Below are 144,179 nucleotides of genomic sequence, written 5' to 3'. Positions count from 1 at the left end.
CCGTCTTATTCGCTATTGGCTAATCATCTCACAGTAATTAAATCACCCTCAGCTGAGTCCACCATGCCTCTTCAAGTGCCCCAGCCTAATGTCTGTCTCAGCTCTGACAAACAGTAGCTGGGAAAACCTGTTTTGTGGCACTATTCTTAAGAATATCTTTACTCTTGGGCTGGCCCCGTGGCTTAGTGGTTAAGTGTGCACACTCTGCTGCTGGCGGCCCGGGTTTGGATCCCAGGCATGCACTGACGTGCCGGTTCTCTGGCCATGCTGACACCGCGTCCCAAATACAGCAACTAGAAGGATGTGCAACTATGACATACAACTATCTACTGGGGCTTTGTGGGAAAAATAAATAAATAAATAAAATTATAAAAAAAAAGAATATCTTTACTCTTACAATAATAGCTATATGTTTGAAAGGCACCAGTGGATTACAAAATGAAGTACTTGACCAATGTTGTATCCTCCAGGGAGAACACAACATTCGTGTGTAATGCAGGGCTGCTGCTTTATTGTTCTCTCCTTTCAAGACATTTTATGACTTGTAAAACATAATAGGATTAATAGTGATATATGAGTAACAATATAAACTTACAGACAGCAAAAAGATACTATTTCAGTGTCATCATTTTATGTACTATAACAAACAGTAATATTTTCATAGTGTAATATCTTGATTGATCATAAATTTTTTCCTGGCTCATTTTTATGCTAATTCATTTATTAGATTACCAAATTTATACTTTTATGATCTTTATTTTCAATCAATATAATTGAAGGGACACCAGTTGTTCTTGGTAAGTGAAAGTTCAGAAAAAGTTTTTGATAATGTATAAGTTTGAGAAGGATCTTTTTGTTTTTTAAAAGAGAAGTCAGGCCTGGCCCTGTGGCTTAGTGGTTAACTGCGCGCGCTCCGCTGCTGGAGGCCCGGGTTCGGATTCCGGGCACGCACCGACGCACCACTTCTCCGGCCATGCTGAGGCAGTGTCCCACATGCATCAAGGATGTGCAGCTATGACATACAGCTATCTACTGGAGCTTTGGGGGAAAAATAAATAAATAAAATTATAAAAAATATAAAAGAGAAGTCATTTAATATTTGGAAAAGTTCTCAAAAATCATCAAACTCTTTAATTTTACAGAAAGGAATACTACGTTCTAGAGAGCCTAAGTACGTTGTCACACACTAACCAGAAACAGATCTGGGCCTAGAACTCAGGTCTGAGTCACCTGACTTCTACTGGACCACACTCAAGGGAGCACACCCTCTTCTTACTGGTAATTTCTAATACTAAGTTATTTTCAAAAGCACAGTTGAGAGAAATTGTAAATAAATAAAACATGATTTTATATAAAAAAGTAGCAATTGCGACCCACAATTTCTATTCCATATGAGTGTTTCCTTTCTTGTAGGTTTCTCGTTTTTAATACCAAGTCCATTTTGGTAACAAGAAAAAAGACATAATGTTTAGTTTCTTTAGTAACATAAAAAAAGCTTCTGTGGAAATTAAAAAGACACTAACTAATGTCTCGTCTACTAAAGCAACTTAAGAATATTATTTGATTTTGGGAAAGCTCTGAGAGATTTTTTTTTAAAATCATATCCACGTGACTATTAGTCCAACCAGGCACATCTCCACATGACATCTCCTAGAGTGCCCAGTTTTCTGCTGGATCCAGCTATTGTCAGGCCCAGTGCTCTGGCTGAGTAGAGAATGATGCCGCTTCTGAAAAGCATGTACTCAGTTCCACTTCAAGGCTGATTGATGGAGACACTAGGAAAGGAAAAGATGAAAATATTACCCTAATCAATGATGTAAAACACAAGCTATGAACAACCGTTAAAAGAATTCTCTATGAAATTGATCAATTCTACTATCACTACACCGGGCTATTTCCTATCAGTAATTTGACACATAAACAAATAGAATAGTGTATTTAATGATATCAATTCTTTTAGTTGTGTGCTTTTCCTTTTAAAACTACATATGCTTATATGTGTTTGCTTTATTTTCAGGTGGTGTCACCGTGTCAAGGCCTCGCGGGCAGGTGGGGCCTTCACTAAGGACCCCCAAGGCCCCCCCTAGGCCCGCTGGCTGTGCACGTGCCCTTGGCCTCATGGGTTAAACCCAAGGCCGCAGGGCTCCCATAGCGAGCGGCCAGAGAAAGAAGGGCCCATGAGAGAGGTAGGCGAGGGGCGCAGGCTCTGCCGACTTCCTCTTCTCAGGCCCCTGAGAGAGAGAGACAGAGAGAGAGAGAGAGAGTGAGAGAGCGAGAGAGATCCCTGACCTCTGCATTGCTGCCTCCACCGCTGGTGCCATGTCACACACCATCCCCCTTCCCCCAGCATCCCCATGCTACCCCTGGGAAGGCACCACCACTGGGAGGCCTGTTCCTGGTCACCTCCCTGTTGTCCCTTCAGGACCAGAGCCCAGTGCAGGGGAGTTGGTTCAGACAAACATTTACATGCCCCTCTCCATGAGAATTGTCTTCTCCAGTCTCACATCCCAAACCCCACCCCCAACATCCTCCTTTGTCTTATCTGAAGATAGTATTTAAGAGGAGCATCTCTGCCATTCTTTTGAGAGACTCCATTTCTCATGTGTCTCCCATGTATACATGTTATGAGCCCAATTTAATCAGGCATGGATTCTTTTACTTGCCTATTTGCATCAGGAACATAATTACTAGCTAGAGAATTAATTAGAGAATATTCATGGTGAATGAAAGATGTCATTTCTAATAACATAATGGAATTCCTTGAGGCTTTATTCTGGGGATATGTGTAGGATTAAGTCTGGACACACTGTGAGAGTGATAAATAAGTTCTATATATTTTTCTTCTTCAAGACCATGAATTTCAGCCACAGTTCATACCCATCTACTTTGCAACAATGAAAAACAAACAATGACCTTGAATATTTTGCCCTCAGATTCATTAGTCTTTAAAGTATTAATTGAACAATTTAAATCTAGATGAGTGAAAGACTATGGAGACTTCTAGAATGTCACGTTAGGTCCTTTAGAATTGAAGAATTGTTTTTATAAAACATTTCTATTCCTTCTTATACCTTGACAATAATGTTACTCTGAATCTATTTTAAAGAGGATAATGGCAGATTTACTTTAATTTGCACCCTTTTTTAAGTACATTTACCTAATATTTCTCAGTCTCTTGAAAACTTTTCTTTAGCTCAACATTCATTTAAATCACCAGACCTATTTGATGAAGCCGACATGAACATTTACTCGAAAACTCCTCAGAAAATTACTAATTTAACCTGTACTCTGGACGATCCATTGTAAAACTCAAACTGGATTTGCCAGGCCCCTCAAAACGGCTCATAACTCCGTTTGTACATTTATCTGGGAAGATACTCTCTGAAGGTAATTGTTCTTCCCAAATGTTTTCTTTAATTCAATCAGCAATACTTCCAAAGTCTTAATGAAAATGTGGCCAATTTGGTGAAATCCAAGTGACTATTTTGTTTTTGCATACCAATGAGATTAAGAAAATAAGTATTTTAATTATTGTTATTGATTTTAAAAATCAGAGATGAAGAAAACAAACTTCTTTGTCCAAAGACATTTCTGCAAATGAAATCGTCTGAAAAACTGACAGCTAGCCCCCTGTTTTAACCACTAAACCATAAAAAATGTAATACCGTGGGCAAACACTTGAGAGTTGTCACCTGCAGGAGTCCCCAGCACTGTTGCCCCATCAGGGCCATGGATCAGGGGAAGGAGCCAGTGGAGGGGAGTCAGCTGGGCCCTCAGCATCCTTCCTTCTTTGGTCAGAACCCGGTCCCAGCTGCTCCCTGTATCATCTTCTGGGGAAGCAGAGAATTATTCTGGAGACACAACACATTGGGTGTTAAGGATGTCATTGTTCTTTTATAAACAGATGTTAGATCGTGTAACGGGCTTCTCAGGACAGGAGAAGCCACCTCAAGGGAAGGCAGAACTTCTCCAGGAGCTGAAGGTCATCCAGGGAGAGCAGAGTCAAGGGCTGCACAGCGTCAGCCGGCTCCTGCTCTCCATCTCATGGACACCTCGGTCCCCAATCCCCGACACCCCTCCCAGTGCCCCCCCAGGGGTTCCCATTGTATCCTCAGAGTCCCGAGCAAGCGCAAGACCGGTGCTCAGAGGGGCCGCCGAGCTGGAGAGCCCCGGGGCGCATGCACTGGGGGCGGAGTCCCTGATGCGGAAGTGGTGGCCACTGGAGTTTGTGTGGGGGGCTCGGGCAGTTTCTGGATCCTTCCTCCAGGATTTTCAGCGCGGGGAGCTCTCCTTTCTGCAGTGTGGAGGAGCGCTGGGCAGGAGCGGCGCTGAGGTAGGCGGTGGGCAGCGGGCTCGGCGTGGAGATCTCCGCCGCGTATGGCGGGAGCGCGGTGTCCGGGGCGGCGGATGGGACCGGGGGCCGGGGCTGCTGGCGGGCTGCTCCAGGCGGGGGAGCCCAACCTCTGTCCCTTGGAGGAGCAGAAGAGCGCCGCTTGGCCAGCCTGTCCCTGTGCCTTGGCGGGGCCCCACCTCAGCGGGGTCACACCCATCCGTGGTGCAGGGGGCGGCAGGGAGTCGCCTGCCCTGTGCGCCCGCCCTTGAGTTCGCGCCCCCCGGGACCCCGTCTAGGCCAGGTCGCGACATCTCTGGGTGAACGCTTTCCTTCGGAAGAGGGCCTGTGGTCAGCGCTCCTCTGCCTGACTCCGCTCAGGCTATTGGGCTCCTCATTGCCTTCATTAAACAAATGAACGGTTTCTACATCCTTGGGACCACCTTTATAGAAAAGCCTGATCGCATTCCTGGTTTCTGATAATTGATTCTATATTTGCAAGGTGAACTTTGAAGCCTGTGAATTGTTGTAAACTGCATTTAATGAAAGGAGCTTTAAACAATCTTTGGTGCAAATTGTGTAGCTTCCTAATACTAACTCACCTTCTGTTAACATAGACTGATGACTAATCAATTGATGATTGACATAATGTGTATGGAATTTTGGTTTCAGTTGAAAAGATTTTCTTGGCAGTCGGTGCTAAAATTAAAATCGGATAAAGAGGAGGATTTTGGAAGTTGTATGTAGTGTCTGTTTTGTCTCCGTACTCATTTAGAATTGTAAGAATTTAGATTTGGAAAGCCCATAGAACAAGAAGTTTGAAATTTTGATTTGACTGACAAGGGGAAAGGTCAAAAGGTCAAATACGGTAGGATGTCATTTATATAATATTCTAGAAAAGATAAACCATAGGGAAAGACAACAGATCGTTAGTTGTCATTAGTTTTCATATTTAGTTAATCATTTAGTTTAATAGTTTAATCATTAGTTTTAATATTTCTTATTAAAAAATACATTTTAATGATAGCATCCTAATTATGCTTTTGGGTGATACCAGAAGTTGATAACCTATTAAATTCTGCAGTAGGAAGAAATGACATGTTGGTTATTGGCGTCTTTGAAGTGTAAGTATTGGCGGTAATGAAACTTGTAAATGAGCTTTTTTGGATTCTGAACTACTGATTTTTTTACTAGATCCTGTTGGACGTGGCATGTTACAAGTTTCAAAAGGCTCTTTAAATTATTGTAGCAGGCTGAAGCTATTAAATTATAATGTAAGCTCTTTATAGATGAAACAGGCAATAATACAAAAAGCCATTCATCAATTTATCTTTGTTAAAAAATCAAGTAAATCTTACCATACACATGAATAACTTTTGGCTAGACAGACCTGAACTTGACAAGATGGACTCATTGGTATGGGGAACTTCTTTTGGAATGTTAAAATGGGAGAGGATATATAAATTTTACCTGAGGGTGACCCAAGTCGATATGGCAGGTTTAGTTGCTTTTACACTCTTTCTGAGTTATGATCTTGATTAAAAACCTGGTCATAGACATTCCATTTGGACCATTTTACGTATCAATATAATAAGATGTCTTATTTCTCTGATACTTTCTGATTTCAGGGTGTCTGGGAAAAACAGTTTCTCAACATAGGTACTTTGGAATATAATTTTTGATTGTTGACTTATTGAATCATAGAATTGTTGAGTTGGAAATAATTTTAGTGGTTTAGAGCCTAACCTCTTCAATTTCCAGGAAATGGAACGTGAGGTTTCTTGAGTTAAGTCGTCCACAGTCAGACTGCTACTTTAGTGGCAGAGTTGGAACTAAATGCTCAGATTGCTTGTCTCCAGATTCCTAGTACAGTGCTCTCTGTGCTGCGTACTATTAAGTAGACAAATCAATGAGTTACCTTCTCATATCATATACATAGCCAGCAGGGTCGATTATTTCCCATATGCATTTCTTTCCTTTCTTTTTTAAATAACTACTAACCACAATTAATTTATTCCCCTGCCATGTTTAATGACCATCCTTGTGTGTGTCTCCTCGAGCACACGTGTGAACTCCCTAGAATGGACACCTGCCTGTGATTGGATTGTTGGGCCAGAGGCTGATGTGCATCAGCCTCTTGATGAGCTGCAGCCAAATCATCCTCTGAAGTTTTAACAATTTCCATTCCCTCCAACAGTGTTTGAGTCATCCTTGCCCTGGGAATGGTCAGATTGGCATTGTCAGATTTTTAAATTTTGGCCAATCTGATGGGTGAGGAATGAAGTATTTGTTTTCCTCTTTTGACAAACGCATAGAGCTGTGCAACTACCAAAATTGAGATACAGAACAGTTCCAGCACCCAGAACTCCCTTGAGCTGCTCTTTTCTAGTCAACTCTTCCCTCAAACTTAACCCCTGGTGGCTAATGATCTGTTGTCTTTCTCTATGGTTTGTCTTTTCTGGAATATCATATAAATGGAATCCTACAGTATTTGGCCTTTTGAGTCTGGTTTCTTTCATTTAGCCTGATACATTTATTTGAGTGTTCATCCATGTTGTTGACTGTATCAGCAGCTCCTTCTGTTTTATTGCTGAATGTAGTATCCATTGTATGAATTTACCACAGTTTATCCCTCCACCAGTTGAAGGACATTTGAGTTATTTTCACTTTTGTCTTTTTTGACTATGAATAAAGCTGCTATAAATCTTTATGATTTGAGAAGGCAAACAAGTTTTTGCATGAACATGTCTTCTTCTCCTGGGTAAGCACATAGAAGTGGAATTGCTGGGTCATATGGTATGTGCATGTTTAACTTTATTTTAAAAACTCTTTGTGGTAGCAAAGTCATGGCCCACAAAGATGTCCTAATCCCTGAACCTGGGAATACATTGGTTTACTTGTCAAAGGTGAATTAAATTTGCAGACGGAATTAAGGTTGCTGATCAACTGACTTTAAAATAGGGAGAGGATCCTGGATTATCCAGGTGGGCCCAGTGCATCACAAAGGCCCTTAAAAGGGAAAGAGAAGCAGTAGAGTAGAAAAAGATCCAAGGGAAGCAGGGCCAGAGAGATGCCGAGTTCTTGGTTTTGAGGGTGGAGGAGGGGGGCATAGGCTAAGGAATGTGGTGGTCTCTAGAAGCTTGAAAAGGCTAGGAAATGGATTAAGCTTTAAAGTCCCCCCAAAAGAACCTAGCTCTGCCAACACCTTGATTATAGCCCAAAGAGACCCGTGTCAGACTGCTAACCTACAGTACTGTAAAACAATAAATCTGAGTTGATTTAAGCCATGAAATTTGTGCTAATTTGTTACAGCAGCATAATAAACTCCACTTTAAAACTGTTTTCCAAAGAGGCTGAACCACTTTGTGTTCCCACCAGCAATGTAGGGGTGTTCCAGTTACTTTCCATCCTCATCAACACTTGGTATGCTCAACCTCTTTAATTCTAGTCATTCCAGTATGTACATAGCAGGATCTCAATGTGGTTTTTATGTGCCTTTTTCTCATGATTAACGACCTTGAGCATCTTTTCATGTGCTTATTTGCCATCTGCGTATCTTCTTTGGTGGTGTCCAAATCTGTGACCATTTTAAACTTGAATTTTCTTATTTCCGAGTTTTGAGAGTTCTTTATAGTCCTGTCAGATATGTGATTTGCAAAGATCTTCTCCCAGTCTGTGGCTTGCCTTCTCCAGCCTCCCACGAGTGTCTTTGTAACGTCTGTGTAACATAACTCGAGAGGTTTCACATGACCTTATCTTCCTTCATTGGGAAACAGAGTGAAGTTGGAGCACGAGAGTCCAATCAGACCTTGATCAGAGTTGGGTCTGGGTCTCAGTTTTAGTAAACCCAGGCCTTCCACTTTCCCCCTGTTCCTGTTTGCGGTGCTCCCCTCCCCCGCACAGGGGTCTGGTCCTAAGTCTGGTAGATCTCTGTCTCCTCAGGTTTGGGAGCCCACAGAAAACTTAGCTACGCCCGTCAGACATCTCAGCGTAGCTCTCCAGCCTCCTACCTTACATTGTTCACAATATGGCAAATTCCCAAAAGGTCACACTAGCAGTATGTTTGACTTAGGCCACTTCCACCACTTCTGGAGGTTTCGCTTTGCTTTGTGGAAGCTTTTGGCCTATTTCCCCAGATTCCTGTGTGGCACCAAAACTTAACACAGGTGCTGTGAGGAAGAGCAGTTGTGTGTCTGAGAGCCTTCAGGTTTCCTCTGCCACACCAAACTAGAAGTTTGGCTAGTTTCTCTTTTCCCTAGCCGAGGCTCTGACTGAGCAAGCCAGAGTCTCGGCAAGCACCTAGAATCAGAAAATGCCTGCAGGGGAAAGAAAGATAAAAATCCCTGCTCACATAAAAGAGTTTTCTTCTTTCTGGAATTTTGGTTGGTTCTGAAGTTCTCTGATGCTCTAAAAATATATTTATAATTTATCTGGCTTTGTCCAGTTTTGCAGCAGGAGTGTTTTCCTGTCCTAGTCTCCTCTAAACCAGAAGTTCCCTTGTCATTAGTTTTTAACTCCATCAGTTATACCCTGTCAATAGTATTATTGTTTGGTAAAGTCATGCTTTCAATGATTTATTCAGACGTTTACCCTTTTTTATCCTCACGATCCATTTTTACATCTTAGCATTTCTTCTTCTATCAATTTCTTCTTAAAGTACATTCTTTTTCACTTTTTAAATTTTTTCTTTGAGGAAGATTAGCCCTGGGCTAACATCTTTTCCTATCTTCTGCTATTTTGCATGTGGGTCACCACCACGGCATGGCTGATGAGTGCCGTAGGTCCACACCTGAGATCCAAACCCATGAACCCAGGCAACCAAAGTGGTGCGTGGTGAACTTAAACCAATACACCAGGTGGCTGGCTCCCTTAAAGTACATTCCTTCGATGTTCCTTAATGAGCATTTGTTGGTGGTAATACTCTTAGTAAATGTTTGCATAAAAATATCTTTAATTCACCCCGGTTCTTGAGATATGGTTTGATTGGGTATACACTGAAAGTGATCGTCTCTCTGTACCCTGAAGAATTAATCCAACTCTCTCTTGCCTTCTGTTGTTAAGACACGTATCATGGGTCTAAATGTAAGTCTCCATAAGTGTTCTGTCCCTCTGCGGGGCTTTGAATATCTTCTTTTGTATTTGGTGTTCTTTGGTTTCCCTGGATGGATCTGACTCTAGATTTATTTTTTTAATTCTGCTTGAGATGTATTCAGCTGCCTGAAGCTAGAGTAGAAGAATTTTATCAATTCTGGAAATTTCTGTTATTATGTCTGAATATTCCTTTAAATCATATATATATTTATATTTTTTAATTCAAATATATATACACATACTTATTTATACACATTCAATATATATTCATTAAATATATATTTATATTATTTAACTCAATGTATTATATTATTCAATATAATGATTTATGTTATTCAAAAAATACATATATTATTCATATATATAGTTTCCTTTACTTGACCAAACTCAAGCCAGGCTCCTTTGAGCCCTCTTCTTCACTAGGCCTTGATCTTGGCCTATAATAACTACAGCCTCTCAGCACAAATGGTTTCACCCCACACACACACATTAAAGAATTAAACACTGACATAGTTTCTAACAGCTCAAATCCACATCCCTACGATGACCCCTGCCCTCTTATAGTGTCTGCCTGAGAAAGCTCAAGGCAGCCAAAAGAATTGACTGTTTGTTCTGGCCAACACTCGATCATTGGCCCCTGACATCCCTTTCTTAGAGCATTTACCCAAAAGTGCTTACAACTGTGAATCTTTCCTCTGTCTTTTTGAGTTGTGTATGTGTCTCCTATAACTGCATTTCTCAAGGTTCTGAGAGCCATTCCTTGAGAGGAGGACAGGGTGTCTGTCTCCCAGACTCTGTGAGAGGAGAGATGTTAAACTTTGATCATTTCCAACTAGCAGACACAACTGGCCAGATCACACTGCACTGACCAACACTCTGTAGCTGTTCCCTCCCTGACTCTACTGAGCCCCTGCTCACCCCTCTGCCTGCTCCCTCATTCTCTCTTTCAAATGCCCCGTCACCTCTGTACAAATCCAATTGAATTCAGCCCTGTTCCCTCTTCCCTACTGCAGTGGTATATTACTGATTAAAATCTGTTTTGATCTTTTTAACTAGATTCTGGCTTTGTGTATACTCTACATTTAACACACATCCTGATAATCTCATGCATATGCATATATATGCATATACCAACACAACCATGGGCCCTCCAGGACCAGTTCAGCTGACCCCATCTCATCAACAGAGTAGTTCCGCATTTTCTTTCAGGAACTGACACCCCTCGTCCAGTTCAGGCCAGTTGAGACCACCAACCCATCAACCGGGCCTGCGCAAATGCTTGATAAGTGACCTTTTTGACATTGAACTAAAAGCTCCATCCTCAGATCATGGTAACACTGCCAATTTGTGAACACACATCTGATGAAGAGCCATGAAGCTTGACTTTGCTTGCGCAGATCATCAATTACCTCACTTCTCCTTACTTCCAATCATCTGCCTCCACACATCAGACCACCCTGCCCTTCATCCCATAAATTGTGCCCCAAGACCTGGATCAGAGAGACAGATCTGAGACAGACACGTGCCCCATCTCCTTGCAGATCAATCTCACAAAATAAAGCTATAATTCTTTCCCCAAAGGCTAATGCCAGAATAATTACCTTTTTTAATGTAGATTGGGCAAGAGAACCTCAATATTGTGCGGTAACATCAATACACATATATATACTTAATGGATGTTTTATCTTCTTTTTCTTTTTCTTTGCTGAGGAGGATTCACCCTGAGCTAATATCTGTTGCCAATCTTCTTCTTTTTCAAAGGAAGATTCACTCTGAGCTAACCTCTGTGCCAACCTTCCTCTATTTTGTATGTGGGTTGCCACCACAGCCTGGCCCACTGATGAGTGGTGTAGGTCCATGCCCAGGAACTGAACCTGGGCCGCTGAAGTGGAGTTCTCTGAATTTAACCACTAGGCCATGGGTCTGACCCATCTCTAATAGTTTTGATGATGTTGCTAGAGATGTAATTGAAGTTTCACTATGACCTCTGGATTCCCTTGCTGCTCCTTTAGTCCCTCACTTCAGTGTATGTGTTTCTTGCTCCATCTTTCATGCTAGAGGAATTCCTCAAATATCTAGTGGTCCTTGGCTACCCATTCGTATTTCTGTGATGAGGAGGAAACAGCTGAGTATGATCTCTGTGGGCTTGATGGGGCCTGTGTCTGTCTGGACTCAGTGTTTCTTCAGGGGTGTAGAGTGTTGACATAAACAAGCAAACAATGTTGGTACCCACACTGATCTCTAACAACATACTTATTCTACACATTCTCACAATGACAAACATCCTCTGAACACTTGGAAATGCTGACAACACACACACACACACACACACACACATATACACACTATTTGCAAATGACCAGCAGCATTCAGCCTGTAAACTGCACCTGATAATGCACACTGATCATCAGAACATACACACAAACTCACACACATACAGACCACTCACTGTCTCAGAGCCCACAGTGACTTGAACTCTAAACACACACAGACATCAACAAAACACACATTCACATAGATGCTATAATAGCCATGCACCCTGTGACTATACAGAATTGCTGAACACACACACATCCACACAACGAGGAACGTGGCCATGCACGTGTGGGCTTGATCAGGGGTTTTTTCACACCTCAGCATCAACATGGACACCCCGGGGCGAGAGGGAGAGGCAGAGGGAACAGGGAGAACATGTGGGGAGCAGACAGGAGGCACTTGCATAAAGCAAATATGATACCTGCAAAGCTGGTTCCTAAATGACATATGACTCAAGGGTATGAGGAGCCAAGAGGATCTGAAATGGTACAAAGGAGGTGACTGATACAAACCCATCACAAGATATTGAAATGTAAGGGACAGTGATATTTTAAAAGGCACTGAGGAGAGTTCATCAAAGCTTAGATATCATTCCAGACAATGAGTGACATGGAATTCTGGCCAAAGAACAGCCATTATTGCTGTTAAAATTCCTATTTAAATGTTTCTTATAAAATTATACTCATTGAAAAATGACAAATATTCATTGATTTAAAACATTTCAGGATAAAATTACTGCAGGTTCCACTTTTATTGAGTAGCTTTCCTCGGGCAGCTATAAAAGCTGGATAAAGCACACAGAACAGCTACTTGAAGGGTCAGAGAACATCCCGTGCAGGCAGGACTTGGGGGTCTATAATCTCTGAGATGAGGGAAGCACAAGATTGTGAGCACCAGCTCCATGCAGCTTCTCCCCTAAGGCATTTGCTATTTCAACAGTGAGAGAAGAGAGTCTGAGTAGAAAGAGGAGGAAAAATGAAATGAAATTTGGTTCCAGCAAAGTCCAGTAACTTCTTCTTCCAGTCAGATGTGGTAAAGGCAGAGCAATAATTAAACATTGATTTAATAAATACAGTGTGTTTGAAAACACCAAAGGGCTGTGGAAGAAACAGGACTAGATGAAATAAAATTTCAAAAAGGGAAGAGCCTTTTTAGGTGAGATTGTCAGACATACCCTCACCCGGGGGAATTTGCGTAATCTGGACTGTGGTAATCAGACTTGTGTAAGCAGAAGACAATAGTAAGTATAATCTGTCATATTGATCTATGTTAGCTTTTTAATATCACAAGTTTTGTTTCCCTGTTAAATTTTATTGCCTCCACTAGAAGACTCTGTGAAGGGAAGGACATTGTATCATTTGCCACGTGATCTCCAGAACATTCTTCAGTTGGGGCTGTATGACTACTATAAATATTTGTTAATTGTTGGTTTCATGAATGCTATGGACTGAATGTCTATGTAACCCAATTTCATACGTTAAAATCCTAACCCCTGACATGATGGTATTTGAAAGTGGAGCCTTTGGGAGTTAATTAGGTTAGGTGAGGCCATGAGTGTGAAGCCCCCATGATGGGATTAGTGCCCTTATAAGGAGATGGAGGGCCAGAACTCTCTCTGCCAGATGAGGGTAGAGCAACAAGCTGTCCTTCTGCAAAACAGGAAGACAGGTCTCACCAAAAACAAATCAGCTGGAACCTAGATCTTGAACATCCCAGTCTTGAGAACTCTAAGGAATGCATTTCTGTTGTTAAAAGTGCCCAGTCTAGGGACAGTCCAGTGGCGCAGTGGCTAAGTGTGTGTGCTCCACTTCGGCGGCCTGAGGGTTTGCAGGATCGGATCCCGGGTGCACACTGACGCACTGCTTGTCAAGCCGTGCTGTGGCAGCGTCCCATATAAAAAGTAGAGGAAGATGGGCACAGATGTTAACCCAGGGCCAATCTTCCTCAGCAAAGATGAGGAGGATTGGCATCAGATCTTAGCTCAGGGCTGATCTTCCTCACACACACACACACACACACACACACACAAACCCAAAAGTGCCCAGTCTAGGGGCCTGCCCCACCACCTAGTGGTTAAGTTTAGTGAGCTCCTCTCTGGTAGTCTGGGTTCGGTTCCTGGACACAGACCTACGCCACTCATCAGCAGCCATGCTGTGGGGGTGACCAACATACAAAATAGAGGAAGACTGGCATGGATGTTAGCTCATGGTGACTCTTCCTCAGCAAAAATATAAATAAAGAACCCAGTCTATGGTATTTTTGTTACAGCATCCCATACTGACTAGGACACTGAGTGTGTGAATAAGTTCATCTAGATCAATGATCCTTCTTCCACATGACACATTATTGCCAATGATTCCTAATTTGGTGTGAGTCAAATGTCCCTTAAGGATCATAAAGACGTTAGGGACCTTCTCCGTAGTTATGTACATATTGATACGCATGAAAACGTTGCATCAAGTGCTTTATTGACGCCTTAGTCTCGCACCTCATCCCATTAGCCTTCAACGAACCTCAGTGTTACAGCCAGTGCTTTGGGAATTAGAGGAAAGTCCCTGGACGGAAGAGGGGCTGGTGTCCATCGTGCAGCTCCTGTCCTCTGCCCAGCCAGCTCCAGCGGAGGGTCAATTTATAAGATGGGCTTTCCTCCAGGCAGCTCTGTCTTTCTCCCAGCCTGTTCTCATATAGGATGATCTCACCAAGAGCAATGAGTGGAAATTGGAAGGGAAGAGCTACAGAAGGCATCTGCCAGGGGAAATTCTTTGTGGTTACATGATCTAGAATATGGACACCCGGTTGCTCTAAGGGGTCCTGAAAATGGAACCCTTCCCATGTCTGCAATATCCCTCTATGTCCTCTTTCCCCACCATCTCTCTGTTCTTGGTGGCAAAATTCCCTTGGCAACGACAATATAAAAATGCAAATAGGGAATGGTCCATTTCCAGTCTCAGAATTCTGTGAAATTTTACTGCCTATCCCCAGTCCCTCAGGACTAACGCCCTTTTTACTCTTTTAAGATTAGATCACATTTTAATCTCCTTGAATCAGAGTTTTCTCTCATCCTTGTTATGTATATACATTTTCTAACACAGAATATTGAAAACATTATTTTTGGCCCTACAATTTCCAGATTAATTCATAGCTATTTTCTGATGGATGCATGCCTTTTTAATTATGTTTATAACTCCATTAACTATAGAAATTGACTACATGCTGAGTAGTAATGTACTAATACAGGAAAATGGCCCATTTGTATTCATCATAAAGTTTCATGTTTTCATCAAGACAAATACACGAATACTTAATTATTCAGCAAAAACTCTTACTGTGTACATGTAAGCAATAATAAATCTATTGGAGTTGGTTTACCTTGTCGATTATTCCTTGTTTCTGAATTGTCCCTTCAGCATTTCCATGAACATTTTAGAATCCTGCATCCTTATCCTACCATTTTAAATACTAGGTCATTGACAAAAGTCCACATGACTTATCCAGTTGTGTGCTAGTGTGTCCTTTGTAGGGTGTCTTTCCGGGTACGTTTTCCAATGTGAACTCCAGCTGATGGCCTTGTGACACTGACGTAAATACTGGTGTCTCCACATATCATGGGGCCAGTGGTGTGTGGTCCTTTACGGAGTCATATATAACCTAATACTTTTCATTCAATCAGTGTAAACAATGCTATGGAAAGTAGATTGGGGACAATTAATAAAAGAAGATTGATTATGAACATGCTGTTAGGGAGAAAAATTGAACCTCTGGCTATAAAGGTTTATGTTTATGCAATTAATCAGCCACCCTAACAGACCCCGTTCATAGGCAGGGCTATATACATATATACATTAGATTAAGATTATATCATCCATTAGTTTGAATATGCTTTTGTAAAGTATGCCTTGTTTCTCTTGCCCTTTCATACTGGGAGAAATACGGAATAGATAGAAAATGACTGGCTTACTCTGGTCCTAACTCAGATCACGTAGGGCTTGAATCGTTGAACAAATGAGCCATTAACGGCGGCTACACCACTGGGATTTCCTGATCTAACATCGGTTATACACCCTATTGTGGATATGGACTCTAGAATAGGATTGTGCTGTTATCCTCAGGGTAACTTGTTCTGTTGATCAATATTTTGGATCAATAAGTGATAAAATATTTTGACTAGCTGGTCTAGATTTTAATCACTCGGTGGTTATTTTCTTCCCTGAGGTCACCCCAACCAAAATTCTTAGTCCATTTAAGTTTTGTTATCCCTTGATTTGGCTTACCTTTGTTTTTTTTTAATTAATTGAAGCTCCATAGGGTCTTCTCGCCTTATTTTGTCATTCCCACCTCTTCAGACAAAGGTCAATTTCACTGTTTAAACGTAAGAGAGAGTAAAACCCTCGAGTGGCCGTTCATACAAGTTCTCATTTAGACAACAAGTGATGATGTTGCCTTTGCAAGGTCTGGTCACCGCGGCTTTTACACCGTGTCACTGAGCAAGCAGTGCCTGTAACACCAGAAATGCCAGAGGAGATGCTTTTTCTAAACAGGTGGGGGCTGTGTTTGCCGATTTTCTTTTACTTTTTAAAGCTTTCCTTGAATGCCTACCTGTGTTGGGTTAACAATTAATATAATAAATAATTATTGGGTTGAATTTATTTTATTGTTAACTTTTGGTGATTATGTGTTCTGATATAAGATTATGCAAGGAGAAACAACTCTTATTTCTCATAGTAACAGTACTACTTCTATGAATTAATAGATTAATGCAGTATTAGATTAGGAGTTAGTTTCTGTGACTGAAATTAAGTATATTGTCGAACCCGAAGGCTTTCTTAATTGGTGGCTGAATTTAGGCCAACGAGGGTATTGTTTGTACTCCCTCTCTAAGGAAGGTTGTATCCTGTATCTAAAAGGCTGTACCTCTTTAGGGCTGGGTCTGGAGGAGGGAGGAGGCTGGACAAGTGTGGAGCTGGCTCTGGCCCAGAGGGATGAGCAAGAGACACAGGGCACCTGCTGCCACACACAGCCGCAGCAGACATCACTCATCAGTCACGACATGCTTGGCTGCAGAGCCAAGAGAGCCCCCAGTCCTCAACAAGGTGCACTCCGAAGCCACTCCCGGGCAGAGCAGGGGACTGTGATGAACCCATTTGCAGTCCCTGCTCCCCTAAGACGTGCTGCAGGCCTCCTCTCCCCACTTACCTCAGCACCTCCTCACTGTCCTCGGGACTCAGGCCTTCAAGGCCCGCCAGCAGGCTGTTCCAGCACTTCTCCTTCCTTATCATCGTCTCCCCTCTCCGCTCCCACTCTAGTTCCAGGGCAAGTTACTTGTGGCTCCTGAGTGCTGCTCCTTGGCCTGGAAGGCCCTTCCTTCACCCCATCCACCCTGTGCACTCCTACTTACCCTTCAAGACTCGACTCCAGTGATGTCTCCTCAGGAAGCCCTCCCTGATGCTCCATCTTCCCAGGCATGCTCTAGGCCACCACTCTGCCTCCTGCCCACGTCCATCACTGCCGGGAACCTTGCTGGGCCCTTGTCTGGTCTCCACGTCCAGCCTAGCCCCTAAGGGGGGGAGGAAATGCTTAGGCTCAGGCAGTGGAGCAGACTCCTGGACCGTGGTGACACTCCCCACCCAAGGAGAGGTCATTCATTGACCCACTTCCAGCTTGGGCCCAAAGCAGCTCAGGGGGAGCCAGGACACAGGGAGGCTGGCTCTGGGCTCCACAGGTCACAGGGTCAGCCTAGAGAAAGGGCACAAGGGGCCACACAAAGGGCCTCAGGACAGAACTCCAAGTCAACAATACCCTTGCCAAGGGCAGCAGGGGCCAAAGGCAGCTGCACAGGCCGCAGGAGGTTCTGGTGAGCTTTTCATCTGCTCAGAGAGGCCCAGGGCTGGATAGAAGGAACTCAGGAGGCCCTTCTGAGGTGGAGGCCACCTCGGGGGCATGTAAGCAGAAGCTGAGTTTCCCACAGTAAGTGGAATCTGAAGAGGTGACCCTCAGACCCCTGGCAGCTCTAACGTCTCCGAGTTGGAAGTCAGTCCCCTCAGTCACAACCTCTAGCTGCCCCCTCATAGGGCTGTGCCTCTCAAACACAGCTCCCAAGGTGAGTGGAGGCTGAGGGTGAATCAAACTTCCTACCCGTGAGAACCTCTGTCATCCCGGCCTCCCACAAGGGGCCAAGGATGATGAGCAAGGGACAGAGGGACTGACCCACACGACTTCCCCACGGATTCTGAACATGCTTGTGATTCACGGGGCCAATTAGTATCTGTCCTCCTCTCCACTCCTCTCTCCCCAAAAGGACATGTCAGTGTTTACTATGACATCCACAGACACATCAAGGGCATCTGGGAAGAGTCATGTGTACATCTGGAGAGAAAGGAACTGTGAAAACCAGTAATATCTGCATCCATGTGTGCAGATACTGACATCCACATACAGCTGTCACATTCCTCCAGCAGCCCTGGAATACTCCGCAATCACGCTGACAGGTTTTGGCACATGGGAGCCAAACCAACTGGTGCTGTCCCCGAATGCCACCACTGCTGGGGTCTACCTTGAGATTGGGGGGAGCCTGGGTGCCATGCCCCATCTCACAAAATTCTGGCTGTTGTCCAGGAGGGTCTCACAGCCTTTGAGGATCATGCACTCCATGGCTATGTTTTCCTGGATGCTCTCTGTCTCATTTACTTCATTGTTCATTATCCTGTGGGGACAGAAAATAAGCCAGAGACAGGCTGTCCCCACCTCTCAGGGAGAAGGGAATGCCGGGCCTCTGGCCAGACGTAGGAAGAAGGCCTGGCACCCAGGATGCTCAGGTGGAGCCTGTGGTCATGAAGGGGGAGAGAGCATGCATATTGAATACCTGCTGTGCTGGACACTCTATGGGCATGATCTCACATCATCCTTCTGACAGCCCAAGGAGACAGATGGCTTTATTTCAGAGAGACGGAAATGGAGATTAATAGCTAGAAAGCAGGTCTGATCTAAAAGTCTGAACAATGTCCTTGAGGACACATGCCTGGGGAGCCCATTCCGGGGCCATGGCAGTAAGGGCCCCAGCTGGGAGGAAGCCACACCTGCGGGCACCAGGGGCCCATGGCCTGGAGGGCCCAGGCCCTAACAGACCCCAGCTGTGGGCTGCGTGGAGAATGGGGTTAGAGCCAGACCCTGACCCAGCGGACCACAGGCTGTCCAGCTCCGCACAGCAGGCAGTGTGGGAAGGTGAGGGGGAGCTCCGAGTCCTAAGCCCACCTCCAGTCCCTTCCTCCTGTCGGCTTAGAGCCTCAAGCTCTGGGCTCTTGCCCCAGACAAGACCCTAGACGAGGCTCCACGTTGGAGTCTGAGATCAGAAGTGCTGTGGGTGTCCGTCCTCAGCCCTGCTCGTGGGAGTGCTGGGAGCTGAGAGAACCAGTCTCCATCTGCTTTCTCTCTCTCTCTCTCCCTCTCTACATTGCTGCTCTCTCTCTGACTTGCTTCACCACTGTCTCTCTCCTTCCCCATCTTTGCCTCTGTTCCTCTCCCCCTACCTCTCCCTGCTGCAGATTTCCAGGCACATTCTGACACTGCACGAGCTCCTGGCCCACTTTTTACGAGCACATCGAGCCAACAGCCTGGACGACACCAGGGCTAAAATGGAGGAGCTGTCTGGGTGAATCCGGCTTCCGGGTGCCCTCGCCAGTGGACAAGCCAGGGCTGAGGATGCTCCCCAGAGGGAGTTTGCTGACCCCCAGATGGTAAAAGCTCATGTTCAGGTTACGATCCCAAGTGGTGAGGGTTGTGGGACCCCCAGCTTGCCCCACCTGCAAGCAGGGCCCCCGGAGCGATCTGAGGAGTTCACAGCTCAAGCTCAGGGGGCACTTGGTGGGATGGTGTGGGTGCTGTGCTGTCCTTGGCACAGATGGGGTTCGAAGAAGGGCCCTGGGTACTCACGTGAGCCCACCTGCCAGAATGGGGAATCACAGGCACTCTGCCAACTTCCTCTGTCTGACTCCAGTGTCATCGTGTCACAATCTGTGGTTTAGGAGCCCCAGAGGGGGCCCTGGGTGATGGGCCTTCATGTGCCCAAGGCTGCAGTCAACAGCAGGCAATGTCATGGATGGAGAAGCCCATGACTAGTCCAGTGTCAGTGGCCCCAGCCCTCTGGTCAAGGCCCCTCCCTTGCCCCTCTTTCAGTCACCAAAGTACGGGGCAACCTTCCTCTGCTGGGGCAGAAGCAGAGGGGCCGGGAAGGAGGTGCCTACAACAACCCAGGCAGCAGTTGACGGTGGCCTGTACCAGGTGGTGGCAGTGGAGGCGAGGAGGAGGTTCAGATTCTGGGTGTGTTTTGAAGATGGAACCAACAGGAGTTTCTGATGCATTAGATGTGAGGAGAGAGAAGACGGGAGTCAAGTGTGAGTCCAGCGTTTTTGGCTGAGCAAGCAGAAGGTTGGAGTTGCTGCTAACTGGGATGGAGAAAGGTGCAGGAAGGGCAGGTGTGGAGGGGGAGTCTTTCTTGCTTCACTGGAGCTTTACTGGGGTCATGTTGAACTTGAGATGGACAACACTGGTGGAGAGGACAAGAAGAGAGGAGGGCGTTTGAGTCTGGGGTTTCAGGGAGGGAGCCATTCAGGAACCATCAGCTCGGAGATGGTATTTAAAGTCACAAGATTGGTGAGCTCACCAGGGGAGTGAGTTTAGGCAGGAACGAAATGCGCACCAAGAGCTGAGCCCTGGGGTCTCCACCTTATGAAGGCCAAGAGATGATGAGCAGCCTCGTAGTCAGTGTTGGGCTGCCACAAACTGCAAAGGAGTGTCGGTGTGCAGTATGTGAGGTCCAGTACCCAGCCCTGCCAACCACTCAGTGCCCTAGATGGCTTCCCGAATCCAGCAAAAGGCAGCCAGTAGGGCCACGGATCCCAGCTGGGTAGAGGGAGGACAATGCTGGACCAGGGCAGGGCACAGGCCCCGGAGTGGAGGTTCATTCAGGGAGCAAATGTAATCGGAGCGTGATTGCAGACTAACAAAAACCATTGTGGGGTGGGGACCCCAGTCTTCTCATGCCCCAAGGAGCCAAATCCTGCACACTTCCCCAAGGAGAAGACTTGGGGCTCCAGCGAGGCTCCACGTCACTGCGGGATGCCCTGTTCCCGTGCGGGCAGGAGTGAGGAAGACACATGTGTGCCAAGCCCTTTGTCCCAAGACCCTGATCCCCTTTCCTGAAGCCTACTCCTCCATTGTCCCACCTGATCACCTGCACCTGGCCTGAACCCAGCCCTAGTAGCACAGAAGAGGGTTTTCCTGTCACCCTGACAGCAGCCCTTTCATCCTTCTCTCTCCTTCCCTTTGGGGACTGAGGAAGGCTCCCAGCCCGGCAAGAAGCCATCAGATAACCTATCCTCCTTGGCTGTGCTCAGAAACACTCCTCCCCCTGGGGCTGACTCTCTCCTACCTCTAGCCTTTGTCCCGCTTTTTCTCCTGAACCTCATCTCTTGGGCTCACTGTAACCCAGGTCATCACTTTCAGTCCCCCCAGGAGCCTGTGGCCCTGGGAACTCCTCCCCAGCTTCGTGGACAGTGTGGCTCTCAGTACAAACCCCAGCCGGGGCTGGCAGTAGTCCTGAGCAGCTGCAGCTGGCACTTGTCTAAGAGTGAAACTAGTGTTGCTAGTCTGGAATCGCCACCTTGTTTTTGGCAAATAGAGCCCTCCTCAACAAAATCCCCACCCTCTTCAAAAGAAATGGTTCTGCTTACCTTTGCTAACCTCCAAAAACGAGTCCATATCCAGCGAATTAGCATATCCTTGAAATCCTAGAACAGGGCTAGGGCCTGGGCTGCTAAGAAGAGCATTGCTTGGAGGGAGGGACTGAGGCTCCTAAGGAAGAAACCCCATCTCCATGCCCCAGTCTGATAACCAGAAAACAACGGATAATAATAGTTTTATAATAACATCTTTGCAACCAGTGTTAATAGCAACAATCATCAACAACAAGCACCTTCCATGTGATGGGCCTGAGGTCAGCACGTGAAATGCGTTCTCTTCCATCCTCACTCCGATCTTCTACAGGTGAGCAAACTGAGGGTCAGAAGGGCCCAGTAATTTGCTCATCATGCTGAGTTCGTTAATCACGGATCCAGCCCCACCAGTGTCATCTCTTATTGCTGGGAGGGGTAAATGGGACAGTGTTTACGAGAGAACTTCGAAAGCCATACATATTAACCAGCTCTCTTGGTGATCTGGTCATGGTTGTAGAATTTGAGGCATCAGCAGACAAATAAGAGGTTTTGTGCTTTTGTTGGAGTAGGTGGGGTATTTTTTCCAGATGCTCTTCCCTCCAAAATCACTAACATCCTAAGACTCCTGAAAACCCACCAAGGCTGTTAGCAAAGTTGGCAACTCACACTCCTCTTTTTCCACCAATGCTATTTTTCAAAAGCAGTTAAATGGCTCAAACTCCTGGAGAGGAGGGCTGTTGCGGCAGTCAGAACAGGACAAATAGGAGAGTTGTCCTTATTCTCAGATTAAGGGGCAAGGTGTGTCCTGCTCCCCCCCCAGGTGTGCTGGAGCCTACTGAAGTCAGTCTTTCCATGAGCAAGTAGGATTGCCATGTGCTCCAAGGCTAAGCCATTCCAAGGCCCAAACATTAAGGAAGAACTGTATAAAGTGCATTGGGTGAAGGGAGGAGATAACAAGTGCAAAGGCCCTGAGGCAGGATGAGTGGGTGGACTTCTATGGATGTAGATAAGGTCAACAGTGATGTCGGGGGCAGAGTAACGAAGAAAGGTTTTTTCCTGTACACCAGTCCTCCTCCCAGTTTTGCCATCTCTGTTCGACGTGGTTCAGACTTTTAGATCAGACCTGCTTTCTAGCTATTAATCTCCATTTCCGTCTCTCTGAAATAAAGCCATCTGTCTCCTTGGGCTGTCAGAAGGATGATGTGAGATCATGCCCATAGAGTGTCCAGCACAGCAGGTATTCAATATGCATGCTCTCTCCCCCTTCATGACCACAGGCTCCACCTGAGCATCCTGGGTGCCAGGCCTTCTTCCTACATCTGGCCAGAGGCCCGGCATTCCATTCTTCCTGAGAGGTGGGGGCAGCCTGTCTCAGGCTTATTTTCTGTCCCCACAGGATAATGAACAATGAAGTAAACGAGACAGAGAGCATCCAGGAAAACATAGCCATGGAGTGCATGATCCTCAAAGGCTGTGAGACCCTCCTGGACACCAGCCAGAATTTTGTGAGATGGGGCATGACACCCTGCCACCCCCAATCTCAAGGTAGGCCCCAGCAGTGGTGGCATTCGGGGACAGCACCTGTTGGTTTGGCTCCCATGTGCCAAAACCTGTCAGCGTGATTGCGGAGTATTCCAGGGCTGCTGGAGGAATGTGACAGCTGTATGTGGATGTCAGTATCTGCACACATGGATGCAGATATTACTGGTTTTCACAGTTCCTTTCTCTCCAGATGTACACGTGACTCTTCCCAGATGCCCTTGATGTGTCTGTGGGTGTCATAGTAAACACTGACATGTCCTTTTGGGGAGAGAGGAGTGGAGATGAGGACAGATACTTAGTGGCCCCGTGAATCACAAGCATGTTCAGAATCCATGGGGAAGTCGTGTGGGTCAGTCCCTCTGTCCCTTGCTCATCATCCTTGGCCCCATGTGGGAGGCCGGGATCACAGAGGTTCTCACCGGTAGGAATTTTGATTCACCCTCAGCCTCCACTTGCCTTGGGAGCTGTGTTTGAGAGGCACAGCCCTGTGAGTGGGCAGCTAGAGGCTGTGACTGAGGAGACTGACTTCCAACTCGGAGACGTTAGAGCTGCCAGGGGTCTGAGGGTCACCTCTTCAGATTCCACTTGCTGTGGGAACCTCAGCTTCTGCTTACATGCCCCCGAGGTGGCTTACATCTCAGACGGGTCTCCTGAGTTCCTTCTATCCAGCCCTGAGACCCTCTGAGCAGATGAAAAGTTCGCCAGCACCTCCTGCCTGCCTGTGCAGGTGCCTTTAGTCCCTGCTGCCCTTAGCAAGGGTATTGTTGACTTGGGGTCCTCTCCTGAGCCCCTTTGTGTGGCCCCTTGTGCCCTTTCTCTAGGCTGACCCTGTGACGTGCTGGGCCTTGAGCCAGCCTCCCTGTGTCCTAGCTCCTCTTGAGCTGCATTGGGCCCAAGCTGGAAGTGGGCCAAAAATGACCTCTTCTTGGGTGGGCAGTGTCACCACGGTCTAGGAGTCTGCTCCATTGCCCTGAGTCTAAGCATTTCCTCCCCTTGAGGGGCTAGGCTGGACGTCGAGACCAGACAAGTGGTCCCAGCAAGGTTCCCGGCAGTGATGAACGTGGGCAGGAGGCAGAGTGGTGGCCCAGAGCATGCCTGGGAAGATGGAGTATCAGGGAGTTCTTCCCGAGGAGGCATCACTGGAGTCGAGTCTTGAAGGGTAAGTAGGAGTGCACAGGGTGGATGGGGTGAAGGAAGGGCCTTCCAGGACAAGTAGCAGCACTCAGGAGCCACAAGTAACTTGCCCTGGAACTAGATTGGGAGCAGAGAGGGGAGACGACGATAAGGAAGGAGAAGTGCTGGAGCAGCCTGCTGGCGGACCTTGAAGTCCTGAGTCCCGAGGACAGTGAGGAGCTGCTGAGGTAAGTGGGGAGAGGAGGCCTGCAGCACGTCTTAGGGGAGCAGGGACTGCAAATGGGTTCATCACAGTCCCCTGTTCTGCCCGGGAGTGGCTTCAGAGTGCACCTTGTTGAGGACTGGGGGCTCTCTTGGCTCTGCAGCCAAGCATGTCGTGACTGATGAGTGATGTCTGCTGCGGCTGTGTGTGGCAGCAGGTGCCCTGTGTCTCTTGCTCATCCCTCTGGGCCAGAGCCAGCTCCACACTTGTCCAGCCTCCTGCCTCCTCCAGACCCAGCCCTAAAGAGGTACAGCCTTTTAGATACAGGATACAACCTTCCTTAGAGAGGGAGTACAAACAATATCCTAGTTGGCCTAAATTCAGCCACCAATTAAGAAAGCCTTCAGGTTCGACAGTATACTTATCTTGATTTTAGTCACAGAAACTAACTCCTAATCTAATACTGCATTAATCTATTAATTCATAAAAGTAGTATTGTTACTATGAGGAATAAGAGTTGTTTCTCCTTGCATAATCTGATATCAGAACGCATAATCACCAAAAGTTAACAATAAAATAATTTCAACCCAATAATTATTTATTACATTCATTCTTAACCCAACACACGTAGACATTCAAGCAAAGCTTTAAAAAAATAAAAGAAACTCGGCAAACCCACACCTGTTTACCTAAAGCATCTCCTCTGGCATTTCTGGTGTTACAGGCACTGCTTGCCCAGTGACACGGTGTAAAGGCTGCGGTGACCAGACCTTGCAAAGGCAACATCATCATTTGTTGTCTAAATGAGAACTTGTATGAAGGGCCACTCGAGGGTTTTACTCTCTCTTATATTTAAACTGTGAAATTGACCTTTCCCTGAAGAGGCGTGAATGACAAAATAAGGCGAGAAGACCCTATGGAGCTTCAATGAATTAAAAAAGTAAACAAAAGTAAGCCAAATCAAGGGATAACAAAACTTAAATGGACTAACAATTTTGATTGGGGTGACCTCAGAGAAGAAAATAACCTCTGAGTGATTAAAATCTAGACCAGCTAGTCAAAATAGTTTATCAATTATTGATCCAAAATATTGATCAACAGAACATGTTACCCTCGGGATAACAGCACATCCTATTCTACACTCCGTATCCACAATAGGGTGTATGTCTGTGATGTTGGATCAGGAAATTCCAGTGGTGTAGCTGCCATTAATTGCTCATTTGTTGAAGGATTCAAGCCCTACATGATCTGAGTTCAGACCAGAGTAATCCAGTCAGTTTCTATCTATTCCATATTTCTCCCAGTACGAAAGGGTAAGAGAAACAAGGCATACTTTACAAAAGCACATTCAAACTAATAGATGATATAATCTTAATCTAATATATATATATGTATATAGACCTGCCTGTAAACGGGGTTTGTTAGAGTGGTTGATTAATTGCCAAAAGTAAACCATTATACCCAGAGGTTAAATTTTTCTCCCTAACAGCATGTTCATAATCAATCTTTTATTAATTGTCATCAATCTACTTTCCGTAGCATTCCTTACACTAATTGAATGAAAAGTATTAGGTTATATATGACTCTGTAAAGGACCTGTCTTGACGTGAGTACAGCCATGTTTGGCCGCTCCATCGACCTATAGCCACCAGCACACAAAGAAATACAAAACTGCTTTCTGTGTGGTGGGAACTGGCCTTTTCCCGAGAACTGGCCTTTTTCCCACGGAGAGAGTTGAAAGTTGTAACATTTCGAGGCTCTTGGGGCATCGTAGCGCGGGATGGACTGGCCATCTGTGCCGGGCTAAGATGATAACCAAAGAGAACAATGCATGTACACAACTACTGGGCTGGGACATTAGCCAAGGGGCTCAGTGCACATACGCCACTGATAACCATTTTGTGTATGGGAACACTGGATGCTTGCTCTGTAAACTCTGTAACTGCTTATATAAACTGCTGGAAACTGAGACCTGGTAAGAGTTCCACCTGTGGAAGGGACACCTTGCCCAGGACGTGTGATCCTTGCCCAGCCGCGTCGATTGACAGGGCTTTCCCGGCAGTGGGGTGTGGATGTTGTGAGTAATTGATTTGATGTGAAGTAATTGATTTGATATTAAGTAATTGATTTGATGTCTTCTCTTTTCGGTCAACTTGGTGTTTCTCTTTCCGGTTGATTTGTGTCATTTCTCTTCAGCCGATGTGGACGTTTTCCCTTTCCACTCGGGCTGATGTTTTTTCCCTCTTAATATTTGACCTATTCGGATCTGTTTGCAGACTATCGCCTTTACTATCCTTTATATAATAAAATATACCTTCAGTCCATTTGTTTGGACTGGAAAGTGACTTTTACATCTCCGATCGAATCCCCGAACCTCTCATAACAGACCACACATCATTGGCCCCATGATTTGTGGAGACACCAGTATTTATATCAGTGTCACAAGGCCTTCAGCTGGAGTTCACATTGGAAAATGTACCCGGGAAGACACCCTACGGAGGACCCATTAGCACACAACTGAACAAGTAATGTGGACTTTTGTCGATGACCATGTGAAAACGTACCTAGGAAGACACCCTACAAAGGATCCACTAACACACAACTGAACGAGTAATGTGGACTTTTGTCGATGATCTAGTATTTAAAATGGTAGGATAGGGCCGGCCTCGTAGCTGAGCGGTTAAGTGCGCACAATCCGTTGCTGGCGGCCCGGGTTTGGATCCCAGGCGCGCACCGACACACCACTTCTCCGGCCATGCTGAGGCAGCTTCCCACATACAGCAACTAGAAGGATATACAGCTATGACATACAATGATCTACTAGGGCTTTGGGGGAAAAAATAAGTTAATAAAAATTATAACATATAGGGCCGGCCCCGTGGCTTAGCGGTTAAGTGCACGCGTTCTGCTGCCGGCGGCCCAGGTTCGGATCCCGGGTGTGCACTGATGCACTGCTTCTCCGACCTGGCCACGTCCCACATATAGCAACTAGAAGGTTGTGCAGCTATGACATACAACTATCTATTGGGGCTTTGGGGGGGAAAATTTATAAAAAAAAAAAAATTATAAAAAAAAATTATAACAAAGAAAATAAAATGGTAGGATAAAGATGCAGAATTCTAAAGTGTTCATGGAAATGCTGAAAGCACAATTCAGAAACAAGGAATAATAGACAAGGTAAAGCAAATCCAATAGATTTATAATTGCTTACATGTACATAGTAAAAGTTTTTACTGAACAATTAAGTATTCATGTATTTCTTTTGATGAAAACATGAAACTTTATGTTGAATAAAAATGGGCCATTTTCCTGTATTAGTACATTACTACTCAGCATTTAGTCAATTTCTATAGTTTATGGAGTTATAAACATAATTACAAAGGCATGCATCCATGAGAAAAGAACTATGAGTGAATCTGGAGATTGTAGGGCCAAAAATAATGTTTTCAATATTATGTATTAGAGCATGTATATACATAACAAGGATGAGAGAAAACTCTGATTAAAGGAGATTAAAATGTAATTTAATCTTAAAAGAATAAAAAGAGTGTCAGTCCTGGGAGACTGGGGATAGGCAGTAAAATTTCACAGAATTCTGAGACTGGAAATGGGCCATTCCCTCCTTTCATTCTTTTATTGTCATTGCCAAGCAAATTTGGCCACCAAGAACAGAGAGATGGAGGGGAAAGAGGACATGGAAGGATATTGCAGACATGGGAATGGTTCCATTTTCAGGACACCTTAGAGCAGCCAGGTGTCCATATCCTAGGTCATGTAACCACAAAGAATTTCCCCTGGCAGATGCCTTCTGTAGCTCTTCTCTCCAAATTTCCACTCATTCCTCCTGGTGAGATCATCCTAAATAAGAACATGTTGGCAGAAAGACAGAGCTGCCTGGAGAAAAGCCTATCTTGTAAATTAACACAGCTCTAGAGCTGGCTGGGCAGAGGACAGGAGCTACACGATGGATACCGACCCTTTTCAGTCCAGGGACTTTCCTTTATTGCCCTTTGGGGAATACACTGACTGTAAAACTGAGGTTCACCGAAGGCCAATGGGATCAGGTGTGAGACTAAGGTGTCAATAAAGCACTTGACGCAACATGTTTTCATGTGTATCAATATGTGCATAACTAGGGAGAAGGGCCTTAACCTCTTTATGATCCTTAAGGGAAATTTGACTCACACCGATTTAGGAATCATCGGCAGTAACGTGTCATGTAGAAGAAGGATCGTCAATCTAAATGAACTTATTCACACACTCAGTGTCCTAGTCAGTATGGGACGCTGTAACAAAAATATCATAGACGGGGTACTTTATTTATTTATATTTTTGCTGAGGAAGAGTCATCATGAGCTAACATTCGTGCCAGTCTTCCTCTATTTTGTATATGGGTCACCCCCACAGCATGGCTGCTGATGAGTGGTATAGGTCTGTGCCCATGAACCGAACTCATGCTACCAAAGAGGAGCTCATTGAACTTAAACACTAGGCCATGGGGCAGGCCCCTAGACTGGGCATTTTTGGGTTTTGTGTGTGTGTGTGTGAGGAAGATCAGCCCTGAGCTAACATCTGATGCCAATCCTCCTCTTTTTTGCTGAGGAAGATTGGCCCTGGGCTAACATCTGTGCCTACCTTCCTCTACTTTTTATATGGGACGCTGCCACAGCATGGTTTGAGAAGCGGTGCATTGGTGCATGCCTGGGATCTGAACCTGTGAACCCTGGGGCCACTGAAGCGGAGCACCCACATTTAGCCACTGCACCAGCGGGCCATGCCTAGACTGGGCACCCTTAACAACAAAAGTGCATTCCTCACAGTTCTGAAGACTGGCTTGTTCAAGATCTAGGTTCAAGCTGATTTGCTTTTGGTGAGAGCTCTCTTCCTGTTTTGCAGGACAGCTTCTTGCTCTACCCTCATTTGGCAGAGAGAGCTCTGGCACTCCATCTCCTTGTAAGGTCACTAATTCCATCATGGGGGCTTCACACTTATGGCCTCATCTAAGCTAATTAACACCCAAAGTCCCCAATTCCAAATACCCTCAGGTCGGGGATTAGGATTTTACCGTATGAAATTGGATTACATAGACATTCAGTCCATAGCATTCATGAAATCAACAATTAACAAATATTTGTAGAAGTCATACAGCCCCAACTGAAGAATGTTCTGAAGATCATGTGGCAAATGATACAATGTCTTTCCTTTCATAGAGTCTTCTAGTGGAGGGAGTAAAAATTAACAACAGCCAAACAAAACTTGTGATATTTAAAAGCTAACATAGATCAATTATGACAGACTGTACTTACAATTGTCTTCTGGTAAGACAGGTCTGATTATCAGAGTCCAGATTAAGCAAATTGCCCCGGGTGAGCTCATGTGTGGCAATCTTACCTAAAAAGGCTCTTTCCCTTTTGAAATTTTCTTTCATCTAGTCCTGTTTGCTTCCACATCCCTTTGGTGTTTTCAAACAGGCAGTATTTATTAAATCAATGTTTAATTGTTGCTCTGCCTTTACCACAAATGACTAGAAGCAGAAGTTACTGGACTTGGCTGGAACCAAATTTCAGTTCATTTTTCCTCCTCATTCTGCTCACTCTCTTCTCTCACTGTTGAAATAGCAAATGCCTTAGAGGAGAAGCCACGTGGAGATGGTGCTCACAATCTTGTGCTTCCCTAGTCTCAGAGATTGTAGACCCTCAAGTCCTGTCTGCACAGGATGTTCTACAACCCTTCAAACAGCTGTTCTGTGTGCTTTGTCCAGCTATTCTAGCTGCCCAAGAAAAGCTATTCAGTAAAAGTGGAACCTGAAGAAACTTTAATCTGAAATGTTTTAAATATTTTAAACCAATGAATATTTGTCATTTTTCAAGGAGTATTTCTATAATTTTATAAGAAACATTTAAATAGGAATTTTAACAGCAATAATGGCTGTTCTTTGGCCAGAATTCCATGTCATTCATTGTTTGGAATTATATCTAAGCTTTGATGCACTCTCTTCAGTGCTTTTTAAAATATCACCGTTCCTTACTTTTAAATATCTTGTGATGGGTTTGTGTCAGTCACCTCCTTTGTACCATTTCAGATCCTCTTGTGTCCTCATACCCTTGAGTCATATGTCATTTAGCAACCAGCTTTACAGGTATCATATTTGCTTTATGCAAGTGTCTCCTGACTGCTCCCCACATGTTCTCTCTGTGCCCTCTGCCTCTCCCTCTCGCCCCAGGGTGTCCATGTTGATGCTGAGGTGTGAAAACTCCCTTGATCAAGCCCAGATGTGCACGGCCACGTCCCTTATTGTGTGGATGTCTGTGTGTTCAGCAATTCTGTATGGTCACAGGGTGCATGGCTATTACGGCTTCTATGTGAAGGTGTGTTTTGTTGACGTGTGTGTGTTTAGAGAGTTCAAGTCACTGTGGGCTCTGAGACAGTGAGTGGTCTGTATGTGTGTGTGTGTTTGTGTGTATGTTCTGAGTATCAGTGTGCATTATCATGTGTAGTTTACAGTCTAAATGCTGCTGGTCATTTGCAAATAGTGTATATGTGTGTGTGGGTGTGTGTTGTCAGCATTTCCATGTGTTCAGAGGATGTCTGTCATTGTGGGAATGTGTAGAATAAGTATGTTGTTAGAGATCAGTGTGGGCACCAACATTGTTTGCCTGTTACTTGTTCAACCCTCAACACCCCTGAAGAAACATTGAGTCCAGACATTCACAGGCCCCATCAGGCCCACAGAGATCTTACTCAGCTGTTTTCTTCCCATCACAGAAATATGAACAGGTAGCCAAGGACCACTTGATATTTGAGGAATTCCTCTAGCATGAAAGATGTAGCAAGAAACACATACACTGAAGTGAGGGACTAAAGAAACAGCAAGGAAATCCAGAGATCATAGTGAAACTTCAATTGCATATCTAGCAACATCTTCAAAACAATTAGACATGGGCTGGTCCCATGGCCTATTGGTTAAGTTTAGAAAACTCCACTTCAGTTGTCCAGGTGCAGTTCTTGGGCGTGGACCTACACCACTCACTAGTGGCCACGCTGTGGTGGCAACCGGCATACAAAATAGAGGAAGGTTGACACAAGTGTTAGCTCAGGGTGAATCTTCCTCAGCAAAAAGATTGGCAACAGATGTTAGCTCAGGGTGACTCCTCTTAAGCAAAGAGGACAAAAAAAAATAAAACAACCAGTAAGTGTATATACATGTATTGATGTTACTGCACAATATTGGGGTTCTCTTACCCAATGCACATTAAAAAAGCCAATTATTCTGGCATCAGCTTTTGGGAAATGAAGTGTAACTTTATTTTGTGAGATTGATCTGCAAGGAGACGGGGGCATGTGTCTGTCTCAGATCTGTCTCCCTGATCCAGGTCTTGGGGCACAATTTATGGGATGAAGGGCAGGGTGTTCTGACGTGTGGAGGTACATGATTGGAAGTAAGGAGAAGTGAGGTAATTGATGATCTGCGCAAGCAAAGTCAAGCTTTGCAGCTCTTCACCAGATGTGTGTTCACAAATTGGCAGTGTTACCATGATCGGAGAATGGAGTTTTTAGCTCCTTGATGTCATAAAGGTCACATATAAAGCATTTGTGAACTCCCAGTCGATGAGTTGGTGGTCCCAACTGGTCTGAACTGGAAGAGGGGTCTCAGTTCCTGAAAGAAAACTCTTAACTACTCTGTTCATAAGATGGGGTCAGTTGAACTGGTCCTGGAGGGCCCATGGTTACGTTTGTATATGCATATCTAGGCATATGCGTGAGATTATCTGTATGTGTGTTACATGTGGAGTATACACAAAGCCAGACTCTAGTTAAAGTGGTCAGGACAGATTTTAATCAGGCATATACCACTGCAATAGGGAAGAAGGAACAGGATGAACTGAACTCAATTTGATTTGTACAGATGTGACTGGGCATTTGAAAGGGAGAATGAGGGAGCAGGCAGAGGGGTGAGCAGGGGCTCAGTAGAGTCAGGGAGGGAAAAGTTACAGAATGTTGGTCAGTGCAATGTGATCTGGCCAGTTGTGTCTGCTAGTTGGAAATAATCAAAGTTTCACTTCTCTCACAGCATCTGGGAGACAGACACCCTGTCCTCATCTCAAGGAATGGCTCTCAGGACCTTGAGAAATGCACTCCTGAGTTATAGCAGACACACCTACAATTCTAAAGGACAGAGGAAAGATTCACAGTTCTAAGCACTTTTGGGTAAATGCTCTAAGAAAGAGATGTCAGGGGCCAATGATCAAGTGTTGGCCAGAACAAATAGTCAATTCTTTTGGCTGCCTTGAGCTTTCTCAGGCAGGCACTTTAAGGGGACAGGGGTCATCCTAAGGATGTTGATTTGAGCTGTTAGAAACTGTGGAAGTGTTTAAGTCTTATAATATGTGTGGAGGTGTGAAACCATTTGTGCTGAGAGGCTGTAGTTATTATAGGCCAAGTTATTATAGGCTCAAAGGAGACTGGCTTGAGTTTGGTCAAGTACAGGAAACTATATATATAAATAATACTCGTATATTTTTTCAATAATAAAAATCACTATATTGAATAATATATATTGAATTAAATAATATAAATATATATTTAATGAATATATATTGAATGTGTATATGTATATATAGTTGAATTAAATAATATAAATATATATATATATGATTTAAAGGAATATTCAGATATAATAACAGAAATTTCCAAAATTGGTAAAAGACTTCTACTCTAGATTCAGGCAGCTGTATACATCTCAAGCAATATTAAAAAAAAAAAAAATCTAGAGCCAGATCCATTCAGAGAAACCAAAAAGCACTAAATACAAAAGAAGATATTCAAAGCCCCTCAGAGGAACAGAACACTTACAGAGACTTACATTTAGACCTATGATACATTACTTAACAATGGAAGGCAAGAGAGAGTTGGATTAAATCTTCAAGGTACAGAGAGAAAATAACTTTCAGTGTATACCCAATCAAACCATATCTCAATAACTAGGGTGACTTAAAGACATTTTTATGCAAACATTTACTAAGGGTATTACCACGAACAAATGCTCATTAAGGAATTCCTAAAGAATGTACTTTAAAGGGGGTCAGCCACCTGGCGTAGTGGTTTAAGTTCAGCACACTCCGCTTCCAAGGCCTGGGTTCGTGGGTTTGGATCCCAGGAGGGGATCTGCACCATTCATCAGCCATGCTATGGTGATGACCCACGTACAAAATAGAGGAAGATTGGCATAGATGTTAGCCCAGGGCTAATCTTCCTCAAGGAAAAGACTTAAAAAGTAAAAAAGAATGTACTTTAAAAAGAAAGAAACTGGGCAGGCCCCGTGGCTAAGAAGTTAAGTGTGCGTGCTCGGTTACTGGCGGCCCGGGTTCAGATCCTGGGTGCGCACTCATGCACCGCTTCTCCGGCCATGCTGAGGCCGTGTCCCACATACAGCAACTATAAGACTGTGTTAACTATAACATACAACTATCTACTGGGGCTTTGGGGGTAAAAAAAAAAAGGAGGAGGAGGAGGGGTCGGCCCGGTGCGGCAAGCGGTTAAGTGCGCGCGCTCTGCTGTGGCGGCCCGGGGTTCGCTGGTTCGGATCCCGGGCGCGCACCGATGCACTGCTTGGCAAGCCATGCTGTGGCAGCGTCCCATATAAAGTGGAGGAAGATGGGCACAGATGTTAGCCCAGGGTCGTCTTCCTCAGCAAAAAAAAGAGGAGGATTGGCGGATGTTAACACAGGGCTGATCTCCTCACACAAAAAAAAAAAAAAAAGGAGGAGGATTGGCAATAGGTGTTAGCTCAGAGCTGGTCTTCCTCAGCAAAAAGAGGAGGATTAGCATGGATGTTAGCTCAGGGCAGATCTTCCCCACAAAAAAAAAAGAAGAAACAAACTGATAGAAGAAGAAATGGTAAGAGGTAAAAATGGATCTTGAGGATAAAAAAGGGTAAACGTCTGAATAAATCATTGAAAGCATGATTTTTCCAAACAATCATAATATTGACAATGTATAACTGATGGAGTTAAAAACTAATGACAAGGAAACTTCTGTTTTAGAGTAGAGCAGGACAGGAAAGCACTCGCTGCAAAACTGGACAAAGCCAGATAAATTATAAATATATTTTTAGAGCATTGGAGAACTTCAGAATCAACCAACTAAAATTCCAGAAAGAATAAAAAGATTTTTATGTGAGCCCTGCAGGCGTTTTCTGATTCTGGGTGGTTACCGTGGATCTGGCTTGCTCAGTCAGATCCTCGGCTAAGGAAAAGAGAAGTTAGTCAAACTTGTAGTGATTCTGCAGGACTGGTGTGGCAGATGAAACCTGAGAGCTTTCAGACACACAACTGCTCTTTCTCACAGCACCTGTGTTAAGTTTTGGTGCCACACAGAAATCTGGGGAACTAGGCCAAAAGCTTCCACAAAACAAAATGAAACCTCCAGAAGTGGTGGAAGTGGCCTAAGTCCAACATACCGTTAGTGTGATCTTCAGGGAATTTCCCATATTGTGAAGCAATATCAGGTAGGAGGTTGGAGAGCTGTGCTGAGATGTCTGACGCGTGTAGCTGAATTGTCTATGGGTTCCCAAACTTGAGGAGACAGAAATCTACCAGACTTAGAACCAGATGTCTGTGCAGGGGAGGGGAGCACAGCAAACAGGAACAGGGAAAGTGGAAGGGCTGGGTTTACTAAAAGTGAGACCCAGCCCCAACTCTGATCAAGGTCTGATTGGACTCAGGTGCTCCAACCTCACTCTGTTTCTCAATGAAGGAAAATAAAGTCATGTGAAACCTCTTGAGTTATGTTACACAGACCTTCCAAAGACACTGGTGAGAGGATGGAGAAGGCAAGCCACAGACTGGGAGAAGACCTTTGCAAATCACATATCTGACAGGACTATAAAGAACTCTCAAAACTCGGCAATAAGAAAATCCAAGTTTAAAATGGTCACAGATTTGGACACTTCACCAAAGAAGATACGCAGATAACAAATAAGCACATGAAAAGATGCTTAACGTCATTAATCGTGAGAAAGATGCACATAAAAACCACATTGAGATCCTGCTATGTACCTATTAGAATGACTAGAATTAAAGAGGTTGAGCATACCAAGTGTTAATGAGGATGGAAAGTAACTAGAACACTCCTACATTGCTGGTGGGAACACAAAATGGTTCAGCCTCTTTGGAAAACAGTTTTGTTTATTTACTTTTTTGTGAGGAAGATCAGCCCTGAGCTAACATCCATGCTAATCCTCCTCTTTTTGCTGAGGAAGACCAGCTCTGAGCTAACATCTATTGCCAATCCTCCTCCATTTTTTTCTCTCCAAAGCCCCAGTACATAGTTGTATGTCATAGTTGCACATTCTTCTAGTTGCTGTATGTGGGACCCGGCCTCAGCATGGCTGGAGAAGCGGTGCGTCAGTGTGCACCCTCAATCCGAACCCGGGTCGCCAATAGCGGAGCAGATGCACTTAACCACTAAGCCACGGGGCCAGCCCCTGGAAAAACAGTTTTAAAGTGGAGTTTGTTATGCTGCTGTAACAAATTAGCACAAATTTCATGGCTTAAAACAACTCAGATTTATAGTTTTACAGTTCTGTAGGTTAGCAGTCTGACATGGGTCTCCTTGGGCTAAAATCAAGGTGTTGGCAGAACTAGGTTCTTTTGCGGGGACTATAAAGGTTAATCCATTTCCTAGCCCTTTCAAGCTTCTAGAGAACACCACATTCCTTAGCCTATGGTGCCCCTCCTCCACCCTCAAAACCAAGAACTCTGCATCTCTCTGGCCCTGCTTCCCTTGTTGCATCTTTTTTCTACTCTACTGTTTCTCTTTCCCTTTTAAGGGCCTTTGTGATGCGCTGGGCCCACCTGGATAATCCAGGGTAATCTCCCTATTTTAAAGGCAGTTGATCAGCAACCTTAATTCCAACTGCAAATTTAATTCACCTTTGCCAAGTAAACTAAAGTATTCCCAGGTTCAAGGATTAGGACATCTTTGTGGGCCATGACTTTGCTACCACAAAGAGTTTTTAAAATAAAGTTAAACATACACATACCATGTGACCCAGCAATTTCACTTCTAGGTGCTTACCCAAGAGAAGAAGACTAATGTTCACACAAAAACATGTTTGCAAAGATTTAGAGTAGTTTTATTCAGTCAAAAAAGACAAAACCGAAAATAACTGAAACGTCCTTCAACTGGTGGGTGGATAAACTGTGGTAAATTCATACAATGGATACCACATTCAGCAATAAAACAGAAGGAACTGCTGATACAGTCATCAACATGGATGAACACTCAAATATACGTATTGCGCTAAATGAAAGAAACTACTCAAAATGCTGAATACTGTAGGATTCCATTTATATGATATTCTAGAAAAGACAAACCATAGGGGAAGACAACAGATCATTAGCCACCAGGGGTTAAGGGTGGGGGAAGAGTTGACTACAAAAGAGCAGCTCAAGGGAGTTCTGGGTGCTGGAACTGTTCTGTGTCTTGATTTTGGTAGTTGCATAGCTCTATGCATTTGTCAAAACTAACGAACAAAGAGAAAAACAAATACATCATTTCCCACCCATCAGATTGGCAAAAATGTAAAAATCTGACAATGCCCATCTGACAATTCCCAGGGCAAGGATGACTCAGACACTGTTGGCGGGATGGAAATTGTTAAAAATTCAGAGGGTGATTTGACTGCAGCTCATCAAGTTGCGGATTCACATCAGCCTCTGGCCCAGCAATCCACTCACAGGCAGGTGTCCATTCTAAGGAGTCCACATGTGCTCGAGGAGAGACACATACAAGTATAGTCATTAAACATGGTAGGGGAATGAATTAATTGTGGTTAGTAGTTATTTAAAAAAGAAAGGAAAAAATGCATATGGGAAAGAATCAATGCTGCTGGCTACATATATGATCTGGGAAGGTAACTCATTGGTTTGTCTACTTAATAGTACATAGCACAGACAGCACTGTACTAGGAATCTGAAGACAAGCATCTGAGCATTTAGTTCCAACTCTGCCACTAAGTAGCAGTCAGACTATGGATGACTTAACTTGAGAAACCTCACTTTCCATTTCCTGGAAAATGAAGAGATTAGTCTCTACAACCACTAAAATTATTTCCAATTCCACAATTCTATGATTCAATAAGTCAACAATCAAAAATTATATTCCAATTTACCTATGTTGAGAAACTGTTTTTCCCAGACACCCTGAAATCAGAAACTATCAGGGAAATAGGACATCTTAAAATATTGATACATAAAATGGTCCAAATTTATTGGTACATCTATGACTAGCTGTTTATAATCAAGATTGTAACTCAGAAAGAGCATATAAACAGCAAAACCCACCATATTGACTTGGGTCACCCTCAAGTAACACATATGTCCTTTCCCATTTTAACATTCCAAAACAAATTCACCATACTAATGTGGGAGATCAAGATTTGGCCATCCTAAAATATATCTCTTTACGTTGATTGTTTTCTCTGAGGGACATTTGACCTCCCTCACTAACTGTCTAAAAAATTTGACATGGTGGCTCCTTCCTGGAACAGATCTATCATGATGGCTGTAAAGATAATGTAAGATAGAGGTTACAATAGAAAAGGCACCAGTAAACCCCTCTTATCAGAAGTTCTGTCTCTCTGGCCACATTCTCTAGATGGCCCTGCCAGGAGTTGCCAGGCAATCATTTACATTTATAAGGAAAATCTCCTTTTATAAAGGTATCTCCCTCTGTTTTGGAAAGAAGGGGGGATGGTCTCATTTCTAGAGGCTTATCAATGTAGAAGGAGAGGCCTTAAATCTGCATAATAACCTTACTCTTGTTTACTGTGCTTTAGTGGTAATGTCCTATAACTGACTCCCCCCACCCCCAACATCCTCCTTTGTCATTGGCTGAACATGGTATATAAGACGAAAATTTCTGCTAGCGTGTTAAAAAACGCAATGTCCCTGCTTTCTCTCATGTATACATGTTATTAAACTTGATATTATTTTCTCCTGCTAACCTGTTTTGCTAATTATTTGCCCAGCCATAAGAACCTTAAAGAAAAGGGCAGAGGGAGATTCTCCCTCTTCCCCCGACAGTTTTGGTGTAGTCGCCAGGAGCCACACTGGCTGGCAATTTGCCTTCTCTGGCTGGAAGACCTGCCTTCTCCCTGGACTACTGCAGATGATGAGATACGGGAACGCCTGAAGAAAGCCGGCAAAAGGTGAGACTTCTTACCACGTCAGCCTCCCAGAATCTCTCTCTGCAGAGTCCGGTGGGGGGAAGTGGTGAGAATTTTTTCTCTTTCTAGATTTAGATTGGCAAGAGAAAATATTTGGGAAACTAGGTTCTTGTGCTTTTAGTGACTCTTGATTTAAATTTGATAGAGTACTCTTGGTTTTGATCTTGATCCCTTTTCCTGCCAGAGATAGTCTCTGTTTTTCTCTTTTGTCTGTGTCTTTTGTCATAAGAAGGAAATACCATAGAGTAGGACGCAGGCATAGGCCCTATAAGCCTGCTGTCCGGGTCGGCCCCACAGACTGGTGAGTTTGCGGGTCTCACCAGACTGGCGTCTACAAACTTTGCTGTGGGTTAATATGCACATGAAGTGAAGGTCACTGCCAAGGGCATCTTGGAAGCCAAAAAGGCCGCAAGTTTGGTGGGCATGGGTCGAGCAGTTAAGAGCCATTAGGGCGCTCGCCACTTTCAGAAGACTCCCGAGACAGAATAAGTTGGGTCACGGAACGGGGTAGATGACACAGGTCCCCCGTCAACTGCAAGAAAATGTCCGTGCAACGACGAGGTACTCTGTAAAGCACACAGTCCCCAACCCCGTGGCACCTCCCCCCCTAGGTATTATTCTGGCTCCAAGAGACCTAAGGCGTGGCTAAAGCTGTCATTGTGCACATAAGAACAAAACCGGATGAGGTTTTTCCTTCTGTCTTGTTCTGTGTCCTGAGAAAACTTGGCTTTGTGACCAGTGAGAATATTCTCCTTGGTCTCCACCATACGGAAGGTGCACTTACCGGGGTGCCCCTTGGTGGCCAGTCGAGTAGACTGGGGTTCCGAACTGTCTCTTTGTCCGGCTGTGCCAAGCTCTCAGGGGAGTTTGTCATAAAGGGCCCAGTCCATAAGGGCTTTTGTCGTCTTCACCTTCGTTGCTTGTTAGTGCTGGAAAAATCCCATTCCAGTATCGCCTGCCTGGTGTCACAGATTAGCGGGTCTGTGACTGGAGGCGTCCCACACTATTGTGGGAGACCGGAGACACCGTTTTCACTACACCATCCTTACCGCCTGTGCAACGAAGGTCTTTACTTTCTCTGAACATCTTTGGGAGTGAATTCTGTGGATCATAGGGGCTACATCATCTGCGCCCTCACCAGGGACGCCTCTTGTGTCCGTGATAAAGATTTATTCTAAGCGTGTAAAATTACCTCCGGGTCTTTCCTTAAAATGGCTTATTGGATCGAGTCACTATTGGAATAAATATACAAATGAAGATCCTACTCGTCAATGGCCAGACGACGGATCCTTTAAATTGGAATAACTTCTAAATTGGAGAAAAAAAAAGAAATGTTTTGAGAGCTCTCACATAATTATTTATTTGGTACCTAAGAAAAGGTGAAAAAAAAAGAAGGGAAAAATTTAACTAGCCATAAGACCTTGACTCAGATTACAATTAAATTGAGAACATGTAAAAGTATAAGTGTTGATAAGATTATAAAGGTTAAAATGTTTGAGCTAATTTTATATAAAGAGGTTACATCAACTTTGCCTGTGTATGTTTTAAAATGTCAGACTGGGAATGCTTCCCTTGTCCAAAATTAGAAGACCAAGACCTATTGATAAAAATCTTAATGATAACTATGTTTAAAGGTATAAGAGGTGATGAAATTTACATGAACTTTTGTACAAAAAACTGATGTTATTTCTATTACAGAACTGGTTAACAAAAATAATAATTTAAATGACGGCTAATTTTATCTGAAGTCTTATAAAGTCTCGTAGGCAATCTAAAAAATTATTGGGAATAAGTAACTAAATAGTTGTAAAAAGGATGAATGTTGGATAAACTTTAAACAATTATGTGTTATGGTGGTTACAACTTCCAAACTATTTTTGGTGACTTAAAACTTTAGAGTTTTGCTAAAATTTATGATAAAAATTCTCTGAGTATCATCATTTCCAAATAAGGTAAGATATTAGACATTGATTGCTAAACTTACATTTGTCCACTTTTGGCTATTCATTACAAGAAAACTAAAAGGTGTTTTGGGTCTATTGGTAAACATGTGTTTTATTAAAAGATTATACTATAAAATAACATATTTCTAGAAGTTATAATGTGTTTATAAATTTTCCAAGCCACAAGATACTAATGTAAAAAAAAGTTTATAATGGTTTACTTAGTTTTTACTTACAAATTAAGGTTTCTAAAGGTTAAAATTTCTAATAAATGTATGTGGTTGAAGCTACTAAAAAATTAAAAAAATATGTCTGTGTACAAAAAAATAAGATGTATAAACGTACAAAAAATGGAAATGTTTTCTTTGGTTGATTAAGAAAAATAAATTTGTCCTCAAGTACTAAGAAGAAAAAAAAACACATGGGACAAATTCTGAATGTAAAAAGAAAGTTATAAAAGGTGTGGAAGAGAAATTCTAAAAAAGGAGTTTTTGCATGGTCAAGTTGGCTAACATTAAAATAAATTTAATTAAGTAAATGAGTTTTAATAGCAGAAGTAAGCTGGTACAAAATTAAAATTTGGTCTTCTGTCTCTTAAATAGATAATTTGCTTAAACTTGATAAAGAGGTTACAAAAGATTTTTCTTTACCTTTGGGTAAGTCTACCTAAAAGACAGAAAAAAAAAAAAACTGTTAATTTCCTGTGTTCAAAAGACTGAGGTCTCTCTATTCAGGCTTTTCGGACTGTTAATGCTCTGTTTGCTTTGATTTTTTATATTTTTGACAAGCTTCCCCAAAATTCATATCTTAAATAAAGTCTTTTTTTTTCTTTTTTTGTTTGGAAATTTTCAAAGGGCCCTAAAACTTCTCAAAAAAATTTGCTCTCTTCCTATAAGGAATAAGACAAAAAAATTTGCCTCTACCTATAAAGAAAAAGATACTAAACTTATTAGGCTTATTCAGCATGTTAAATTACATGAAAAGCATTGTCAGACAAGTGATGATAAGCCTGCTTAGGTTTTATTATGGGGGTAAATGTTATTGATATAGGTGTTTCAAAATTGGATAACATTACTAAAATTCTAATCTGTCCTGGTTATCAGTCATAATTTTGGTTATTATTTTAAAGTGTTATATGTCAAAAATTAACCAAACTTCTCTGTCAATTGCTATTTTGAGGTCTTGTTGTTTGCAGACATTTCTTTGCTCTAATGCTTTTGCAAAATGTTTCAACTTCAAAAAAATTCATAAAAAAGACTGACATTTACACAAGAGTACAGGTTTCTGATAAACTTTCTGATCATAAAACTGAACTGGATAAGAAATTACAGAAATCTGTTAGAGAGACTGATAACTTCATAAAGCTGCTAACAAAAAGATTGAGATCAAGAATAGATTACACAAGACTAAATAAACTGATAAAGATGATTATAATTTTTATGAGTTTTCATTTAAAATATTGTTAAATTCTTAAGGTATTTTTTCTCAGATTTAAAGAAAACTTTTTCTTTTCTCCAGAGCCATCTATGACATAACAATTTAATAAATGATACTTTTATAAGCAAAATTAAAATATTTCTTTTTCTCTCTACCTGATCCCTCCAAAATTTAAAAGCTCTTAGTGAGTAAATATTGTTTTTTTCATGGCAATATAGTTATTTACATAAGTTCAATAAAAAATCTGTTCTCCTTATAACAAGACACAATTAAAAACACTAGTTATATTACCAAGGCTGTGACTAAAACATCATATTTATGATATAACCATACAGCTTTTGAAAAATAAAGATTAGACTTTATAAAATAAAGCCACATAAAAATATTGGCCTAGTACCTTATGTTTCAAACAACACTTACCAAGATAAATAAAAAATGTCACTTATCTGACAAGTACAAAAAACCTCAAAATATTTTAGAAAAACCTCAAAAAAAATTCACCAAAATATATAGATATTACAGACAAAGTCTGATGACAAAATTCTTGGCTTGGCTTTCCTGGTCTAGAGAGGCCTTTAAAGTTAAATCTGAAATTCCTTATAAAAAGTTCCAACAAAGCAGATTTAAAAGAGCCTATGTGATCAACTACTATTCTTACTATACTTATATAAATAATTGGGCCAACTCTACTAGAACTAGACTTATTTTACAAACTAGTTAGTTTTAATTTGACTATCTTTGATAAAAATGAGGGTGATTTTTAAAAAGAATTATATTTCAATAAAAACTATAATATTGTCCGGGGAATAGGGAGAATCTCCTTTGGCCCTTTTCCTTACGATTCTTATGGCTGGCCAAATAATTAGCAAGACAGGTTAGCCAGAGAAAATAATACCAAGTTTAATAACATGTATACATGGGAGAAAGCAAGGACATTGCTGTTTCTCAACACAATAGCAGAAATTCTCGTCTTAAATACCATGTTCAGCCAATGACAAAGGAGGACTTTGGGGGTAGGGGGAGTCAGTTATAGGAGATTACCACTAAAGCACAGTAAACAAGAGTAAGGTTATTATGCAGATTTAAGGCCTCAGCTTCCACATTGATAAGCCTCTAGAAATGAGGCCATCTCCCCCTCTTCCCAAAATAGAGAGGGAGATACCTTTACAAATGGAGATTTCCCTTATAAATGTAAATGATTGTCTGGCAAATCCTCGCAGGGCCATCCAGAGAATGTGGCCAGAGAGACAGAACATCTGATAAGAGGGGCTTGTTGGTGCCTTTCCTATTGTAACCTCCAGCCTACATTATCTTTACAGCCATAATGATAGATCTGTTCCAGGAAGGAGCCACCATGTCAAGTTCTTTAGGCAGTTAGTGGGGGAGGTCAAATGTCCCTAGAGAAAACAACCAAGGTAAAGAGATAGATTTCAGGGTGGCCAAATCTTGATATCCCACAGTCCCACCTTTGAAACTACAAGTTTCACAGTCCTTTTGAAACTTAAAGAAGTTTCATAGTACAGAAGCTGAGTTGGTAGATTGTTTCATCTCACTGAACACATTTCTTAGTCCTGATAATAGATCAGTTCAATTAAGTTCATTTTGGAAGGTGGTGATGCAGGTGGGCTCTGAAGGTTATGCCTATATTATGGAAGCAAGCAATCAAGTATTTAATAGAAGCATTTCTATGTAAACAAAAGAAAAACAAGATTAATGGTTGGAGTCAATTGTAAACCAGTTTCTGAGGTCAGAGGACAGCCAGTTAAGATGATTTTTAGATGTCAGCGTCAAAGTATCTTTTGCAGTTTAAAATGTCTCTGATGGTGTAGTCAGGTCATCTCTTAAGTTTATATCAAGTCCATCAGCTTCAGTTTGTAAGGCTTCAGGAAAAAGGGCAGGTTCAGTTTTCAGTGATTTCAAATGAAAATGATGGAAAAAATCAAAAACGTTAGTTTGGACATCTGTAGCCAGATATTTCAGGAGACTGGAAGATATCAGGATCCAGTCTAGGCGACAGATATAAAACAACAACCTCAAAAGACAATTAACAAAACTAGGATCTAATATCCGCAAATTTATAATGAAATAGTTTTTACTGAAATATAATTTTTCTCTCTAAAATAACCCTCATTTTCATTAAGATAGCCAAATTAAAACTAACTAGTTTGCAAAATAAGTTTAGTTCCAATAGAGTTGGCCCAATTATTTACATAAGTACAGCAAGAATAGCAGTTGATCACATAGGCTCTTTTAAATCTGCTTTGCTGGAACTTTTTATAAGGAATCTCAGATTGAACTTCAAAGGCCTCGAGTGGAGGAAAGCCAAGCCAAGGATTTTGTCATCAGACTTTGCCTGCAATACCGACAGATTTGGGTGAATTCCTCTCCTCAGAGGTTCCCCCAAAATATTTCGAGGTTCATTGTACCTGCCAGATAAATGACATTCTTTACTTATCCTGGTAAATGCTGCTTGGAACATAAGGTACCAGGCCAATACTTCCACGTGGCTTTATTCCGTAAAGTCCAATCTTCATTCCTCAATAGCTGTATGGTTATATCGCAAATATGATGTTCCAGTCACAGCCTTGGTAATATAACCAGTGTTTCCAATTGTGTCCTGTTATAAGGAGAACAGATTCTTATTGAACTTATGCAAATAACTATATTGCCATGAAAACAACAATACTCACTTACTAAGAGTTTCTAAATTCGAGGGATCAGGTAGAGAGGAAAAGAAAAATATTTCAATTTTATTTACAAAAGTATCATTTACCAAATTGCTATAAATCATATCTAGCTCAGGAGAAAAGAGAAAAAGTTTTCCTTAAATCTGAAAAAACAAAATATTAAAAATTCAGCAATACTTCAAATGAAAAATCATAAAAATTATAATTATCCTTATCAGTTCATTCAGTCCTGTGTAATCCATTCTTGATCCCAATCTTTTTGTTAGCAGCTTCATGAATTTATCAGTCTTTCCATCAGATTTCTGTAATTTCTTACCCAGTTCAGTTTTATGATCAGAAAGTTTATCAGAAACCTGTACTCCAGTGTAAATGTCAGAGTCCTTTCCATGAATTTTTCTGAAGTTTAAACATTTCACAAAAGCATTAGAGCAAAGAAATAAGTCTGTAAACAACAAGACCTCAAAATGGCAATTGACAGAGAAGTTTGGTTAATTTTGTGACATACAACACTTTAAAATAACCAGAATTATGATTGATAACCAGGACAGATCAGAATTTCAGTAATGTTATACAATTATAAACACTTATGTCAATAACATTGGCCCACATAATACCACCTATGCAGACTTATCATCATTTGTCTGACAATGCTTTCCATGTATTTTAACATACTGAATAAGCCTAATAAGTTTAGTATCTTCCTCCTTATAGGTAGAGAGCAAATTTCTTTGTCTTCCTCCTTATAGGAAGAGAGCAAATTTCTTTGAGAAGTTTCAGGGCCCTTTGAAAATTCTCAAAGAAAAACAGTAAAAAAAGACTTTATTTAAGATATGAATTTTGGGGAAGCTTGTCAAAAATATAAATAGTCAAAGCAAACAGAGCATTAACAGTCCAAAAAGCCTGAATAGAGAGACCTCAGTCTTTTGAACACAGGAAATTAACAGTTTTTTTTTTTTCTTTCTGTCTTTTAGGTAGACTTACCCAAACGTAAAGAAAAATCTTTTGTAACCTCTTTATCAAGTTTAAGCAAATTATCCTTTTGAGAGACAGAAGACCAAATTTTAATTTTGTACCAGCTTACTTCTGCTATTAAAACTCATTTACTTAATTAAATTTATTTTAATGTTAGCCAACTTGACCATGCATATAACTTTTCTTCCAGAATTCCTCTTTCACAAACCTATAACTTTCTTTTACATTCAGAATTTGTCCCATGTCTTTCTTTTCCCTCCTAGTACTTGAGGACAAATTTATCTTTCTTAATCAATCAAACAAAATATTTCCATTCTTTGTACCTTCTTTATGCATCTTACTTTCCTTGTACACAGACATATTTTTCTTAATTTTTTAGTAGCTTCAATCACATATATTAATTAGAAATTTTAACCTTTAGAAACCTTAATTTGTAAGTAAAAAGTAAGTAAACCATTATAAACTTTCTTTTACATTAGTATCTTGTGGCTTGGAAAATTTATGAACGCTTACTTCATCATTTCTGGAAACATGTTACTTTATAGTACAATCTTTTAATAAAACACATGTTTACCAATAGACCCAAAACACCTTTTAGTTTTCCTGTGATGAAAAGCCAAAAGTAGACAAACGTAAGTTTAGCAATCAATGTCTAATATCTTATCGTATTTGGAAATGATGATGCTCAGTTAATTTTTTCATAAAATTTAGCAAAACTCTAAAGTTTTAAGTCACCAAAAAGAGTTTGGAAGCTGTAACCACCATAACACATAATTATTGTTTAAAGTTCATCCAACATTCATCTTTTTCACAACTATTTAGTTACTTATTCCCAATAATTATTTAGATTGCCTATAAGACTACATAAGACATTAGATAAAATTAGCCATCGTTTAAATTACTATTTTTGTCAACCAGTTATGTAATAGAAATAACATCAGTTTTTTTTCTACAAAATTTCGTGTAAATTTCATCATCTCTTATACCTCTAAACATAGTTATCATAAAGATTTTTATCAATAGGTCTTGGTCTTCTAATTTTGGACAAGGGAAGCATTCTCAGTCAGAAATTTTAAAACCTCTTTATATAAAATTAGCTTAAACATTCCAACCTTTATAATCTTATCAACACTTACACTTTTACATGTTCTCAATTCAATTGTAACCTGAGTCAAGGTCTTAAGGCTAGTCATATTTTTCCCTATCTTTTTCTGGGCTTTTCTTAGGTATCAAATAAATAATTATGTGAGAGCTCTCAAAACATATTTTTTCCCCCAATTTAGAAGTTTTTCCAATTCAAAGGATCTGTCGTCTGGCCATTGAAGAGTAGGATCTTCATTTGTATATTTATTCCAATAGTGACTCGATCCAATAAGCCTTTTTAAGGAAAGACCCGGAGGTAACTTTCCACACTTAGAATAAATCTTTACCATGGACGCAAGAGGCGTCCCTGGTGAGGGCGCAGATGATGTAGCCCCTATGATCCACAGAATTCACTCCCAAAGTTGTTCAGAGAAAGTAAAGACCTTCGTTGCACAGGTGGTAAGGATGGTGTAGTGAAAACAGTGTCTCCGGTCTCCACAATAGTGTGGGACGCCTCCAGTCACAGACCCGTTAATCTGTGACACCAGGCAGGCGATACTGGAATGGGAATTTTCCAGCACTAACAAGCAACAAAGGTAAAGACGACCAAAGCCCTTATGGACTGGGCCCTTTATGACAAACTCCCCTGAGAGCTTGGCACAGCCGGACAAAAGCAGCTCGGAACCCCAGTCTACTCGACTGCCCACCAAGGTGCACTCTGGTAAATGCACCTTCTGTATGGTGGAGACCAAGGAGAATAGTCTCTCTGGTCACAAAGCCAAGTTTTCTCAGGACACAGAACAAGACAGAAGGAAAATCCTCATCCGATTTTTTTTTTTTCTTATGTGCACAATGACGGCTTTAGCCACGCCTTATGTCTCTTGGAGCCAGAATAATACCTAGCGGGAGAGGTGCCGCGGGGTTGGGGACTGTGTGCTTTACAGAGTACCTCGTCGTTGCACGGACATTTTCTTGCAGTTGGTGGGGGACCTGTGTCATCTACCCTGTTCCGTGACCCAACTTATCCTGTCACGGGAGTCTTCTGAAAGTGGCGTGCGCCCTATTGGCTCTTAACTTCTCGACCCGTGCCCATCAAATTTGCGGCCTTTTAGGCTTCCAAGATGCCCTTGGCAGTGACCTTCACTTCATGTGCATATTAACCCACAGCAAAGTTTGTCTAAATAGACGCCAGTCTGGTGAGACCCGCAAACTCACCAGTCTGTGGGTCCGGCCCGGACAGTAGGCTTATAGGGCCTATGCCTGCGTCCTACCCTATGGTATTTCCTTCTTATGACAAAAGACACAGACAAAAGAGAAAAACAGACTATCTCTGGGAGGAAAAGGGATCAAGATCAAAACCAAGAGTACTCTACCAAATTTAAACCAAGAGTAACTAAAAGCACAAGAAACTAGTTTCCCAAATGTATTCTCCTGCCAACCTAAATTTAGAAAGAGAAAAAATTCTCACCATTTACTTCCACAGATAGAGATTCCGGGAGGCTGACGTGGTAAGAAGTCTTACCTTTGCCGGCTTTCGTCAGGCGTTCCCGTATCTCACCATCTGCAGTAATCCAGGGAGAAGGCAGGTCTTCCAGCCAGAGAAGGCAACTTGCCAACCAGTGTGGCTCCTGGCAACTACGTCAAAACTGTCGGGGGAAGAGGGGGAATCTCCCTCTGCCCTTTTCCTTAAGGTTCTTATGGCTGGCCAAATAATTAACAAGACAGGTTAGCCAGAGAAAATAATACCAAGTTTAATAACATGTATACATGGGAGAAAGCAGGGACACTGCGTTTCTCAACACAATAACAGAAATTCTCGTCTTAAATACCACGTTCAGCCAATGACAAAGGAGGATGTTGGGGGTGGGGGGAGTCAGTTATAGGAGATTACCACTAAAGCACAGTAAACAAGAGTAAGGTTATTATGCAGATTTAAGGCCTCAGCTTCCACATTGATAAGCCTCTAGAAATGAGGCCATCTCCCCCTCTTCCCAAAATAGAGAGGGAGATACCTTTACAAATGGAGATTTCCCTTATAAATGTAAATGATTTTCTGGCAACTCCTGGCAGGGCCATCTAGAGAATGTAGCCAGAGAGACAGAACTTCTGATAAGAGGGGCTTGTTGGTGCCTTTCCTATTGTAACCTCCATCCTACATTATCTTTACAGCCATCATGATAGATCTGTTCCAGGAAGGAGCCACCATGTCAAATTTTTTAGGCAGTTAGTGGGGGAGGTCAAATGTCCCTAGAGAAAACAACCAAGGTAAAGAGATAGATTTCAGAGTGGCCAAATCTTGATCTCCCACAATATACATTTACACATATTAGATCCTAGTTTTGTTAATTGTCTTTTAAGGTTTTTGATTTATATCTATTGACTAGACTAGATCCTGATTTCTTCTAGTCTCCTAAAATATCTGGTTACAGATGTCCAAACTAACGTTTTTGATTTTTTCCATCATTTTCATTTAAAATCACTAAAAACTAAACCTGTCCTTTTTCCTAAAGCCTTACAAACTAAAGCTGATAAACTTGATATAAACTTAAGAAATGACCTAACGATACCATCAGAGACATTTTAAATTACAAAAGATACTTTGACGCTGACATCTACAAATCATCTTACCTGACTGTCCTCAGACCTCAAAAACTGGTTTACAATTTACTCCAACCATTAACCTTGTTTTTCTTTTGTTTACATAAAAATACTTCTATTAAATATTTGATTGCTTGCTTCCATAATATAGGCATAACCTTGAGAGCCCACCTACATCACCACCTTCTAAAATAAACTTAATTAAACTGATCTATTATCAAGACTAAAAAATGTGTTTGGTGAGATAAAACAATCTACCAACTCAGCTTCTAGACTATAAAACTTCTTTAAGTTTCAAAAAGACTGTGAAACTTTTAGTTTCAAAGGCGGGACTGTGGGAGATCAAGATTTGGCCATCCTAAAATATATCTCTTTACCTTGATTGTTTTCTCTGGGGGACATTTGACCTTCCTCACTAACTGCCTAAAGAATTTGACATGGTGGTTCCTTCCTGGAACAGATCTATCATGATGGCTGTAAAGATAATGTAAGATAGAGGTTACAATAAAAAAGGCACCAACAAGCCCCTCTTATCAGAAGTTCTGTCTCTCTGGCCACATTCTCTAGATGGCCCTGCCAGGAGTTGCCAGACAATCATTTACATTTATAAGGAAAATCTCCATTTATAAAGGTATATACCTCTTTGTTTTAGAAAGAGGGGGGGATGGCCTCATTTCTAGAGGCTTATCAATGTCGAAGGTGAGGCCTTAAATCTACATAATAACCTTACTCTTGTTTACTGTGCTTTAGTGGTAATCTCCTATAACTTACTCCCCCCACCCCCAACATCCTCCTTTGTCATTGGCTGAACATGGTATTTAAGACGAAAATTTCTGCTATTGTGTTAAAAAACGCAGAGTCCCTGCTTTCTCCCATGTATACATGTTATTAAACTTGATATTATTTTCTCCTGCTAACCTGTCTTGTTAATTATTTGCCCATCCATAAGAACCTTAAAAAAAAGAGCCGAGGGAGATTCTCCCTCTTCCCCCGACACTAATGAGTCCATCTTGTCAAGTTCAGGTCTATCTAGCCAAAAGTCATTCATGTATATGGTAAGATTTACTTTATTTTTTTAACAAAGATAAAATGATGAATGGCTTTTTGTATTTTTGCCTGTTTCATCTATAATGATCTTACATTACAATTTAATAGCTTCAGCCTCCTACAATAATTTAAAGAGCCTTTTGAAGCTTGTAATATGCCATGTCCAACAGGATGTAGTAAAAAAATCAGTAGTTCACAATCCGAAAAAGCTCATTTATATTCATTACCAACAATACTTACACCTCAAAGACGCTAATAACCAACATATCATTTGTTCCTACTGCAGAATTTAATAGGTTGTTAAATTCTTTATCATCCAAAAGCATAATTAGGATGCTATCATTAAAATGTATTTTTTAATCAGAAATATTAAAACTAATGAGTAAACTAAATGATTAACTAAATATTAAAACTTATGGCAACTAACGACCTGTTTTCTTTCCCTATGGTTTACCTTTTCTAGAATATCATATAAATGAAATCCTACCGTATTTGGCCTTTTGAATTTTCACCCTATCAGTCAAATCAAAATTTGAAAATTCCTGTTCTATGAGCTTTCCAAATCTAAATTCTTACAATTGTAAATGAATATGGAGACAAAACACACACTACATACTACTTCTAAAAACCTCCTCCTTATCCGATTTTAATTCTATCACCAACTGCCAAGAAAAATCTTTCCACTGATACCAAAATTCCCTACACAGTATGTCAATCATCAATTGATCAGTCATCAGTCTATGTTAACAGAATGTGAGTTATTATTAGGAAGCTACATAATTTGCACCAAAGATTGTTTAAAGCTCCTTTCATTAAATGCAGTTTACACTAATTCACAGGCTTCAAAGTTCGCCTTGCAAATATACAGTCAATTATCAGAAACTATTAATGGGATTAGGCTTTTCTATAAAAGTGGTCCCAAGGAAGTAGGAATATTTATTTGTTTAAAGAACGCAATGAGGAGCCCAATAGCCTGAACAGAGTCAGACAGAGGAGCGCTGACCACAGGCCATCTTATGAAGGGCCGTGTTCACCGGGAGATATCCCGACCTGGCCTAGATGGAGTCCCGGGTGGCATGAACTCAAGGGCTCGTGCAGAGGGTAGGCGACTCCCTGCCGCCCCCTGCACCTCCGCTGGGTGGGCAGGAGGGCCCGCTGTGGTGGGGCCCCGCCAAGACAGAGGGACCGGCCTGCTAGGCAGCACTCCTCTGCTCCTCCAAGGGACAAAGTTGGGCTCCTCCGCCTGGAGCAGCCCGCCAGCAGCCCCGGTCCCCGCCCCTGACACTGTGCTCCCGCCATCTGCAGCGGAGTTCTCCACGCCGAGCCCGCTGCCCACTGCCTACCTCGGCGCCGCTCCTGCCCAGCGCTCCTCCGCACTACAGAAAGGAGAGCTCCCCAGTGCTGAAAATCCTGGAGGAAGGATCCAGAAATCGCCAATCCCCCCACACAAACCTCCGAGGCAGCCACGTCCACACCAGGGACCCCACCTCCAGTGCACACGCTCCGGGGCTCTCCAGCTCGCCGGCCCCTCTGCTGCTTTGAGCGCCCGTCCTGCGCATGCTCGGGCGTCTCCGAGGATACAATGGGAACCGCTGGGGTGGGCGCAGGAGGGGTTGGGGACTGAGGTGTTCCTGAGAGGGAGAGCGGGAGCTGGCTGTCCCTCTGCAGCTCTTGACTCTGCTCTCCCTGGATGACCGTCAGCTCCTGGAGAAGATCTGCCTTCCCTTGAGGCGGCTCCTCCTGTCCTGAGAAGTGCATCACATGAACTAACATTTGTTTCAAAAAGAACGATGACATCCTTAACACCTGATGTGTCGTGTCCCCAGAAGAATTCTCTGCTTCCCCAGAAAACTAGACAGTGAGCAGCTGGGACCGTGTTCTGACCCAGGAAGGAAGGATGCTGAGGGCACAGCTGTCTCCCCTCTTCCGGTTCCTTCCCCTGATTTGTGGCCCTGATGGGACTATACCGTTGGGGACTCGTGCAGGTGACAACGTTCAAGTGTTTGCCCCTGGTATTACATTTCTTATGATTTAGTGGTTAAAACGGGAAGCTAGCTGTCAGTTTTTCCCACGATTTCACTCGCAGAAATGTCTTTGGACAAAGAAGCTTGCTTAATTTTTGATTTTTATAATCAATAACAATAATTAAATTACTTATTTTCTTAATCTCATTGGCATGCTAAAACAAACAAGTCACTTGGTTTTCACCAAATTGGCCACATTTTCATTAAAACTTTGGGAATATCGCTGTTTGAGGTAAAGAAAGCATTTGGGAAGAACAATTACCCTTAGATAATATCTTCCCAGATAAATGTACAAACACATAGTTATGAGCCATTTTGAGGGGCCTGGGAAATCCAGTTTGAGTTCTACAATGGATCATCTGAAGGTTAAATTAGTAATTTTTTGAGGAGTTTGCAAGTAAATGTTCATGTCGCCTTCATCAAATAGGTCTGGTGATTTAAATGAAGGTTGAGCTTAATGATAAAAGTTTTCAAAAGACTGAGAAATATTAAGTAAATGTACTAAAAACAAAAGGGTGCAAATCAAAGTAAAGCCTGCCATTATCCTCTTTAAAAGAGAGTCACAGTAGCACTATTGTCAAGGTATGAGAAGGTATAGAAATGCTTTATAAAGTCAATTCTTCACTTCCAAAGGACCTAACGTGACATTCTAGAAGTCTCCATAGTCTTTCACTCATCTAGATTAAAATTGCTCAATTTATATTTTAAAGACTAATGAATCTGTGGGCAAAATATTCAAGATCAGTGTTTAATTGTTTTTCATTGTTGCAAAGTACATGGGTATAAAGTGTGGCTGAAATTCATGGTCTTGGAGAATAAAAATATATAGAACTTATTTATCACTCTCACAGCATGTCCTGACTTAATCCTACAAATGTCCCAAGAGTAAAACCTCAGTAAATTCCGTTCTGTTCTTAGATATGACATCTTTCATTCGTAATGAATATTCTCAAATTAGGCTCTAGCTAGTAATTATGTTCCTGATGCAAATATGTAATAAAGAAGAATCCATGCGTGATTAAATTTGGCTCAAGAGGACTACTTAGAACCCAAATTTGTTCTTTGCTTTGTTTTTCTTTATCGATTTCTTTCTTTCTCCTCAGCGGAGTCGGCAGATAGATGACACAGAAAGCTGAGAGACTGAAGGGCAGAGTCTTGAAGAATGTCGGATTTCCTAATCTTCCAGATCTTTTTTATCTTTAAAATTCTACGATTTTTCTATTTACATAGGGGTTCATTTTTTTCATTATTTCTAATAGTGATCATAATAGTGAGACTAACAAAACTTAGCACTTGTGGAACATTTTTCATCATAAAAATTTACGTTATTCTGACAATTGTTAATATATTAAAAAGCCACTAAGAGCTAATCTGATGCTCAGAGGATTTTTAGGGTAGTGAGACTGTTCTGTGCATAATGGTGGCTACATGTCACTATATGTGTGTCAAAACCCATGGAACTGTACAACACAAAGTGTGACCCTTAAACTAGAGACTGTAGTTCATAACAACGTTTCAGTATTGTTCATTCATTATAACAAACGTATCACACTAATGCAAGGTGTTAATAATAGGGGAAACGGGGCTTGGGAGAGAGGAGAGAGGCAGTGTAGTGGATGTATGGAGCTCTATGTACTATCTGTTCAATTATCTGTAAATCTAAAACTGTACTTTTAAGAATAAAGTGTTTTAAAGTTCTTTTGAAAGGCACCAAAAGGTAAGCTAACACTGTAGGGCATCTATTTTGTGCAGAAGGGCAAGGACGAAGTTGAAATGATTTAAAAAGTTCACCTTGTGAAGGTTTGAATTGTGGTGTGTTTCTGAAGCCTTAGACAAGGGCAGGACATACAATTTGAGACATGGATGAAATAAAGGAGAAGGAAGACATCAGAGAGATCAGACCTGATCAATTAAATTTAGGACAAATTACTAAATTGGTTGGATTTGTTTTTATTTTCTTTGCTTTTTAGAAACCTTACACCTTTCTATGAAAGCCACACGTGCACAGTGTCCACAGGTATGTTTCCTACCGAGCGGCACCTGCTTCTCTCCCTCTGCATCTTCTATTCCTTTCCCCTCCTCTCACTACCTCTGACTGATGGTCCCTGTTTCTATCTGCCTTCCTTACTCTCCCTCTCTCCTGTTTGTTTGTTTGTTTTCTTTATCTTTGTGTTTTCTTTCTCCTCTTACACATCAGACTAACCATAACCTTCCTAGTCATTGTTTAGTTTCACTGAAAGATCTCAGTAGTTTCCATGAAGAAATGACAGATCAGTGTTCTGGGAAAAATTTCTCTATTTCAGCTACTTCACCCTCAATCTGAAGCAGGAAAATTTCTTGAATGTTGAATCAATTTTTTATATGTTTTTCTTTTTTTGAATTCAAATTTCAGAGCTCCTGGTCATATTGGAAAAATTCCTGAGGACGGCTGCCTGGAGTTGAGCCATAGGAGTTCTTCTTATGGCCATAATGGGGAATCCTTATTTTGGCCATGGGGCCTCAGGAGAAGCCCTCGTGAGGGAGGAATCTTTGCTAACCCTATGTTGTACCTAGGACTGGCTTCTCCTAAGACAGTGGTTCCTGAACTCCAGTGTGCATTAGAACCGTGTGGAGGTCCGCTACAACACAGAGTGCTGAGCCCATCCCAGAGTTTGTGATCCAGCAGGATGGGGGGACCCGAGAATTTACGTCTCTGACCGTTTCCCAGGTGATGCTGCTGACCAGCCACACATTGAGAACCACCGGCTTAGAAACCCTAGGTTTCAAAGGATGCTTTGCTTGAGCAGACAGCCAAAAGTATCAAAATCGTAACCAAGATTCACCAACAACTTGAATGTTTTGGCATTTGGATCTAGAGGCTCCTGAATTTTCAGGGGCTAAAGCAAACATTACTCTGAGTTCAGGGTTTGTGACTCTCCTAAGTGTCACACAATTCCTTTGCTTGCTTCCCTTGAGCCCTACCTGGCTAGGAAAGAATATTAAAAACAAAGCCAGCTTTGATTATTTAATCCTCAGTCAACTAAGACAGTTTTGAATGAGGTTTTTTAGACAGAATAGCCAACTTTATCTACACTATTGGAAACGAATTATTACTGATAACAATGGTTATTTACTAAGGTCCCAATATGTCTCAAGCCCTTTACATACTTTTATTTCTCAGCTTCTCAGAACCCTACGGGATCCCAGGTGTGTTTACTTTTTCTCCACAACTCCTCTAAGGAACCCCCCCAGAGCACACTCATAATTGACCTCACTATGCCTTCTCTCATTTAATTTAGCAGTAGATTAAAATTACAGAAGAAACTTGAAGGGATCTTGAGCCCCAGCAGGAGAAGGTCTAAAGTCTATCCAGGACAAATGGCTTAATGTTTGTTTCTGAGAAGTTTCCAGGGACAAAGACTCCACAACCTCCAGAAACCAGTTCTGTTGATTATTAATATCTCTAATCAATGATATACATTAATTGTTTTTTATTTATTGGTTGCTTGTCTGCTATATTACTTTGCCATATAATAAAATTTTTCTTTGTGTTATTTAAATAATTTTCACTTTATATCCACTTTTTCAATTTAGCCTTCTCTGGACTTCCTCATACATTGAAGATGGTAATTGTCACCTATTAGCATTTTCCTCTTCAGTTTAGATAACCTCAGTTTCTTTACTGTGTTAAAAATATTTAATAAGTGTAGTTCTTTTTTTCTCCAGTTCTTCTCTAGGTTCAACTTATTGGGTAGTATAGTGGAAAGATGACTTCAGAGGTCCTGTGTGGTAAAGAATCTTCTTTGTATTGTATTCAATGTGAATAAAATCTCTATTAGTTTTGTGTTCAGTCTAATCTGGAATCTGAACCTTTCCTTCCTTCCTCCCTCTATTGTCTGCAATAGTTAATAGTCCCAGACCTAGAGTTTTGCTTGTGGAAAGTCTTTGTGGTTTTTGTTGGTTAGTTGGCTTGACGTTTTAACAATTCAATTTATTTAGTAGATATGTGAGTTTGCCTATTTTATGTTATTTTTTGTGTCAGTTTCAGTATATTGTTTTTTTATAAAGTGAATTTTGATGTTTGTTGTCTAATTCGCAGTCCTAAGTATTTCACAAAATGGTGTATCGTGTTAAGATCTAAGCACTCTGTAGAGAATACTTCTTATTTGATTTCTTTTTTTTTTTTAACAGGAGAAAATAATACCAAGTTTAATAACAGGTATACTTGGGAGAAACTCAGAAATGAGCAACTCTTCCCTCTGTCTAAGCTGTCCCCTAAGTATTGCAGTTAAAGGCGAAGAAGGTGTTGGGGGTGGGTAGTGGTCTTGGACCTCAGAGGGCAAGAGGCAACTCACATGGAGATAGAAATGCAAATGTTTGCATGGCAACTCTTCTCAGGGTCATCTATAGATAATGTGGCCAGGGAGAGAGAAAGTTTTTGATAAAAGGTGCTTGGTGCCTTTCCTGTTGTAACCGCTATCCTACATTATCTTTACAGCCATCATGATAATAACTCCTTCCTGAAACAGATCTTTTGTTTTAAATTCTTTAGGCAGTTTGGAAGGGGAAACTCAAATATTCTTCGTGAGTTCTCTGAGTCCTTATTGTCTTCAGCAGGAAATAATCTGCATACCAGAGTGGTGCCTCCTGGGGTAGCTTGCCCTGAGCACCATCAGTTCCCTCCTCTGAAACTTCCCTAGAAGTTTCACAGTCCTTTTGAAAATTAAAGTAGTTTCATAGTCCAGAAGCTGAGTTGGTAGATTGTTTCATCTCACTGAACAGATTTCTTAGTCCTGATAATAGATCAGTTCAATTGAGTTCATTTTAGAAGGTGGTGATGCAGGTAGGCTCTCAAGGTTACACCTATATTGTGGAAGCAAGCAATCAAGTATTTAATGGAAGCATTTCTATGTAAACGAAAGAAAAACAAGGTTAATGGTTGGAGCAAGTTGTAAAGCAGTTTCTGAGTATAGGGGACAGCTAGTTAAGAAGATTTTTAGATGTCAGCATCAAAGCAGCTTTTGCAGTTTAAAATGTCTCTGATGATGTCTTCGGGTAATCTCTTAAATTTATATCAAGTCCATCAGCTTCAGTTTGTAAGGTTTCAGGAAAAAGGGCAGGTTCAGTTTTTAGTGATTCCAAATGAAAATGATGGAAAAAATGAAAAACATTAGTTTGGAGATCTGTAGCCAGATATTTTAGGAGACTAGAAGAGATCAGGATCCAGTCCAGTCAACAGATATAGAACAAAAAACTTAAGAGACAATTAACAAAACTAGGATCTAATATCCGCAAATGTACACTATAGTTTTTACTGAAATATAATTTTTCTTTCTAAGATCACCCTCATTTTTATCAAAGATAGACAAATTAAAACTAACTAGTTTGCAAAATAAGTCTAGTTCCAATAGAGTTGACCCAATTATTTACATAAGTACAGCAAGAATAGGAATTGATCACATAGGATCTTTTAAGTCTGCTTTGCTGGAACTTTTTATAAGGAATCTCAGATTGAACTTTAAAGGCCTCTCCAGGACAGAAAAGTCAAGCCAAGGATTTTGTCATCAGACTTTGCCTGCAATACCGACAAATTTGGGTGAATTCCTCTCTTCTGAGGTTCCCCCAAAATATTTCGAGGTTCCTTGTGTTTGCCAGATAAGTGACATTCTTTACTTTTCTTGGTAAGTGCTGTTTGGAACATAAGGTACCAGGCCAATATTTCCACGTGGCTTTATTCCATAAAGTCCAATCTTCATTCCTCAAAAGCTGTATGGTTATATCGCAAATATGATGTTCCAGTCACAGCCTTGGTAATATAACCAATGTTTCCAATTGTGTCCTGTTATAAGGAGAACAGATTCTTATTGAACTTATGCAAATAACTATATTGTCATGCAAACAACAATACTCACTTACTAAGGGTTTCCAAATTCGAGGGATCAGATAGAGAGAAAAAGAGAAATATTTCAATTTTACTTACAAAAATATCATTTACCAAATTGTTATAAGTCATAGCTAGCTCAGGAGAAAAGAGAAAAAGTTTTCCTTAACTCTGAAAAGATAAAACATTAAAAATTCAGCAATACATCAAATGAAAAATCATAAAAGTTATAATTATCCTTATCAGTTCATTCAGTCCTGTGTAATCCATTCTTGATCCCCATCTTTCTGTTAGCAGCTTCATGAATTTATCAGTCTTTACATCAGCTTTCTGTAATTTCTTACCCAGTTCAGTTTTATGATCAGAAAGTTTGTCAGAAACCTGTACTCCAGTGTAAATGTCAGAGTCCTTTCCATGAATTTTTCTGAAGTTGAAATATTTCGCAAAAGCATTAGAGCAAAGAAATAAGTCTGTAAACAACAAGACCTCAAAATGGCAATTGACAGAGAAAGTTGGTTAATTTTGTGACATGCAACACTTTAAAATAATAATAACCAGAATTATGACTGATAATCAGGACAGATCAGAATTTCAGTAATGTTATACAATTTTAAAACACCTATGTCAATAACATTTGCCCACATAATAACACCTAAGCAGACTTATCATCACTTGTCTGACAATGCTTTCTATGTAATTTAACATACTGAATAAGCCTAATAAGTTTAGTATCTTCCTCCTTATAGGTAGAGAGCAAATTTCTTTGTCTTCCTCCTTATAGGAAGAGAGCAAATTTCTTTGAGAAGTTCCAGGGCCCTTTGAAAATTCTCAAAGAAAAAAAGTAAAAAAAAGACTTTATTTAAGATATGAATTTTGGGGAGCTTGTCAAAAATAGAAAACGTTAAAGCAAAGCGATCTTTAACAGTCCGAAAACCTTAATAGAGAGACCTCAGTCTTTTGAACACAGGAAATTATTTTAACAGTTTTTTTTTTTTCTGTCTTTTAGGTAGACTTACCCAAAGGTAAAGAAAAATCTTTTATAACCTCTTTATCAAGTTCAAGGAAATTATCCTTTTAAGAGAAAGAAACCAAATCATAATTTTGTACCAGCTTCCTTCTGATATTAAAATTCATTTACTTAATTAAATTCATTTCAATCTTAACCAACTTGACCATACAAAAACTCCTTTTCCAGAATTCCTCTTCCACAAACCTATAACTTTCTTTTTACATTCAGATTTGTCCCATGTCTTTCTTTTCCCTCCTAGTACTTGATGACAAATTTATCTTTCTTAATCAATCAAATAAAATATTTCCATTCTTTGTTCCTTCTTTATACATCTTACTTTTCTTGTACACAGACATATTTTTTCTTAATATTTAGTAGCTTCAAACACATATACTAATTAGAAATTTTAACTCTTAGAAACCACAATTTGTAAGTAAAAACTAAGTAAACCATTATAAACTTTCTTTTACATTAGTATATCGTGGCTTGGAAAATTTATAAACACTTCATAACTTCTAGAAATATGTTCCTTTATAGTACAATCTTTAAATAAAACACATGTTTACCAATAGACCCAAAAACCTTTTAGTTTTCCTGTAACGAAAAGACAAAAGTAGACAAACGTACATTTAGCAATCAATGTCTAATATCTTATCTTATTTGGAAATGATGATAGTGAATTTTTATCACAAAATTTAACAAAACTCTAAAGTTTTAAGTCACCAAAAAGAGTTTGGAAGCTGTAACCACCATAACACATAATTACTATTTAAAGTTCACCCAGCATTCATCTTTTTCACAACTATTTAGTTACTTGTTCCCAATAATTATTTAGATTGCCTATAAGACTTCATAAGACATTAGATAAAATTAGCCATCATTTAAATTACTATTTTTGTTAACCAGTTCTGTAATAGAAATAACATCAGTTTTTTGTACAAAAGTTCATGTAAATTTCATCACCTCTTATATCTTTAAACATAGTTATCATTAAGATTTTTATCAATAGTTCTTGGTCTTCTAATTTTGGACAAGGGTAGCATTCCCAGTCAGACATTTTAAAACATACTCAGGCAAAGTTGATGTAACCTCTTTATATAAAATTAGCTCAAACATTCCAACCTTTATAATCTTATCAACACAGACTTTTACATGTTCTCAATTCAATTGTAACCTGAGTCAAGGTCTTAAGGCTAGTCAAATTTTTCCCTTCCATTTTCTGGCCTTTTTTTAGGTACCAATTAAACAATTGTGTGAGAGCTCTCAAAACATATTTTTTCCCCCAATTTAGAAGTTTTCCCAATTCAAAGGATCTGTTGTCGGGCCATTGACGTGTAGGATCTTCATTTGTATATTTATTCCAACAGTGACTCGATCCAATAAGCCTTTTTAAGGAAAGATCCAGAGGTAACTTTCCACGTTTAGAATAAATCTTTATCATGGACGTGTGGGAGATCAAGATTTGGCCACCCTGAAATCTATCTCTTTACCTTGGTTGTTTTCTCTAGGGACATTTGACCTCCCCCACTAACTGCCTAAAGAATTTGACATGATGGCTCCTTCATGGAACAGATCTATCCTGATGGCTATAAAGATAAAGTAGGGTAAATGTTACAATAGAAAAGGCACCAACAAGCCCATCTTATCGGGAGTTCTGTCTCTCTGGCCACATTCTCTGGATGACCCTGCTAGGAGTTGCCAGACAATCATTTACATTTATAAGGGAAATCTCCATTTGTAAAAGTATCTCCCTCTCTGTTTTGAGAAGACAGGGTGATGAGCTCATTTCTAGTGACTTGTCAATGTGGAAGGTGAGGCCTTGGGGATGCATAATAAACCTTACTCTTGTTTACTGTGCTTTAGTGGTAATCTCCTGTAACTGACTCCCCCCACCCCCAAAATCTTCCTTTGTCATTGGGTGAACATGGTATTTAAGACGAGAATTTCTGCTATTGTGTTGAGAAACACAGTGTCCCTGCTTTCTCCCATGTATACATGTTATTAAACTTGGTATTATTTTCTCCTGCTAACCTGTCTTGTTAATTATTTGGCCAGCCATAAGAACCTTAAGGAAAAAGGCAGAGGGAGATTCTCCCTCTTCCCCCGACAGACGCAAGAGGAGTCCCTGCTGAGGGCGCAGATGATGTAGCCCCTATGATCCACAGAATTGACTCCCAAAGATATTCAGACAAAGTAAAGACCTTCATTGCACAGGCGGTAAGGATGGTGTAGTGAAAACGGTGTCTCTGGTCTCCCACAATAGTGTGGGACGCCTACAGTCACAGACCCGCTAATCTGTGACACCAGGCAGGCGATACTGGAATGGGATTTTTCCAGCACTAACAAGTAACAATGTTAAGACGACAAAAGCCCTTATGGACTGGGTTCCTTTATGACAAACTCCCCTGAGAGCTTGGCACAGCCGGACAAAGAGACAGTTCAGAACCCCAGTCTACTCAACTGGCCACCAAGGGGCACCCCAGTAAGTGCACCTTCCGTATGGTGGAGACCAAGGAGAATATTCTCACTGGTCACAAAGCCAAGTTTTCTCAGGACACAGAACAAGACAGAAGGAAAAACCTCATCCGGTTTTTTTCTTATGTGCACAATGACAGCTTTAGCCACGCCTTAGGTCTCTTGGAGTCAGAATAATACCTGGGGGGGAGGTGCCACGAGGTTGGGGACTGTGTGCTTTACAGAGTACCTCGTCGTTGCACGGACATTTTCTTGCAGTTGGCAGGGAACCTGTGTCATCTACCCCGTTCCGTGACCCAACTTATTGTGTCACAGGAGTCTCCTGAAAGTGGCGAACGCCCTAATGGCTCTTAACTGCTCGACCCGTGCCCACCAAATCTGCGGCCTTTTTGGCTTCCAAGATGCCCTTGACAATGGCCTTCACTTCATGTGCATATTAACCCACAGCAAAGTTTGTCTAAATAGACACCATTCTGGTGAGAACCGTAAACTCACCAGTCTGTGGGGCTGGCCTGGACAGTAGGCTTATAGGGCCTATGCCTGCGTCCTACCCTATGGTATTTCCTTCTTATGACACACGATACAAAAGACAAAGACAAAAGAGAAAAACAGAGACTATCTCTGGGAGGAAAAGGGATCAAGATCAAAACCAAGAGTACTCTATCAAATTTACCAGAGTCACTAAAAGCACAAGAAACTAGTTTCCCAAATATTTTCTCCTGCCAATCTAAATTTAGAAAGAGAAAAAATTTCTCACCACTTCCTTCCACCGGACTCCACAGGTAGAGATTCCGGGAGGCTGACGTGGTAAGAAGTCTTACATTTTGCCGGCTTTCGTCAGGGGTTCACGTATTTCATCCGCTGCAGTAATCCAGGGAGAAGGCAGTTCTTCCACCCAGAGAACGCAACTTGCCAGCCAGTGTAGCCCCACCTTGGGCGCAAAAACTCTTATTGGATTTCTGATACTGGTGATTTGTGTTTCATTTCTTTTTTTTTTTCTTAATCAGTTTTGTTAGTGGTTTATTAACTTTATTAATATTTTTAAAAATAACTTTTAGCCTGATTTGTTTCTTTAGTATTTTTCTATTTCATTGATTCTTATCTTTATTATTGTTTCCATTCTGTACTTTTTCCAGTGTGATTCTCTTTTAATTCTTAAGACAGAAGCTGAGATTATGGATTTCCTGTCTTTCTTCCATATTCATACATTCTTTTAAGGCTACACACCTTTGCCTTCTAAGCACAGATGTAGCTGGTATCTCTTGTCTTCTCTAGTGTATTTCTAAACTCTGTGCTGCAACCCATGTCTGTCCCATAGGATCTCCAGCCCATGAGCCTGCAACAATGCCAGCCTTCGTGTGTCTCCATCCCTCTACCTGAAGCTGATATCTTCTCTCCAGTGTCACCATCTCATATGATTGCAGCCCACGTCTGACCTTTTGTGTTGTCAAGGTTTTCTCTCCCCTCTGTCCATACCACCTCTCAAAAGTCTCCATTCCTTGTTCCTGTAGCCCATGTCAACTCATGTAAGTCTCCATTCCATCTCTCTAAAACCCATGTCAGACACCTAATTTCATTCTCTCACGAACTTGCAGCGGGTATCTTTCCTCGAGTGTCTCTATCTCCTGTGCCCACATTTGATACCAGACCTCACATGTCTCTCTCACTCCATGTGTCTGCATCCCTTTCCATTCCTGAGTTTGCCTGTCAGCTGTGCTTCAGCCCATGCCAGCTCGTGTTTGTCTACGTTCTCTATGCCTCCAGCCCATCTAGACAACCAGTGTTTTCATCTACTGTTCCTCTGGGCCCTGTCTGAACTCGTGTGTTTCCTTACCCTGTGCCTGTAGCCCATGTGTTCCTCAAGTATCTTCACCCAGTGTCCCACACTTGGGTGTCATTCACCTGTTAAAGGATATCATGGTTCCTTCTAGGTTTTGGTCATTGTGAATAAAGTTGCTTTTTAGATGTTCTTAGGGGTCTGTGTGTGGATGTATATTTTCACGGTAGTTGGAGAAATACACTGGTGCACAATTGGTGCATCATATAGTGACACTATACTTAGCTTCACAAGAATTAACAAGATGTCTTCTTAAGAGGTTATACTATGTGTATTCCCATCAGCAATGAATGAGATTTCCTATTGTCCCACATCCTCACCTGTAATTGGTATTGTCAGTTTTTGGTTTTTAGCTATTCTACTAGAAGAGTAGAGTATCTCATTGGTGTTTTAATTTGCTTTTTCTTAATGCACAATGGATTTTATTTTCCAATAATTCCTTGTTGTTGAGCAATTTATATTTGCTTATTTCCCATATGTATATATATATTTTTGGTAACTTGTCTATTCATATTTTGGTCTATTCATTTTAATTTGGGGAGTTTGTTTTCTTGTTGCTGCGTTTGACTGGTTCTTTGAATAATTTGCATACAAGTCTTTCTGCAGATATGTGTTTTACAAATGTATTATCTTAGTCAGGAGTTTGTATTTCCAATCTGTGAATGCTGTCTTTCCCAGATTGGAGAATTTAAATTTAACCAAGTCCACATGATCAATTCTTTTCTTCATGGATTGTGCTTTTTGTGTTGTATATGAAAACAAATCATCAAACTATAAATAATGAAGATTTTCTCTTATTTCCCAGTATGATTTTTACAGTTTTGTATTTTATATTTTAGTTGATGTGTGATTTTGAGTATATTTATTTCTAAGGTGCAAAATTTGTGTCTTTGTTCATTTATTTCCATAGGGTTGTCCTTTTGTATCATCACCATGGTTGATGATGACTAGAGACTAAAAATCTATTATGTTTTATGTTGGAGTGCATTTATTGTCATGACCAAGATCAAGTTGTCTGTACTTGCAGAGGTCTATGTGTGGACTTTCCATGTTTTTTCATTTACCTCTGTGTCTATTCATTTTACAATATCACGGTCTCTTGATTATTGTAGTATTGCAAAATATCACAGTCTCTTGACTTTGTAATTAATCTTGAAATTGAGAAGTATGAGTTCATCAATTAGTTCTTCATCAGGATTGTCTATCTGACAAAGAAAGTCTGTATGTCTGTGTTATATCCAATGTTGAAAACTAACAAGCTTAAATAAGCTTTTATTTACCAAATATTATTTCATATCATGTTAACCGGAAAAACATTTGGATTTAGAAATAACTTTTCTGAGCACTTACTTCAAGTTAATTGAATAGAGCTCTTAATTTTGACCATACCCTCCAAAGGTAAAATACCGTGCACGTATAACATACATGTAGACAGACACATATAAAGAAGACACAGATGTTGGGGCTGACCCTGTGGCTTAGTGGTTAAGTGCGCAAGCTCCGCTACTGGCAGCCCGGGTTCATATCTCGGGCGGACACTGACGCACCGCTTCTCTGGGCATGCTGAGACCGCGTCCCACATACAGCAACTAGAAGCATGTGCAATTATGACATACAACTATCTACTGGGAGATTTGGGGAAGAAAAAAAGGAGGAGGAATGGCAATAGATGTTAGCTCAGAGCTGGTCTTCCTCAGCAAAAAGAGGAGGATTAACACGGATGTTAGCTCAGGGCTGATCTCCCTCACAAAAAAAAAAAAGAAAAAGAAAACCGGTACTCAACTCGGCCTGCCAGTGGCAGTTTGGTGAGAAACTCAAGAGCCAGATTGTATGTATAACTGAGCTCAAATGGTATTTGTCTTTCTCTGTCTCAGTAATTTCACTTAGCATAATGACTTCAAGGTCCATACATGACATTGCAAATGGCAAGATTTTTTCTTTCTTATTGCTGAATAATATTCCTTTGTAAATATGTACCACATTCTCTTTCCTTTGTTTGTGAGGAAGATCAGCCCTGTGCTAACATGTGCCAATCCTCCTCTTTTTGCTGAGGAAGACTGGCCCTGGGCTAACATCCGTGCCCATCTTCCTCCACTTTATATGGGACTCCATCACAACATGGCCTGTCAAGTGGTGAGGCAGTGCGCTCCCAGGATCTGAACCCCAGGCTACCACAGCGGAACACATGCACTTAACCACTACGCCACCAGGCCGGCCCATACTACATTTTCTTTATCCACTCATCTATTGATGGACATTTAGGTTGTTTCCATATCTTAGCTATATAAATAATGCTGTAATAATCACAGGGGTGCATATATCTTTTCAAGTTAGTGTTTTCATTTTCTTTGGATAAATACACTGAAGTGTATCTATTTTTAATTTTTTCAGGAACCTCCACTGTCTTTTCCATAGTGGCTGCACCAATTTAAATTCCCATGAACAGCGCACAAGGGTTCCCTTTTCTTCACATCCTTGCCAACACTTAGTATCTCTTGTCTCTTTGATGATCACCATCCTTACACGTGTGAGATGATAGCTCTTTGTGGTCTTGATTTGCATTTCCCTGATGATTGGTGACATTGATCTCCTTCTCATGTGTGTGTTGGCCATTTGGATGTCTTCTTTGGACTAATGTCTACTTAGTCTTTTGCCCATTTTTCGATTGGATTGCTTTTTTCTTATTGGGTTGTATGAGTTCTTTATAAATTTTCTTATGGGTTGTAAAAGTTTTTTATAAATTTTGGGTATTTAACCCTTTATCTGATACGTGGTTTGTAAAACTTTTCTCCCAGCCTTTAGATTTTGTTGGTTGTTTCTTTTGCTGGGCAGAAGCTTTTAAGTTTGATGTAGTCCCATTTGTTGATTTTTTCTTTTGTTGTTTGCGGTTTTGGTGGGATATCCACAAAATCATTCCCAAGACCAATGTCGAGGAGCCTCTTCTCTATGTTTTCTTCTAGAAGTTTTACAACTTCATGTCTGAGAATGCACAAAAGGCCGGGAGGAGCAATGTCCCTTTTTTTTGCAGCTGAACAGATTCAGTCTCTCATTTTTCTATCAAGCAGTTTTGTTCAGACCTTATAAACAAAATTCTTTCCAATTTTAAGCCAAATTAAAAAGGTCAGCCCACCCCATTCACTCCAAAAGTGCTCTCTTGGCTCCTCTGGTCTAGGAAATACCCCCTGGGTTTCTCTTTCCTAGGAATGCTCCCCTAGGTTCCTCTGACCTAGGGTATGTACCGGTACACCCTTAAGACACCTAGCCTTAAGACTTGAAAACAGCTCAAATAAACTCTGAACTGTTGACTTACAATAAGGATGTCCGGGTTTCAGGAGAACTCACCGGGATCACCTGAAGAATGCAGTGATCTGGGGGGCACAATGGGCCCCTATTGGTACCCAATACCAGTTCAGTGTAGATTCCAGGTGGTCTCTGGTGGGTTTCTCTGAAATCCTGCCATGACTACACCAACAAATGTCTACGTCAATAATCCATAATCAATCTATAAATCAAAATTGGAGTGAGTTTATTATGAGCCAACTTTTGAGGACTGTGCCCCTGGGCTTTCCTTCCCTAAGGAAGGAAGGGCACCAAAGAAGTGGGGTGTACAGAGCGGTTATATACTGTCAAAGAGCATGTATCACATAGGCTTGTTATGTCCCTTTTACTATAGCGACAAGCTCACCCTGTCAGATTACCTGGCTAGAATAGCTATTGATGGACACAGCAGGGAGCAGGTCTGCTATCTCGATGAGCTTGGCTGGGTCAGGTCTGTTGTCTCGAACTGGGTGGTCACAGGATGACTGCAGCAACCAAATCCTAGCTTAGCGAGAAATGCTCATCCTTAAGGTAATGTCAATGAGGGGGAAGTTGCATCCTTATCTTAAGGGCATTTACTCTTCTCTTTGGGACACGGGAAAGCAGATATGCAGGAGACAGGCCATTTTGGAAAAACAAACTCTGGCCAAATTAGTTTTACCCCAAATGGCTTCCTCATGTGTTCCAATATATCCTATTGTTTGCCATTTATTTATCAGTTCCTTAGTACTCATTGTGTGTCTGTTTTGTGTATAGAATATGTAATATCCTGGGGAAAACAGAGGTAATACCAATGGTGCCTGGAGGCAGGGAGCATATAACCCTACTTGAAAAATAACTACATTTCTGAAATGCTAAACAGAAATACAGCAGAGAAAAAGACATGCCTCAATGGTCGAGGAAATACCACAGCAAAGTTATTAATTGAATGCAAAACAGCGACAATCAGCACAAATGCCAAGAAAGCTCTGGAGACTCAAGTTTGCTCAACTAGCATCTCATATTAAAGCAAAGATTCAGCACTGGTTCTGGAGAGACCTTGATGTGGACACATGGTGATGACATTGAATTCTTCTGAAAAGGATTTTTTAAATTTTTTTTTTTGTGAGGAAGATCAGCCCTGAGCTAATATCCATGCTAGTCCTCCTCTTTTTGCTGAGGAAGACCGGCTCTGAGCTAACATCTATTGCCAATCCTCCTCCTTTTTTTTCCCCAAAACCCCAATAGATAGTTGTATGTCATAGTTGCACATCCTTCTAGATGCTGTATGTGGGACGCGGCCTCAGCATGGCCGGAGAAGCGGTGCGTCAGTGCCCGCCCGGGATCCGAACCCGGGCCGCCAGTAGTGGAGCGCGTGCACTTAATCGCTAAGCCACGGGGCCGGCCCTGAAGAGGATTTTTTAAACACAGGAAGTAATGTGTGATTATTCTAACTAAACATTGATTTTTAAAATCTCAAAACAAGTGGTACTCCTGGTGGGTTATTTCTGAATAACAGCTGTCATTGTCTTAGCTCTTTCCGCATAGCAGTTGCTCCTGCGTCACACCTGCCCTATGAACAGGGCCAAGGCGGGTATCATTCCTGATTTCCTGGTGAGAACGCTGAGGACTTGTAAAGTTAGGAGATCTGTCTGGGCCCCAGTATTGATGATATCCTAGGATTTTTGTCTACTCCCTATTTTTATTTATCTTCTGTAATTGCCACTAGGTTTCGATATAACTGATAACTTGTTACCTTGGCATTTCAAATGAAACCCACAAAGTTTGTCGGTGTCTTTTGGTACCTTTTAAGCAAATGAGGAAAATGATATTACCAGCTACAGCTGCTGCTCATATTGACCATTTCATTTATTTTTCTACCTGACAAGCGTGTTCATTCAATAGACATTAAGTGGCTGTTATGCAGTCATCATGACATTGTTAAGAGTGGGTGGATTGACAGGACAAGTGTGCACACTTCTCGTGCTGAAGAGGCTTTCAGTGCATTTGAGGGAAAATGAAATACACTCAGGAAAGTGTTAAGCCGCCACCCTTTCGGACAGCACAGCATTATTGTCAAAACGAGGGGTGCAGGTGTGCCGTGTCTGTGTGCTGATTCCGGAGTGGTCCACGTGAGCTGGGGCTTCAACCTGACTTTAGTGATTGATGAGACTCTGTGAGGGGAGGACCAGGGAGGGTCTTCTAGTGGAGTGGAGCTTGACTCAGGAAACAGGGAGAGACGAATTTGGTGGGTGGACGAGAGGCATATAGAAAAATTTAAGTGATAGTCTGGTTGAAGAGATGGCATGTGTAGACACTAAAAAACCATGAAAGATAATGTGTTTTCCTTATTTTCTGCTACTGGATCCATGAGGTGAAGGAGAGGTTTTGAGATTACATCACAGCACCGCAATATGTGAGAGTCCTGGGGTGTGTCTGAAAGCCTGGAGGACCAACTGAACTTTCCATATATATATAGTTTATATGGGGTTGTATAGAGTGCTTATAGCATACATTGTATTGGGGTGAACATGGAATCCTAAGTGAAACCATTTATCCCTTTGGCTGTTGGTGTTGCCTGTTTTATATTGAGCCAGTGAAGTCCAAGACTGAGTGGCATTGTGTTAGGATGATGAAGCGGTCTAGGCAAGAGTCCCTTCATCGGGGGATGTGCAGCTCGCTACCCGGATAGATGCCCGGCTACACCTTCCACGAAAGTTTCACATGATACAGATGTGAAGGTGGCAGGATCCTGTGCCTAAAGGCTGGCAACAGGCAAGGAGACATTTTACTAAACCAGCAGCTGGTGCAGCACTCTCAGGACATCACCCCTGACATCCTCTCTTGCTCGACTCTTACCTTCTTCTTCTAAGTATGAGGATAGTCTCTGATGTTTCGGCCAATCCACATATATGGAATCCCTGCAGTTTCACCAATGAGAGCTCATTTCTAAATTCATGCTAATTAAACGAACCACTCATTTCACCAGTGAAAAGCTATTTCTGATATTCAGTAAGCTAAGTAGCAAAGCCTGTGGTGCTTATCGATATGACTAGCTTAAAGAGACGTGAATAGCTGAAACGCACAGCCAGGTCTGAAATGTGACACTTTCTGATACAAGACTAGCTGACTCCTGGAAACTGAATTCTCTATTATGGTCAATGACTCTCCCTGAAGGTAAAGCTTGAACTAACTGATCTATGCATTGTATATTACCGTCAATGCTGAAGAATATTTTATGAATTTTTTAATTTGTTAAAAAAATTTCAGAAAGAGCATCTCCTGTCCATCAGTTAATTCAGTTTACTTTACAGTCTCAACACGGTGACTACAGTATGTTTTTTGTTTTTAATTTGCTCTTTACCTCTGCCGCACAGTTATTCTCTTCGCTTTGCTTTATAATCAACAAAGGTTTAGGGAAATATACATATAAGTAAGTAAAATATCATGAGGAGAACCCGGGACATGCATATATTGAGCACACACATCCTAAACATGTTGTTGTTCTGAAATCCTAATGAGTAGTTTTGCAAGGTGTTTATAGGCCTCAAAGTGGCCTCCCTTGTGAGATTTCCACTTTACTTCGTGGTGCCAGGTGTAGTTATGAGCCTTCTCATTCTGTCCAGATTCTATTGGTCTGTAGCTGGGAAAAGTATTCTTTGCCATCAGATCCCTGTCTAATTCTTTTATTCTTGTCTGGTTTATTTACTTTTTCACTCTATTTCTCCCAAATAGTTCCCAACTTGGACCCAAGATAAGTCAGTTTCCTGGACCTTTTGTTGTTGAAGGCAGGGAAGCTATTATCATCCTGTGGTGCCTAGTATAGGCTGTCCTTTGACTTTGCCACACGTATTCAAACAGATGTTAAAAGTACAGCATATTCGAACGTATTAAAGATGCTAAAAAGTTGCTTAAAAGATGCTTAAATTTCAGGAATTTCTCTGATTGAGTGTCTGGATTTTCTGATCTTATAATCTCTGCCCATATTCCATCTCTACCTCTAAAGAAAGAGACTTATCTTCTCAAAGAAACAGCTCTTAGTTTCATTGAACATTTCTATTCTTTTTCTAGCCTCTCTTTCATCTATTTCTGCTCTGATTTTTGTTATTTCTGTCCTTCTATTGACTTTAGGCTTTGTTTATTCTTCTTTTTCTAGTTCTTTTAGGTACCGTGTTAGATTGTTTATTTGGGATTTTTCTCGTTCCTTGACGTAGGCTTCTATTGCTATAAATTTCACTCTTAGTACTATTTTTGCTGCATCTCATAGGTTTTCATATGTTGTTTTTTATTTTCATTTTTCTCTTGTAATATTTTGTTTTCTCCTTTGCTTTATTCATTGATCCAATAGTTGTTCAGTAGCATGTTGTTTAGTGTCCAAATATTTGTGACTTTTCCAACCGTTTCTTGTAGTTGATTTCTAATTTCACACAATTGTTGTCAGAAAAATGCGTGCTATGATTTCAGTCTTCTTAGAATTATTCAGTCTTGCTTTGTTTCCCAACATATGTCTATCTTTGAGAATGTTCCATGTGAACTTGAGAAGAATGTGTATTATGCTGTTTTGGGATGAAATGTTCTCTATATATCTATTAAGACCATCTTGTCTGATGTTTCATTTAACGCCACTGTTTCCTTGTTGGCTTTCTGTCTGGATGATAAATCCATTGATGTGAGTGGGGTGTTGAAATCCCCTAAAATTATTGCGTTGCTGTCAATTTCTTCCTTTAAGTCTGTTAATAGTTGCTTTATATAGTTTGTTGCTCCTGTGTTAGGTGCATGTATATTAATGTGTTATGTCTTCTTGGTGGAATGTCCCTTTTATCTTTATATAATGTCTGTCTTTGTATCTTGTCCGGCAAGGGAAACAAAAGAAAAAATAAGCAAGTGGGACTACATCAGATTAGAAAGTTTCTGCACAGCAAAGGAAACTGTCAACAAAATGAAAAGACAACCTACAAACTGGGAGAAAATATTTGCAAATCATATGTCTGACAAGGCGCTAATTTCCAAAATATATAAAGAACTCATACAACTCCACAACAAAAAAATGAACGACCTGATCAAAACATAGGCAGAGGATATGAAAAGACATTTTTCCAAAGAAGTTATACAGATGGCCAACAGGCACATGAAAGATGTTTAACATCACTAATTATTAAGTAAATGTAAATCAAAACTATAATGAGATATCACTTCACACCCATCAGAATGGCTATTATTAAAAAGTCAAGAAATAATAAGCGTTGGAGAGGATGTGGAGAAAAGGGAACCCTCATACATTGCTGGTGGGAACGCAAACTGGTGCAGCCACTAGGGGAAAATGATGGAGATTTCTCAAAAAATTAAAAATAAATATACCATAATATCCAGCTATTCTACCTCTGCATATTTATCCAAAGAATATGAAGTCAGTAATTCAAAAAAATGTATGCACCCCTATGTTCTTCACAGCATTATTCACAATAGCCAACACTGAGTAGCAACTCAAGTACTTATCAATGGATGAAAGAATAAAGATGTGATATATATACATATATACCATGAAATACTACTCAGCCATAAAGAAGACAACCTCATGCCATTTGTGACAGTATGGATGGACATTGACGGTATTATACTAAGCGAAACAAGTCAGATAGAGAAAGAAAAATACTGATTGATTTCACTCATATGTGGAAAATAAACAAACACATAGATAGGGAGTACAGGTTGTGGTTACCAGAGGGAAAGAGAGAAAGGTGTAAAGGGGCACATATGTATGGTGATAGATGAAAACAAGACTATTGGTGGTGAACATGATCCAGTCTATACAGAACTGAAATATAGTAATGTAGACCTGAAATTTACAGTTATAAGCTATATGACCTCAGTAAAATTAAAAAGAAATTTATTTTTAAATATAGCAAGACCCACTTTACATCTGGGCTGCAGGCAGCCCACACACTCACTGAATTACACAGAGGGACAGTTTCCCAGGTGAGTCCTGTCTGTTTTGCCACCATCGGAACCTCCTGATGAAGAACACAGACCCAAGGATGCTGAGGCATGTGGGGCCACTGGACCAGGGAATGGTCTGAGAGTGTGTGACACAAAGTATCTGTGAAGTGCATACTGGGATGTGAGTTTGTGCTTCTCTTCAAGGTATGCCTTTGATCATAATCTGCAGATAACTCAAGGAAAATCACTGGTAGGCTTGTTAAATGGAAAATTCTCATGTCCCAACTTCAAACTTGCTGAGTTAGAATTCCAGGGAAGGGGACACTGGACTTGTCCAGTTATTAACGTGTAGACTGAAGTCTGAGAATCACTGCTGCTAGCGTCCAGCTGTAGCCACTGCCCGAGGTCAAAGCTCCACATCTTGTGAGGCCTGAGACAGCTCCCAGGGAAGATTTCTGTCTGTCGTCTGCAGAGGGGCGGCCACCTTACCTTTTCCCGCTGACTCGCTTCCCTAACTGGCTTCCTTGTGCCTTTCTTAGTCCTTTTCTTTACCTTCAGAGATAACTGGGAGAGGCAAGATAGAGATACAAATTTTACTAAATCTAACTTTTAAGTAATCTTTAAAAAATTGTACAGCGTTCAGATGTAATATTTAATTTTCTTTGTGGTTGCTTTTTGTCTTTGTGCCTTTTGTTGTTTTAAAGTATTTTGTGTTAGTGGCTGGGAAGATAGCATGAGATTAACATCAGCTTTATATGGAGCTGTAAACCAGTAAAACACTTTATATTTGTCACACGGAATTAAGACTCACATTTGTGTAATGATGTATAAAGGAATTTGGTTGTTTTATTATTTGTTTTTTCTTCTTTTTGGCATAATAAAGTCCCAGTTTCTTCTTGGTGGACTGAGCAGGACTATTGATGTCTGATCTATAAGTGAAGAGTTAATAGAAGGGCATTGTTACTATTCAGAAATCTCTCCCTCACCAACTTTTCCTAAATGGTAGCATGGGTGTTAGAGTTAAGAATTTTGATTTTTCCCCCATTAGATTATAGAGAGAAATATAGTCATTAGAAACTTAACTTGGAGTTGTAGTCAAAGAGCATAACATAAGAGCACTGAGCTTGGGCTCTGCCATTTATCCGCTTTGTAACCTGGCTGAGTTTTCTAGCCACTCTACCCAGTCTCTTCACCTGTAAAATGGTGAGAAGAACAACATCTACTACATCAGAATATTTTGAGGGATATAGGAGTTCATGTATGTTCAAGCACAGAGTTAACATTCAGATTGCTGTGCCTGGTTCAGTAGAAGTGTTTGCTGCTGTTATTATAATTATCATTATTTCATCTCCTTATCTTCCTCATGAGTTCCCTGTAAAACCAACAATGATCCACAGTGTCAACAGTTTCATTCTAGGTCCCTGCTTAAAGGCCTGCAAAGGGAGCCTCGTGCTTATAACCTCCTGTTTTATCCCAGTCTCTGGAGGGATACATTGACCTCTTTCTTCTTTGCACTAGGCACTGAATGGGGGCCCACACCCAACCCTGCATGTCCTCCTTTTAGTATCCGATGCTTTTGAAACACTGCTTAGTGTTTACTTGGTGGACTATACTCCCTGACATGAGCAAATCATGGGAGATAAGATGTAGGAAACATTGTTCTATGTAGGTCTCTGAGTTTATCATAACGCAGAGTACAGTTGATCAAGAGCCAAGGTAGAGTTCCTTAATGCAAAGATCTTAAGAGATGAGGGTGTTCTAATGTGACATCACCTGAAAATAAAGGAAGAACATAAAAGCATATGTAGTTTTACAAGGAAAAGCACACAACTAAAAGAATTGATCTCATTAAATACACTATTCTATTTGTTTATGCATCAAATTACTGATAGGAAATAGCCACGTGTAGAGATAGTAGAATTCATCGATTTCATAGAGAATTCTTTCTAACAGTTGTTCATATCTTGTGTTTTACATCATCGATTAGGGTAATATTTTCATCTTTTCCTGTCCTAGTGTCTTTATCTTTCTCAATTTTTCCAAGAGATATATTTATATTACCCTCTAAAATTCTAGGGTAATTTCAAAAAGTTATGAAACATTTTAAGTTGTTGATATTGTATATTGGAGGAGCACTAGATTGCAAGTGAATTAGTGATAATTAGAATTTTAGTTTGGTGAAAGATGGTAGTTGGAATTGATACCAGGATGGTTGTAACCCAGTTTTTCCTTCATTTTTTGATGTAGTTTTCAAAATGATAAAGCAAGTAATTTTTAATATAATAACTTGTCTCATTTTAAAATATGTGTTCTTGGAGAGGGTGATGGAGGTAGGTAGAAAATAGTTTAATGTAGTGACTTGTTTTTCTCCAGTTAATCTGTTATAAACCCAACAGCCATATAGCATCCTTTTGTCCAAATGACCTGATGGCACTTTCTTGACTTTTCTTACTGTGACTCTAGCAATCTGAGGTCACACTATCTTCTCCCTCCTAGTCATGTTTTCAGTAGTAAGAGTGACATTGTCAATAATATAGTGACAACTTTGCACACAGTCTACTATTTACTAAAATATATATATCAATTGCAAACTTTGATAACATAATTGTTAAGTTTGAACTATTTGCAGTGCACTTAACAACTGATTGCTACACATTATTGTGTAGTGACATCATGGTTAAAATCATTATTTGCAACATGTGACCACTTTCAATTTTATTTTTCTTTTTGAAGAAGAAAGACTTACATTTCCATCTTAGAAAATTGAGAACTGGTTTTTTGCCTTTATTTTTTTGTCTTCAGCTCTTCTTCCTACTGGCTACTAATTCATATGTCCAGTTACTTCAGATTCATGGTGCTACCTCCTCTGCCTTTTTCATGGCTCTCACATTAATTTTTCCATAATCCCTTCTGTGAAGGATGTTTCTCTCCACGCTCATCTAGCGAGGAAGGAACCGACCCTCCTTTATGTGAACTTGGAGACAGAGGCCAAGGTGAAGCCTTGGTGCCCCTCCCCACCAGTGAATTGCAGAAGGGCTGCAGATTCCCATGAATCTTTTGCTCCCCTACTGGCTCCCTACATAGTTGGCATTGTCTCCAGGGAGGAGCCCAGCTTGGTACAATCAAATTTTTGAAGTCTATAGAAGCCTGCTGAAAGATAAGACTGGCTAGAAAGGACATCAGCAAGCAGTGTGCTCCAAAAGTTGGTGGCAGAAACATTAAGAAGAAGAAAACCTTTCCATTTATCTTGTTTTCTCTTTATCTTCTCTCCCTTCCTTTTCCTTTACCTAGATGTTACAAAACCTGTCCACCCCCCATGGTGGTTGTTTTTTTCCTCAAAGCCCCAGTACATTGTTATATATCTTAGTTGTATGTCAACCCATGGTGGCTCTTTTCCTGGCGTCCCATGGCATTTTATTCATATCTCTTTCATTCAAATTATTTCTGTAGTGTAATTTATCTGTTTATACATATCTGTCTTACTTGCAGACTGCCAACATTTCAAGACCTTTGGGCACATAGTATATACTTAAGTATTTGAGTAAATAAATGAAGCTCTTTTTTTTAATAAGATCTAAATAAATAAAATACCTACTCAGCACATGAATGCAAGCATTTGAGAGAGAGTTTTGTGGCTGCTAAAGCAGGCTGTGGGTCAGTTTAGGGACTCAGTGCCAAAGTTACTCAATAGATTTAGATAAAATGAAAGAGATAATTAACTTTAGTTTTAAAATTCATGGACAACAGGAGCAGGATATCTAGGTGTGAATCAGGACTTGATCATTCTTGTTGCATCTTTGGAAAATCCAGTCCTTTATGTTTCTATGAAAATGTCACTGGCCAAGAGAATGAACAGAGGACTGGCTTTTAGAAAGGCAATTTGGTCACAGGAAGTCCTGGAGGAAAATATATGGAAGGAGAGTTGGTAGAAACATGGCAGAAACGTTTTGTGTATAAACCCTAAAAATTGGGTTTACATGCTGTCTGAAAGTACTGTAACCCAACTTTTCTCCAATATAGATTTGAGCAGCTTTTAAATATCTAGGTATACAAAAGGATTACAAAGGAAAATAGATCAAACTGAAAGGCGTTTAGGATGGAACAATGAAATGAAGCTGAAGTAAGCCAGAGCACTGAAAGGTGTTTCGGGAGGACCTGCAGTTTTCCTTCTTTTTTTTTCTTTCTTTTTATTTATTTTTTTCCCCCAACACCCCAGTAGATAATTGTATGTCATAGATGCACATCCTTCTAGTTGCTGTACATGGGACACTACCTCAGCATGGCCGGAGAAGCGGTGCATCGGTGTGCGCCCGGGATCCGAACCCGGGCCGCAAGTAGCGGAGCGCATGCACTTAACCACAAAGCCTCAGGGCCGGCTCGGAAGAACCTGCAGTTTTTAAAGGTGGTCAGAAATGTATCCCTCAGGTTTAAAGTAGAAAGGATAATGGGAACAATTCTCTATCATCTCATGTCCATGAGATTAAAAGCAACAGTCTCTCAGAGAAGCAAAACTTTTCTGGTCTCTAATGTCCCAAAAAGTGTTTTTAATGGTGCCTAATGAAAGAGATTCTGTGTGACATAATGCAAATGCGGTATCATCAACTCATTTCCAAGTTTAGTTCAAACATTTTAGGACACGTTCAATTGAGGTAATGCACACATTCTATAAGGGGCCAAGGAAGAGGCCGACAGCATTCTCTCTCAGCTTTTCACTTGACCAAGTGAGAAAATGTTCTTGAACAGATTGACCACGTCTCCTCAAGGCAATGCTCCATTTTCAATTTTTCTTTTTGTAAACTCAGCCTGCTTTTCCCATTACGTATACAAGATAAAGCCTGTTTGTAGACATCCTTCATTGGCAATGAGGAGCAGATCCATACTATTAAGTAATCAAATAAGCAGAACATCTGGTTGGCCCTTTTTAGGAAAATGACAGACTTAAGCCCACCTTCATTGGTGGAAGGACATGGTATACCAGAATTAAAATATCTACCATTTATTATGCAGCTAATCATAAGTCATGCTATTTAAATGAAACTGAATGAATTCTTCTTCTATTAAGTTGACCAGGTTTTAGTCAAACTGATGTGTAATTTTATATAGGTGCATTTTTACTTAAAATGTAAAACTCTTTAGAGACCTCTTCATTCAGTTTTAGAGGCATATTTTGTATATTTTGGTGATTTTATTTATTTTCCTTCATAGCAGAGAGGCACATCCTACTCTTTTTCTTGCTGCTCTCTCTCTCCAAGATAAAACTCATCCAAGTTTATTTTGTTTTATAAGGCATAGGCTTACATTGTGATGATAAAGAGATCATTTCTGAAACATATTTGGAACTGTAGGGAGCCCAGAATTTTAGATTATGCACAGAATTTTGTGAGGTAACTTCAAAAAAGATGGAACATGTAAAGTTTTGCCAAGAAAGTTTTTTCCTACTTTTCTTCACAGTAATTAAAAAAAAAAAGTTTAGTTTCTTAATTCTTCAGATGGGTGAGTGTAGGAGTTGGCAGGATTATATGTACCCTTGAGAGATCTCTCTCTGAGTTACTCTTTCAAAACAACCATCCTGGGCAGACCCCATGGCTTAGCGGTTAGGTGATCGCACTCCGCTGTTAGTGGCCCTGGTTCGGATCCCGGGCGCGAACCGACGCACTGGCTTCTCCGGCCATGCTGAGGCCGCATCCTACATACAGCAACTAGAAGGATGTTCAGCTATGGCATACAACTATCTACTGGGCCTTTGGGGAAAACAAATAAATAAATAAAATTTAAAAAAGTAATTAAAAAAAAACACCATCCTACTTCATGAATATTTAATGGGGACTCTGTCAGTCCCAAAGCTGCTGAGAGAAGCAGTTCCCAAAGCTCCAGCAGGTCCTGGGAGAGGACAGTGATGGTAATCAGTGTCATCAGAGTTTGGATGAGCAGTAGTCATTCTCTGGATGTTAGAACTGAGTGGAGTTTTCAAGCGCAGCCCAGTGACTCTAGACCTGAGCCTTGCTCAGAAGCCAGTTGACTTGTCATCCACTCTGAGCATGGTGTCTTCCCTCTGCTCGTGCCCCTTTTTGTCATTTCTCATGCTTCTCCTGACTCTTTCTCTTTCCTACACCTACTTTCTTCTTTTTCTCTCTTTCTTACTTTTACTCTATTATATTCCTTCTCTTTAGCATTTTTTTCTTCCTTTCTTATTGTTCTCATTCATTTTCTTTTTATTTTGTAGTACAGTTACTCTATACATCACTTTCATCTTAAAATCTTGACCCTCTACAATTCTTATACTTCAGTTAGCTATTTTGAAGAGAGTATTTTGATAAATTTCTCTTAGATGTTATAACATGCTGATTCAAGGAGATAAAAACTATCATGAAAGGGATGGGGATGGAGAATGAATTCAGTTCAGGTAGCCATGGAATTAGACAGAGGGAAACTGAGAGCTTAGGTGTGGGTGTTCAAAATATTTCCTGATACATCTTTGTAGTTCATTGTTGTGGTAAACTGCACAGAGTCTTATTTACTGTTGGAGCCCAGAAGTTTGCTCCTCTGGTCAGGTCAGCAGGTCTCGGCCTATAGAAAAGAATCTAGGAAACACTGCATGCATTTCTAATGTGAAGAACTGTTAGTGTTCTTCCAGGAGACACCTTGGGCTCTTCCCTGCACTATCTGAATAGAAAAAGAGGAAGAGAAGCTTTTCTCCATCTGCACAAAACCAGGACTTTATCTTGAGTTTGAGAGAGTTTGCATGTGACTGAAAACAAAATTTTTCCCGAGTTTGGATTTGCTTTAGTAGGATCTATTGGCTGGCTTTGATGTTAAAGGTCTTTATTCAAAATTGGCTACCTCTAGTGCTAAGTTCAGAGTGGAGATTTGTCAGTATAAGAGAGAAGAATCCCTTTTGGATTAACTCAGTGAAATATAGTATTTGGGAAAAAGGTTATATTTGAAGGCCACTTGTTAATATTCTGTCGCCACAGTGACATCTGTTGGTAAGTGACCACTTCATGCTATTCTCGATGATTTCTGTTTGAAAGACACACCCTGAGCTTGATAAATAAATGGCAAACAATAGGATATATTGGAGCATATGAAGAAGTCATTTGGGGTAAATCTAATTCGGACTGAGTTTGTTTTTCCAAAAGGGCCTGTCGCCTGCATTGTGTATCTGCTTTGCCGTGTCTCAAAGAGAAGAGTAAATGCCCTTAACATAAGGATGCAACTTCCCCCTCGTGGACATTGCCTTAAGGATAAGCATTTCTCCCTAGGCTTGGATTTTACTGCTGCACTCATCCTGTGACCACCCAGCTCCAGACAACAGACCTGACACCAGCCATGCCGAATGAGACGACAGACCTGCTCCACGCTGTTTCCATCTATAGCTATTCTGGCAGGGCAACCTAGCAGGGTGATCTTGTGGCTATTGTAAAAGGGACATTACAATCCTATGTGATACTTGCTCTTTGACGGTATATAACCACTCTGTACACCCCACTTCTTCGGTGTCCTTCCTTCCTTATGAAAGGAAGGCCCAGGGCCATGGTCCTCAAAAGTTAGCTCATAATAAATTCACCCCAATTTTGATTTATACATTGGTTATGGATTATTTATGTAGACATTTGTTGGTGTAGTTGTGGCAAGATTTCAGAGAAACCCACCAGAGACCACCTGGAATCTACACTGAACTGGCATTTGGTACCAATAGGAGCCCATTGTGCTCCCCAGATCACTGCATTCTTCAGGTGACCCGAGTGAGTTCTCTTGAAACCTGGACCTTTTTATTTTAAGTTGACGGTCCAGAGTTTATTTGAGCTGTTTTCCAGGCTCAAGGCTAGGTGTCTTAAGGGGGTACTGATACATTCCCCAGGTCAGAGGAACCTAGGGAGGAATTCCTAGGAAAGAGAAATGTAGAGAGAATTTCCTAGGCCAGAGGAGCCTAGGGGGAAATTTTGGAGTGAATGGAGCAGGGTGACTTTTTAATATGGCTTAAAATTTGGAAGAATTATGTTTATAAAGTATGAAAAAAACTGCTTGATAGAGAAATGAGAGACTGAATCTGTTCAGCTCCAAAGAAAAGGGACATTGCTCCTCCCGACCTTTCGGGAATTCTCAAGCAACTGAGAATCTCATCGGGGGTGTCAGAGGGGAAGCCCATGACATGTAACCCTCCTTCCTATAGCGAGCTCCACTATCATTCATGTTAATTTATCACAGGTTAGTCCGGGGACATGCAAGGGAGGGTTAGTCACCCACACTCCAAACGCCCACGGCAGTACCTAGACTGCGAGCGGGAGAAACCAAGACATGTAAGAGAGTGATTACGACCTTTCTTTAGGGAGTAACACTCACAAGCAGCACACTCCTGACCCACTACACAGTCCCTAGAAATTGTTCAGACTTTGTAGCAAAATAAAAGAAAAGGAAAGTGGGAAATTGAGTTTGCTTGATCATTCCCGGCTGGGCTGCCTGGGCTCTGAACCCAGGAGACTTGCGCAAGTGCTAAGACAGCAGGGGGCCTAAGACTGAAAGAAAAAAGAAATTGGAAGGAAGCTTTCTGCAGATGGAAACTGCTAAATTTTCTAAAACAGCGGCTATAAAATCTTTGTTGCATCTGTCTGTTCTTTATGTGTCTGTCTCTACATGTATGTTATATGTGCGCGGTATTTTACCTCCAGAGGTTATGGTTAAAATCAAGAGGTCTATTCAATTAACTTGAAATAAGCACTCACAAAAGTTAGTTCTAAATCCAAATGTTTTTCCAGTTAACGTGATATGAAATAATCTTTGGTAAATAAAAGCTTATTTAAGCTTGTTAGTTTTCAGCATTGGATATAATGCAGATATGCAGCTTTTATTTGTCAAATAAACTGATGTTATTTCTACTACAAAACTGGTCTCAAAAATAATAAATGATGGCTAATATTATTTAATGTCTCATAAAGTCTTGTAGGCAATCTAAATAATTATTGAGGGGCCGGCCCCATGGCTTGGTGGTTAAGTGCACGAGCTCCGCTGCTGGTGGCCCAGGTTCAGATCCAGGGCACGCACTGAGGCACCACTTCTCCGGCCATCCTGAGGCCGAGTCCCACATATAGCAACTAGAAGGGTGTGCAGCTATGACATACAACTATCTACTGGGGCTTTGGGGGGAAAAATAAATAAATAAAATCTTTAAAACATAATAAATAAATAATTATTGAGAACAGGTAAATAAATAGATGAGTATTAAGTGAACTTTAAACAACAATCATATGTTATAATGTATATAGCTTCTAAACTCTTTTTGGTAACTTAAAAATTTAGGATTTTGCTAAATTTTATGATAAAAATTCATTGAGTATCTAGATCATTTCCAAATAAGATAAGATATTAGACATTGCTAAATATAGGTTTATCTACTTTTGGCTTATTACAGAAAAACTACAAGGTGTTTTGGGTCTATTGGTAAACATGTCTTGTGTTTTATTTAAAAAATTGTACTATAAAGTAACATGTTTCCAAAAATTATAAAAAGTGTCCATATAAATTTGTCAAGCCATGAAATGCTAATGTAAAAGAAATTTTATAATTGCTTATTTAGTTTTTTACTTAAAAATTAAGGTTTCTAAGGGTTAAAAATTTCTAATATGTGATTAAGCTACTAAAAACTTAAGAAAAATGTGTTTGTATTCAAGGAGAGTAAGATGTGTGTTTTCATTAAGAAGATATAAAAAATGGAAATATTTTTGTTTGGGTAGGAAAGATAAATTTGCCCTGAAAAGTACTAGAAGGAAAAAAAAGGAGCACATGGCACAAATTCTGAATGTAAACAAAAAGTTATAGAAGGTTTGTTGAAGAGAAACCCTGAGGAGTTTTATACATGGTTGAGTTGGCTAAGATTAAACTAAATCCAACTAAGTAAATGATGTTTAATATCAAAAGTAAGCTAGTACAAAATTCAAATTTGGTCTTCTTCCTTTTAAAAGGATAATTTTATTCTACTCTTTTTTTTTTCCCCAAAGCCCCAGTAGATAGTTGTACATCATAGTTGCACATCCTTCTAGTTGCTGTATGTGGGAAGTGGCATCAGCATGGCCAGAGAAGCAGTGTGGTGCGTCGGTGCACACCTGGGATTGGAACCCAGGGCCGCCAGCAGCAGAAGGCACGCATCCAACCGCTAAGCCACGGGGCCGGCCCTATTCTACTCTTAATCTTCTCTTGATAGAGGTTATTACGTAAAAAGATTTTTCTTTACATTTGAGTTAAGTTTATCTAAAGAACAGAGATCTGTTTTGTTAAGGTAATTCCCTATGTTCAAAAGACTGAGGTTTCTCTATTAAGCTCTTTTTGACTGTTTAAATGTTGTTTGTTAATTAAGCATGGTTTCACTGCGACAAGAACAGGAACTCCTTGATCTTGTCTGACCAAGTGTTTAAAACCTCTCTGTATTTTTGACAATCTCCCCAAAATTATATCCTAAATAAAGTCTTTCTTATAACTTTTTTGTTTGAGAATTTTCAAAGATCCCTGGCAATTCTCAAGTAAATTTGATCTCTTCCTATAAAGAGGGAGATACTAAACTAATTAGGCTGGTTAAGTATGCTAAATTGCATGGGAAACATTATCAAGTAAATGATAAAACTTCTTAGGTTACAATGCGTAGGTAAATATTACCCACTATTTTAACCCTGCTATCTTGCTTCCAACATTACAAGAGGAAGGACCGCAACTGCATTCCATTTAATTTGGTTTACAGACGGGTCTTACTTAAATGGTAAGCAAGATATTAGCAAGCTGGCTATGCTGTCCAGCCTCGAGAATCCCTGTGTGGGGGAAGAAGGAGAATCCTCCTCTGCCCTTTCCCTTAAGGTTCTTATGGCTGGCCAAATAATTAACAAGACAGGTTAGCAGGAGAAAATAATACCAAGTATAATAACATGTATACATGGGAGAAACAAGGGACGCGGCATTTCTCAACACAATAGCAGAAATTCTCATCTTAAATACCGTCTTTACGTAAAGACAGAGGAGGATGTTGGGGGTGGGGGGTGTCAGTACAGGAGATCACCACTAAAGCACTGTAAACAAGAGTAAGGCTATTATGCAGATTTAAGGCCTCACCTTCCACATTGATAAGTTTCTAGAAATGAGGTCATCCCCCCTCTTCCCAATACAGAGAAAGAGATATCTTTACAAATGGAGATTTTCCTTATAAATATAAATGTTTGTCTGATAACTCCTCACAGGGCCATCCAGAGAATGTGGTCAGAGAGACAGAACTTCTGATAAGATGGGCTTGTTGGTGCCTTTCTTATTGTAACATCTATTTTACATTATATTACAGCCATCAGATAGAAGATCTGTTGCAGGAAGGTGTTACTATGTCAAATTCTTTAGGCAGTTAGTGGGGGAGGTCAAATGTCCATCAGAGAAAACAATCGAGGTAAAGAGATATATTTCACGGTGGCCAAATCCTGATCTCGCACACCTGCTAATTCCTATAACTCTGCTAACCCAATAAAAGACTTCTTTCCACAGGCTTGAAAGAAATCGCCACGGAAGAAGAGAAACAGATATAGCAGTCAAAAGGGGGAATTTTTATCACCCCCTCACAGATGTGGCTTGCACCCAGTAAAAAAACCCATAGTACTGTGGGGAGACAGGGAAAATCCCCCTCTGCCCTTTCCCTTAAGGTTCTTATGGCTGGCCAAATAATTAACAAGACAGGTTAGCAGGAGAAAATAATACCAAGTTTAATAACATGTATACATGGGAGAAACTCAGAAATGAGCAACTTGTCCCTCTGTCTAAGCTGCTTGCTTAAGTATTGTAGCTAAAGGTGAGGAAGGTGTTTGAGGTTCGTAGTAGTCTGGGACTTCAGAACGCAAGAAGACAATTCTTTTCAAGGTCATCTATAGATAATGTGGTCAGGGAGAGATAGAGATTTTTGATAAAAGGGCTTGGTGCTCCTCCCATTGTAAGATCTATTTTACATTATCATTACAGCCATCTTGATAGAAGATCTGTTCCTGGAAGGAGCCACCATGTCAAATTCTTTAGGCAATTAGTGGGGGAGGTCAAATGTCCCTCAGAGAAAACAATCAAGGTAAAGTGATGTATTTCAGGGTGGCCAAATCTTGATCTCCCACAGTCCCGCCTTTGAAATTAAAATTTTCACAGTCCTTTTGAAACTTAAAGAAGTTTCATAGTCCAGAAGCTGAGTTAGTAGATTGTTTCATCTCACTGAACATATTTCTTAGTTTTGATAATAGATCAGTTCAATTAAGTTCATTTTAGAAGATGGTGATGCAGGTGGGCTCTCAAGGTTACACCTATATTGTGGAAGCAAACAATCAAGTATTTAATAGAAGCATTTCTATGTAAACAAAAGAAAAACAAGGTTAATGGTTGGAGCAAGTTGTAAAGCAGTTTCTGAGTTTACAGGACAGCCAGTTAAGAAAATTTTTAGATGTCAGCATTAAAGCATCTTTAGTAGTTTAAAATGTCTCTGATGATGTCGTCAGGTCATCTCTCAAGTTTATATCAAGTCCATTGGCTTCAGTTTGTAAGGCTTCAGGAAAAAGGGCAGGTTTAATTCTCAGTGATTCCAAATGAAAATGATGGAAAAAATGAAAAACATTAGTTTGGAGATCTGTAGCCAGATATTTTGGGAGACTAGAAGAAATCAGGATCCAGTCCAGTAAATAGATATAAAACAAAAACCTCAAAAGACAATTAACAAAACTTGAATCTAATATCCGCAAATATACACTGTAGTTTTTACTGAAATATAATTTTTCTTTCTAAAATCACCCTCATTTTTATCAAAGATAGCCAAATTTAGACTAATTAGTTTGTAAAATAAGTCTAGTTCCAATAAAGTTGGCCCAATTATTTACATAAGTACATCAATAATAGCAATTGATCATACAAGCTCTTTTAAATCTGCTTTGCTGGAACTTTTTATAAGGAATCTCAGATTGAACTTTAAAGGCCTCTCTAGACCAGGAAAGCCAAGCCAAGGATTTTGTCATCAGACTTCGCCTGCAATACCTACAGATTTGGGTGAATTCCTCTCTTCTGAGGTTCCCCCAAAATATTTCAAAGTTCCTTGTACCTTCTAGATAAGTGACATTCTTTACTTATCCAGTAAATGCTGCTTGGAACATTGAACATAAGGCACCAGGCCAATATTTCTACATGGCTTTATTCCATAATGTCCAATCTTCATTCCTCAAATCTTTATGGCTATATCGCAAATATGATGTTCCAGTCACAACCTTGGTAATATAACCAGAGTTTCCAATTGTGTCCTGTTATAAGGAGAACAGATTCTTATTGAACTTATGCAAATAACTATTGCCACGAAAACAACAATACTCACTTACTAAGAGTTTTTAAATTCTGGAGGGATCAGGTAGAGAGAAAAAGATAAATATTTTAATATTGTTTACAAAAGTATCATTTACCAAATTTCTGTAAGTTATAGCTAGCTCAGGAGAAAAGAGAAAAAGTTTTCCTTAAATCTGAAAAAACAAAATATTAAAAATTCAGCAATACTTCAAATGAAAAATCATAAAAATTATAATCATCCTTATCAGTTCATTCAGTCCTGTGTAATCCATTTTTGATCCCAATCTTTTTGTTAGTGGCTTCATGAAGTCATCAGTTTCTCCATCAGATTTCTGTAATTTCTTTTTTTTTTTTTAAGATTTTATTTATTTTATTTTTTACCCCCAAAGCCCCAGTAGATAGTTGTATGTCATAGCTGCACATCCTTCTAGTTGCTGTATGTGGGACTCAGCCTCAGGATGGATGGAGAAGTGGTGCCTCGATGAGCACCTGGGATCCGAACCCGGGCCACCAGAATCGCAGCGCACGCACTTAACCACCAAGCCACAGGGCCGGCCCGTAGATTTCTGTAATTTCTTACCCAGTTCAATTTTATGATCAGCAAGTTTATCAGAAGCCTGTACTCCAGTGTAACTGTCACAGTCCTTTCCATGAATTTTTCTGAAGTTGAAACATTTTGCAAAAGCATTAGAACAAAGAAATAAGTCTGTAAACAAGACCTCAAAATGGTAATTGACAAAGAAATTTGGTTAATTTTGTGACATACAACACTTTAAAATAATAATAACCAGAATTATGATTGATAACCAGGACAGATCAGAATTTCAGTAATGTTATACAATTTTAAAATGCCTATATCAATAACATTTACACACAAAATACCACTTAAGCAGGTTTATCATCACTTGTCTGACAATGCTTCCCATGTAGTTTAACATACTGAGTAAGCCTAATAAGTTTAGTATCTTCCTCCTTATAGGAAGAGAGCAAATATCTACACACTATGATGAGAACAAGACAACATCAGTTGTAGACAGCTGCCCCAAGACTTCGGACCAGGCCAGTATTCTCAACCTTAAATCCACTCATTTAAACCTTTGTTATGCTTAAACTGTATACCTATTTTATAATTTGATGGTGCTCAGGGCAAGCTGCCCCAGGAGGCACCACTCTGGTATGCTGATTCTTTCAAGCTGAAGACAATAAGGACTCAGAGAACTCAGGAAGAATATTTGAGTTTCCCCTCCCAAACTGCCTAAAGAATTTAAAACAAAAGATCTGTTTCAAGAAAGAGTTGTTATCATGATGGCTGTAATGATAATGTAGGATAGAGGTTACAATAGGAAAGGCAGCAAGCCTCTTTTATCAAAAACTCTGTCTCTCCCCGACCACATTATCTATAGCTGACCCTGAAAAGAATTGTCTTCCTGCCCTCTGAAGTCCCAGGCCACTACCCACCCCCAACACGCTCCTCGCCTTTAGCTGCAATACTTAAGCAAGCAGCTTAGACAGTGGGACGAGTTGCTCATTTCTGAGTTTCTCCCATGTATACATGTTATTAAACTTGGTATTATTTTCTCCTGCTAACCTGTCTTGTTAATTATTTGACCAGCCATAAGAACCTTAAGGAAAAAGGGCAGAGGGAGATTCTCCCTCTTCCCCCGACAAATTGTTACAGTTAAGATTTTCAGAATACTATCATACTTAAGGAAATTGATTGATTTGGAACAGACTGGTTTTAAAGTCCAGGCATTTATCGGGAGGCTCCTAATATAACTTAATGGTTATATAGAACAAATCTCTGGCCTTGACTACTGGCCTGATGGCTAAAACACTGCACCCAATCTTCCCTTAAATGCAGGGAAGGATTCACAGTGACAACTGCTGCCAACATTCCTCTGCTTAAGGCCAGATGGGCTCATTCAGTGTTCCCCTGGTATCACCACCGAGCAGCTAGCTATATTTGTTCCTTTTTTAGGGCTAAATGATGTCACATCACATACAGAAGCCCTTAATGACAGTCAAGCAGGAATTGCCTTATTAAATACTAAGTTGTCTTTAATAAAAAGACTGTCCTTCAAAATAGAATGGCCTTAGATATTTTAACTACGTCTCAAGGTGGTACACGTACAATCATTCAAATTGAATACTGTGTTTTCATACCTGCCGAGTCTTCCAGTGTGTCATCTCTGCCAAAGCACATGAAAAAGCAGGTGAATGCCATAAGAGATCCTGTGTTCAGTCTTGAGTTTTTTGGTTTGCTCCCTTCTGGTATTGGTTCCATTTTTCCATCTGGATTGTAATTCCTATTTCTATTATTTCTTGGAATTCTTGTATAATCATAATATTTAAACTAATTGCTGTTTTCTTTACTCAGTGCTGTAAGACTGTCATGTAAGCTGGAGTAATGAAAGCTGAGGTGGTCGATTGATCTTATAACCTTGGACAAACCTCCTTTTTGATAAGGACTAGGCCTAAGAACTCATTTTAAACTAATCTTTTCAAAGAAGTTAAATTATTATCATTGTTACTGTACTTGTTCTATAATTGTGAATAGCGTAAATACAAGGAGTCATAAAAAGCACATATGCAATGTTTGTGCAACAACATAAAATTAATCCAAAACCCATGAAATGCTTCCTCTATTAGTATATATATATACCTCTTTGCTTGTCCACTATATCCAATTAATTCCCCCCAAGGTGGACAACTGGGCAAATAAATGAGACAAAAGCCTGACACCGAGGGACATGAGGCACCCAGGGCAGGCAGCAACCACTCTGGGCCAAAAGACAATATTTTGATCACCAATGCTTTTTATCAAAAGATTATAGATCAAAAGGGAGAAAATGATAAATAAATGGCAAGCAATAGGATATATTGGAGCATATGAGGAAGCCATTTGGGGTAAAACTAATTCGGCCTGGGTTTGTTTTTCCAGAAGGGCCTGTCACCTGCATCGTGTATCTGCTTTGCCATGTCCCAAAGAGAAGAATAAATTCCCTTCAGATAAGGATGCAACTTCCACCTCCTTGGCATTTCCTTAAGGATAAGCATTTCTCCCTAGGCTGGGATTTGACTGCTGCACTGATCCTGTGACCACCCAGCTCCAGACAACAGACCTGACACCAGCCACACCCTCCCCACTCTGTCCATCAATAGCTATTCTGGCAGAGCAATCTGGCAGGGCGATCTTGTGGCTATTTTGAAAGAGACATTGCAATCTGATGTGATACATGGCATTTGATGGTATATAACCACTCTGTACACTCCACTTCTTTGGTGCCCTTCCTTCTTTAGGGAAAGAAGGCCCTGGGCCATGGTCCTCAAAAGTTGGCTCATAATAAACTCACCCCAATTTTGATTTATAGATTGATTATAGATTATTTACGTCGACATGTTTTACAAGTAATATCTTGAAAGGAAAAAACAATAAAGCAGCAGCCCTGCATTACACATGAAAGTTGTGCTCCCCCTGGAGGGAAAATGAGGATACAACATTGGTCGAGTACTTGATTTTATAATCCACTGGTGCCTTTCAAAAATATAGCTATTATTGTAAGAGTAAAGATATCCTTAAGAATACCGTCACAAAACAGGTTTTCCCAGCTTCTTTTTGTCAGAGATGAGACCTACATCAGGCTGGGGCACTTGAAGAGGCATGGGGGACTCAGCTGAGGGTTATTTAATTACTGTGAGTTAATTAGCCAATAGCGAATAAGATGCAGAATGATTAAAAAGAGGTAAAGGGACATAAAGTTGGAAATAATTAAGAAAAATAGTGCCTTCAAAATATCCTCTTATTATTTTTATAGCTTTTGTTTTGAGGTATGACTAGGATAGTATGTTAGATTTTTCTAAATCCTTATCTCCAGGGCATATATTACTGAGTTTTTCATTAAATATGATAATGCCAAAGAAAACCTTGACAAAAGTATTCTGTACTATCAACAAGGACAAAACATGTACAACATTTCTCTATATATTAAGATTCCAGCTGTAATAGTCAAAATATATATTCATGTGTGTAAAATTATAATGATTTTCTATTTTTCTCGGGCTGTGAACCATGGTAAAATATATAGTAATAAGCAGAAAACCTGATGAACTAGGTGATTTAAAACACCTGATGTTACAGTTAGGCCATTCAAGGGTGAAATAGATCAATTTAAATTTCACACCTTCTCCTTTCCTTGTAGCCAGTGAAGTGTCTGGAAGACCGAAAACACATAAAATTAATTGAGAGTTAACAGTACTTGGAAGTAATTGAGGTTAAGCCCTCAACAATGGTGGCCCTTACTTCTGGAGCCATTGACTCTGTCATAAGTTTATTGTATAGACGAGTTTTATTCTTAGATGATTTGTGTATGTTTCATAGAAGAGAGACAGGGCAGGAGAATTAACTATCACTCTACACCGGTTCCTTTACTGTATTACCTCATGCAATTCTTACAGTAATCCTTTAAAGTAACTATTATAATTCATATTTAACTGATAAAGAAAACCATTTTTAAGGGCCTGCCTGGTGGGACAAGCAGTTAAGTGCGCTCATTCCGCTGCACCAGCCCGGGGTTCACCGGTTCTGATCCTGGGCACGTGCCAATGCACCGCTTGGCAAGCCATGCTGTGGTGGCGTCCCGTATAAAATGGAGGAAGCTGGGCACGGATGTTAGCCCAGGGTCAGTCTCCCTCAGTAAAAAAAGATGAGGATTGGCAGATGTTAGCACAGGGCTGATCTTCCTCACAAAAAAAAAAAATTTAAAAAGACCATGTTTACAAAATTGATCAAGGGTAAAAGGGAAGATCTGAACATCAGTCTGTTGGGTTTTATGCCTCATATTCTCTCCACTGTGATAAAAATGGTGCTTCCACATGGGTACTCACCATCTTGCTATTTAATACCGGCTCCTGCCAACAACATTGGATGAGATGAGATGAGAAGTTTATTTCCAAAGTTATTCTATTATATTTAAATTATACTATTTATGAGTCAAATGTCAAGTCATATTTTAGAGGCATAGAGAACAACTGGTTACTTCACCTACACATTTTCCAGTTTTACTATAACTTTCGTTTGCCACATTCTGTCAACTTTGTGTCAACTTTACCAACTTTAGTGCTTCACTGTTCTTTTTTTAAAAACTTACAATTTCATTTTCCATGTAAAGCACCTTGCTGTTTTCTTCTTAGTCACTAGATGGCAGTTCTGTATCTCTGTAAATTACCACTGCAGCAGGAAATGAGAGGTCTTAAGCCAGTTTGTTCTGTACAAATGATGGACATAGGAGGACTTCTGCTCCATCAAGGCTGCCTGTGTTATTCTGTGGCCATAACGGGGATGTCCAGGACTGCTTAGTCAGGCATGAAGCAGAGTCAGAAAGCATCCTCTAAGTTCTTCTTCAGATGTGAGTTCAGGCACTTACCATCTCACCTGAGCACACTAGAGTTTATTGAATGTGTTCTGACTCTTCCTCTCTCTGTGTAGTTAATAAGTCTGGGAGCTCCATACCCCTAGAAAAAACACATGACACATAAAGCCTTTTCCCAACTAAATGGAATTGAGGGCTATGGTGTTGCCCGAGAGTCTGATGCTTAAAGCAAACACAGCTGGTGCTCATATAGAGGGAAAGAGTGTCAGCTACTCCTGGAGGGCTTTTAGTGATGCTCCTATGGAATGAGCAAGTTTAAAATAAAACCACATGGCTTAAACCTCACAAACTGATTGTTTTATTTTCAAGTAATAGGCTCTGAAAATCTGCTATGTCTAAAAAGCTATTTCATAAAACTGAAACAGTTCTGTTTTTTATTCTCTGGTATTTGAAATACTATTAAAACTGTAAATCCTTTAACATTCTACAATATATAAATAGGCAAATATCAATTATATTCTCTAAAAATATCTGCTCCCATGTTAAAGTTTAATATATAGCAGCAGAATCGGTTACCACTCAATTTTTAACTCATTTTTTGCTTTTGAAATTACATATAAAATTTGTGTTTTGAAGTATTTTCCTAAAACTCAGCATCTTTCTGATATAAATGGACTAGTTGAAAGGTAACTAGAATGAAATTTGATCTTTAAAACTCTAGCTTTGTGTAAGAATTGATAATATCAGGCAGTTGAAAGTTGGGTCTCTCCACATTATGATCTTTATTAATTGTGAATAGCCAGATCTATTACAAAGTGCTGAATAATAAAAAGAAATTAAACAATATCAGCACTCTCTTACCACACACATACAGTTTATATGCAAATAAACTCTCAAAGGTCAGAAAAATGCTTGTGATATCGGATAACTGGTAAAATACTATCTCATTCCAGTTTTAACCTCATTTGAAATTGACTTAAAACTCTTCTCTAAGGATCCTGCTCTGATCAGTGCCCCCTGGTCCCCTCAATGCCTCATTTGATTGCAAACCTATCTGAGCAATTGAATATTCTTTTCCATTTGATCTCTTTAAGGTATCTGTGATAGTGCTTTTTATACAATGACCACTTGGTACAATTTATTATTCATTTCAGAAACATCTTGGGCCCTCCTCGTGGCTTAGCAGTTAAGTGTGCGCGTGGCGCTACTGGCAGCCTGAGTTCGGATCTCGGGCGCGCACTGACGTACCGCTTCTCTGGCCATGCTGAGGCTGCATCTCACATATAGCACCTAGAAGTATGTGCAACTATGACATACAACTATCTAGTGGGGCTGTGGGGAAAAAAAAGGAGGAGGATTGGCAATAGATGTTAGCTCAGAGCTGGTCTTCCTCAGCAAAGAAAAAGAGGAGGATTAGCATGGATGTTAGCTCAGAGCTGATCTTCCTCACACACACAAAAAAGAAACATTTTTATTTAGGAACAAATCAAGGAAACAGATGTGAGGAATGTAGGGTCACCTAGTTGATGGTGCCTTTTTTTTTTTAAAATGTTTTGTTTATTGCAGTAACATTGGTTTATAACATTGTATAAATTTCAGGTGTACATCATCATACTTCTATTTCTGCATAGATTACATCATGTTCACCATAGTGGTTGCACCAGTTTGCACTCCCACCAACAGTGTATGAGACTTCCCTTCTCTCCACATCCTCTCCAACACATGTTGTTTCCTGTCTTGTTAATTATAGCCATTCTGACGGGCGTGAGGAGATGTCTCATTGTAGTTTTAATTTGCACTTCTCTGATAGTTAATGATTTTGAACATCTTTTCATGTGTCTGTTGGCCATCTGTATATCTTCTTTGGAGAAATGTCTGTTCAGCTCTTTTGCTCATTTTTTAATTGGGTTGGTAGTTTTTTTGTTGTTGAGATGCATGAGTTCTTTATATATTTTGGAGATTAAGCCCTTATCACATGTATGGTTTGCAAATATCTTCTCCCAATTGTTAGGTTGTCTTTTCATTTTGTTGATGGTTTCCTTTGTTGTGCAGAAGCTTTTTAGTTTGATGTAGTCCCATTTGTTTATTTTTTCTATTGTTTCTCTTGCCCGGTCAGACATGGTGCTTGAAAATATGTTGCTAAGACCAATGTTGAAGAGTGTACTGCCTATGTTTTCTTCTAGAAGTTTCATAGTTTCAGGTCTTACATTCAAGTCTTTAATGCATTTGGAGTTAATTTTTATGTATGGTGTACAGTAAGGGTCTACATTCATTTTTTTGCATGTGGCTATCCAGTTTTCCCAACACCATTTGTTGAACAGACTTTCTTTTCTCCATTGTATGTTCTTGATTCCTTTGTCAAAGATTAGCTGTCCATAGATGTGTAGGTTTATTTCTGGGCTTTCGATTCTATTCCATTGATCTGTGTATCTGTTTTTGTGCCAGTACCATGCTGTTTTGGTTACTATAGCTTTGTAGTATATTTTGAAATCAGGGAGTGTGATACCTCTAGCTTTGCTCTTTTTTCTCAGGATTCCTTTAGCTATTTGGGGTCTTTTGTTGTTCCATATAAATTTTAGGATTCTTTGTTCTATTTTTGTGAAAAATGTTGTTGGAACTTTGATAAGGATTGCATTGAATCTCTAGATTGCTTTAGGCAGTATGGACATCTTAACTATGCTAATTCTTCCAATCCAAGAGGACGGAATATCTTTCCATTTCTTTGTGTCTTCTTCAATTTCTTTCAGCAATGTTTTACAGTTTTCCGTGTACAGCTCTTTCACCTCTTTGGTTAAGTTTATTCCTAGGTATTCTACTCTTTTTGTTGCAATTGTAAAAGGTATTCTATTCTTTTTGTTGCATTTGTAAATGGGGTTGTATTCTTTTTTTTTTTTGAGGAGATCATCCCTGTGCTAACATCTGCCAATCCTCCCCCCCCTTTTTTTTTTGCTGAGGAAAACTGGCCCTAGGCTAACATCCATGCCCATCTTGCTCCGCTTTATATGGGATGCTGCCACAGCATGGCTTTACAAGTGGTACGTTGTTGCACATCCGGGATCTGAACTGGTGAACTCCGGGCTGCCGCAACGGAGTGCCTGCACTTAACCACTTGCGCCACCAGGCCAGCCCTGGGGTTGTATTCTTAATTTCACTTTCTGCTACTTCGTTGTTAGTGTATAAAAATGCAACTGATTATTGTAGGTTGATGTTGTATCTTGCAACTTTATCATATTTGTTTATTACTTCTAAAAGTTTTCTGGTGGATTCTTTAGGTTTTTCTATATATAAAATCATGTCATCTGCAAGTAGTGACAGTTCCACTTCTTCCTTTCCAATTTGGATTCTTTTTATTTCTTTTTCTTGCCTGATTGCTCTGGCTAGGACTTTCAGTACTATGTTAAATAGGAGTGGTGAGAGTGGGCATCTTTGTCTGGTTTCTGTTCTTAGAGGCATAGCTTTCAGTTTTTCACCATTGAGGATGATATTAGCTGTGGGTTTCTCATATATGGTCTTTATTATGTTGAGGTACTTTCCTTCTATACCCATTTTATTCAAAGTTTTTATCATAAATGGATGCTGTATCTTGTCAAATGCTTTCTCTGCATCAATTGAGATGATCATGTGATTTTTATTCTTCATTATATTAATTTGGTGTATCACGTTGATTGATTTGCAAATGTTAAACCATCCCTGCATACCTGGAATAAATCCCACTTGATCGTGGTGTATAATCTTTTTAACGTATTGTTGTATGCGATTTGCTAGTATTTTGTTGAGGATTTTTGCATCGATGTTCATCAGTGATATTGGCCTGTAATTTTCTTTTTTTGTGTTGTCCTCGTCTGGTTTTGGTATCAGGGTAATGTCGGCTTTGTAGAATGAGTTAGGGAGCTTCTCCCCCTTATCAAATTTTTGGAAGAGTTTGAGAAGGATAGGTATTAAGTCTTCTTTGAATGTTTGCTAGAATTCACCAGGGAAGCCACCTGGTCCTGGACTTTTATTTTTGGGGAGGTTTTTGATTACTGTTTCAATCTCCTTACTGGTGATAGGTCTATTCAAATTCTCTACTTCTTCTTGATTCAGTTTTGGAAGGTTGTATGATTCTAAGAATTTATCCATTTCTTCCAGATTGTCGAATTGGTTGGCATCTAGCTTTTCATAGTATTCTCTTATAATCTTTGGTATTTCTGAGGTGTCTGTTGTAATTTCTCCTCTTTCATTTCTGATTTTACTTATTTGTGCCTTCTCTCCTTTTTTCTTGATGAGTCTAGCTAAAAATTTGTCAATTTTGTTTATCTTTTCAAAGAACCAACTCTTGGTTTTATTGATGTTTTCTATTGATTTTTTGGGTCTCTACTTCATTTATTTCTGCTCTGATTTTTATTATTTCCTTTCTTCTACTGATTTTGGGCTGTGTTTGTTCTTCTTTTTCCAGTTCCTTTAGGTGCATTGTTATATTGTTTATTTGAGATTTTTCTTGTTTGTTGAGATAGGCCTGTATTACTCTAAACATCCCTCTCAGAACTGCTTTTGCTGTATACCATAAATTCTGGTATGTCTTATTTTCATTTTCATTTGTCTCCAGGTATTTTTTGATTTCTTCTTTGATTTCTTCATTGACCCAGTCGTTGTTCAGTACCATTTTCTTTAATCTCCACGTATTTGTGGCTTTTCTGAGTTTCTTTCTATAGTTGGTTTCTAGTTTCATACCGTTGTGGTCAGAAAAGATGCTTGGTATTATTTCAATCTTCTTAAATTTATGGAGACTTGTTTGTGGCCTAATATGTGATCAATCCTGGAGAATGTTCCATATGCATTTGAAAAGAACGTGTATTCTTCGGTTTTTGGATGGAATGCTCTGTGTATATCTACTAGGTCCATCTGTTCTAGTGTATCATTTAAGGCCAATGTTTCCTCATTGATCTTCTGTTTGGATGATCTATCTGTTGGTGTAAGTGGAGTGTTAAAGTCCCCTACAATTATTGTGTTACTGTCTATTTCTCCTTTTATGTCTGTTAATAATTGCTTTATATATTTAGGTGCACCTACATTGGGTGCATAGATATTTACAAGTGTTATATCCTCTTGTTGGATTGTTCGCTTGATCATTATGTAATGCCCTTCTTTGTCTCTTTTTACAGTTTTTGTTTTAAAGTCTATTTTGCCTGATATGAGTACTGCTACCCCAGCTTTCTTTTCATTGCCATTTGCATGGAGTATCTTTTTCCATCCCTTCACTTTCAGTTTGTGAGTGACTTTACGTCTGAAATGTGTCTCTTGTATGCAGCATATATATGGGTCTTGTTTTTCTATCCAGTCAGCCACCCTGTGCCTTTTAATTGGAGCATTTAGTCCATTGACGTTTAAAGTAGCTATTGAAAAGTATGTACTTACTGCCACTTTTTAACTTTTTTTCTCAGTGTTTTAGTAGTCCTTCTCTGTTCCTTTCTTCTTCTATACAGAATTGATGGTCTCTTTAGTTTGACCTCTGTCTGAAAGCTCTACTCTTTAACTCCCCTCCTCCCTCCTTTTATGTTTTTGATATCATATCTAACCTCTTTTTTCTGCATTTGTATCCATTACCCTCTTATCATGGAAATAAATAATTTTTCCTATTTGTTTTCTACTCTTTTCCCCTTAAATCAATCCCTTTAACTTTTCATGTAGCACTGGTTTCTTGGTGATAAACTCCTTTAATTTTTGCTTGTCTGGGAAATTTTTGATCTCGCCTTCCATTTTGAATGATAACCTTGTTGGGTAGAGTATTCTTGGCTGTAAGTTTTTTCCTTTTTAGCACTTTAAATATCATGCCATTCTCTTCTAGCCTGTAAGGTTTCTGCTGAGAATTCAGTTGATAGCCTTATGGGGTTTCCTTTGTATGTAACTTGTCTTTCTCTTGCAGCTTTTAGAATTCTCTCTTTATCTTTAATTCTGGACATTTTGATTATGATGTGTCTTGGTGTGGGCCTCTTTGGGTTTATCGTGTTTGGAGCTCTCTGTGCTTCCTGTACTTGGATGTCTGTTTTGTCCCTTAGGTTAGGGAAGTTTTCATCTATTATTTCTTGAAATAGATTCTCTGCCCCTTTTTCTCGCTCTTCTCCTTCCGAGACACCCATCACACAGACGTTAGTGTGCTTGATGGTATCGCAGAGGTCCCTTAGACTGTCTTCACTCTTATTAACTCTTTTCTCTTTTACCTGTTCAGCTTGGGTAATGTCTTCTAGTCTTTTGTCTATCTCACAGATTCATTCTTCTGTATCCTCTACTCTGCTTTTGAGTTCCTCTAGTGAATTTTTCATTTCCAGTATCGTATTCTTCATTTCTGATTGGTTCTTTTTATATCTTCCATTTCTTAGCTGGCATTCTCACTGAGTTCATCTATTCTTCTCCCCAGATCAGTGAGCATCCTTAACACTCTTTGTTTGACCTCTCTGTCGGGTACGTTGCTCATTTCCATTTCACTTAGTTCCTTTTCTGGAGTTTTGTCCTGTTCCCTTACTTGGAATGTATTCCTTTGCCTCCTCATTTTGCCTCTTTCCCTGTGTTTGTGTCTACATATTAGGTAGGTCAGCTACGTCTCCTGCTCTTGGATAGCTGACCTTATGTAAGTGATGGCTTAGGAGGCCTGCAGTGTGCTTCCCTCAGTTCTCAATTTTCCAGCGGTGACCACTATGTGGGCTACGCATGTCCTTCTGTTGTGGCTTGTTTGCTCTCCCTGTAGGCACCCAGGGAGGCCGAGTTATGCTCCTGGCCAGCTGTTGTAATGCTCAGCTGCTTGTAGTTGTTGTGGGTCCTTCAGTCTCTTTATGAGGTGTGGGGAGCCCCAGCACTGTTGGCTGCAAGTTCTAACACCACATTTGTGTTGCAGTATTTCTTTTAAGTGAGTAGGCCCCCAGCGTGGCAGGTTGTTAGGCTCAGGGCCTTACAATTGCTATAAGCCTACAGCCTTTGGGTCTCTTGTCAGCTCTCTGAGGATTGCAGCTGGGTGGGGCGGGCCTCAGGCATGGGAGCACTCAATTGTTTCAGGCTTTGGAAGGTGGGGCAAACCCCCTCTGTGGGTCTTTGAGAAGCACAAGTCTTCTGCAGCTGACAAGCCTTGCTGCCCACAGGTCCACACACACCGTCAACACAGTCCTGCCCCGTGTGTGTGCCCCAACCTCCCAAAGCGGACCCAGTCTCTCCACGGTGGGAAACCCACACACTCCACCACTGCCCCACACTCTCCACCTGCTCCTTGTGCACGCCCTGCCCCAATGAAGTTGTCTCAGTTGACAGGCCTCAGAGAATATAGTCACCAATCTATGCAGGCCCACAAGTTGCCTGAGGGCTTGTTGTTGAATGGGGCCAGTCTCTAGGGTGGGCTGCCTGCCCTGGCTGAGCTGCATTAAATTGGTGCTCTAGTGGGTGGGACAGACCCTGGGCTAGGATACCTCAGGGAGAACTCCAATGGCGTCTATGTCAACATGCCCACACCAGGCCACAACAATATTCGCCACCAATGTCCCAGTCCCTGGAGAGGTCTCACCTCTCACCGAGATGCACACAGGGCCTATTAGGGGAATCTCTTTTCACCAAAGCACTGTACACCTTTCTTTCTGGTGATTTTTGGTTGCTTTCTGAAACGGGTGAGTTTGTGCATGGGCCCTTTAAGAACCGGTTTCTAATTTGTTTGTGAACCAGCTTTTCTAGGGGTACTCCCTAATGTTTTAGTAACAGGCATAGTCAGTTATTCTGCCACTCGTCTCGATGGTACTGGGTCCACAACATGCCCACAGCAGGGGTGATTCCCGGCTCAGGGCCCCGCTCCTCCAGGGAGGGCTGCGTACCTTTGGGTGACTCCTGGGTGGCCATGAGGCACTGCGGCTTGTGAAGGTGGCATTTTTCCTCTCCAGAAGGGAGTTTCTTCCTCGTCTACCTCAGTTAGGATTGTCCGTTGTTGCAGGGGTTCCTCTTATCCAGTTTTCAGTTCTGTCTCAGTGGTAATTTTTCCACGAGTAGTTGTAAATTGGCTGTGTCTGCGGGAGGAGATGAGTTCAGAGTCTGCCTGTGCCGCCTTCTTGACTTCCTCCTCCTGATGGTGCTTGAGGGCTTTCTCATGTGAGTCTTGGCATAGAAAAGTTTAAAGAGTAATGCAGCATTAGTCAGATCAAAAGTGTTGGGTGAACATAATTCTGAAGGAAGAATGATGGAGAAGTAAAAACAAGAAGCCACTTGAATTGCATTGGAAGGTATTAGAGACATCAAAGGCCTGGGAAAAACACCTTGTTTAATGTAAGTTCTTTCTAAACTCTAAGGCAAAAAGTAATATGAATTTACATGGTAATTATAAACCACTAAACAACAATTCACAAGACAAGTAAACAACTAAAATAGAAACCAGGATAAGAAAAATAGAAGTTAAAGGAGAGATGGAGAGTGATGGTTGGGGTCAGAAAACATGGCTTAGTCATCCTTGAAGTCTCCTTCAGACTCTGATCATTCTTACTGCTCAGTAAACACTTTGAGCCCATCAGCCTGGGGAGGGGCAAAGTGAGAGGTGGTTGGAGGGAAGACAATGCAAGGATGCCCTTGTGGAGGCACTGACATTGAAAATCAGTGACATTTTGCAAAGGTGTTTACCATACTATTTTAAGGATTATTCTGGAAAGTTAAGGATTTTCCTGGAATTTACATTTTCATTTTATGGAAACTCCAACTAGCCCAGAGAATGATTTAGACATTTCAGCTTTAGAAATAAAGAGAGGGGCCACCCCTGTGGCACAGTGGTTAAGTGCGCACGCTCCACTGCGGCAGCCCCGGGTTGACAGGTTTGGATCCTGGTGTGCACCGACATACCATTTGTCAAACCATGCTGTGGTAGCATCCCATATAAAGTAGAGGAAGTTGGGCACAGATTTTAATCCAAGGCCAATCTTCCTCAGCAAAACGAGGAAGATTGGCATCAGAAGTTAGCTCAGGGCTAATCTTCCTCACACACAAAAAAAATAATAAAAATAAATAAGTTGATGGTCCAGGAGTTTATATGAGCTGTTTTAAGGTCTTGAGACTAGAGGCTTTGAAGGGTACCGGTACATTTCCTAGGTGGAGAAAAACCTAAGGGGAATTTCCTAGGCCAAGGGACCTTAGGGGAAGCTTGGAGTAAACTGAATTGGTTGTCCTTTTAATTTGGCTTTAAAATTGGAAAGAATTATGTTTATAAGGTCTGAACAAAACTGCTTGATAAAGAAATGAGAGTCTGAACTTGTTCACCTATGAAGAAAAGAGACATGGCTCCTGCCGGTTGAAAAGGCGTTTTACAGGTGACAGAAAATCCTCAGTAGGAGTGTCAGAGGTGAATCTCACGATGTATAGCGGTCCTATAGGGCGTTCCATTATCATTCACGTTAATTAATTATAGCTTCGTCCGGGGACTGGCACATGAGGGTTTGTCACCAGCACTCTGAACCCCCTCGGTGGTCCTAGACTGCCAGCGGGAGAAACAGAGACATGTAAGAGAGTGATTACGACATTCCTTTAGAGAATAACACTCAAAGCAGCACACTTGTGACCCACTACACAGTTCCTAGAAGTTGTTCAGACTTTATAAAAAAACAAAGAAAAAAACAGAACAAAAAAGGGGAAACCATGCTTCAAAAGTCTGCTGGCTTCCAGATGGACAACCCCCCACGGGGACTTCCGCTGGTTTCACGTATACTGCATACGGAAACAATCCTTGCAAGTATTTAACTAAATGGGAAAGGTTAACTAAGGATGACAGGTCGTAAATGGCCAAAATTGGGAACGTTTGACTTCTGAAAACTACTGTATTTGCACACACAGGTTGAAAAAGCCTGCAATAAAACCAAAACAAAAGAAGGGGAAGCTTATTACGATTGGCATTTAGAGGCTTCAAAGAGTAATAATGATAAAATGACTTCTTTAAAGGAGACTAACCATAAACTGACTGAGACCATTTCTGAATTAAAGAGAGAGAAGTCAGAAGCTGTCCACCCCCTTCACCTCCTCTACCTCCTCCACCGCCGCCGCTTTCAGCACCTCAGAGCTCATCTTCTCCCTCAGCACCCGTGTATCCTTTCCTTTCTGAGCTTCCGTACCCTGACCTATCCACTTTAACTCATCTTCTCTCAACACTTCCTCCCTCACCTCCTCCTCCTCCCTTACCTCCTCTTCCTCCCTCACCTCCTCCTCCTCCCACACCTCCTCCTCCTCCCTCACCTCCTCCTCCTCCTTCACCTCCTCCTCCTCCTTAACCTTCCCCTCCTCCTCCACCCCTAGAGAAAACAAGGAGTAACTCTCAGGGAGCAGATACTGAAAGTCCTAAAGTTATAGTGGTTCCCTCTAAGGAGAAACCTGTTACTGGGTGAGGTGAGCCTGCTCTTGTGTATACTTGTTGGACTAGAAGTGAATTTAAGAATTTGATGAAGGACTTCCCAGACCCTTTGCAATATCTTTTAGGGTTTGCTCAAGAATTTAATTTTATTGTTAGAACATATGCACAGGACATTCAGATTTATATCAGCTTGTGCATTTGCTGGTGTCTGAGAACAAAGCAAATGAATGGATAAAAGAGGCAGATTGGAGAGACCCCCTGGAGGATTTCCATAAGCATGAGCCTCATGACCTTAAAGAGTGTAGGGATATCGCTCAAAACTTACACAAAGCCATTCCAGTAGTTTTTCCCAGGAAGATAGATTGGGCTAAAGTCCATCAATGTAAGCATAGACCCGAGGAATCTATATTTGATTATTTTGAAAGGCTTGAGAAAACCTTCAAACAGCACTCTGGGATGGCTCCTGAATGTTTTGAGGATCAATAAAATGATTCAGTTTTCAATTTAATTTCCTTCGAAGGATTAGATGAGGAATTAGCAATGTTAGTTAAGAGACATGAACTGGATTGGACTTTAATAGGCTCTTGTCACTATTACACATAAACTATCTAAAACCTTCCAGAAAAAAAAAGGCCACTAAGTTTATGAGTATCCAGCTACAACAGCTTCGTGGCCCAACAAACGCCATCCTTGAGGGTATTATGCAAAGTGAAATAAGTCAGAGGGAGAAGGTCAAATACCGTATGATTTCCTTCATTAAGTAGTAGATAATAACAACAATAAACAAACACATAGGGACAGAGATTGGAGTGGTGGTTACCAGAGGGGAAGGGGGGAGGGAGGAGGGTGAAAGGGATAATTTGGTACATGTGTGTGGTGATGGGTTGTAATTAGTATTTTGGTGGTGAACATGATGTAATCTATGCAGAAATAGAAGTACAATGATGTACACCTGAAATTTTTACAATGTCATAAACCAATGTTACTGCAATAAACAAAAAATTAAAAAAAAAAAATCTAACCAGAAACGAAATCACCGTTTCTGTTACTATTGCAAAAAGCCTGGTCATTTCAAACAAGACTGCCATAAACTCAAATGGGATTTAGGGGGTGACAACAATAAACAGGACTAGGGCTGCTCAGAAGATTACGAGAGGGCATTTCCCCTCCTCCTCACAAATGCCATAGGGGAAATTGAGATAACTATTGGAGGGGAAACTTTAAAGGTCCTTGTAGATGCCGGGGCTACCTTATCTGTCCTCAACCCTACCCTTATTCGTTGCCCTCTCCCTCGGAGTAAACAGATAGTTCAATTGGTAGGGGTTTCGAATTTTCCAATGCAGGTTTTTAAATCAGAACCAGTAATTTTTCAATTAAGAACCATCACAGGAAAAAATGTGTTTCTCCTGGTTAAATGTGCTCCAATTCATTTGATTGGACGAGATCTTCTAGAAGCATACAACGTCCTTTTCACAAAAGGGTGAAATGCTTCTAGATTCAGAAAATCGGGGTGCTGACCAGACTGTAATTGCTGAAATGTTGATGATTGTGAAATCAATGACTCAAATAGAAGAGAAAACTGATGACCTGTTATTACAAGTGCCTAGAGAATTATGGTCATCATCCTCTTCAGATATTGGGAAAATTAAATCAGCCACTCCTATTAAGGTGACTTCGACAACTCTAAGCCTTTATCTAATATTCGGCAATATCCACTTAGACCAGAGGCATTAAATGGGATAAGCCCTATCGTTCAGGAATTTCTTGAAAAGAGACATAATTCCTTGTACTAGTCCCTGTAATACACCTATCTTACCTGTAAAAAAGTCGAATGGGAAAAGCGGGAGATTTTTTCAAGATCCGAGACCTATAAAGAACATCGTGATTCCCCAACATCCTGTGGTTCCTAACCCACACACTTTGCGCTCGGCCATTCCAAATAACAGTTGCTATTTCTCAGTCACTGATTTGGGCAGTGCCTTCTTCAGCATTCCCGTGGAAAAGAATAGTCAATATCTTTTTGCCTTCACGTGAGAAGATCGCCAGTATACCTGGACAGTGATGCCACAGGGCTATACTGAGACGCCCACTTATTTTTCCCAGATACTCAAGGCTGACTTAGTGAATATAGAATTCCCTAATGACTCCACTTTAATTCAATATGTGGATGATTTCTCTTGCATTCAAACACTAAGTTGGATTCTCAGAAGGACACAATTTATCTGTTGCAACAGCTAGCATCTAAGGGGCATAAATTGTCCAAGGACAAATTACATTTTTTGCCTGCCTGTTGTAAAATATCTAGGACACTTGATATCTAAGGATGGACTGTTGATTGATTCTGAAATGATTAAAGGAATCCTGGTTTTTTCTCTCCCTAAGAGAAAGTTAAGAGGATTCCTAGGACTAACCGGATATTGCAGGAACTGGGTACCTAACTTTTCACTTATTGCCCAGCCCTTATATACATTACTAAAGTCTGACCAGCCTGATTTAATTGTATGGACACCAGAAGGAGAGAAGGCAGCAACTACCTTAAAGTCTGTTTTGGCCCAAGTACCAGCTTTAGGAAATCCTAATTACAGCTTGCCATTTTTCCTCTTCATACATGAAGATAGAGGAAATCCCTTAGGTATCTTAAGTCAAAAACATGAAGGTCGACATCGACCTATAGGTTATTATAGTCAGCAGTTAGACTCAGTGGCAAAAGGGCTTCCGCCTTGTATGAGAGCCATTTCAGTAGCAGCGTTCTTATGCAAGACCAGTGAAGAAATGCTGATGGGGGTCTCCTTTGACTATCTATGTTCCTCACTCAGTCAAATCTCTCCTAAATTCTCATCACACTCAGCATTACTCTGTCAGCCGACTAGCCTCCTGTGAAGTTCTGTTGCTCTCTGCTCCTAATATTACCTTAGCCCTGTGTAATAATCTTATCCCTGCAACTTTACTTCTAGCATCACAAGAAGAAGATGCCCACGACTACATTTATTAACTAATTACCTACTTACTCCTAGGAATGATTTGCAAGAAACTCCCATTGATAATGCTGATCTAATTTGGTTTACAGATGGATCTTACTCAAAGGATGAACAAGGATGTTATCGAGCTGGATATGCAGTAATGTCCTCAATAGACGTAATCGAGAGTTTTTACTTACCAGAGATAAAGTCAGCACAGCAAGCCGAGTTAATTGCTTTAACTTGAGCTTGTCAATTGGCCAGAGACCAGGTAGCAAATATCGACACTGACAGTCGTTATCCTTTCGGAGCAGCACATGACTTTGGAATGCTGTGGAAACAACGAGGTTTTTAACCTCTTCAGATCAGCCTATAAAGAAGGGGAAACAGGTTGCAGAATTATTATGTTCTATACAGCTACCGAGACAACTAGCGATTATTAAAATGCCAGGGCATTCAAAATCTGATACTTTGGAAGCTAAAGGAAACCAGCTTGCTGATGCAGCTGCTAAACAAACAGCCTTGAAGGCTTTCCCTACCCAGCCTCGAGAATGTCTGCTGCTTCCTATTAACTCTGCTAACCCAGTAAAAGACTTCCTTCTATAGGCCCAAGTAGTGGCCATGGAAGAAGAAAAACACATATGGCAGTCAAAAGGGGGAATTTTTGACACCCCCTCACAGATGTGGTTTGGACCCAATAGGAAACCCATGGTACTTGTTGGAGCACAATTGCCCCTGCTCCAGCATATACACCAACTAACCCACTGGGCACCTGAAAAGGTGATTTTATGGGAAAAACAATACTTTTGGAAATTTTTTCCCACAGTGGCCCATAAAACTTATACTCGTTGTGTTATATGCCCAAAGTATAATCTAGGGAAACCACTTCATGGGTCACAAGGCCACTTTCCCCCTCCTAAGTGACCCTTTGAGGAATGGCAATTGAACTTGGTCTAAATGCCACCATCTCAAGGATATAAATATATCTAGGTAATAATCTGTATGTCCTCACATTGGGTTGAGGCCCTTCCTTGCAGAAGAGCAACGGCTCTAACAGTAGGTAAATTACTATTAGAGAGAATAATTCCTGCTTGGGGAATTCCTACCGAGTTACATAGTGACCGGGGAACTCATTTCACCAGACAAATAATTAAATCTATATGTAGTATTTGGCCAATAAAGCAGCATTTCCACTGTGCTTACCATCCCCAATCCTCAGGATCGGTGGAAAGAACTAATAGCTCGATCAAAATTCAGTTGGCAAAGCTTTCAGAAGCATTTAACCTCTCATGGCCAAAAGCTCTTCCACTAATGCACCTCAGTCTTAGATCTACATCCTTTGGTAAACATCGACAGTCTCCTTTCGAAATAATAACTGGACGACCTATACAATTAGATGAAGAAATGTAGGAACCAACTTTACTTAAAGGAGATATTTTACATTATTGTCAAGGTCTCATTGAGGCTCTTAAGAGAAATGAGAAATTGGTAGCTAATTCTTTTCACAGTAAGCTCCCAGGAGACAAAGACTTTAAGGATCATGGATTACAACCTGGAGATTTTGTTTATTGGAAAAGATACCTGATAAAGGACTCTTTGCAGCCCCTTGGAGGGGACCATATCAGGTGCTTTTAACCAATCCATGTGCTGCAAAATTAAAAGGCGTAAACTCATGAATTCACATTTCTCATTTAAAAAAGACTTCTCCACCTGAATAGACTTCAACTCCAGTCTCTGACACCCAACTTTGACAGACCAAGACGAATATCTCCAAATCAGGATGAGAAGAAGACGACATCTGTTGTAGGCAGCTGTCCTGAAACTCTGGACCAGGCCTGTATTCCTAACCTTATATCTCCTCATTTAAACCCTTGTAGTGTTTAAGCTTTATGTAATTGCTAAAATAATCAATTTCTAGATTGCCTTACCATTTTCCTACACCAATGCTTTACACTTCAACTTTATAAGATAGATTAGAACCTAATTACAAAACCATTTGTTGATTACAAAAAAAATAAATAATAAATGCCATTTAAGGTTTCCCTAATGCTATGTTTGTTTTTCCAATCTACATCTGAATGGACCTCTGATGGTAATGTTTTTCTGCAATGCACACATTCCTTTGCTACACATGAAAATCAGTCTACTTGTTGGTTATGTGGCCAACTTCCACTTTCTAAGACCCTTGGTGGGTCTTTCCCTTTCGAGGCACAGATTGGAAAGCTCTAAAGCAATTTATTGTGATACAAAGATCTAGTTCTAATGTTCACAGTTCGTCTGATATTACTAATTATGATCCTGAAACATGGTCAATAGCCCATACTATTAGTAATACAGGACACGGTTATTCTTTTCTATTACTCAAACCATCCAATTATCCCAAAAAATTGCAGATAAACAAAAGAAACCAGACATTACAGTAAAAACCATGGAAGGTTTCACACAAATTTGGGATGGATATGTTTGGCTTACTCCTAGCCATGGATCTTTAAACATACCAGCACCTTTATGTTGGTTACAGAGAAATCATTCCAAACAAAATCTACCAAATTACACTCTAAAGATAAGCTGGATACCCACTGAGTCATGTCAGAATACTATTATACATAAAAAAGTGATTGGTTTGGAACAGACTGGTCTCGAAGACCAGGCGTCTATTGGATGGCTCCTAATGGAACTCACTGGTTATGTGGAACAAACCTCTGACCTTGGCTGCCACCAGGATGGCTAGGGCGCTGCACTCTGGGCTTCTCTTGCATACAGGGAAATATTCGTCCAGAGCTAACATCTGTTGCCAATCTGCCTCTCCTTAAGGCCAGATGGGCTCATTCAGTTTTACACTTGTATGACCACCTAGTAGCTATATTTGCTCCTTCCTTGGGGCTGGAAGATGTCATATCACATACAGAGGCTCTGACAAAATTTACTCAACAAGCCCTTAACGATAGTCAGGAAAGAATAGCTTTCTTAAATACTGAAATGTCTTTAATGAGAAAAGCTGTCCTTCAAAATAGAATGGCCTTAGATATTCTTACAGCAACCCAAGGTGGTACATGTGTGGTCATTCAAACTGAATGCTGTGTGTTTATACCTGACGAGTCTTCCAATGTGTCACCTCTACTAAAGCACATGGAAAAACAGGTGAATGCCTTAAGTGATCCTACACCCAGCCTTCATTTGTTTGGTTGGCTCCCTTCTGGTATTGGTTCCCTTTTTAGATCTGGATTGCAATTCCTATTTCTATTACTTCTTGGAATTCTTGTACTAATCATCATATTCAAACTGTTGTTTTCTTTACCTAGTGTTGTAAGACTGGCATGCAAACTAGAGTAATGGTGGCTCGGTGACTTGAGATGGCCGATCAATCTTATAACCCTGGACAAATTTCCTTTTCTGATAAGGACTATGCCTAAAAACTCATTTTAAACTAATCTTTTAAAAAAATGTTTAATTATTATCATTGTTACCGTACTTGTTCTATAATTGTGCACAATGTAGCATAAGGGGCTATATATATTTAAAAAAAAGCACATACACAATGTTTGTGCAACAACCTAAAATTAATCCAAAACCCATGAAATGCTTCCTCTGTTTATATATATATACCTCTTTGCTTGTCCACAATATCCGACTAATTCCACCCAACGTGAATAACTGGGCAAATAGATGAGATAAAATCCTGGCACCGAGGGACGTGATAGACCCAGGGCATGCAGCAACCACCCTGACTCTGAGGGACAATATTTTGATCATCAATGTTTTCTATCAAAAGATTATACATCAAAAGAGGGAAAATGATAAATAGATGGCAAGCAATAGGATATATTGGAGCACATGAGGAAGCCATTTGGTATAAAACTAGTTGGCCTTGACCTAGATTTTTTTTCCCAAAAGGGCCCTGTAGCCTCTGTTCATCAATTATATATCTATTTTAAGCAATTAACATGTCCCAAAGACAAGAACAATACCCTTAAGATGTAAATGCAACTTCCCCCACATTGACATTTCCTTAAGGATAAGCATTTCTCCCTAGGCTAGGATTTGATTGCTGTGCCCATCCTGTGACCACCCAACTCAAGACAACCACCATGCCCATGGAAACAGCAGAGCTGATACCCACCGTGTCCAACAATTGATGTGCTGACAGGTCAATGTCGTGGCTATTGTAAAAAGGACATTGCAATCACATGTGGTACATACTCTTTGATGGTATATAACCACTCTGTACACCCCACTTCTTTTTTTTTAATAATTTTATTTATTTATTTATTTTTCCCCCAAAGCCACAGTAGATAGTTGCATGTCATAGCTGCACATCCTTCCAGTTGCTGCATGTGGGACGCAGCCTCAGCATGGCCAGAGAAGCTGTGCGTCGGTGCGTGCCCGGGATCCAAACCTGAGCCACCAGCAGCGGAGCATGCGCACTTAACCGCTAAGTCATGGGGCTGACCCTGTACACCTCACTTCGTTGGAGTGCTCCATTTCTTCATGAAAGGACTCTCCCGGGCTATATGATCCTCAAAGGTTGATTCATAATAAACTCACCCCAATTTTGATTTATAGATTGGTTATGGATTATTTGCGTCGACATTCTATTTGTCCTTCCAGTATCTAAACACAGTACTTGACACCTTTGGTGCACTCAGAAAATGTTTGAAGAGTGAATAAGTATGTGGGAGACCACACTGACTGGAGCAGAAGGGGCTTTTCGGGGAGTGGTAGAAAATTCGCTGACATTCCTACCATAGTAGTTGAAGCTCTGGGCTTTGGACCAGTTTGTCTGGGCATCAATCCCAGTTATTCCACTTTTTTTTTATTTTTATTTTTATTTTTTATTGATGTTTTAATGGTTTCTAACATTGTGAAATTTTGGGTTGTACATTTTTGTTTGTCCTTCACCCCATATATGACTCCCTTCACCCCTTGTGCCCACCCCCCACCCCCACTGCCCGGGTAACCACAGTCCAGTTTTCTCTGTCCATGTGTTGGTTTATATTCCACATATGAGTGAGATCATACAGTGTTTGTCTTTCTCTTTCTGGCTTATTTCACTTAACATAATACGCTCCAGGCCCATCCATGTTGTTGCAAATGGGACGATTTTGTCTTTTTTTATGGCTGAGTAGTATTCCATTGTATATATATACCACATTTTCTTAATCCAATCGTCAGTCGAGGGACACTTAGGTTGCTTCCACTTCTTGGCTATGGTGAATAATGCTGCAATGAACATAGGGGTGCATAAGCCTCTTTGGATTGTTGATTTCAGGTGCGTTGGATAGATTCCCAGTAGTGGGATGGCTGGATCATAGGGCATCTCTATTTTTAATTCTTTGAGGAATCTCCATACCGTTTTCCATAGAGGCTGCACCAATTTGCATTCCCACCAGCTGTGTATGAGGGTTCCTGTTTCTCCACATTCTCTCCAACATTTGTTGTTTTTTGTCTTGGTGATTATAGCCATTCTAACGGGCGTGAGGTGGTATCTTAGTGTTGTTTTGATTTGCATTTCCCTGATGATTAGTGATGTTGAGCATCTTTTCATATGCCTATTGGCCATCTGTATATCTTCCTTGGAGAAGTGTCTGTTCATTTCCTCTGCCCATTTTTTGATTGGGTTGTTTGTTTTTTTGTTGTTCAATTGTGTGAGTTCTTTATATATTATGGAGATCAACCCCTTGTCAGATGTATGTTTTGCAAATATTCTCTCCCACCTGGTTGGTTGTTTGTTCATCTTGATTCTGGTTTCATTTGTCTTATAAAAGCTCTTTAATCTGATAAAGTCCCACTTGTTTATTTTTTCTTTAGTTTCCCTAGTCTGGGTAGGCATGTCATCCGAAAAGATTCCTTTAAACCCAATGTCAAATAGTGTGTTGCCTATATTTTCTTCTATGAGTTTTATAGTTTCAGGTCTCACCTTCAGGTCTTTGATCCATTTTGAGTTAATTTTTGTGAATGGCGATAGCACATGGTCCAGTTTCATTCTTTTGCATGTGGCTGTCCAGTTTTCCCAACACCATTTATTGAAGATACTTTCCTTTCTCCATTGCATGTTCTTAGCACCTTTGTCGAAAATTAGCTGTCCGTATATGTGTGGTTTTATTTCTGGGCTTTCAGTTCTGTTCCATTGATCTGTGTGTCTGTTTTTGTACCAGTACCATGCTGTTTTGATTACTATTGCTTTGTAGTATGTTTTGAAGTCAGAAATTGTGATGCCTCCTGCTTTGTTCTTTTTCTTTAGGATTTCTTTAGCTATTCGGGGTCTTTTGTTGCCCCATATAAATTTTAGTATTCTTTTTTCTATTTCTGTGAAGAATGTCATTGGGATTCTGATTGGGATTGCATTGACTCTGTACATTGCTTTAGGTAATATAGACATTTTAACTATGTTTATTCTTCCAATCCACGTGCATGGGATATCTTTCCATTTCTTTATGTCATCGTGGATTTCCCTCAATAATGTCTTGTAGTTCTCATTGTATAGGTCCTTCACCTCCTTGGTAAGATTTATTCCTAGGTATTTTATTCTTTTTGATGCAATTGTAAATGGTATTATCTTTTTGAGCTCTCTTTCTGTTAGTTCATTATTAGCATATAGAAATGCAACTGATTTTTGTAGATTGATTTTGTACCCTGCAACTTTGCTGTAGTTGTTGATTGTTTCTAACAGTTTTCCAACAGATTCTTTAGGGTTTTCTATATATACAATCATGTCATCTGCAAATAGTGAGAGTTTCACTTCTTCGTTACCTATTTGGATTCCTTTTATTCCTTTTTCTTGCCTAATTGCTCTGGCCAAAACCTCCAGTACTATGTTGAACAGGAGTGGTGAGAGTGGGCAGCCCTGCCTCGTTCCTGTTCTCAGAGGAATGGCTTTCAGTCTTTCCCCGTTGAGTATGATGTTAGCTGTGGGTTTGTCATATATGGCCTTTATTATGTTGAGGTACTTTCCTTCTATTCTCATTTTATTGAGAGTTTTTATCATAAATGGATGTTGTATCTTGTCAAATGCCTTCTCTGCGTCTATTGAGACGATCATGTGGTTTTTATTCTTTGTTTTGTTGATGTGATGTATCACGTTGATTGATTTGCGGATGTTGAACCATCCCTGCGTCTCTGGTATAAATCCCACTTGATCATGGTGTATGATCTTTTTAATATATTGTTGTATTCAGTTTGCCAATATTTTGTTGAGGATTTTTGCATCAATGTTCATCAGCGATATTGGCCTGTAATTTTCTTTCTTTGTATTGTCTTTGTCTGGTTTCGGTATCAGGGTGATGTTGGCCTCATAGAATGATTCAGGAAGTGTTCCATCTTCCTCTATTTTTTGGAATAGTTTGAGGAGGATGGGTATTAAATCTTCTTTGAATGTTTGGTAAAATTCACTGGAGAAGCCATCTGGTCCTGGACTTTTATTTTTTGGGAGGTTTTTGATTACTATTTTAATCTCTTTACTTGTGATTGGTCTATTCAGATTCTCCATTTCTTCTTGGTTCAATTTTGGGAGGTTGTATAAGTCTAAGAATTTATCCATTTCTTCTAGATTGTCCAGTTTGTTGGCATATAATTTCTCATAGTATTCTCTTATAATCCTCTGTATTTCCATGGTATCTGTTGTAATTTCTCCTCTTTCATTTCTAATTTTATTTACTTGAGCCTTTTCTCTTTTTTTCTTAGTAAGCCTGGCTAAGGGTTTGTCTATTTTGTTTATCTTCTCGAAGAACCAACTCTTTGTTTCATTAATCCTTTCTACTGTTTTTTGGTCTCAATATCATTTATTTCTGCTCTGATTTTTATTATTTCTCTCCTTCTGCTGGCTTTGGGCTTTGTTTGTTCTTCTTTTTCTAGTTCTGTTAGGTGTAATTTAAGGTTGCCTATTAGGGCTTTTTCTAGTTTGTTAAGGTGGGCTTCTATCGCTATGAGTTTCCCTCTCAGGACCGCTTTTGCTGCATCCTATATGGTTTGATATGGCATGTTATCATTTTCGTTGTTTCCAGATAGTTTTTGATTTCTCCTTTAATTTCATCAATGATCCATTGGTTATTCAGTAGCATGTTGTTTAATCTCCACATTTTTGTCACTTTCTCAGTTTTTTTTTCATGGTTAATTTCCAGTTTCATAGCCTTATGGTCTGAAAAGATGCTTGTTATGATTTCAATCTTCTTAAATTTATTGAGGCTTGCTTTGTTTCCCAACATATGGTCTATCCTAGAGAATGTTCCATGCGCGCTTGAGAAGAATGTGTAGTCAGCTGTTTTTGGGTGGAGTGCTCTGTATATGTCTACTAGGTCCATCTCGTCCAGTTTTTCATTTAAGTCTAATATTTCTTTATTAACTTTTTGTCTGGATGATCTATCCATTGCTGTAAGTGGGGTGTTAAGATCCCCTACTATTATTGTGTTGTTGTTGATTTCTCCTTTTAGGTTTGTTAATAGTTGTTTTATGTACATTGGTGCTCCTATGTTGGGTGCATATATATTTATAAGTGATATGTCTTCTTGATGGAGTGTCCCTTTTATCATTATATATTTCCCTTCTTTGTCTTTCTTAACCTGTTTTATCTTGAAGTCTACTTTGTCTGATATGAGTATGGCAACACCTGCTTTCTTTTGTTTGCCATTAGCTTGGAGTATTGTCTTCCATCCTTTCACTCTGAGCCTGTGCTTGTCTTTAGTGCTAAGATGTGTTTCCTGAAGGCAGCATATTGTTGGGTCTTGCTTTTTAATCCATCCTGCCACTCTGTACCTTTTGATTGGAGTGTTCAATCCATTTACATTTAAAGTAATTATTGAAATATGAGGGCTGAATGTTGCTGTTTTGTCACTTATTTTCTGGTTCTTTTGCATTTCCTTTGTTTCCTGTCCCATTTGTTTTGGACTGCCAATTCAGTTTGGTTGTTCTGTCTTATGATTCTTCTAGTTTTCTCTTTGTTTATCATATGTGGTTTTAATTTGATTATTTGTTTAGTGGTTACCTTGAGGTTTGGGCAAAAAATCTTGTGTATGAGATAGTCCATTATCTGATAGCCTCCTATTTCCTTATACTAAGTCAATTCAGTCACTTTCCTCTTCCCCTTCTAAGTTGCTCTTGTTGTACCTTATTCTATCTTGTGTTTTGGCTGTGTGTTTACAGTGATGAGGTTAAATTTATTTTTGGTGAATTTTTCCTTTGATCTTTGAGTTTAGTATTTAAGTGGTTGCTAACCTATTCCGGTAAAGATCTACTATTTTTATGAGTTTATCTACCTATTTTTCTCCTTGCTCCAAGCTTTGTGTTCCCTTTCTCTTCTTGTTTTCAGGCCTGAGGGCCTTCTTGAGTATTTCTTGTAGTGGGGGTCTCGTGGCCATGAACTCCCTTAGCTTTTGTTTATCTTGGAGAGTTACTATTTCTCCATCATATTTGAAGGATATTTTTGCTGGATAGAGTATTCTTGGCTGAAAGTTTTTGTCTTTTAGTATTTTGAATATATCATTCCAGTCTCTTCTAGCCTGAAAAGTTTCTGTTGAGAAATCCGCTGAGAGCCTGATGGGAGTTCCTTTGTACGTTATTTTTTGTTTTTGTCTAGCTGCCCTTAATATTGTTTCTTTGTCGTTGACCCTGGCTAGCCTTACCACTAGGTGTCGTGGTGAAGGCCTTTGTCTGTTAATACATATAGGCGTCCTGTTGGCTTCGCTTACTGGTATTTCCTGCTCCTTCCCCAGATTTGGGAAATTTTAAGCTATTATTTCCTTGAATAGGCTCTCTGTTCCTCTTTCCCTCTCCTCTCCCTCAGGAATACCTATAATTCTTATGTTACATTTTCTAATAGAGTCCGATATTTCTCGGAGTCTTTCTTCATTTCTTTTTAGTCTTAGTTCTCTCTCTTCTTCCATCTGGAGTATATCTGTATTCCTACCCTCTAAAGTACTAATTCTTTCCTCCATATTGTCAGCTCTGTTCTTTAAAGATTCCAGATTCTCCTTTATCTCCTCCATTGTGTTCTTCATCTCCATCAGCACTGATTGGTTTTTCTTTATGATTTCAATCTCTTTTGTGAAGAAACTCCTAATCTCATTGAATTGTTTGTCTGTGTTGTCTCGTATTCCGTTGAGTGTTTTTATGATAGCTATTTTGAAATCTCTGTCATTTAGTTTATGGATTTCTGTGTCTTCGGGGTTGATTTCTGGGTGCTTGTCATTTTGTTTCTGGTCTGGTGATTTCATATATTTTGGCATTGTGGTTCCTGTGTTGGTTTTGATTTTCCTCATCCTGGAAGTCTCTGGTTGCAATTTCCACCTGCCGCCACTGTCTGGTTGTAAAGGGCTGTGTAGTCTAAGCCCCCTGCGCTCTGCCCCAGTTTTTCCGCTGCGATTCGCAGTTTTGTTTTTGTTTTTGTTTTTTTTTTTTCCCCACTGCGATCCACGGGTCCAGTCCAGTTTGTTCAGGTCTGCCTCGGATCGCTAGGTCTGGTCGAGCTGCAGACTCCGGGTTGCGGGGAGGGGGGAGCTCTCTCTTTTGCCCTCTGGGTCCCTGACGTGGGAGGCTTCTCGTTTGCCCCTCTTTATCCGCTCTCTGGGGTGCTCAGATGTTGATGGTAGCCCTGTGGCTCCTCTGAGCCCTCTGTGCGGGAGTTTCCCACTGGCTGAGAGAGCCCGAAGAGCTACAGTTTCCCGCCGAGGGCCGCCCCTCCCCCCTCTCTGGGAGCCGCATGGACCGGGATCGCTGCTCTGATGGGGAGGGAGCGGAGTTCTCCTTACCTCTCCCCACTTCCTCCGGGGGCCCAGCATGTTCCGCTCTCAGATGTGCGGCAGTGTGGATCCCTCCACTCTAGGTTTTCACGGTCTGAGAGTCCGTTGTTGGTCTGTGGCTGTCACTTTTGTTGTATCTTGTGGGGGAAGAATTCACAGGAAAGCTCACTCCGCCATGATGCTCCAGTTATTCCACTTTTAACTGGGGAATCTGTGCAAATTATTTACTCTCTGAGCCTTAGTTTCCACATCTATAAAATGGGGCTACTGAGAACTCCTGTCTCATAGGGTTTTAGTGAGATTTAAATGCATTAACTAATGTAAAGTGCTTAAAAGAGCTCCTGGCACATAGTAGGCACTAAAATGTTAGCTGTTGTGTTATTATTATTGCTCTTATTTCTGAGCAACACTCTGGTTTTGAAAAGATGCTTTCATAATATAGTTGATCCACATTATTTGTGGACTCCATGTTTGCACAATTGCCCACTAGCTAAAATGTACTGGCAGCCCCCAAATGAACACTCTCAGGGCTTTCATGTTCATTTGCAGATATGCACAAAGTGGTGAGAAATTAGATTCACTCGACGTACACATTCCCAACTGAGGGGGAACCAGGTGACGCTCTGTCCTCTTGTTGAGCCTATACTGTAAACAAGTGTCCTTCTTGCAGTCTATTTAGTGCCCCATTTCTCATCTTTTTGTGCCTTGTGTTGGTGACTTTCCTGTTTATTATGTCCCCCATGTGTAGTGCTGCAATGCTTCCTGGTGTTCCTCAGGGCAAGAGGCTGTGACGTGCCTTTACAAAGAAAGTATGCGTGTTCGACAAGCTTCTTTCAGACACGAGTTACAGCGCTGTTGGTGTGAGTTCAATGTTAATATATCAACAATATATATTAAATAAGGTGACTTTCAAGAGAAACACAGAGAACAAGGTTATGTATTGATCAATTGAAGAAAATGTGACTAAGGCTTGCAGGAACCTAACACTGCATTTCCCGTAGGAGCAGTGGGTCATATTCACTGATTCAGTGTTCACAGTGACTTTATAGAATGTCACACTGTGCATAATTAGAACTGGCTGTATCTTATATAATCCTCACATACTCCTTTATAGTAGGTAGGGTAAGGAACAGGGTGTCCATATTTTGCTATTAAAGTAAGGCTATTACAGACGTTATTAACCAAGTAGAGAATTTAAAATATCTTGTGCTCAGCATAAGAGCCATGATTTTTTTTTTTTTAGTGAGGAAGATCAGCCCTGAACTAACATCTATGGCCAATCCTCCTCTTTTTGCTGAGGAAGACTGTCCCTGGGCTAACATCTGTGCCTATCTTCCTCCATTTTATATGGGACACCGCCACAGCATGGCCTGACAAGCGGTACATTGGTGCGCCCCTGGGATCCGAACCTGGGCTACCAGCAGCAGAGAGTGAGCACTTAACTGGTACGCCACGGGGCTGGCCCCTAGCCATGAGTTTTTGAGCAAGGAAGATCTATGATGAACTGATGTTAAAGGAACAATTACCTGACAAGAGAATGTGGTATTGAGAGGAAGAGGGAGAACTGAACCAGAAATGAGGACCAGCTGTGAAACTCTCTAAGAATTCTCATTGCTAGTTGAGGAGATTCAGAGCTAAGGTGCTGATGTGATAAAGGAAAAGTAGCAGCCAAAGGATGAAATAATGGGTTTTGTAATCATATATAGGGTATAAATCAGGCTGTGGTTCTCAAAGTGGGGTCCCTGGACCAGCAACATCAGCAGCACCTGGGAACTGGGTAGAAATGTAAATTCTCTGGTGCTGTTGCAGACCTGCTGAACTGGAAACTCTGTGGTGGGGCCTGGCAATCTGGGTTTCAACAAGGCCCCCAGGTGCTTCTGGTGCTTCTAGTGCCCATCAAGTTTAAGAGCCAATGAATTAGAAAAATGATTCCAACACCTCACCATGCCCAGGTAAGGCACAAGGCAGGGAGGTGGTATTTGTTTGGAGGATAAGATGCATTTTAAATTTTAGGAAAAAGTAGTTCAGCATCTGTTTCATCGTAAGGTTTCCAGAGATGCCATTTTAGTTCTCTACCTGTGAAGCTCTTTTTTCCACAATATGTTCTCCTCTAGAGAGCCCTTGGTAAGTTATTTATCACTTACCACATGTTCTGAGAATCCCTTCTTTCTTGAAATCCCCTTTCAGACTTGAATACGTATTCTTGTGCATAATCTCCTCTATTTGAAATCTGGATTTCTCTTCCTATAGGATCATGTATGGCACATGCAACCTTACTGTCAATTTGGAATGCCATTGGTTTGTTCCAAAACCTTAGAAAGTTTTAGAATTTAGAACCTGATGAATAGAGAATGTATAAGCTTTTGTGTAGGACTCATATTTTTCATATGTCTAGAGATATTCCCAACTTGCCAGTAATGTGGTCCTAGATTTAGCAGAACTTGAAAATCTGAATATAGTAGAAAATGACTTATATATCTCATATTAACATTTACAAAATAAATGATCAGAATGTTAACTTACCAATAAGCACTTTCCATATTCTAGGCTCTGAAAGTATCTTGCTTACATAATAAACATGATAAAGTTTCAAAGATGAGCCAATTAACTTTTGAACAAAAGCTTGACTTGAGTGTATCTTGGCTTCCTTTTTGACAGTTGTAGCCTTAATGTTACATTAACCTTTTCTTTTTCTGGGAATCAGATGATCTTGTGTTTGGTGAACATTTTAATTTTTAATGGCCACTTGTATTTTGTGATATGCACGTCTTCAAACAATCTATAAGAACCAACCATTACCACTCACATATAAGATTATACAGGAATGGAAGAATTTTTGCTGACTTGTATTTAATTGTTCAGTCAAAGCAGACGGCAGACTCTACCACATACAATTATTTAAGGGTTTGAAGCAGTATTTTTAAATACAAATAATCTCAAAATTGATAATATATACAATATATTACTTACTGTGTTAACTAACCAAAACAGTTAAATTTGCTATCTTTCCTCCATTTTTTAAGGATGCACCAATTATATAGATTCTGTACAAAATTTCAAAGATCACTTTTTCCATTTTCAAAATTTATTTATTTTAATTTTTAATAGTGAGAACCTTAGTGTTGGGTAAATTGCTGCACAATTACTGGAAATGCTGAGAGTCTTTTGGAAAAGTGTAGAAGTCTAAAGATAATGAAAAGTACATTTCTCCAATGTCAAGTCCTTTGAGCTTCTGTCTAGTTGTACTCTGAAGAGATGGAAGATTAAGTACCAGCACAAGACACAAGGGAACAGGCTGCCAACTTGAGGGTTTCCCACAGACCACAGAGTGCCTGGCAGACTCTTGGAGATTAAATCTGGGCTTTGTCCATTGGTGGGCCCTGAGAGGAGAATTTTGCTTAAATTACCAGAGAATAGACAACCTTTTTTCTTGATAATAAGTAATATTTATCATGTAAATTTCTTTATAAATCTCTGAATAAAATTAAAAAATGTAACCCGTATAGCAATCAACTCTTACTGACAAGCCCCACAGCCTTCTCTAGAGAGCTCAACAGAAAATGTCTCCGCTGACTGTGAATTGCTCTTCTCTGAAAGCCAGCCAGCCCTTCACTGATAGCCCTGGATAAAGAAGGTCAGATACATTCTTTGAAGATGTTTAGCTAAATTCAGAACCAAAAATCCTACCTCCAGTTGGCTCCTTTGTGAGAATGGATGGCCGGCCTTATTTCACAGGCTGGGCAGTTGAGGTTTCAGATGAGCTTAATTTCTCTCTTCCCCAAGTATGGAAAATGTGGCTTAGGGACGAGATTTTGCAGGTAAAGATAGGGTCATAGAGGGGAATAAATATTTCAGCAAATAGTCTCTTTCTTCAACTTCTCTTCCCTTTTCTCTATTTGTAATATCACTGTAAAAATTCTCTCTATAAAAATTTCAGTATTTTTTCTTTGCAGTCTATTTATTATCATCTTTATGAATTCTTTGACTTCACCACCTTCTTGGCACCACAACGCTAGCCACTGAGATATTACTATAGATTCAGTTTTGCAATTTCATCCTCTTATCTCTATTTCCTCTGCCATTTCTTAGTTTTAGTTCATTTTTTTAAAATTTTTTGTTTATTGCAGTAACATTGGTTTATAACATTGTATAAATTTCAGTTGTACATCATTATACATTTATTTCTGCATAGATTGCATCATGTTCACCACCCAAATACTAATTACAATCCATCACCACACACATGTGCTGAATTATCCTTTTCGCCCTCCTCCCTCCCCCCTTCCCAACTGTTACTTTTAGTTCTTATTGTATCTTATGCTTCAAAACATTTGAAGCTTACAGAGTATATCAGTTCCTTATTTTCTCAACTTTTTATTATCTAAGTGCCCTCAACTATCACTTTTTTAAAAAAGAAGTGAAATACATAACAGAACAATACACTGTAATAAATTGACCACTTATAAAATTAAGTTCAACCTGAAATCCCTCCCCACTTAACAGAGACAATCTTTTATAATTCACCATGATTTAGTTCAGGCAGGACCAGTTTATCAATGATTTTTGGATGCTTTAAACCACATGAGATAAGTACAGTGTAAAGTAAAATGGTTAATCTTGCAGAATTTGTAGAATTTCTTGATGGTTAAGGAAGTTGATGGTGGAGAGCCTCAATTATATGAAAAGTAGTTGATTAATTAGCACCTGACAGAGTTTGTTAATTTGGTAAAGACATATATGTTGAAAAGATAACTTTGCATATCAGAGTATTGTCAGATGCCACTGGGAAAATTCATAATGTTCTCAAATACTACAAAAAATGACCATTTTTTCATAAAAGATGTCATACATGATGGCATCATATACCTCTGTCAGAAAATTTGCAATGAAGAAAATTAACACTTGAGTCATTTTAATTCTAACAATTTGTTTATGCTTACTATTAGGTTAAAAAAATTTTCTAGAAATAAAGTGATAAGTGATATACTTGCTTAATTTTTAATTTTTTTAGGAAATAACATTTTCACATTTAAAAAAATATTTATTTGTATTTATTTTATTCTGAATTTATTCCTGGGCCCAAAGACTTTTTTTTAATTAACAAACACCAATTCTTTTCAAACGCTTTCCAAAAGTTGAAGAGGAGAGAATACTTCTAAAGTCATCCTGTGAGGTTAGCACTACCCTGATATCAAAGCCAAATCGATTAAAAGAAAAGAAAACTACAGGTCAATATCTTTGATGAAGAGTGATACAAAAATCCTCAATAAAATAATAACAAACCAAATTAAGCAGCATATTAAAAGGATTATGCATTATTTTTCTAAAATAATTTTATTTATCTACTTAATTGTTCCCCCCAAAACCCCAGTAGATAGTTGTATGTCATAGCTGCATATTCTTCTAGTTGTTGTATGTGGGACGTGGCCTCAGCATGGCTGGAGAAGCAGTGCGTCGGTGCACACCCAGGATCCAAACCTGGGCCGTTAGCACTGGAGTACGTGCACTTAACCACTAAGCCATGGAGCCGGCCCGTTTTAAGTGGGATTTATTCCTGGAATTCAACGTGTTTCAATATATGAAAATGAATCAATGTAATAAACCACATTAACAGGATGAAGGAAAAAAACACATGATCATCTCAATGGATGCAGAAAAAGTGATTGACAAAAGTAAACATGCTTTCATGTTATAAACACCAAAAAACCCTCATAGTAAAAGGAAACTGCTTCAACATAATAAAAGCCATATACAGAAATCCACAGAGAACAATGTATTCAAGTGTGAAAGTGAAAGTATTTCCTCTAAGATCAGGAACAAGGCAAGAAGGTCCACTTTCACCACTTCTATTCAACATGGTATTAGAAGATCTAGCCAAAGCAATTAGGCAAGAAAAAGAAAGAAATAGCATCCAAATTGGAAAGGAAGAAATAACATTGTATTTTTTCACACATAATATCTTATATGTTGAAACCCTTAAAAATTCCACAAAGAAATTGTTAGAACTAATAAATTCTGCAGAGTAGTGGGACACAAAATAAATATGCAAAAATTAGTTGTTCTTCCATACATTAATAATAAGTAATCTGAAAAAGAAATTTAAAAACTTTATATTTTTATTTACAGTAGCATCAAAAAGAGTAAAATACTTAAGAACCATCTTACTCAAGGAGCTAAAAAGTCCAATGATGTTTTTTGCAAAAATAGAAAAATATATCCTTAAATTCATATGACCTCTCAAGGGACCCTGAATAGCCAAAACAATCTAGAAAAAGAAGAAGAAATTTGGAGAACTCACACTTTCTGATTTCAAAACATACTACAAAGTAAACAAAACAGTGCAGTGCTGGCATAAATACACACAATATACTAATGAAATAGCATAGAAAGCCCTGAAATAAACCTTTGCATATATGGTCAAATGAATTATGACAAGGGTGCAAAGACAATTCGTTGGATAAAGGATAAGTTTTTCCAAATATGGTGCTGGGAAAACTGGATACCCACGTGCAAAAGAATGAGGTTGGACTCTTACCCTACACCACATACAAAAATTAACTCAAAATGGATCAAAGATCTAAATGTTAGAGTTGAAGCTATAAATCATTAGAAGAAAACACAGGGTATAAGCTGCATGTCATTGGGTCCAAAAGACATTGCCAACAATGATTTCTTTCATCTGACACCAAAGCCATAAGCAACAAGAACAACAAAATAACAAATTGGACTTCATCAAAATGCAAAAGTTTTCTGTATCACAAGATACTATCAACAGAGTAAAAAGGTCACCCACAGAACAGTTGAAAATATTTGCAAATCACATATCTGATAAGGGATTAATAGCTAGAATATATAAAGAACTCCTACAACCCAACAATTAAAAAAAACACAATTTAAAAATGCAAAAAGGACTTGAATAGCCATTTCTCCAAAGAAGATATAAAATGGCCAGTACACACATGAAAAGATGCTCAACATCACTAAGTATCAGGAAAATGCAAAATAAAACCACAATGAGATACCTCTTCACATCCATTAAGATAGTTACTATCACAAAATCAGAAAATAACAAGGATTGGCAAGGATGTTGAGAAATTCGTACGCTTGTGCTCTGATGGTGAGAACATAAAACTGTGGAAAACAGTATGACAGTTTCTTCAAAAATTAAAAATAGAATTACCATATGATATAGCAATTCCACTTATGGGTTCTGAAATAATAGAAAATATATTTATTGGTCTCTGCCTCCAATTCCTGGCACAGAGCTACTAAAACCCTTGTACTTTCCTAAACGATAAGGACACTAGGAGCATCTCTTGTTCTAATGTTTGTCTTTGACTCCATCCCTGACACAGAGCTCCTAAAACCCTTGTAATTTCCTAAGTGATAAGAACACTAGGAGAATCATTTGTTCTATTGAGGCAACTCTGGGTGGGCTCCTGGATGGCTCCTGGATGGGGGCTGGTAACCAGAAAGACCAAGCCCTGATTAAAAGGTTGAAATTTTTAGCCCTACCCCTTATCCATCACAGAGGGGAGAGGGGCTAGAAACTGAGTTAATAATTGATCATGCCTATGTGAGGGAGCCTTCATAAAAATCCCAATAGAAGGAAGTTCACAGAGCTTCCAGGTTGGCCATGACAGGGAGTACTTGGAGAGTGGTGAACCTGGAGATGGCATGAATGCTCTGTGCCCCTTCTCACATATCTTTCCCTATGCACCACTTCCATCAGGCTGTTCTTGAGTTATATCCTTTTATAATAAACTGGTGATCTAGTAAATGTTTCTCTGAGTTTTGTGGGCCACTCTAGCAGATTAATCAAGCCCAAGGAGGAGGTTGTGGGAACCTCTGGTTTATAGCCAGTCAGTCAGAAGTACAGGTAACAGCCTGGGCTTGTAACTGGCACCTGAAGTTGAGGTGAGGTTGGGGTGGGTGTGCAGTCTTATGGGACTGAGCCCTCAACTTGTGGAATCAGATGTATCTCTGGGTTGACAACATCAAATTGAGTTGAATTATCTGATGACCAGCTGGCATTCCAAGAATTGCTTGTTGGAGGTGTGAAGAACTCTCCCACATGTGAAAAAATGAATCTCAGAACACCATCTATGGATATAAACCTAAAAGAATTGAAGAAAGAGGTAGAAAGACATATGTACACCCGTGTTGTTAACAGCATTATTCAAAATAACCAAAAGCTGGAAGCAAGCCAAGTGTCCATCAATAGATGAATTGACAAAAAAAAAAAAAATGTGGTGTATACAGACAGTGCAATACCATTCACCCTTAAAAAGGAAGGAATTCTGACACATGCTATGACATGGATGAACCTTGAGGACTGTATGCTAAGTGAAATAAAGCCAGTCACAAAAGTAAAAATATTTTGATTCCACTCATATGAGGTACTTAGAGTAGTCAAATTTATAGGAACAGAAAGGAGACTGGTGCAAGAGGGAGGGACAACAGGGAGTTGTTGCATAATGGGCACAGAGTTTCAGTGCAAGGTGAAAATAGGTCTGTGGATGGTTGGAGGTTATGGTTACACAATAATGTGAATGTACTGAATTTCACTGAACTGCACACTTAAAAATGGTTAAAATGGTCAATTTTATATTATGAATATTTTATGACCATTAAAACTATTATTTTCAACAAATGAACAAACACTAGCTACATGCAACAGCATCGATGAATATCACAACCATAATGCTGCATAAAAGAAATTATATTCAAAAAGCTATATATTTTATAATTCCATTTGTATAAAATCCAAAAAAGAAACAATACTGAGATCTGGCTTCCAGCAATGGTTGAGTAGGTTGTTGAACTAACACTCTCACAGATAACAATGATAAAATCTGCACAAAGTATTATATATATTTACATAGAATCATGTATCTATATGTAATACAGATACAATAAATGTGTATACGTGTGTATGTATAAATCTCTTCCAAAAGCAAGCAGAACTGAGAGGGAGTCTTCCCTTGAAGGATGAGAATTGCACCAGGAGATATTTGCAAGCTTGAGTCTTTTTCCTCAAAACATTGCAAAATCTGTACGTGGCCCAGATAGGGGAAAAACTACAGTCTTACTTGTAATGTTAGAGGATGTATTTTGGGGCTGGAAGAGTAGCTGGAAAGTTAGGAGAGAAATTCTGGAAGGGAGGGAACCACAAAGAGGAAAAATCTCAAAATATGTGTGTAAGTCTCCCGCACACAGACATCAAATTTGCAGATCTTTGAACAACACACATGCAGAGTAGGCCCCAGAGGGCCTAGTGTAAAATCAGCAGTTGGAAGATGAAAGAACTGAATGAGGATTTCAGCTATGCCCACTGTAAAGGAGAGAAGATTGGAATTTCACTCCAGCCAAGTTAACTCCCTGCTAGAAAAATAACAACACTCTTCAAAGGAATACAATAGAATCCAGAGTCTCTATAACTATGACTCATGGTTTCCAGTAGACAATTTAAACAATCATGAGATTTGAAGAAATAGGAAAATGTAATCCATATATGACCAAAAGCAGGCACTAGAAACTATCCCAAACGTGTTGCAATTAGCAGACAAGGATAAGAAATCAGCGATTATAAAGATGATCATGGTGGTAAAGAAAAATATTCTCATAATGAATGAACAGATGTTGAAACTCAGCAGAGAAATTGAAATTACAAAAAAGAACCAAATAGGAAGATGAAATAAAAAAATACTTTTGAGTTTACCAGTAGATTAGAAATAGTAGAAGAAACATGAAGATAGAGCAATAGAAATTATCCAATCTGAAGAAAAGAATGTAAAACTTTTGAAGAAAAATGAAGAGAGCCTTACCTGTGAGATGATTGAGTCCCCAGCAGAGAGGGGAGAGACAGAAAAATTAAATGAGGCAGAAAGGCAAATCAACAAGTAATAGCATAAAACTTCCAAAATTTGGTGGAAAATCTAAAATTTTAGATCGAAGAAAGTCAGCAACCTCACAAAATAAAATACAAAATAAAAGCATACATAGGCACATGATAGTCAAGCTGCTAAAATCCAAAGATAAAAAGAAAAACTTGAAAGCAGTCAAGGAAGTACTGGGGAAGACATTACATACAGGGAGAAATAATGTGAATGATGAATGATATATTATCAAAAACAAAAGAGACAAATCAACAACAAAATGACATCTTTCAAGTGCAGAAAGAAAACCCAAAAGTCAACACAGGATTCTATATTTAGCAGAACTCATTTTCAAAAAGGAAGCAGAAGCCACAATAAGATACCGGGCACCTATTAGTTGGCTAAAATAAAAAATAAAATTGCAAATACCAATAAAATTGCAAATACCAAGTGCTGGTGAGGACTAGAAACAACTAGAACTGGGAATGCAACATGATAGTTGCATTCAGAAAACAATTTAGCAGGTTCTTATAAAGTTAAACCTACACTTATTATGTGACTCAGATATCCCACTCCTAGGGATTTACTGAAGCAAATTGAAAACTAATATTTAAACAAAACTCTTTGTGTGAATATTGATAGCCATTTTATTCATAATTGTCAAAAGCTGGAAATAAACTAAATGTCCTTCATTAGGTGAATGGAGAAAGAAACTGTGTTGCACTGGGACATTAGAATACTACTTGGCAATAAAAAGGATAAACTCTTGATTCACACAACAAGATGGATGAATCTTGGATGCATTTCTCTAAGTGAAGGAGGCCAGATTTAAAAGGCTATGTACTATGATTCCATTTACATGACTTTCTAGAAAAGTCAGAATTAAAGGGATGGAAAATGATCAGTGGTTGCCAAGAGATGGAGTGGGGGAGGGGGTTGACTATAAAGAGACAGTATGAAAGAATTTTGGGGGTGAAAAAAACAGCTCGGTATGGTACTGTGGAGGTGGATACACGACCATAAATTTGTCAAAACCTGTAAAACTGTACACCACAAAGAGTGAATTTTACTCTGCAAATTTTACAAATCAATCAGGATGCTGAGGAACTCAGATGGAATGCAGTGACAAATGAATCTCACTGTATTACAAGTATGTGACATAACCACACTGAAGGGCTGGGGATGGAAGGTCCTAACCTAAGTAACTTTGGAAGACAGTGTTTTGATGGGATACTGTAGAATTAAAGTACTGGACACAAACACTGTACTCTAGGTGGTAAATTTGTTTTTCATAAGGGTATGGATTAGTAATTCTGAAACTAATTGACACATTAGTAAATATTGCAAATATCTGGAGTTTAGTTTCTCACTGTTGGTGAAAGAAGTGACGAATAAACAAAAGGAAAAGGCTAGAATAAATTCTGTGGTGCTGGATTGGAGTTGGAAGTATCAGTATGAATCCATGTCTCTTTTAATATATTTATCCAAATAGAAAGATAGATTGATAGATAGATTGAAAGATCTATAGATAGATGTGTATACCTGATTTTATATTCATACATACATTTCCAAGCACTGCTGAGAGAGTCTAGAAGCAATGACACTCTAGTATCAATGAGCATACCTAGCTCCCTGATCTTGGTTTCTAAATATCATTCTCCAATAAAAAGAACCAGGTTTTCTTGGAGAAATGGCTGATTCTAGGGCTGGAGATGGAAAATACAAGGTGAGCCTGGAGCATCATGTAGTGCCAGAAAGTAAAAAAGTGCTTTAAAAAAACACAGAAAATGATGAGATGTGTCAAAAGGAATCAATCTGAAAGACATCCCAGTGGCTCAAGCTAGAAAACTGTGAGCAACAAAATAAATAACAGTAGCATTGGATTATTACCCAGAGAATAAAATAAATATCCATGAGTCTATACTGATATAAAAAAGATTAAATAAGAAAGGAAGAAAGAAAGAATAAAAGGGGGAAAAAAGATTGAGAGAAAGAGAAAGAAAGGAAGAAGGAAGGGGGGGGGAATCTTCCTCACGGAATTCCAAATAATAAATGCGGCTGGATAGCATGAAATAGAAAATCGCCACTAGAACGCTCCAGTAATAATTACTGTGGGCATGACTGACTGATGAATGCAAAAACTGTGGGTGAAACTTAAAGAAGAAACAGTATCTTTGCAGAGCCTCAAAGCATCTCCCTCCAAATACTTAACTTTTTTCTCTTAAATTCTTAAAAGACTTATGACTATTTAAAGCAAAAATTATAACACTGTATTGTGGGATTTATAACATGGGTAGATGTAAATTTTATGACAACAATAGCACAAAGGACAGACAGAGATAAATGCAACTGTTCTGTAGCAAGACTTCCATATTTTACATTGAATAAATTGGTGCACTATTAAGTCCAGGTAGACTGTGATATGTTAAAGATGCATATTGTAATCTGGACCAACCACTAAAAACTGCAAAGGTGTGACACTTAAATGCTAATAAAGGAATTAAATGGCATACAAAAAGCGTTTATACAAGAATTTTCGCAGGAGATAAGCTGCACCTCCCCAGGAGGAAGATGAGCGTACTGCGGGGCATCCACAGAACAGAATGCCCTCAGCTGTGCTGAGGAGCAAATGCTGACACACACATGCTGTGTGAGTCTCACCAACCTCGTGCCGAGGGAGGCAAGGTGGACAGAAAACAATACACGTGGGATGATTTCAGCCAAGATGAACCTATGGTGAAAAAACCAGAACAGTGGTTGCTTCAGAGGAACGAAACAGTTGCCTGGGAAGGAACAGGAAGGAGTTTTCTGGGGGTGATGGAAATCTCCTATTCTTAAAGGGGTGAAGGTTATATGGGCATGTTTATTTGCCAAAACTATACGGTTCTTATTTCTGCCTTTCAGTGTGCATACATCTTACCCCACCCCCACACACAAAAGACTAAAAGAATAATAAAGTGAGGTGGGAATGGGATGGAGCATGGATGAAACAAAAATGGCAGATAATTAGCAGTTGTTGAAGCTGGGTGATGGGCCTACTATGCTATTTTGTTTATTTTGTATATTGTTTAAATTGTTCTGTAATAAAACACTTGTGTAAGAAGACAAACCTGATATACAGTGTTCACTGGTAAGATACTGGTTATCTTTGGGGAGGAAGGAAGGAGAAAGGGATTGTTGGGGCCTGAGTGAAGCTGGTGCTAGTTCTTAGTCACACAAGTGTGTTCACTTTGTAATAATTCTTTGAGGTTTACATAGATGACTTCTGCGTATATTTCTGTACACATGGTATACATCAATAAACATTTTAAATCCTGCATATATGCACAAAGATACTAACTCATTATCTCAGACTAACAGCAGTGTTTTGTTTTAAAGTGGAATACATTCACTCATGACACCATTAGATGGATTTTCCTACTCCCAAGTATCTATTAATGCCCTCACCCTTGTGCGTCCCTTAGGGTCTTTCCATTATTGCCTCAATTTGGCAAGTGGCATGGCTTTGAGTTTTTATGATGCAATCTTTTTCCAGCAAGGCCCACCCCCATGATGATACTCACCAAGGCCTTGACACCTAGCACAGTGCCGTGTTCACAGCATGAAGTCAAGACTTGTGGGACTGGGTTGAATGAGGAAGAAAACGAGGAGCAATGATGTTCCTAACTTATGTCTAGGTGCCATAAAGTGACTTAGGAAATTTGTAGGGTTTTTCAATAGATTTGCTATGACTTCTAATTTTTCCTATTTAAAACAATGGGAAATAGGATCTCAGGGTTCTTTCTCAGAGGAAGTCTGACATTTCAGGCACAGGTTACTGACAATTATTAATGGCATATGACTTTCCCACCTCATCTTAGTGTTAAGTTTTTAATTCCTTTCCTTGGAAATGACCTAATTTTGCTTCTTCCAAATCTTGTAGTAATACTGAAGGTCCAGAAAGTCAGGCCACGTATATTCTGCTGTTGTGCGTCCTCCCTGCAAAGAAGTGGAGCTGTGCTTCCACCAGTCTGAGAAGCATGTGGTGCTGTAGTATTTGGAGTCTTTGTATTTGTAGTGCTGTAGTATTTGTAGTCTTTGGAGAGAAGCTAAATGGAAAAATGACTTCAGAGAGTTATCACCATAAGCCCCCACAGCAACAAATTATTTTGCTTCATTATTTTGTGATTCTGAGGGTATATTTAAAAAGGGATATTAAAACTGGTTCCCAGGAGCCAGCCCTATAGTAGACCAGAAATTGCATATTACATTCCTCGACGAACTTGCCTAACATTGTGGGAAGGACGAAGGGGAAGTTTCAGTGCTGTTGCCTGTGTCAATGTTGCCAAGAGGTCCAGACTGGGATAAGGAAGTCCAGTGAACAAGCCTGTGTGCAGCCTCAGAGAAGGGGCGTGCGTGTGGGCCCCAAAGTGGCTTAGGGGTCACTTACCAGTGCACGTGGTTTTCCTGTCTGTATAATGCAGGAATGGGGCCGCCCACTGTGATGTTTTCTCCTTTTAATGACATGGCTCAAGGCAGTCCTTCTAAGACGCCTGACCAAGGTATGGGGCCTTCAGGTGGGCGGGGTCCAAAGGGAGGGTCTCTGCAGCGACCCTGACCACGGGGTCCAGAGGGAGGATCATGGCAGCCTAGAAGGATGGAGGGGATGGTAGGACAGGTGGCCTTGAAAAGGCAAATTCCAGGATCCCAGGCACCCGGTATTTCTATTTGAGATATGGAAGCAGAGGGGCGGGGCCCAGGGGCAGAGGGACAAGGCGGGAGTTGGGGCCCCTAGCTGTGCATGTTGGGAGCTTTTGTCTCTTAACCGCTCCCAGCCGGCAGCCTGCATGGCTGCAGGACTACAACTCAAAGGATGCTCTGGGCACGGGATGATGCCTAGCCCTGGGGGGAGGAGCAGGGCGGTGTGAGCTTGGCCGAGGGCCAAACCGCCGTTGACTCAGGACTCTAGTCCTGCACCCGCTCCGTGTGGACTGAGTCCCAGAGGGATGTGATGGGACGAGAGGGACCACGGCGTTACGAAGGTGTGGTGGCTGCATGGGCAGCTGCGGGCCTGCAGTGTGCAACTACTTTTGTCCAAAATTGAAGCCGGACTCGTACCTCTTCCCCACCGCCTCCCTCCGTTGCTTGATTCCTCCTCCCCCCTGTGTGCCTGTGGGTCTTTCCACAGCCTCCTACCTAGTCCAGGGCCAGGTGTTTCTCTAAACTGCTTATGGGAACTGGTTTGACATCCCAGAAACTTTCCACTTTGCCTGCTGCCCTCTGCCTTCTCCAGCCAAAGTACCATCATTTCATCAGCTTTTGGGAGACATTCGCCCTTGTGGCCCCTCTTGCAAGCACAACTTAGGAGCTTTGCAGGGTGGTAACATTGGCTGTTGCTTGCCTTTTTTGCAGATGTGGAAGTTGAGGTATCTGTGAAGTTAATCATTGGTTTCCCCGGGATCCGCTAAGAGCGGAGGATAAAAACCCAATTCCCAGGCAAGTATCTAGTAGGCCATTTTCACCAACCCATTCCAGTGCAGAGGCCTCCGAAACAGCAACCTTAAGATTAGAATAGCTTAAGCATTTTGCCCTTTAGGTTGATCACCTAATCTCACCTCAGGCCTGAGTGGCCGACCAGTCTCTTAGGGACACGGGTGGCAACTCAGATCCCTCAGGAAGAGAACGGTGGTTCAGCTTTGGGAGAGGGATGTTCAAGGTAGAGAGCACTTGGGCAGCATTTGAAACCCGTCAGCTTTAACATCTCTGCTTTGGATTCCGGCAAGTTTCCCAGATAAACACGCCTATGGATAGTCAGATGTATAGTATTCTTTAAAAATTGATTAGAGCAGTGAAAAGAACAGAGCATAAAATATCCTGCTTATTTGCAGAAGATAAAATGCAAGCAAGACCTGCCTGTTAACTTTTTTCTGGTCATTCTCTTGCCTGTACCATACACTTGAATGCAGAAACAAAAAACTTGAAATGCCAAATTCTCTTTTCCTGAGATTAGTAAATTAAATTAAAAGTCTTATTGAAACCTGTGGAGGAATGGTTAGCAGCTTTCATGATTTATGTCATCCCTAAAAATCTGGGCTTCGATCTACATGAAGAAAAGTCCTTGTTTATAGTACACATCCGGATAGGTTATCTTTCCGATTCCTCAATGTGGGATATTATCAAAACAAGTGAAAAACCTGGTCATGGAAACTGGACCCTGTCACTTTGTCAAGAATTTGCTTCTTTATGAATTAATGACACATGAATTCTTTAACATTTTTGTAGAGAAAGAATGAGAAACTGTAGTGTCGCTGAATGTGACAAGACAGGGAATTCTCATTAGACCACATCCTCGGGTTCTTCTCTCGTGTTCAATAGGCCCAGGTGATAGTCCGTGTAGTCAGGTGCAGCGCCGCCACCCCAGCCCCCAGTGTTCCATACTACTCTGGCCTGTGCCCTCCTCAGGGTGTTCTGATGACCCTCATCCACAAAGGTTGGAAAAAGACATTGTAACATGACGATATTCATCATCTTGAAACCGGGATTAATGGAGAGGAAAGTATCGGGGTCTGTGTGCTCTGATGCACTGCTGTTGGGGTGTGGCCGCAGTGACCACTGTGCTCCCAGGAGTCCCCACAATGGCTGCCTCAGAAGTTTGATCCCCTGGCGCAACCACAGCAGCTGTTGACTGAGCTGGGCGCCTGTGCTTCAGTGTCTTCTGTCAGATTTTGTGGCTCTGACCATCTTCTGCTTGGCCCCTTCCCATTCCTATCTGTTGCATTGCTTGCTTTGTAGTTATCTCCTAGGAGCCACTGTATGTAACTGTATTTCAGTGTCTTTAGGGACCCACGATCTCTAAACGAGTCACTACACAACACCCACTTATCCTGGTCAGATGTATAGTGTTCATCGTCTCCAGTGGATCTGTGAAGAGCCCTGCTTACTTGGAGCTCCTCTTATTCTCATGCTACTGGGGCTGTTACGAAGCTGGGCATCTTGTCTTTGGTCTCATTAACATTATTCTTTTCATCGATTATTTTGAAGTCGGATATGACTTTGTTAATAATGTGGACACTGGCTGTCACAAGCACTTTTATGTATCTTCCCCAACAGCTCTGTGAAGTAGGCCTGTGATCCCTATTTTCCCGGGGGGACACTGAGGCTCAGAGAGGTCGAGTAGCTTCGTTCACTTCACACAGTTTCTTGGTACATTCTGAGCCTCCACCTGGATCTCCGCCTCTCAGGTGTGTGCACTTAGCTGGTGTTTCACTTTGTTCCTCTCTGCCAGGATTCCCAAAGGCACATGCCCCATCCTGAGTCCATTGTCTGCTTGATGCAAGTCACCCTGCACAAACAGGCCCTGGGCGGGGAGTGGACTAGCAGGGCGTGGTCCTCAGGCTTACCCTGGGCAGGTTCTAGGTTTATTCTGAGAGCTAGAACAGTGGAAGATACTGACCGTCACTCACCTGGAAGGTTTGTTATGGAGAAATATTCCACTGACTTTTTGCAGGTGTCATGTATTCTTTGTCTTCATTGCTCCTCTGGGCTTTCTCTTACAGTCCATGCTGTGCAGTAACATACAGTACAGAGACTGGTGAACATAATACTGTTGCCCTGCACCAAATGGTCACATCACTCATTTTTCTAAATATGAAAGAAATACATACTATTAAAAAGGTCAAATTACACAGATCTATGTAGAGTAAAGTGAAACCTTCCCCTTCCATCCCCTTCCCTAAAACTCACTCTGCTAGTCAGAAGGAACTATTGTAAAGAGGTTGTGGCTTATTCTTCTGGACATTTCCTATGAATTTATAAATACACAAAGTTATTTTAAAATAAATTACATAACTATATCGTTTTGCAATTTGCTGTTTCTCACACCATATATCATAAATGTCTCTCCTTATCAGTGCATGTCACTCTAACTTAGCTTTTTATATGTTTTAGAGGTATTGCAAAGAACAGGAATACGATGATCTGTTTATTTCCTCTTTGATAGAGTTGGGATTACATCCAGTTTCACTATTATACATAATGCTGCAGTCAGATCCTTGTATGGAATTTATTACACTGCTATTCAACTGCTCAATTTGTTTTGTTTCCATTTAGTCAGAGACTATGATATTTTCAACATTTTTATGGGAATTAATTTATAGGGAAATTAATTTTATCACTGAATAAAGACATTTATGGGTAAACTGGCATTCAAGGTAATTCATCTCAGTATTCTGGAGAAAAATCATGAAACTTAGAATGTATTATGCTTGCTCCGTCACATTCTAACAAGTCATGTTAACAATTTATTTATTTATTTATTTATTATTTTTGTTAGGAAGATCAGCACTGAGTTAACATCCATGATAATCCTCCTCTTTTTGCTAAGGAAGACCGGCTTTGAGCTAACATCTATTGCCAATCCTCCTCCTTTTATTTCCCCAAAGCCCCAGTAGATAGTTGTATGTCATAGTTGCACATCCTTCTAGTTGCTGTATGTGGGACACGGCCTCAGCATGGCTGGAGTATCGGTGCGTCAGGTCACGCCCAGGATCTGAACCCAGGCCGCCAGTAGCAGAGCGTGCACACTTAACCGCTAAGCCACTGGGCCGTCCCCCATGTTAACAATTTAAAGTTGAATGTTTGACTAGCCTCTACTCTCTCTGTTCAGAAGAAGGATGACTTTTTCTTGTCTTGAAAACTTTTGAATCCAGGGACTCTCCGTTGGACTTCAGAGAGGATAAGATATTGCTGTTGTATCTATTTCTCTTCAGCTCTAGGCTGCATCTTCTAAAGATCATAGAATTTAACATGGTCTAATCGATGTATGTGATTTGGGTCAAAAAATCAAAGTAATGAACCCAAGATAGGAATCTATAAGTTTGGTTCTTAATAAAGAATTTCCTTTTATATCCTCAAGTATCTGTGATTACTAGTAAAAAATCACCTGTGGGTGATGAGATGTGGCTCTGCTGGCAATGTCTGACTTGAACATCCATAGTTAAGGCTGCCAAATCCGTAGGTAGATTAGACTTGACCTCTCAATGACCTCTGCCCTTGTTCATTGACATGGGAAAAATAAGAATTTAAAAAAGCTGCTGTTATTGACACTCAATGCTAGAAATGCCCATTAAAGAGTGAGTTTGATTTGGTAAACCAAAGACAGTACAAACAGAACAAAGACTTTAATATCTATAAAATTTAAAAAACTTCTAATTTTTAAAAATATAACTCTATTTTTGCCACAGTGCAAACTGTGTATATATGAATGAAATATCCCTCTGTCCATTTCTTAACTTGTTTCCATTGATTTGATGGATTTTTCCTCTAATCCATATTCCAAGTGTGAAAGAACATCTTGGTCCTTCAAAGAAAATAAGCCATTGAAATTTGATTTTCTTTTAGCTTGGCATCCTAGAGGTTTGAGGAATAAATTATCATGTAATGATACAACGATTTTGAAATCTAATTGTTAATTAGAGGTGTGTAAGGGATGATTGAATAGTGGTTCACCCCCATGGTCAGGGGTATTGTACACATGGACGTGTAAACATGATTCAGGAAGCTGCTTCAGCCCTGTGACATCCCTGAGAACCACAGTGCAGGAGGATCTAGGCACACAGCCGTCTGCCTCTATCTCCTGGGTTACATATAGATCCAGGGGTCTTAAGAGTGGCTTCAGAGCAGCTAACTTTTATCTATTTCTCCCCTTCCTTCTCTCCAGAAATAAACCCACACATCTATGGACAGCTAATCCTTGACAAAGGAGCCAAGAACATACAATGGAGAAAAGAAAATCTCTTCAACAAACGGTGTTGGGAAAACTGGACAGCCACATGAAAAAAAATGATAGTAGACCCTTACCTTACACCATACACAAAAATTAACTCCAAATGCGTTAAAGACTTGAATGTAAGACTTGAAACTGTGAAAATTCTAGAAGAAAACATAGACAGTACGCTCTTCGACATTGTTCTTAGCAACATATTTTCAAACACCATGTCTGACCGGGCAAGAGAAACAATAGAAAAATTAAACAAATGGGACTACATCAAACTAAAAGATTCTGCACAACAAAGAAAACCATCAACAAGACGAAAAGACAACCTAACAATTGGGAGAAGATATTTGCAAACCATACATCTGATAAGGGGTTAATCTCCAAAATATATAAAGAAGACATGCATCTCAACAACAAAACTACCAACCCAATTAAAAAATGGGCAAAAGACCTGAACAGACATTTCTCCAAAGAAGATATACAGATGGCCAACAGACACATTAACTATCAGGGAAATGCAAATCAAAACTAGCATGAGATATCACCTCATGCCCATCAAGGGACGAATGGATAAAGAAGATGTGGTATATATACACAATGGAATACTACTCAGCCATAAGAAACGATGAAATCCAGCCATCTGTGACAACATGGATGGACATTGAGGGAATTATGCAAAGTGAAATAAGTCAGAGGGAGAAGGTCAAATACCACATGATTTCTTTCATTAAGTAGTAGATAAAACAACAATAAACAAACACATGGAGACAGAGATTGCATTGGTGGTTACCAGAGGGGATGGAGGGAGGGAGGAGGGTGAAAGAGATAATTCGGCACATGTGTGTGGTGATGGGTTGTAATTGGTATTTGAGTGGTGAACATGATGTAATCTATGCAGAAATAGAAGTATAAACGATGTACACTTGAAATTTATACAATGTTATAAACCAATGTTACTGCAATAAACAAAAATTAAAAAAAAAAGAAGTGTCTATTTGGCCCAACACAAGATTTTAATTAATCAAATCATCATAAATTAAGATAATGTACTGTCTTTTTGATGACCAGGAGGCACATGGGTCCATTTTGAAAATATGCCCGTCTGTCTTTGTTCCCCACGGAAAGCTTCTGGTCACTAGGTCTCCAGTGGCTTGCACAAGCCCTAGGTCTATAATATCTTGGTGCCTCTCCTTCTACTTGGGGTAGAAATAAAAGAGGTCAGAGAGACTTACTGTAGTTTTGGAGACTTGTAACGTCTTCTATGGAGACCATCCATGCATATTGTTCTGGATAGCTCTCTGTGCCTAAGACTACTAGTTACTTTAAGGGTTTGTCGGGAACTGTGAAAGGTCTGATATTTTACCTTACCTGCAAACCAATAAGTTAGCCTACCATGGTCTTACAGATGCTGGCAAAAAACACGAGACCCATGCGTAAGAGACAAAGGACTTAATGACACAACAATAGCAGTGACCAGAGTATCAGCATTTGCACCGGTTCACTAAATCCCACTTCCTACAGGGTGATACACAGTGGGCCAGGTGAGACACAGAGAGTTGCAAGAGCTCAGAGCTTAAGAAACTCAAATCTTTGATAACGGGCAGGAAGTCTGCTGACGTTTGCCTCGGGGGTGTGTGTTATTTTTATTATACTGGGCAGTAAGCAAGCCTGCCCTTTGCTCCAGAGGAGGCCACTATTTCTATTTTCCAAGGCTGACAGTTCTACACACATCCTTGAAAAGATAACCTGGTTTTACTAGGTTTCAAAGATAAACTTGAATGAATCATCATTCAGCTCTTCTGTTTCCTTTATTGAGATTGTGCAAATATGCTCTTTTCTCTGTAAAGTTCATTAACTTTATTCATACATAAGGGATGCTTTTGGTTTTATTTATTAAGTTGAAATTTTCTTATTAGAGAAAATGAGGAAACAATTATGGGTTGGATCTGAAGGTATGCTTTTCCAAGAAAAATGTGAAAGATCAGTGCTCATAGAAATTTGCCACAAGGAACTGATAGCAACTTAAATGATTTTAATTTGAATACTGTTTTGTACAAATTTCTTCCATCTTACTTCATCCTCTCTGCTTCCTGTAGCTCTCATATGGGAATGGGGCAGTTTCAGGGATTCACTGAACTCATTTACAACATTAAAATGGTTTTGTCTGTTGTGTTTTTTTAATTGAGGTAAAGTTGACATACAACATTATATTAGTTTCAGGGGTACAATGTAATGATTCAATATTTGTATATATGTTGAAATGATCACAATACGTCCAGTTAACATCCCTCCCCGTACATAGTTACAAATATTTTTCTCTTGTGACGAGGACATGGCGTGTTTCAAGGTGCAGAAGAATCAATGATGATGTCATACTTTTCCATATATAGCTTGATGAATTTGGACATAAGTATACACCCTTGAGACTGTCACAACCATCAGGGCCACAAACATATCCATCACGTCCCAAAGTTTTCGCTCATCTCCTTTTGTACTATTATTCTGTGGTAAGAACACAACATAATATCTACTCTATTAGCAAATGTGACATATGCAATATAGTCTTGTCAGCTGTAGGCACTATGCCGTATCCTAGATCTCCAGAACTTATTTATCTTGATAACTGAAACTTTGTATCCTTTGACCATCAGCTCCCCATTTCTCCATGCCCCCAGCCCTTGGCAACCACGATTCTAACCTCTGCTTATATGAGTTTGACTATTTTAGATTCCACATATAAGCGAGTATTTGTCTTTCTCTGTCTTCTAGGTCCATCCATGTTGTCAAAAATAGCAGCAATTCCTTCTTTTTTCAAGGTTGACTAATATTCCATTTCTTTATCTATTCATCCATCAGTGATGTTTAGGTTACTTCCGTATCTTGGCTATTGTGAATTAGCTGCAATGAACATTAGAGTGCAGGTACTCTCTTTGAGACCCAGATTTCAATTCCTGTGGGTAGATACCAGTAGTGGGATTGCTGGATCATATGCTAGTTTTCATTTTTGGAGGAACATCTATACTGTTTTCCATAATGGCTGTACTAGTTTACATTCCCACAAGGGTTCCTTTTCTCCACATCCTCACCAACATTTGCCATCTTTAGGTTTTTTTGATAATCGCCATCTTAACAGGTGTGAAGTGGTAGCTCATAGTGGTTTTGATTTGCATTCCCTGATGATCAGTGATGCCGAACACCTTTTTGTACACCTGTTGGCCACTTGTATGCCTTCATTGGATAAAGTCTTTTCTGGTCCCTTGCCCATTTTTAAAATTGATTTCTCTTTTTCCTATTGAGTAAACACAAAAAAAGAGAACAAAATTTCCAGGAATTATGGGTTCTTCCCAGTTGATGCAGATGGTTTTGTATTTACAGTGGTACCAAAAGGTCATGTTTCGTGCTTTTTCTTCAGCTTGTTATAAGACCAGCAGTAGCTGCGGCATGGCAGATAATCAGAATCATCTGGGTTTGGAGGTTTACAACATAAATGAGTGGTAAGGAATTTTTTATTATTCCAAGGAAATTATTGAGATCATACTCCATGGAATCTAGTGTTGATAGATGTAGGAGGAAATTAAGGTGAGGATTGGTGATCTGTCATTACTTCTGATCTTGAGGGACAGGTATCTACTGTATGAGTATTTGAATAAAAATATTAGAGATCAGGAATTTGTGTGGGTGAATGTTTACTGAATTATTTACTTTTGAACATCACCATTTGGATTATGTGAACATCTGGGATATGGGAGAAAGTCACTAACAGGGGGTGGTTGATAATGTCACTATTGATTTAACTTCTAAAGGAGCTATAAACACCAAATGGTCAATGGATTAAGCAAATGAGTAGTCAGAAAACACAGAAATGGTAGGATTTGGGATTTAGTAAACGACTAGGGACCGACTGTCCTGAGAGGGAATGCCAGGACTTGTGTGGTTGAGAGTGACAAGGACAAGAAGAGAATAGAAACACACTCAAAGAAGGAGTTAACAGGATGGAGGAGGAGAAATGATCTGGAGAAGCCTTGAGCTTTGACCTTGAGCTTTCTGTTCTTGATGCAAATCTGCCTGATGACATCCCAGGACATAGGTCAGATCTATCCCCAGAGGATAGAGGGAGGGTGGAAGTACAAAACAGCCAGGATAATTGTCCTAAAATGGCAGGCTTCCTTTATCATTTGACCCAATTTCATGATTTATTTTTGTAGAGTAAGAGGAAAAGAAGGATGACAGTCACGTTTTCACAGAGGAAGCAGCGTGACTGTGGGAACCAGTCCAAACCAAAGCCTGGTTTAAGCATCTTCATCCCTTTGAGGATGTCCAGTGACATATTCAAGAGGCCGGTTACTAGAATCCCATCCCATCCTGGCAATGACGGATCTCTGGGAGGACACCTTGGACCAGCCCCACCAGGTCTGCTGGCACGAGAGACCACAAGGACTCCAGGTCTGCAGCAGTGCAGGACAACTGGTAAGTCCTTTCAATCTTGCCACAGCGTTGCAAAAACTTGCACCTAGTCACACAGGTGAATCCCTGCCAGGTGTGCTCGCAGGTGGTCTGCACTCCAGGTCTCATGCCCACTCCTGCCGGTCTTCAGATTTGGCAAGGATGATTCCAGGAGCTGACCTGGGAATTCCACAGCTCCACTGCCAACAATTTCTGGTGACTGAGGAAGGCATCAGGAAGGAGGACAGGGCAGTGAAGAGCACAGGAGAGACATTGGTGATAGCACTGATGGCGGACAGACTTGCTAGCGAGGCAGAGAAAGTAAGGGGTCAAGAAGGACGTAATGATAGCAGATGAAACGGAGCAGTCATCTCAGTTAGGTGTTTTAGCAGCGTTCCTAATGTTTTCTTCCTTTGAGCTCTTGAAATTTTAAAACATATGAATACTTTTCTTTTATTAAACTCCACTGTATGACATAGAAAATATAGACATCAATTTCCTTCTGAGGTGAGAGGTTGGGTTTCAGGTGAAGAGAACAAGGAGATCTTCCTTTTTCATGCCATTCGCTCATTTTCCTTTACTATGTACATTATTTATTTGTACTTTAAAATCAGCAGCGAGTTATCAACGTCACGGGATGATTCAGTTTTTCCCCTCACAGTCACAGTAAAACCTACTTAAAGTGGATTATTCTTTTTGTGTAATATTCCAAAATATTATTTCAAAAGCACTTTTATGTCTATGTTCTCAAATTAGATATTTACTTCTAGGTCTCCATTTTTATGTTCTTTGTTGCATGCTAATTCAAAGTTGCACCTAAGGAAATATCAGATTTCCCTCAGTTTTTGGGATCCATATGTGTTGCTAATTTGATCCATGAAGATGGACATGGCAGTTGGGGGATCGTGCAATTATCTTTTTATTTTTTTAATTTTTTGTTTATTACAGTAACATTGGTTTATAACATTGTATAAATTTCAAGTGTACATCATTATACTTCTATTTCTGCATAGATTACATCATGTTCACGACCCAAATACTAATTACAACCCATCACCACACACATGTGCCGGATTATCCCTTTCGCCCTCCTCCCTCCCCCATTCCCCTCTGCTAACCACCAATCCAGTCTCTGTCTCTATGTGTTTGTTTATTGTTGTTATTATCTACTACTTAGTGAAGGAAATCATACGGTATTTGACCTTCTGCTGCTGACTTATTTCGGATCGTGCTATTATCAAAAGACATCTTTTCAGCATCAGGAATCTGACAACAACCCACTGCTTGTTGGGATTTAATTGACTATTTGAGGCATCAAGCTTTCACTGTTGGCACTTCTCTTTCTCTTTGGAGGGAAAGTACGGCCTTCCCAGTCTTTCCATTACCAAATCACTTTTCTGGTTGGCTGTGCCATGTCAGGAAGGGCTTGGGATGCCGGGAACCAGGATTCATCCTCAGCTTCTGGCTGTCCTGACAAGGCTTCCCTGGCAGAGTCCAGCCTGTGTGTCTAGGTGACACTTGCAGCCATCAGAAAGGAGGTGATAACTCACAAGTGCCAAGTGATTCATCTGGCCCTTGTCTTACAGGGCGTTCCCAAGGGATGAGGTTCAAAATGCCACTTGGTTACCCTTTGAAAGCTCATAGTCATGAGGTGGGTTCTCGGTTTGAGCTCAGAGCAGTGACTGTTCACCGCCAGAGGTGAAGTATTTCAGTATTTTAATTGGAAAGGCTGTGCTCATGCACGTCTATGGATCATCAGTTCCGTGGCATTCCCTGCTGGAACCACCCACACCCCTGTCACGTCTCATCTTTCAAAGCTCCAAACAGGGTTCACACCCCAGCAAGTGGTGGTAATGTAACCACAGCACAGGACTGGGGAAAAAAAGACAACCACCAGGGGTGACACAGTTTCAGGGTTTGGGCCCATTTGCCCCATTTGGATGAGTTGGTAACACCAACACTTAGTGTGTAAACTGGAGGATTGTCCAAGACCATGGACCTCAGAACGACACAGGCTCAGAAGTCACCTTGGACAACAAAGGACAGTGTGGGGTCATTCACTGGCCAGGATTATGGTCCCTTATACTGGAAAAGTAGAGCTCACCAGGGTCCATCAGGCCAAGCCAGGGAGGAGCCTGGGGGCCATCTAGGGAATTTCTGCCCTAAAGGGAATTGCATAAGGCAGGCAGGGGTGCTGAAAATCCTAGTTCACAGGGAGCGGTCATGTTTATGGAACGAGGCCCAGCAGTAGCCTTAAAAGCTGCGTCACAAATCTTTCCTCCTGGATACAGAACAAGCAGGAAAAGGAATTCAGAGTCCTGGACAAGGATCATAGTAGGATTCAAATCCAGTTCAAGGGTGAACATGGAGCCCCTAGAGGGGCCTCAGGAGGGAAAGTCCTGCCTGCCTTTAGTCCATTTGCAAATGACCTTCCTTGGGCCTTGTCCTCTCCACGTGTACGTTTTGATCTTTTTACATTGTTTTCCCCAATTAGAGCTGATGCAATTTCAGAGATTTAACTAGAAAACTACAAGTTCCTAAAATTTGCTCAAAAGAAATCTCAACAAGAGAAGCAGAAAACGTTCCCTGTTCCTCCAGAATGTAGAAAGGCAGCCCCTGCCCATGGGACGACATGGTCCTGGGTAGTGCTGTTTTAAAGACACCCACATTTCAGTGGTTGTTGCTTTGCCTGTGAAAGTACCTTCAACATTTAAATCCCAAGAGAAAGGGTGGGGGCCGTGTCTGTTCCTGGAGGAGCTGAATGATACTGAAATGAACTGGTCTTCGGAGTTAGGGGGACTTGGGAATGTCCCCATTAGCCAGGGAAGGGGCTGGCTATTCTCCCTTCTCCCACATACAATAAGCTGACGACCCAGAAGAGTTCTTGATTCAAGGAGAAATGTGAGATTCTGTGTCTCACTTACATGCCTACAGAAAGCGACAGAACCACACCACAACTCCCAGGCTGTGAAGGGAACAGGATTTTAATATAATATTCATATATGGCATTTATTATTTACAACAAATAATTATTGTCCCTTCCCAATGGGTGAATAGGTGCTGGGGTAGAGATATCAGGGAGCTGGGGTGGGGTCATCTCCTCTCTCTTGGGCTTCAAGGGACCCCAGCGATCAGATTACAATGCTCCCCTTCCCATCATGTGTGAGGAGCTAGCCTGGTGCATCACAAGCCTCCCAGCTGTGTCCCTGCTGCTGAAGATGGGGTTGTGATTGGCCACTGGTATGGGGCTCGGTGTTGGGGCCTGGGGACTGAGTAGAAGAGTAGGGTTATCTTGGGGGCCCTCCCTCAGAATCATGGCCTCCACCCTGTCCCCACTGCCCTAGGTGCTCCAGAGTCTGTGCTCAGTGCTGTCAGCCACCAGTACCCCATTTATCCCTGTCACGTGAGCGATCATTTAGTATCACCTATTTCACAGAGGAGGAAACAGTCTCAGGAAGCTGAAGAGAGTCACCCTTGTCACAGGACTGCTCAGTAGTGGAGCTGGGATCCCAGTGCCAGCTGTCCAACTCCCAAAGGCCACGCTTAACCCAAAGCTTTACAGAACCCCTAGGAGTCAGTCACCCCGGCCCAGACACTCACTCACCCCTGACCTTGATGATGGCCGGAACTTCTTGGCCTTGAGTATTCTGCTGGCTAACTAGGTCTGGAGCTCCAGCTGGCAGGACAGGCTGTAGCTACAGGACAGAGAGTCACCTGTGAGCCTACCAGGACCTACACGTCAGGTGTCCCCCTGGTGCCTGCCCAGCAGAAGGAGTCTGGGTGTCCCAGAGGTCAACATGCAATAAGGCCTGGGGCTCACCGGAGGACCACGGAGACAGGCTCTGTGGACTGGCCAACAGGGAGAGTCCACCCCTGCCTTCACCCAACTCCGGCCCGGCCTCACCTATCATTCTCGTTGAGCAGCTCCATGTCCTGGAACTAGGCCCCAAATCGCTCCTCAGGCTCTAGGTTGTAATTCTTTGCAGCCACCTGGAGCAGCAGGATCTCCCTCATGACTGGGTATTCCTGGGACCAGAGGGAAGGAGAAGATGCAGACAGGGCCTGAGTAGGGGATATTGCATGGGCCTTGTGGGGTGTGAGGAGTGGGGCAGGGGATCAGTCCTGGGAACCCTCCTTCCCTCCAGTTCCATCCAGGTTCTACCTGTTCGCAGAATGGGAATAATCAGCGCCTCCTCCAGGATTATTTCCATGATACCATCCTCCCCTCAACTCACCTGCCAATTGGATGGGTCTCCCACTTCTCTGTTATCAAACACTTCCTCTCAATGTAAGATACAGGGGCTGGAGCCAGGGACTGTTCTGCCCAGAGGGTCTCTGAATTCCTCCTCCTTCCCCTCCCCTGCAGGGGATGCTGCAACTGTTCACTTCAGTCCTCTTCTCAAGGTTGATCTCCTTCCCCTGGGAGGCAGACAGGCAGAGTCCATCAGACAGAGCCCCCTAGCCTGACTAGACCCCTAGGCCCACCCCTTCTCATGTTGCACTACTGCCAGGTCCCCAGAGGGGGCCGCGCATGCAGAGAAAACAGGACTTGGACCTAGGCCAGGCTCTGGGCTCCAGAGAAGGAAGACATGGGGGTGAGGTTGAGGGACGTGGCAGCACAACCCACTCTGATG

Source organism: Diceros bicornis, assembly GCF_020826845.1.
Source record: "Diceros bicornis minor isolate mBicDic1 chromosome 1 unlocalized genomic scaffold, mDicBic1.mat.cur SUPER_1_unloc_2, whole genome shotgun sequence".
Taxonomy (NCBI): Eukaryota; Metazoa; Chordata; class Mammalia; order Perissodactyla; family Rhinocerotidae; genus Diceros; species Diceros bicornis.
This window is presented reverse-complemented; position numbering follows the sequence as displayed.